Source organism: Schistocerca cancellata, chromosome 7, assembly GCF_023864275.1.
Source record: "Schistocerca cancellata isolate TAMUIC-IGC-003103 chromosome 7, iqSchCanc2.1, whole genome shotgun sequence".
Classification (NCBI taxonomy): domain Eukaryota; kingdom Metazoa; phylum Arthropoda; class Insecta; order Orthoptera; family Acrididae; genus Schistocerca; species Schistocerca cancellata.
In genome coordinates this window covers 263,436,373-263,580,551 of record NC_064632.1, presented here as the reverse complement: position 1 = coordinate 263,580,551, position 144,179 = coordinate 263,436,373, and the positions used below count along the sequence as shown (strand labels likewise).

General features: G+C 39.7%; 3 protein-coding genes across 6 annotated transcripts; 1 reads left to right on the top strand and 2 right to left on the bottom strand.

Moving 5' to 3' along the window:
- Positions 1-30,002: 30,002 nt before the first annotated feature.
- LOC126091864 (WD repeat-containing and planar cell polarity effector protein fritz) lies at positions 30,003-97,084 on the top strand. Its single transcript, XM_049907143.1, has 13 exons — positions 30,003-30,295; positions 30,377-30,512; positions 30,588-30,768; positions 34,821-35,020; positions 46,109-46,209; positions 47,135-47,249; positions 47,341-47,547; positions 51,227-51,498; positions 73,134-73,369; positions 77,315-77,614; positions 86,741-86,943; positions 95,603-95,798; positions 95,882-97,084. Exons 1-13 carry the CDS (start codon positions 30,213-30,215, stop codon positions 95,944-95,946), a joined length of 2,295 nt encoding a protein of 764 aa, XP_049763100.1. The 5' UTR covers positions 30,003-30,212; the 3' UTR covers positions 95,947-97,084.
- Positions 44,044-122,369, bottom strand: LOC126091865 (39S ribosomal protein L48, mitochondrial). 4 transcript variants are annotated; one of them, XM_049907145.1, is made up of 6 exons: positions 122,159-122,369; positions 111,447-111,554; positions 107,639-107,772; positions 107,463-107,565; positions 101,580-101,780; positions 44,044-44,193 (listed from the first exon to the last, which is right to left on the bottom strand). In XM_049907145.1, exons 1-5 carry the CDS (start codon positions 122,180-122,182, stop codon positions 101,592-101,594), a joined length of 558 nt encoding a protein of 185 aa, XP_049763102.1. In that variant the 5' UTR covers positions 122,183-122,369; the 3' UTR covers positions 44,044-44,193; positions 101,580-101,591. The 4 variants fall into 4 exon arrangements, with proteins under 4 accessions (XP_049763102.1, XP_049763103.1, XP_049763105.1 ...); XM_049907146.1 differs by lacking the exon at positions 44,044-44,193 and adding an exon at positions 70,600-70,753; XM_049907148.1 differs by lacking the exon at positions 44,044-44,193 and adding an exon at positions 89,335-89,351.
- Positions 88,583-89,302, bottom strand: LOC126091866 (uncharacterized). Its single transcript, XM_049907149.1, has 2 exons — positions 89,174-89,302; positions 88,583-88,989 (listed from the first exon to the last, which is right to left on the bottom strand). The coding sequence occupies exons 1-2, from the start codon at positions 89,238-89,240 to the stop codon at positions 88,640-88,642; spliced, it is 417 nt and encodes a 138-aa protein (XP_049763106.1). The 5' UTR covers positions 89,241-89,302; the 3' UTR covers positions 88,583-88,639.
- Positions 122,370-144,179: the final 21,810 nt, after the last annotated feature.

Genomic DNA, 144,179 nt, shown 5'->3' with positions numbered 1-144,179 from the left:
TCTGGTTAACTGATGATGGCGTTCTCTTGCGTTAAATATTCCGGAGGTAAAATAGTCCCCCATTTGAATCTCCGGGTGGGGACTACTCAGGAGGACGTCGTTCTCAGGAGAAAGAAAATTGGCGTTCTACGGATCACAGTGTGGAATGTGAGATCCCTTAATCGAGTAGGTAGGTTAGAAAATTTAAAAAGGGAAATGGATAGGTTAAAGTTAGATATAGTAGGAATTAGTGAAGTTCTCTGCCAGGAGGAACAAGACTTTTGGTCAGGCGAATACAGGGTTATAAATACAAAATCAAAAAGGGGTAATGCAGGAGTCGGTTTAATAATGAATAAAAAAATAGGAGTGCGGGTAAGCTACTACAAACTGCACAGTGAACGCATTATTGTAGCCAAGATAGACTCGAAACCCACGCCTACTACAGTAGTACAAGTTTATATGCCAACTATCTCTGCAGATGACGAAGAAATTGAAGAAATGTATGATGAAATAAAAGAAATTATTCATATAGTGAAGGGAGACGAAAATTTAATAATCATGGGTGACTGGATTGCGGTAGTAGGAAAAGGGAGAGAAGGAAATATAGTAGGTGAATATGGATTGGAGCTAAGAAATGAAAAAGGAAGCCGCCTGGAAGAATTTTACACAGAGCACAACTTAATCATAGCTATATAATGGTAAGACAGAGATTTAGGAACCAGGTTTTAAATTGTAAGACATTTCCAGGGGCAGATGTGGACTCTGACCACAATCTATTGGTTTTAAACTGTAGATTAAAACTGAAGAAACTGCAAAAAGGTGGGAATTTAAGGAGATGGGACCTGGATAAACTGACTAAACCAGAGGTTGTACAGAGTTTCAGGGAGAGCATAAGGGAACAATTGACAGGAATGGGGGGAAAGAAATACAGTAGAAGAAGAATGGGTAGCTTTGAGAGATGAAGTAGTGAAGGCAGCAGAGGATCAAGTAGGTAAAAAGAAGAGGGCTGGTAGAAATCCTTGGGTAACAAAAGAAATATTGAATTTAATAGACGAAAGGAGAAAATATAAAAATTCAGTAAATGAAGCAGGCAAAAAGGAATACAAACGTCTCAAAAATGATATCGACAGGAAGTGCAAAATGGCTAAGCAGGAATGGCTAGAGGACAAATGTAAGGATGTAGAGGCTTATCTCACTAGGGGGAAGGTAGATTCTGCCTACAGGAAAATTAAAGAGACCTTTGGAGAAAAGAGAACCTCTTGTATGAATATCAAGAGCTCAGATGGAAACCCAGTTCTAAGCAAAGAAGGGAAAGCAGAAAGGTGGAAGGAGTATATAGAGGGTCTATAAAAGGGCGATGTACTTGAGGACAATATTATGGAAATGGAAGAGGATGTAGATGAAGATGAAATGGGAGACACGATACTGCGTGAAGAGTTTGACAGAGCACTGAAAGACCTGAGTCGAACAAAGGCCCCGGGAGTAGAGAACATTCTATTAGAACTACTGATGGCCTTGGGAGAGCCAGTCCTGACAAAACTCTACCATCTGGTGAGCAAGATGTATGAAACAGGCGAAATACCCTCAGACTTCAAGAAGAATATAATAATTCCAATCCCCTAAGAAAGCAGGTGTTGACAGATGTGAAAATTACCGAACTATCAGTTTAACAAGTCACAGATGCAAAATACTAACGCGAATTCTTTACAGACGAAGGGAAAAACTGGTAGAAGCCGACCTTGGGGAAGATCAGTTTGGATTCCGTAGAAATGTTGGAACACTTGAGGCAATACTGACCCTACGACTTATCTTAAAAGCTAGATTAAGGAAAGGCAAACCTACATTTCTAGCATTTGTAGACTTAGAGAAAGCTTTTGATAATGTTGACAGGAATACTCTCTTTCAAATTCTGAAGGTGGCAGGGGTAAAATACAGGGAGCGAAAGGCTTTTTACAATTTGTACAGAAAGCAGATGGCAGTTATAGGAGTCGAGGGACATGAAAGGGAAGCATTGGTTGAGAAGGGAGTGAGACAGGGTTGTAGCCTCTCCCCGATGCTATTCAATCTGTATATTGAGCAAGCAATAAAGGAAACAAAAGAAAAGTTCGGAGTAGGCATTAAAAACCATGGAGAAGAAATAAAAACTTTGAGGTTCGCCGATGACATTGTAATTCTGACAGAGACAGCAAAGGACTTGGAAGAGCAGTTGAACGGAATGGACAGTGTCTTGAAAGGAGGATATAAGATGAACATCAACAAAAGCAAAACGAGGATAATGGAATGTAGTCGAATTAAGTTGGGTGATGCTGAGGGAATTAGATTAGGAAATGAGACACTTAAAGTAGTAAAGGTGTTTTGCTATTTGGGGAGAAAAATAACTGATGATGGTTAAAGTAGAGAAGAGATAAAATGTAGACTGGCAATGGCAAGGAGAGCGTTCCTGAAGAAGAGAAATTTGTTAACATCGAGTATAGATTTAAGTATCAGGAAGTCGTTTCTGAAAGTATTTGTATGGAGCGTAGCCATGTATGGATGTGAAACATGGACGATGACTACTTTGGACAAGAAGAGGATAGAAGCTTTCGAAATGTGGTGCTACAGAAGAATGCTGAAGATTTGATGGGTAGACCACATAACTAATGAGGAAGTATTGAATAGGATTGGGGAGAAGAGAAGTTTGTGGCACAACTTGACTAGAAGAAGGGATGGGTTGGTAGAACATGTTCTTAGGCATCAAGGGATCACCAATTTAGTATTGGAGGGCAGCGTGGAGGGTAAAAATCGTAGACGGAGACCAAGAGATGAATACACTAAGCAGATTCAGAAGGATGTAGGTTGCTGTAGGTACTGGGAGACGAAGAAGCTTGCACATGATAGAGTAGCATGGAGAGCTTCATCTAACCAGTCTCAGGACTGAAGACCACAACAACAACAACATGTACGTTTGACATATTATGTGTCTACCTTCTTCTTTAAATGCATAGCATATGATGGTTAAAATGGTTGTATAATTTAGCTTATAGTGAATGGAAGAAATCCATCATGTAGTTTAATGCAAAGCATAAAACGTCAGTTACCTACACTTATTTATCTATCTATTCATCCTAAATGCTTGTCCATTGGTTGTCTGATTGTCAGTCAAGTCTTGACTGGGTCCAGAATATATGGAAAAACGACTATTAAAATTGGAACTCAAAAATAATGTACGAGGGCAGTTCAATAAGTAATGCAACACATTTTTTTTTTCTGAAACAGGAGTTGTTTTATTCAGCATTGAAATACATCAGGTTATTCCCCAATCTTTTAGCTACACAACACTATTTTTCAACGTAATCTCCATTCAATGCTACGGCCTTACGCCACCTTGAAATGAGGGCCTGTATGCCTGCACGGTACCATTCCACTGGTCGATGTCGGAGCCAACATCGTACTGCATCAATAACTTCTTCACCATCCGCGTAGTGCCTCCCACGGATTGCGTCCTTCATTGGGCAAAACATATGGAAATCCAACGGTGCGAGATCGGGGCTGTAGGGTGCATGAGGAAGAACAGTCCACTGAAGTTTTGTGAGCTCCTCTCGGGTGCGAAGACTTGTGTGAGGTCTTGCGTTGTCATGAAGAAGGAGAAGTTCGTTCAGATTTTTGTGCCTACGAACACGCTGAAGTCGTTTCTTCAATTTCTGAAGAGTAGCACAATACACTTCAGAGTTGATCGTTTGACCATGGGGAAGGACATCGAACAGAATAACCCCTTCAGCGTCCCAGAAGACTGTAACGATGACTTTACCGGCTGAGGGATGGCTTTAAACTTTTTCTTGGTAGGGGAGTGGGTGTGGCGCCACTCCATTGATTGCCGTTTTGTTTCAGGTTCGAAGTGATGAACCCATGTTTCATCGCCTGTAACAATCTTTGACAAGAAATTGTCACCCTCAGCCACATGACGAGCAAGCAATTCCGCACAGATGGTTCTCCTTTGCTCTTTATGGTGTTCGGTTAGACAACGAGGGACCCAGCGGGAACAAACCTTTGAATATCCCAACTGGTGAACAATTGTGACAGCACTACCAACAGAGATGTCAAGTTGAGCACTGAGTTGTTTGATGGCGATCCGTCGATCATCTCGGACGAGTGTGTTCGCACGCTCCGCCATTGCAGGAGTCACAGCTGTGCACGGCCGGCCCGCACGCGGGAGATCAGACAGTCTTGCTTGACCTTGCGGCGATGATGACACACGCTTTGCCCAACGACTCACCGTGCTTTTGTCCACTGCCAGATCACCGTAGACATTCTGCAAGCGCCTATGAATATCTGAGATGCCCTGGTTTTCCGCCAAAAGAAACTCGATCACTGCCCGTTGTTTGCAACGCACATCCGTTACAGACGACATTTTAACAGCTCCGTACAGCGCTGCCACCTGTCGGAAGTCAATGAAACTATACGAGACGAAGCGGGAATGTTTGAAAATATTCCACAAGAAATTTCCGGTTTTTTCAACCAAAATTGGCCGAGAAAAAAAATGTGTTGCATTACTTATTGAACTGCCCTCGTATTTTACTGGTTTACAAGTGGAAAAGAGAACAAAAGACATTAAGTGAGGGAAATATTGAAAGAATAATGAAAACTAACATATAGTTTGTAACTTTGTAAACTGTATGCTCGTTATTAACTCTAAATAAAATATGTATTGGTTAAAAAAAGTTCGATTCCTGGCTGTGTCAGGTATTTTCTTCGCTTGAGCACTATGTGTTTGTTTTCTCCCAATCATTTCATCTCAACTCCATCACAAAGACGCGCAAGTCGCTGACAAAGAGGATTTTCTGTGCTCCCTAGCCTCATATTGTGACGATCAACATTTGCACATAAATGGAAAGTTGCTGAGTCACTGAATATCAGTCTGGAGTCGAAAATGTTCTCTTTCTTGTTTTATTGCCATTTTGTCAAATCACTGCACTTGTTGTGTCAGCTGGTGGGCATGACACAAACTTTGGGAATCGTATTCAGGCATCAGTCATATTTTCACATAATATTTTGGAAAATATCGAACTTTGGAAACGAATTAATCATTTACATTATTTTCAGTACCCCGTATTAGTTACATCTGGTTTGAGTGACCAATATTCTGGGACTGGTCACAGAAGTGATTTGTAAGCAATTGTCTTTGTACACTGACTCCATTTTACCAACATCCTACCAACAAACCAAAGTAAGCATTACCTAAAACTGAGTCTATGTGATAATTTCATTTGATATCTCCATAAACTTTTACATTCTGATCTTTCTATGAGTTGGCTGACTCCAACAGCGCCCTGTTGGAATTATAACAATAGCTTTTGTGAAGTGCATAATTTTACATTTATGACTATTGAAACTGTCTCTGAGCTATACAAGCACGACTGATGACAAGCCCTTCCTGATTTCCATCAATACCTCTCTCCTACCCTCCTAACTTCGCAAAAATTCTCCTGCGTACCTTGCAGGATTATCATTTCTGCAAGAGAGGACAGTTGCGCTGCTTTTTTCTGGCAGTGCTTCATTATATGTAACAGTATCATATTCAAAAAGTACGAGTTTGCTGTTATGAGGGGTGTTTAGTAATTAATGCAACATATATTTTTTCTTGGCCAATTTCGGTTGAAAAAATGTGTAATTTGTTGCAAGACATTATGGAAATTTCCCGCATCAGTCCCTATACTTTCATAAAGATCCCATAGGCGTCCAAGCTATGCGCAGCCTTCAAAATGGCTTTTGTAATGGAGGTGCGTTTCAACCAGAGAACAGTTATTGAGTTTCGTCTGGCGGAAAACAAGACCATCACAGATATTCACAGGCTCTTGTAATCGTCAACAGAGACCTGACAGTGAACAAAACATATTGAGTTGTTGGGCGAGTGGTCTGTCACCATCACACCAAGGTCATGTGAACCTATTCGATCTTCAGCATGATGGCTGGCTGCACAAATGTGACATCTAAAATGTTGGAATGTGTGCATACTCTCATTCAAAGTGATTGATGGATTACAATCAAACACAAGGCCGCACAACTGAATGTCTCTATTGGTAGTATTGACACACTTGTCCACTGGCTGACGTAATCAAAGGTGTGTGCCCACTGGTTTCCTCGCCAACTTACAGAAGACGATAAAGAGCAATAAAGGACGTCCTGTTTGGCCAAATGGAGGCTGCACTCCATGGGAAGCAGTATGTGAGTGATAGGGAGGTTATTGACACAGCAAGACATTGCCTCTGACGTCAACAATTAGAGTGGTGTCAAGTGGGCGTACATGTCCTCCCAGTGAGGTGGTGTAAGGCCATCACACTGAACAGAGATGTTGAAAAATAGGGTTTGTAGCCAAAAGAATGGAAAACAATATGATGTACTGGAATTCTGAATAAAACCAACCCGCTTTCAGAAAAAATGTGTTACATTGCTTATTGAACGCCTCTTATAATACTGACTGCTAGGTCATTAACATACAACATGAGCTGCGAGGGTCTCAGCATACTTACCTGAGCTCTTCAAGAAACTGTCATAATTGGTTTTCAAATATGCTCTCTTATTACAACCTAGTGATCTACACTAGCATGTGTCGAAATGCTTCAGCTGTTTCTGTGTCATTTGTAGCTGGAAAATGGCTTACAGTTTATATTCTTGTATGATGTTCTGTCACAACTTGGTCCAGAAGTTGCATTCCTGTCTGCAGTTAATATTTCTTCAGTCATCTAACCTCCAGGTTTGGCGATTCTTTGAGACTTCCGCGCTTATCTTAAAGTTCAGTCTATTCCATACAGGCTTGTTGGTGTATCAGTTGTTAGTGTGTTGAATTTTGGTGTGAAGTCTATTTGTTTCTCTTGTTGTAAGACATTGGGATTTTGGACACTTTACATGTCGAGTGCCTGAGTTTTACATGTCATTTATAGTGTTGCAAGGCACTGGTTTTGCAATATGGATGGTTTTTTTGTGTGTATGTTTCACTTGTTTGAGATTTAATACACGTGACATCGAGAGTTATGAGAATAACTCCCTTATGTAAATTTGCATGTTTAAGTTAGGTAAAAACAGGGTGGAAGCACCACTGGAGGGGAAGCCAGTTTGAGTTAGCCACGACACGACACAATGGCCTGCAGATACGCAGCCTAGTCAAGGTCAAGCACAGGTGACGGTCACAGTAGAGAACTGGGGGAAGTGCACTATATCACGTGAGCGGCGCGTGAGGACGTAACTAACCTCTCTTGTGGATGCTGGAGTGTTAAAGATGGGTTAAGAGACCTGGTTGTTCACTTGAAAGCCAGCCAATTATACACCACTGTACTTATTAAGCCATTTGCTAATTGGGCAGCCATGGCTACTAGAAATGAAAGAGCGACTGCCATTGGCTGTTCCATCCAGTGTCCAACCCTACTGTAGAAGGAAGGGAAGCTAGGCTGAGGAGACACGAAATTGCCCAGTAGGACAGGCACTTTCCCTTGAGATGTTGTCAAGTGTGGTCGGAGGGCTTCCCTCTTTGACGTGACGACAGAGAAAGGAGATATATTGGTGTGAACACTTTGATCACCCTGTTTCAAAATTCAGTCAAGAGTTGGCTGAATTTTTTTCGTAAATCTCCTTAGTGGAGAACGAAGAGAGCCAATATATGAAATACTTCCAAGAATAGCGACGACAGAGTAACACACGGCGCGCCAGCTTTGCGCGTATCTTTAGCCATTAAAAGCCGACTAGGAGAGATTTACAGATCCGAGGACCTACAGCTGCAACTAAGCCAGCAATGCTGTGCAACACAAGGTAAAGATCGCTGCATGCCAAGAATTGTAAATGTCATGTCAGAAGCCAGTTTTTGCTCCAGTGATACGAAGCTCAAAGTAGGAAGACTTGTCCCCCTTGTATTATTCCCTGAAATTAATGTGTTTCCTTCATGTGCTCGATGGCCACGTTTGGTTAACATTAGTGGGGAAAGAATAAAATTTGTTAGAGCCTGTAACATTGTTCAGCTCGACATTAGGATAGTCTTCCACCAGGGAGTCTCTCTCTCTCAGTAAAAATAATTAACTATTCTGAATTTTGTGATATTATTGAGCTTTTAAATGGTTCAAATGGCTCTAAGCACTGTGGGACTTAACATCTGAGGTCATCAGTTCCCTAGACGTATAACTACTTAAACCTAACTAACCTAAGAACATCACACACATCCATGCCCGAGGCAGGATTCGAACCTGCAAATGTAGCAGCAGCGCGGTTCTGGACTGAAGCGCCTAGAACCGCTCGACCACAGACGCTGGCATTGATCTTTTATATTTTATGTTATTTGAGGAATTTAATACCAGGTTCCCTTGTTTGAACAGGCTATACCTGAGATTAGGCTTGTGCTTAATAATGACCCAACATGTGCAAAAGTGATTCCAATAAATACCATTACAGGGAATAGTTGTTGCCTGTTATAAGATAGAGGTTCCCTTCCTACCTCACTGGAATATTTTTGGAACATTCATGGCAGCTATACTTCTGAAGTCTAAACCCTTGGTGAGCAATAGCACATATCCTTACAGACTGTGTTCAAACTGTGTTTGGCACACTAAGTGGAATCGTGCAGACAATGCAACCATAGCATTCACTAATTACCAACAAGAGGCGTGTTTAGATTGTAACTAGCAGTGCATCAAAGGGGGGAGGGGGACGGAAGAAGACAGAGTTTCCAGTTGTTAATGGTTTTAGTATATGCATTGAGGAGCCGAATCATTATAATCACTTGCTTAATGAGGTTTTGGGTCCTGTTAGAACGCTATATACAAAGGATTCTACATGACATGCAATCGAGAAGTCATTGGAAGGTTTCTGAAGATATGTGACACCAGATGACGACGCATAGGTCAAGTAAATTCCCGTAAATTACGGTCTGACCGTTTGTGGACGTGGGGCTGGCGCCCGATAGCGTCCCAGGTATCTTCAGTTGGATTCAGATCTCTCGAATGTGGTGGCCAAGATATGAAGGTGCGTTCGCTGTCATACTTCTCAAATTACACTGTAGCACGATTCTCAACTTGCAATATGGATATTTATTCTGTTGGAAGATGTCATCGTCATCGGGAAAGACATCAAGTTTGAACATCAAGGGATACCAGAGCAGCTGTTTCACCTGAGTAATGGCGTATCTGGATACAACCATTGTTCTGGTCTAACAAGAAACGTGGAGCAGCCGACCAGGCGACACGTTTCATCTGATCAGTGCAGCAACCTAGTTGACCTTGTGCACACTGCAGGCCTAACTAAATATGTCGTCAAGTGAACAAGTGAACTGATGATGGTTGACCACTGTGGAGCCTCAAGTTCAAAAATGTGGTCTGCATGGTTCGCTCTGAAACACTTGTGCCTGTACCTCGACTTTACTCTGACGTTAGATTTGCTGCAGACCGTCACCTAAACTGCTTTACGGAGGGAATAAGCCTCTGATCAACACATTCTTTGATGACACGTGGATGTCCAACATTTACATCTTCATCTACATCTACATACATAATCTGCAAGCTACCGCATTGTGCATAACTAATCATTGTCTGCCTTTCCTGCTCCACTCGCAAATAGAGAGAGGGGAAAACGTCTGTCTATATGCCTCATACACCCCCGAGTTTCTTTTATCTTATCTTTGTGGTCCTTACTCAATACGTAACTGGCAGCAGAAAAATCAGTCTGGAATCAGCTTCAAATGCCGGTTCTCTAAATTTTCGCAATATTCCGCAGAAAGAACGGCCCATTCCCTTCAAGTATCCCCATTTTAGTTCACGAAGCATGTTTGCAACACACTGGTGATGATCGCCTGTAACCACCAAACTTTGCTGTTTCTGTTCGCTCGTTCCCAGAGTCTGCCCTTCTGTCAAAATCAGTTATGTCAATGTATCTCTCCATTTTGAGGCTCTCTTGTCTCCAGAATGATACCCCATTCTTTTCTGCTCTGCTTACGTATTTTCCTTACCACCTCACACTCCCAGAAGACCACCAGCTGGCTTTCTGTCACTCAGTGACCAGTGATCATAACGTTGGATCATCATTATATGTCTACATCAGTAGCAGTTCTACGCATCTCTCCTGTTACGTCATTTATGAGGTTTATGTCTTTATGGTCAACTGTAGTCAGGGGAGCAATGAATTTGTTGTCAATTATTGTTTGATATTTCGTCCAGTCAGCTGCAAACTAGTGATTTATGGTTCTGGGAGTCTGATTTGGTGACGGAGCTCGAATACTGTTCGCACAAAATAAACTGACACTAGGCCTGGTGGCTGCTTGTAGCGACGATAAGGGCGTTTCCCATTTACTATCGCTGCCACCAGACAGTGCACTGAGTGTCAACTTAGTTTGCAGCGGCAGTAGCTGTCCTTCAATATGATGAGGAGGTGGTCTCTTGTAATGCTATGACCTAACACTACCTTGTTCACATAATATGTTAAGCATGAACTCAATGACACAAGATCAGGTAGTGAGTTGCCTCCATAGGTGATGAAAGTTTATGTCGTAAGTGGAATTCCACTTATTTTCTTTGTTTTCGGGAAGTCGTGTAGTAGTCATTCGTTTGTTTGTCGCAGTGTCGCCCACAAGGTCATGTCATGTATTGAGGACTCCCATCAGCGAGGGTTTTGGTGTAGTACTCAACTGTCATAAAAAGGGCTACAGCTTCTCTGCTGTGTTGTCCCTGTTTTGTATAGGAGTCATTTTATCTTTGTGTAGGGAGATAGAGGTCATACGGGGGCTTACCAACACATTCTCGACTTGAACTGGACTGGGGAATAAGGGGGAGGAGAGGTGGAGAAATGGCAGTGTTATATAAAGAACTCCTCCATAAGCTATAAAATAGCTTGCACAGTGTAGATGTAGAACTCGCCATCCAGCAGCACTGACGAGTAGGAGGTTAGTTATTATGCTCTGTAACTATGCTCCATGGTTTCTACTGGTGTGGATAACTATGATGTCCGAAGATCGTTAGGTTCCTAGCACTGTGCTGTAGCTGGGCCTAATGTTTGTGATAGTGTGATGAATTTGAAACATTCTCTGACGCCGCATCTCCGATATTGGAGAAAGTTTCCAAGCGCGATCGTCAACGCTTTCAGCTAGTGGTCAGTATGTTCCGTTTCTTTAACGTCGTTTTGAACATTTGTACGATATAGCAGAGTGGGAAACTCTGCAGTAGACATAATTTAGTTTCCTGTTTTCATCCTGTATGCAGTGCCTAGGGTATGTGTGCATTCACAGCAGCTGCATTTTGGAATGAGGTATGTAGCTCTCTGTAAGATGGCTGAGGTCCTGTCAACACTGACACTTGCTGTGGCGGTGGCGAATTAGGATTTCCACCCTGTGGTATTTATAGGACACCCCTACCCCACACTCAGAGACATGCATCATACGCTAACAGCCTCTTCTAACTCGTCTCAGAGAAGTTAGCTTGCATAGTGTGTTAAGCTAAGTCTGGTTTTGGTGTTACCAGGTTCTGCTCTACCTGGGCTGGCAGCATCTCGGGCTTCACTCTGCAGGGTTAGATCGCTGGGCTGCAGCCTGTCAACAGCGCCTGAGCATAACACAAATTGCATGTGTGGAGGAGAAAAGACTCTCTTGCCTGCAGAGCCAACTACACACATTAGCTGCATACAGACTCACGTGTAATTTCTAGGCTATCCCATAGGAAATAGTTGAAAATGATTAATCGCCAAAAACTAAGAGATGCTTTCTTTGGTTTTCTTATAATAAATGAATTATATTAACACTTAATTTTTTGCACTCCCATTGAGAATTTAACTTTTATAGTGGCTTCCAACTGAGCAATGAAACTGATAGCACAGTCTAACATAACAGTTGCTACACTCCATCTGTTTTTTCTTACCCACAGGGACAGCAGAGCGCCAAACGGCCAGCAAGCGACACTTCCGAGTGCAATATCGCATGAGTGCGCATACTGTCATTGATATTGATTTTTAACATGCTTTATAAAATAGGGACCTATGTAGTGCAATAAAAATCGACATACCTAAAAATGGCAACACACTTTTCATTCTTTAGTTTTCTAAGGATCCTGGGAAGTTTGAAACAGCACTTTACATGACGGTTTATTTCTGATTCTCTTGTAACGTACAAATATTTACTGAAGGATGTCGTACTCTTTTAATAACAAAATGCTGCTGATCGATACCAAAAAACGTGACCTTCTGCAGAAAGGCATCGTATATTCACCCAGCACCGTGAAGTTTTGTTTGCAGCACTTTCAACCAAATCAGTGAATGTGAAACATAGAAAACCTGCCTGGAATGTAATACCTACATTATTTAACGTACAAAATAAGCCACCACACCGTACCTGAAAGAAAAGCCACACAGACATGATAATAACAAGTCAAAGGAAATAAAACTGTTTCTCAACACCAAAAAAAACAGTCCCATAGTAGTGGCTACATCTGAACCACAACAGGCAAGAATCTTCAACATATTCGCTTTCAAAGAAAAAGCAATTATTTTTACAAGAATATTCATGAATTACGAAATCGAGTAAAGTGAAAAAATGGGCGAATCATTAGACTCCATAAAAAGTTTGTACATGTCAAGGAAAGGCCACATCATGATAAGAACACAAAACAACAGAAATATACGCTTCAGAAGCATGAAATATGTGTTTATACTGTCTTGCACTCAGTAGTATAAGCTGCAATTATACAGATATTCGAAAGCATTTCTTCATGAATAAGTTATAGTTTATGTCGTTAAATCAATGATATTTCACTGCTTTTACCTTTACTTCACGAGAATAATGCATGGAATGTGAAAAATAACAACTATATCTTTAATTAAGTAGAAAAATAATTAAGAACAAACGTTTTCATTACGACGCAGGTAATTATCCGCTTTCTCACCACTTGGAGTCGCTCCAGGCAAATGCCGGGATGGTTCCTTTGAAAGGGCACGGCCGACTTCCTTCCCTAATCCGATGAGACCGATGACCTCGCTGTCTGGTCTCCTTCCCCAAAACAACCCAACCCAACCCAACCACTTGGAGTGCTAGTAATGCTTCAGTTGTCTTGTGGTAACAACTTTTGCACCAGAGAGTGTTGCGACTGTATTCATTAGACTGTGCTGATAGCATCAGTACCAATACCACTCTCATACTTTAGATGTATTTGAAGATCATTGCATTAGGAAGAGAGCACAATCTCATCACAAACAAGTGCTGGTCATCTCAGTTTCACTGCCCACAGTTTGTGCTCTCAAGCTGAAAAGCGACCCATACAACAAGTAATACAGAAGAGAAAGGAAAAAGAGGTCGTATCACTGTACAAGGCACATAAGATTTTGGTAGTGTAGAAATCATTTTCTGTCTTACGTTGTGTTGAGTCTAACGAGTTCGGTGGTGGAAACTGAATCACTGGTTTGTGTAATTTCTTGATGGCATGAGGAAGATAATGGTGGGGGTACGTGGCGACAGAGCTGTGAACCTCATTGAGTTAGTTGCAAAAGTGACAAAAAAACGCATAATTACTGTTTCTGCATGGAGATGTACATTGCATAGACGTTTGAAATAGAAAGCAAGCAACAGACATTTTATGGCCAAACTTTGACAAGTTACTGAACAGCAACATGTATTAGGCACCTAACTGGCCACTTTCCACTGAATCGTTATTAAGAGCTACTGATGTACTTCTATGTATATTCCTCAGAGTACCATATGAATACGAGATGTTTGTCTATCAGGTTCATTATTTCCTTGTATAACAAATAAAATACTTTTTAATCACAAATTCAGGCTTTAACAGATTTCGAGCACAGAACTAGACCCAGAAAAAAGCCATGATGGATCCAAGAGAGCAGAAGATTGCAAAGTGTGAGAATGAAAGAAAACTGAACAATTAGAAAGACCAGAAGAAACGAAGTTGACACGGGTTAACATGGTCCTCACAGGGCCAGAACGAAAACAAAAAGAAGAATATAACAGGGATCTGTCAGGAAATACATCTCCTGATGAGACGAGCAAAATAATTCCTAAAATAGAAACTGAAAATTAGAAACGAATATTTGGTTGTGGTATGCCATAGTCCTAACACAACATGTGCTTAGAAAAAAATTAATGACACTGAAAGAGACAGGATACAACAACTTGTATGTGATCTGACTAGCAGAAGGGAAGTAAGCATGTAACACCTGATGTAAAAAGTGGAGCAGGTAGAAAAAATGGTTGGATCTGAAGGCAACTTTGTACACCTACACAACACTGGCAGGTATGTAAATGATTAGAGCTGCAAGTCTATGTGACAGGTAGAACAGCCACTGGAGTGCATTAGTGATATTCATGCTTAGTGTAATCACCATGCATGGTAGGGCATATAAGATACATTACCGGTGTCAGCTGTCGAAGGACATGGAGATGCTGCATACACGTGTGAGACATTTTTATCAGAGTTTCAAATGGGCTTTATTATCTCTATTCGGGCGGTTGGTCAAATGGTGCAATACCAAGATCTGTGTGGCATTTAGATGTGGCAGTGGCTTGATGTTGGACTGTATGGAAACCTGAGGGCAGGGATAGTAGTCAGCAGGGTTCCAGTCGACCAAGTTTGACCATCATAAGATTAAAACTGAAGAAACTGGGAAAAGGTGGGAATTTAAGAAGATGGGACCTGGATAAGATGAAAGAACCAGAAGTTGTACAGAGTTTCAGGGAGAGCATAAGGGAACAATTAACAGGAATGGGGGAAAGAAATACAGTAGAAGAAGAATGGGTAGCTTTAAGGGATGAAATAGTGAAGGCAGCAGACGATCAAATAGGTAAAAAGAAGAGGGCTGGTAGAAATCCTTGGGTAACAGAAGAAATATTGAATTTGATTGATGAAAGGAGAAAATATAAAAATGCAGTAAATGAAGCAGGCAAAAAGGAATACAAACGTCTCAAAAATGATATCGACAGGAAGTGCAAAATGGCTAAGCAGGAATGGCTAGAGGACAAATGTAGGGATGTAGAGGCTTATCTCACTAGGGGGAAGATAGATTCTGCCTACAGGAAAATTAAAGAGACCTTTGGAGAAAAGAGAACCTCTTGTATGAATATCAAGAGCTGAGATGGAAACCCAGTTCTAAGCAAAGAAGGGAAAGCAGAAAGGTGGAAGGAGTATATAGAGGGTCTATAAAAGGGCGATGTACTTGAGGACAATATTATGGAAATGGAAGAGGATGTAGATGAAGATGAAATGGGAGATACGATACTGTGTGAAGAGTTTGACAGAGCACTGAAAGACCTGAGTCGAAACAGGGCCCCCAGAGTAGACAACATTCTATTAGAACTACTGACGGCCTTTGGAGAGCCAGTCCTGACAAAACTCTACCATCTGGTGAGCAAGATGTATGAGACAGGCGAAATACCCTCAGACTTCAAGAAGAATATAATAATTCCAATCCCAAAGAGAGCAGGTACTGACAGATGTGAAAATTACCGAACTATCAGTTTAATAAGTCACAGCTGCAAAATACTAATGCGAATTCTTTACAGACGAATGGAAAAACTGGTAGAAGCCGACCTCGGGGAAGATCAGTTTAGATTCCGCAGAAATGTTGGAACACGAGAGGCAATACTGACCCTACGACTTATCTTAGAAGCTAGATTAAGGAAAGACAAACCTTCGTTTCTAGCATTTGTAGACTTAGAGAAAGCTTTTGACAATGTTGACTGGAATACTCTCTTTCAAATTCTGAAGGTGGCAGGGGTAAAATACAGGGAGCGAAAGGCTTTTTACAATTTGTACAGAAAGCAGATGGCAGTTATAAGAGTCGAGGGACATGAAAGGGAAGCATTGGTTGAGAAGGGAGTGAGATAGGGGTAGCCTCTCCCCGATGCTATTCAATCTGTATATTGAGCAAGCAATAAAGGAAACAATAGAAAAGTTCGGAGTAGGCATTAAAAACCATGGAGAAGAAATAAAAACTTTGAGGTTCGCCGATGACATTGTAATTCTGACAGAGACAGCAAAGGACTTGGAAGAACTGCTGAACGGAATGGATAGTGTCTTGAAAGGAGGATATAAGATGAACATCAACAAAAGCAAAACGAGGATAATGGAATGTAGTCGTATTAAGTCGGGTGATGCTGAGGGAATTAGATTAGGAAATGAGACACTTAAAGTAGTAAAGGAGTTTTGCTATTTGGGGAGCAAAATAACTGATGATGGTCGAAGTAGGGAGGATATAAAATGTAGACTGGCAATGGCAAGGAAAGCGTTTCAGAGGAAGAAAAATTTTTTAACATGGAATATAGATTTAAATGTCAGGAAGTCGTTTCTGAAAGTATTTGTATGGAGTGTAGCCATGTATGGAAGTGAAACACGGTCAATAAATAGTTTGAACAAAAAGAGAATAGAAGCTTTCGAAATGTGGTGCTACAGAAGAATGCTGAAGATTAGATGGGTAGATCACATAACTAATGAGGAAGTATTGAATAGCATTGGGGAGAAGAGGAGTTTGTGGCACAACTTGACAAGAAGAAGGGAGCGGTTGGTAGGACATGTCCTGAGGCATCGAGGGATCACCAATTTAGTATTGGAGGGCAGCGTGGAGGGTAAAAATCGTAGAGGGAGACCAAGAGATGAATACACTGAGCAGATTCATAAGGATGTAGGCTGCAGTAGGTACTGGGAGATGAAGAAGCTTGCACAGGATAGAGTAGCATGGAGAGTTGCATCAAACCAGTCTCAGGACTGAAGACCACTACAACAACAAGTGTAACCGCCATATTGTGCACAAAGCACATTATAACTCCTCGCCATTAGCATCTGTCATCCGAGAACACGTAATGGACTCCATGCAACATTCTGTGTCATCCCATGCCATTCGTTCGAGTCTAGCAGTAGTCTGACTAGTAATTATCATTACACGTGTAGACTGTGATTAACTCCCAAACAAGAACAACTGTGTTTTGACTGGTGCCACTACTGGAAAGCATGAACTGGAGATGAATGGCGTTGCATTGTGTTCAGCCATGAATCGCAGTTGTGCGCCACCCTACATGACTATCATCAGTGAGTATGGTGGTGACCTAGTGAGAGGCCTCATTCTTCCAAGTTTTGGAGACACACTGTGTTATTACTCCTACGGTCATCGTGTGGTGAGTCATTGAGTATAACTTCAGGTCACCATGCATGCATGTCTGAAGGAACATTACATTTTAATTCCTTAATAACACAGACACAGCAATGTCGTATTTATCTGCCGACGCAGGGCAAGTGACTTTCAGTAAAATGTCTCTCCTGTATGGGGATATACATAACAGAAATATGAGTACAGATTGTTAAGACATGGTTGATGACACTGGCAGTTTTGGTCTGGCTGTTAGTCATGCTTGGATAGTGTAATGGCAAGGAGACCGTTTGCAAAAAGAGGGAAATTCGGGTCGAGTCCTAGTCCAGAACAAATTTTCATGGTCGTCATTCAATAATACAGCTGATTGTTGTCCATATTTGCAAACGGGAATACATGTAATGGATTTCAAACGGCTGTAGTTGCCACAGTGCTTGTTCCTTCACACATGCATGCATGGATCGTAATAACACAGGCATTGCAATATCATAATGTGTCATATACGTTCAACGTAGATGGCTGATTTTATTGTCAGTCTCAGAGATAAAGTTTTTATACAGTCAGCTTAACCTCAGACAGCAGCAATATAATCACCCAACTTCTCTGATCACAAATTGTCATATTATAAACTGGATATGATCTTTTATGGCACTTTAAAATTTCTATTGTAACACTTTATAAATTAAACAGTTTTCGGTGATGCTTTTGTTAAGCTGAGCTAAACTAGTAAATAAAAAAGTACTGGTTGCGAATTGTGGCTGTCCTACAAACTAAATTTCATCAGTTGCTGTTTCCCCTGCAGGCTATGCCTGCTCCCATTAGCGTTGATTATTACAATGAGAGGAGGATTTTTCATATTTTCGGTGAGTTCAAATTTCTTGTGGATTTTAGCTACACACATCCACGCATATCTGTAGTTGGACTTGGATATCTTTTCGGTCATAATCACAATTTGTTGCCAGGCAATCAGGTTTTCCATCAAGTGAGGTGTTTTTCTTGATGTGGATTGATTTTAAGTGATCGATATATTGCAAGATGCCATATTTTTACTCGTTCCATGTAATAAACGTTACCTTCTTTTCCGAATTTCTCAGTCGCTGTCTTGTTTTGTATTGATGTTGTGGTCCTGCTATGCAGTGTCACGTATTTGACTGCTGACTTCTTTTCTGATTGCAGAGGGGCGAGGGCAATAAGAGGGCTTCAGCATTTAAACAACTCACTACGAAATCACAAAACTCGGTTTCTGTAATTATGCTATATTCAGATAAGTTCTCAACTCACAAAAACTGATAATTAACGTAGATTTTCAGACAATATGTTCATACATGATGCTTCAGTGCTTGACAAAAACCATAACTCGAGAAAGCATGGCATAGAGCCTATATGACAAAATTAATTAATTCTTTAGTGTTCAACCACTGTCATCTAATCCCTATTTCCTTTGGAGTTCGAAGAACCCGAACACAACTGCAAAGTACAAGTGACTTCTCACTGGCAGTTCCAAATCACAACCTGTGGTCGCTTTCTGCACTGTGCCCATATGTTTCTTTCTCATACATGCACATAAATTCCAACAGTCCCAGGCACAATAGATGGTCTTCACGCTACTACTAACTAAAATCACGTTTTTCACACTAACACCTTCCATCAGTGTAGTAAATGGAAAGTGAGACATGTTGCTATGCTTTATAGCAACATGTACCACTACACAAGGAACAGGGTGATGGTCCTGTCTATGCTTGAGGGCAAGGTAACTCTTTTCTACACATAAAAATTATTACACAGGGTGGTTAGAAACAGTCTGAAAAGCATGTAAGGTTGTTGCATGGTAAGTTGTGTTGAGAAATAATTGCTAAGAAAAAAATTCGTTGTGTTGTGCTGTTTCAGAATTAGCCCATCAGGCCATTACACATGCAAATTCGAGTGGCCAAACATGTTCTTCGTTTGGTTTCCTAAAACTGAACAAGACAGTGATACAAAAATTGAACATGGAGCAGTAATAAGGATCCACCCCGAGTCATGGCTGAACAGTCTCATGCTCTGTCATCTAAACTGTAGAAACAACTGACACTAATTTTATCTGGTGGGCCATTTGATTTTGTGTGTGCAATGTCCTTATTGGCTAACTTCAACGATATTTAACTTGAATATGACACAATGTATCGAATTTTTTTCTGAACTGTTATTGTTCAGCACAACATACCCTGCAACACTATGACATGTGTTTCAGACTGTTTCTGACCATTTGCACATTTCACCCTCGTGTCGCACAAATGGCATCATTACTGGTTCTGACTGATTACCAAGTCATCACCAGACAATGTGTTTAAGAAGAAAGAAAAATGAGCAGAAAATTCTAGGACACTAAACTACATATCAAAATTTTATGCACAACCTTCACAATGTAAACATATGTGTACCTTGATTATTCCAGCTGAAGGTCACAGTTAAATATGCAATAATATGAATTTAGTAACTCTTAAATCTGAATAATAAGACTGAATATCTACACACTGTAAAATTGATCATAAGTAGCAAAAGACGATTATCTACTAGATAGATGGCACTGAAGTAGCAGCCAAGGATGTAATGACACCAAAATTGTTTGAAATTACAACTTTTGGTTAAATTTTTTCCACAAAATCTGAACTCATAAGCAAAAAATTCGGAAATGTCACCTTAACATCTAAGATGTACACATCAATGTCTGACTGACTTCTACACACATACAACAGTTTGGTACATGCAGTGAGTACCATATTTACCAATAACATTGTTACACACCTCATACATATCATGCAGTTATTTCCGTAACACAAATGTTAGTTTGTGCATTAAAGGACCGTGACCTAAACTGACTGGATGCTGGATGTTAGATGGCATTGAGTGTGCCTGTGTCTGTTTGTCATAACAACACTCAAGAGATCATTAAGCACAATAGCGGCAGAGGCGTCGATCGTCGATGTATGAGCCCACATTTGCTGCTGGATGAATAGCTAGTGGGAAGAATAAGACCTTCAAACTTCGTGGCTGTGCAGCATAGTTAAATGACTTTCTTGGATATGCGTTTCTATCCCTACTGGGTCAATCCATACCAAGTGGTCCAGCACTGGTTGCTTGACCATCTCAGAAAAATTTTATATTTGCTGGGTGAATTCCCCAATGTTGAGTAGTCACAAAATAATTTTTTTTAAAAATTACTGTACATTATTTTGAAATGATGGCCATATTTGTTCCAGGCCACATGCGTTTTTTCGTATTTGCAAGCATCTACATTTTTTACAATTATTCAGTAGTGGATTGTCCTAAGCCTTTCAGATAAATTGCATTTAGTTCAACACACTCTGAGCTACAAATTAACATCATTATCACTTAGCTGAATGTATTTCCTTGGACATTTTATTTCTCTTTTTGCTGGTGTGTCAGATTTCTGCGCTTGCGACTTTTTCTTGTGGGAGCATTTGAAGGAAAGTGTTTTTGTTAGCAAAGTGTGAAGTTTAATATTTTTGAAAGCTGCCATTAAAGAAGAGTTGGGTTTGTTTGACAAACGCCTGTTGGCACAAGTTGTGAATAAGTACTGGCATAGAGCTGAAAATTATATTCAGAATAATGGCCACCATGTGAATGCATTCTTTTCGATGGGCCCATGTAAATTAAGTAGTGGATGTAAATGTCTTATTTTGTGTAAATAAAAATGTTGTTTCTTAAAAAAAATCTACCTTCCACTGTTCATTTGAAAACTGTTTTTAGTACATCCACTAGATCACCCTGTATGGCAAGACCGAAATCAGATCAAATATCGATCCCTGTGGCAAGCTTGTAGTGATTATTCCTTATCCTGAAGATATAGTTTTACGCTGTACTAATGACCACATCATCAATGTGTATCACATTTCGAGTGTAAAAAGTATATCGACGAACTTCGAGGACCATGCACCTCACGATGCTTTGCAGACTACAGATGTAGATGTAGAATTACACAGGTTTCTAAAACAAACAAAATAGGGTCAATACATACCAAGTGGTCCAAGAAAAAAATAACTGGTTGCTTGACCATCTCAGAAAAATTTTATATTTGCTGGGTGAATTCCCCAATGTTTAGTAGTCACAATTTTTTTAAAAAAAATTATTGTTCATTATTTTGAAATGGAGGCCATATTTGTTCCAGGCCACATGTGTTTTTTCGTATTTGCAAACATCTACATTTTTTACAATTATTCGGTAGTGGCTTGTCCTAAGCCTTTCAGATAAAATGCATTTAGTCCAACACACTCTGGGCTACAAATTAACATCATTATCACTAGCTGAATGTATTCTTTAATATATTTTTAATAGTTCAAAGTTATCAGCCACAAATTAAAGAAACTCAATTTTTGAACAGTAGTTTTCCAAAGAAAGATTAATTTCTCAGCTTTAATATTTTTTCTGCTATTACACTGTATAGTATAGTTACTTTATACAGAGTATCAATGGTGAGCAGCTTACACTTAAAAAATACAATATTTTTAAAAATGGATTTTTAAAATTTTTCCATTTCGTGGCCTGCAATATCTTTGTCAGGGAAACAGACGAAAATCTGAAAATTTCACAGATAATAGACCTTTATGATATCAAACTTCAGTATAAATTTCAACTTTTAGATTCAATTGAAAGTTCTGGAAAAAAGATTACATACATTAGTCAAAAATGCGTTTTTTAACATCTGCGATATCTGGTACGCTAATCAAATATAGTACACCAATTGCATAATTTAACACACCACATTACACCAGCTAATGATTATTTGTCGAAACAATGCTGTGATAATTGTTTCAGCATGCTAACAATTGCATCTGCATGCCTGTACAAGTCTGATTTTTGTCTTCCCCCTTACACCAACAATTGTCTACTCACATTTATTTAGCTCGAAGTTCTTGAAGTGTGCAGTTGAAAAATGGTGTCTCAGTGTTCTATTGGTGTTATTATTAATGAAGCATGTCATAAAAGTGTGTATGGAGTGTATCCTAAATACATTACTTTAATCGAAGATTACAGTGAAGAAGAGAAAGTGTTGTTTTGCTTATGAGTCGGCCCAGAGGTCAAATCAACATGTAAACACCATGAAATGAAATACTTAAAAAATTTCGTCACCTTTTTGGTCAGTTTTGCATGTACACTTTTGAGAAACAAGAAACGTATAACAAAAGGTCTGCGAGAAATAACATTTGATCATTTTTCTAAAAATAAAAGCCCTTTTGACAATCTCATATCAGGAAAATCGTTGTGTCCAGCATGTTACTCTAAGACATTTGTAATTGACAAGAGAAAGGATAGTGAAACCTCAGATACAGAAATTTGTGACTTACCAGCAACCATTAAAAAAGTAGATAATAGCTTGTGAAATCCTGGATATATCACCTGCTAGTAAAATTAGAAAACTAAGTCAAGATAAAAGAACGAGTGTCTTGAATACAAAAATAGAGGAAGTGGCAGCTACAGTCAAAAAGAACTTGGAAGTTTCATTTCAAAATACAACTTGTACTAAAACAGATGGAAGTTCTAAAACTCCACCAACCGAATATGATGATTTGATAGAAAAACTAGAAACTAGATGCAGTAGTTCAAAGAAAGAGGATAAAATTAAGATTATCAGTTTACTGCCGAATTCTTGGAGTCGACCAAAAGTTAATGACTAATTTAATGTGTCAGAACGTCTTGTTAAGTTAACAAGGCAATTAGTAAAAGAATAGGGAATTTTACCAGCATTACAAAAGAAAAGTACACCTAATTTCAAAACACAATCAATAAAGATATTAAATATTACGATGATGACAATAACAGCCATTTGATGTCTGGCAAAAAAGACCGTGTTTCTGTGAAAGAAATTGGTTCTAAGATTCAGAGACGAAAATGTTAATATTGTGTAGTTTAAAGAACTATTCACTGAATTTAAAAAAGAAAATCCTGACATTAAAATTGGAAGATCAAAGTTTTGCGAGTTGAGACCAAGATGGTGTATTGTTGCAGGGGCATCTGGCACCCATAATGTTTGTGTTTGTTTGTATCATCAGAACATAAAGTTGATGATAGATGGGGCCAGTCTTAGAGTTAACTATAAAGACCTTTTGGAAGTTATGGTATGCGATATTGACAGTTACAATTGTATGATCAAGGGAAAATATAAAGATTGTCTAGGCAAACAAGCCTTACTTGACATGTTTGAATAATACAAAGAAGACGATTTGATGCCTGACAATATAAAATAAAAACAATGGGTGACACAAGACAGAACTGAATTGGTGACACTGATAAAATCACGAGAAGCGTTTTTTGAAATGTTGGTGGCCAATCTTGAAAATCTGAAAATGCATCATTTTATTGCAAAGGCTCAAAATAAATTTTTGAAAGACAAAAAGGAAACCTTGGCAGCTAATCAGTGCTTAGTTCTTGCCGACTTTTCGGAAAATTATTCCTTTGTTGTTCAAGATGAAGTACAAGAGCACTACTGGGTAAACAAACAGGCCACAGTTCATCCATTTGTATTCTATTATAGAGATGAAGATAAACTAATAAGCCACAGCTTTTGTGTCATAAGTGACAACCTTGAACACAACACTACAGCAGTGCACATTTTTCAACTAAATCTAACAAACTACATTAAACAGCACCACCCTTCCACAAAAAACTGATTTACTTTTCGGATGGGGTAGCAAGTAAATATAAAACAAAAAGAAAAATTATCAACATCTCCTTTCATAAAGAAGATTTTGGGTTTGATGTAGAACGGCACTTTTTCGCTTCATGCCATGGGAAGAATGCTTGTGATGGCGTTGGGGGTACAAAAAAGCGAGCTGTATGAATGCAGAGTCTCGCAGCGATAACATTGAATAAAATGTTCTCGGCTTTCCAACCGCATCAATTGCTTAACACTACACGAGCTTTTGGTCAAGCACTCCTTGGCCATTGTGAAGTGTTATGACTGCCAGTGGGCTGTTGGTGCGCCCTTAAATACGCTAGCTGCCGTCTGTGATGTTGCCATACATGGGCATGTTTTGAATCGGCGTTCGATGTGCCCTCTTCAACCGCGCGATCGCTGGATCCCACGCAGCGCTGAGCTGCAAGCCACCATCTCTATTCAGGGTGTTTGCGGTAATTTATAATTCAATGGCTTCCTTTATTAAACTGTCCCAGAAGCCGTTAGTGAGAGCCACGACAGAGGTATCATAAAAAAACTAAAAACAGTTTTCAAATGAACAGTGAAAGGTAGATTTTTTTAAGAAAAAGCATTTTTATTTACACAAAATGAGACGTTCACATCCACTACTTAATTTATATGGGCCCATCGAAAAGAATGTTTTCATATGGCGGCCGTTATCCTGAGTATAATTTTCAGCTCTATGCCAGTACTTATTCACAACTTGCGCCAACAGGTGTTTATCAAACAAACCATGGCCGCTTTCAAAAACATTAAACTTCACACTTTGGTAACAAAAACACTTTCCTTCAAATGCTCCCACAATTAAAAGTCGCAATCGGAGAAATCTGGCACAGCAGCAAAAAGAGAAATAAAATGTCCAAGGAAAATATTCCTTACAACTGCCATGGATTCATTAACAGGGTGCAGTGTTGTACTATCCTGTTGAAAATCAACACTCCTAGTGGTTATCCATCATCTACACAGTTCTGCCATAAAGGACGTATTAGCTTGTGTATCGTACAGTCAGAGTTCACTTTCACTGTTACACTGTCCTGAAAAAAAGTCTTGATTACACCGACAGCAACTGCAGCACATCACACAGTCACATGTGGAGAGTGATGAGGTATCTCATGAGCTACACAAGCCACTTCAGGGGCCCAAAAACAATAGCTCTGTTAAATAAATCATTCAAGTGAAAATGCACTTCATCACTAACAAGTACTACTGCATCTTCAAAGATCACTTACAGCGAAGTCTTCTGGTTGTAAAATCCCTGTCTTTGAGATAATGAACCAGCAGCATTTTATATAGGTGGAATTTAAACCCAAACCTTACCGACTCATAGTTCATGCTTAAACAGTGAACATGTTGATGGCTGAACTACCTGGACCACTGATGATTGTCTCTCTCAGAATGGCGATATCCTAGCATTTTTGTCAGGAGCTGGCAGTTTTTTCCTAAGAATATTTTCTGTTGTTTTAAAAGCTGCAGCCCATCATAGGATTGTTTCGCAACTTCGAGCTGGACAATTAAAATAGCGACGAAGTATCCAGCATGTTGCAGTAATCGACTCAGCATTTAGGACAACATTTTCATACGCAAATGTGCACCCTTTGTTCCATTGCTATTAAGATGGAGGACAGTCCCAAAGTGACTTATGTATGTGCTATATCCTTCCTACTACTGACTGTGGTGTACTAGCCAATCTAGAAAGCTCCATTTCCCTTAAGCCACCCAGTGTATAACTAGTCTGTTATCTTTTCCAAGAAGCCAAAATTCCATAATTCTGTTTGCTGATGACACAAGTATTATAACCAAAGCTAATAAAGAAACTTCAACAACTGGAAATGTAAATAACATTTCCTTTTAAATTATTAACTGGTTTTCTCCAAATGGACCATCACTGAACTTAGATACAACAGAATAAATGTACTTCTGTATTTTACTAGGCTTGACCACAACATTAAAAATAACCAATCAAGCAAAATTATTAAATTAAACAGAATATTCGAAAGTGGTGCTTTTTTATTGATACCAGTCTGAAATGGAAGTCACATTTTGCAGATGTTATTAAATCTGTAAGTCCTGCAACATTCACATTAACGATAATAGCAGCTTCTGGAGATGAACAATTTCAAAAAGTTTACTTACTTTTTCTTTTCTCACTCAATAATGCAAATGGCACAACTTTTCACTGAAGAAAGTGTTAATTGCATGTAAGGGTTTAAGAAATTAATATGTGGTGACCATTTTAGAACCTCTTGTAGATAGTTCTTAAAACAGTACATTTAGTCCCTTATGATGTTAATAGTCAACAAGTAATCACTGATGGAATACAATAGTGGCATTCATAAATTAATACTCAGAGAGGAAATAACTTACACTCTCCATCACTTAGCCTAGTGTGACACAGAAGATTGTTAATAACTTTCCTCATCATACAATTGTAATAGGAGGTGCCTTCAACTTGCAAGGTATAGATTGGGAGAGTCATTCTGTCAAAATTGGTACCAGAGACTGGGATTAGATGACGTTATTTTGAACGTCTCATCCTAAAAATACTTCAAGCATATAATTAGAAAACCAACTCGAGAAGAAAATGCTTGGACTTCCTAGTTACGAACAGAACTGCAAATGTCGTATCAACTGACCTAGAGGAAGGTATAAGTTATCATAAGACTGTGATAGCAACTTTAAGTACAGGTGTTACTATGAATGTTAAGGAAGGAAGGAAAATATTTTTGCTTACTGAAAGTGACCAGATACAAATTGACAGGTATCTGAGTGCTCAACTACAGATATTCAGTGCTGATGACGATGATGAGAAGCACAAACGAAAAAATTCAAAAGCATAATTCAATAAGCCTTCGACAAACACGTTCTGAGCAACGTCTTAAGGGATGGGAAAGTCCCACTGTGGTTTAATAACTGTGTTAGAAATCTGCTATATAATCAAAGAGAGCTTCATCACAAATTCAAGAGATTCAGACAAACAGCAGCTGAACAGAGCTAAACTGAGAATAGGGAGAGCAATGAGAGACGCATTCAATGACTTTGAAAGTAAAATTTCGTCAACCGATCTGGCTGAGAACCCTAACAGGTTTGGTCGTACATAAAATCAGTGAGGGAGGCAAAATCATCTGTTCAGTCACTCAGTGACCATACAGAGACCGAAACAGAAGACAAAGGAGTGAGAACGCTTAAATACTGAGTTCAGTCTTACGAAATTGTTTCACCGCGGAAAATCGTAATACAGTCTCTCCTCTCAATCATCATACGAACGTTGAAATGACAGGTAGTGAGATAACCAGCCACAGAATAGAAATGCAACTACAGTCGCTTAGTAGTTAAAAGGCATTAGAACCAGATGAGATACCTGTAAGATTCTACAAAGACTATGCGAAAGAACTTGCCCCCATTCTATTAGTAGTTTGTTTTAGTTTAATGGAACCATGAACCGTGCCTAGCTGCTGGAAAAAAGCGCATGTCATTCCTGTTGTCAATAACGGTCGTAGGGCAGATGTACATAACTGCAGGCCTACATCATGATGTCAGTTTTTTGTAGAATTATGGAACATGTTTAATGCTCAAGAATTATGACGTTTCTGAGGAACGAAAATCTCCTCTATAAAAATCAATATGGATTCTACAGACAGAGATTTTGCGATACTCAGATCGCTCTGTTTTTCCATGAGATCCATATCGCTGTAGACAACAACGCTCAGGTTGAATGCCATGTTACTTGACTTTAGGAAGGCATTTGACACCATCTTGCACTGCTGTCAGTTGAAACAAAAAAAGAAAAAAACGAGCTTACTGAGTATCAGACCAAATTTTGGTAATTGATTGAGGACTTCCTTGCAGATAGAACTCAAAATGTCTCTCTTAACGGAATAAAATCTGCAGATGTAAAGGTGATTTCAGTGTACCCAAGGAAGTAGGATAGTAGTGGTACTGTTTACAATGTGTATAAATGCTGTAGTAGAAAGCATTCGAAGCTCTTTAAGGCTGTTCACCGATGATGTGGTTGTCTATAAGAAAGTAGCAAAGACAGAAAACAGTATCGACTTGTAGAATTATCTGCGGAGGTCTGATGAATGGTGAAGTTTCTGGCAGTTGACCCTGAACCTAAATAAATGTATCAAATTGCTCATAAATAGGAAAAGATATCCACTACTGTACAACTACACTATTGACAACAAATTGCTGGAAACAATGTATACTGTAAAATATCTAGGCATAACTACCAGAGCGACCTTAAGTGGGGTGACAGTGTAGCACACACAGTAGAAAAAGCAGACAACAGACTCATAGGAAGAATCTTAAGGAAATGTAACTCATGCACAAAGGAAGTGGTTAAAAGCCGCTTATTCGGCCGATTCCTGAGTATTGTCCATTAGTCTGGCACCCTTAGCAGGATGGATTAATAGAAGAGGCAGATAAGATTCAATGATCAACGGCACGTTTCGTAACAGGGTCGTTTAGTCGGCACGAGAGCGTTACACAGATGCTCAACAAACTCCAGTGGCAGACACTACAAGAGAGGCGTTGTGTATCACAGAGAGGTTTACTATTGAAATTTCGAGAAGGTACTTTCCGGAAAACCGTCGGACAACATAATTTACTACATCCTTTCACATACATCTTGCCAAATGACCACAATAAACACCAGAAATTATAAATGATACAGAGGCTTACCGAGAATCATTCTTCCCACGCGCCATTCGTGAGTGGGCCAGGGTAGAGGGATCATTTAGTGGTACCCGAAGTACCCTATGTTTACACACCATCAGATGGTTTGTGGAGTATTGATGTAAATATAGAAGAAATTGAGGTACTCAACTATAAAATTCTTTGACCATTCACCCAGTGATGTGAAGAATGTTATAGATTATAAAATTAACTTGGAACACAAACTGAAATAATATGTAGTTGACAATACCTTCTGCTCCATAGCAAAATCTTCTGTGTGTATTTGAGACTGCACTTGGCTTAAGATTTTTGTAAAAGGCAGTCGTGTAAATTATCAGCACATTACAAAAGTTGTCATTAAGAGAATTTATTACATTTATGAACTAACTTTACATGTTACTCATGACAGAAAGAGATCGTAGATATGAAAAGGAGCAAATGAAGAATTAATTTATTAACTCCACTAACACAACCAACTTAGATCTATAACCATGCCAATTCGACCACACTAATTCGGTGGTTCCCCTTTTAGCATATTTAAATAATATTCCTTTTGTACCGAAGGAAACGCATTTTAATTTACGTATATTTAAACAACAGTAATTTGAAAGTTTTGAGAGCTGCGATCTCGTTCCGATCAGGTGCTCTGCCAGTGGTCCGCATCTTCCCATAGCGAAGAAGCAGACCACTGGCAGCATACATGATCTCAACGAGATGACGACGAATTGCCGAAAAGTCTATGACATTACATAAAGAGTTAGTGACAGCCTTCTAATTCTGTTTACCTTTCATGAAGTCGATGAAGTAATATTGAGTACTTTCTGTCCTTTTGAGGATAACATTTCTATATCTATCTGTGTTTTCCGCTGTTCAGCTTTTGTTTTTCAATTTGGCGTACCATTGGGCTTCTTATGCTGAATATTTTCACATATAGAACGGCCGTCTTTCATAGCTCACTTTTCAATGAACTCTTTCGTTTCGCACTGTCAGCAACAGTCATGCAGTTGAATAAGTAAACGAAAGATGAAAAATAAAGTACTGGTGTTTCATTTAAAGAACAACTTTTTTCGGTTATGGGTCCAGTAATGGTAAAGACATGGATTTCTCGAGTCACAAGTTTCTAGTTAAATTTCAAACACCTCTCTCTTTCTATTTAAGGAGAAAGTGTGCATGTGTGGTCATCCTAATTTTTCTTGTTTAATTTTGTGACAGAGTTATCATTTTGCTTTCCTTGAATGACTGTTTAAAGTTGATTTCAAACTGTTTATGTCTCACTTATTTGGAGCTATGTTTCAATAAGGGTGTAAAAACAACATATTAACAATAACACTAAAATAATTTGTCAAGTGTTTAATATCCTGTCATTAGGCTACGCGTCTCTGAAACCATTTCGAACATGATAGGGCTTTATTGTGACATATTTACAAATGTGGGTGTTTTTCCCTGGCAACTACTAAGCTGGAAGATGCCTACATACAATTAGAAATGCCAAGAATGTCGATATTTCATAGCATCGCCGAACACTAATCGCAGATGCTGTTATTTATCCGAAGATCACAGATGTTATGCCTTTCAAGTGACAATAATGACGTAGATGCTAATGTTTATGTTTACATAGTTGGCCATGCGATGGATTGTTATGTGTTGTGTTTGAGTGTACAAGCTGTTTCACAGTAATAGTTAATAATGGATGATAAAGTAAACTCAGCATTTATTTGTGCTAAATCATTGTCAGAATGTATATAGCAGTAACTGGACCTTTGTATGTATGTCCCGATGAAGGATGTTAACGTTGTTAAGTCAAGCTCGATTCTGGACCCTGAAAGATGAAATAGTTATTAAAGACACAGACTTCGGTGCTTTCAGGTAGTTATTGATTCAACGTCATTTCATCTTCGTCGCTAACCATATACATACAATAAATATATAGCTCGAAAATTGTTTCAGGTATTTAGAAAAAAAGGACGTGTCAGATTCGCCCTACAATGAAGGGAAGCGTTCATTTGCGGAACAAAGAGGGATCACATGCGTGGTCCGAAATAAAAGACCAAACAAGTTAAGAGAGTCAATTAAAGATTTAGAGGTAACTATGGAAAAAATACTAAGTTGTATATCCATTTTAAACATTTTGTGAAGTACATAGTTTACTTTATTACAGGAACATTTGGTTCAGCATAAAGTGATCTATTGTCACTGGAGGGACAACAGTCTCTTGCAACTGATTTTCAGTTCTGGGCTTATTGCTAAAATATGTGTAAACATTTTTACTGGTGACATACTAAAAATTTCATTTGACAAGTATCTTGTTGGAAAACTTCTTTCTGAGTATATTGCTGATGGTAAGTTTTGCATATTGTTTATGTTGTGTAGTTTAAGTTATGCAAACTATTGTAGTGTGGTGAGTAACTGTGACAGTAGTAGCAATTTTAAAAAATGAAATAGGATTGTAGACCTAATGCTTACTTGCAGTAAATGTTGTGTGGGGGTGGCAATCAAATTGTATAACTGTTGCTATTACATTGCAGTCATAGTCTTCCACTATTATCTGTCCATGAACTGATTTTATGTTTTACTCTCTCTCTAATTCTCGGCATGCATCTCCTCATTGCTTGCTGAACAACATTAAGTTTTTGAAGACGTTTCTGTATCAAAGTCCGTGTCTCACTGCCATAAGTCAAAATTGGTAATACGTATTGCTTGTACACTTTCCATATCAGTCATGGTGGTGGGGAGAGGGAGTACATGGTTCATGGGGAGATGGTAAATCATAATTTTTGGTTATTAACACTGATAGTTAATAGTATATTCGGCAACTTGTATAAGGAAACTGATTGTAATGTACCCCCACCATGAGACATTTTTCAAAGGGGGAGAGGGGGGGGGGTGCTGTATCTTTTGGTGTCTAATCAACAGCTCTTGTTATTTTTAAATTTAAATCAAGCAGGAAGAGAGTTGAGGGTGGATAGTTGCCACTTGGGGGGGCAGCAGCAGGTTGCAAGGCCACCTGTGGAAGCAGCCACATCGTGTACCAACTGTTCTGCAGTCACTGCTCAATTTTTTTATATTGGTATAACAACCACCCAGCTCTCCATCTGAATGAATGACCACCGCTGAACTGTGGCCAAAATTAAAGGTGACCACCCAGTGACACAACACACTACTGAACTCAACATTCTCAAGTCCAGTGGCTGCTTCACAACTTGCACTACCAGGATCTACGTCTAGACCTGCAAACAACCATAAAGTGCATGGGAGAGGGTATGTCCCATTGTACCTGTTATTAGGTTCTGTTCACATATTGAGCGTGGGAAGAATGATTTGCTTCTGTACATACAGTAATTATTCTAACCTTATCCTCATTATCTCTATGTAAGTGACATTTAGGCGATTGTAGTATATTCCTAGGGTCATCACTTAAAGCCGGTTCTTGAAACTCTCTTGGGGTAGTTTATGCCTGTCTTCAAGAGTCTTCCAGTTCATTTCCTTCAGTATCTCTGCGACACTCTCCAATGGACCAAACAAACCTGTGACCATTTGTGCTGCCCATCTCTGTATATATTCAGTATCCCCTGTAAGTCCTATGTGGTACAGCCCCTACACATTTGAGCAACATTCTAGAACCACTCACAAGTGGTTTGTAAGCAATCTCCTTTGTAGACTGATTTAACTTCCCCAGTATTCTACCAATAAACCAGAGTCTACCACCAGCTTTATGCACGACTGAGTCTATTTGATCATTCCATTTCACATTCCTCCAAAGTGTTATTTCCAGGTATATGTATGAGTTGATCGTTCCCAATAGTGACTCATTGATTTTATAGTCACAGGATACTAAGTTTTTTTGTTTTGTGAACTGCACAGTTTTACATCTCTGAACAAGTAACCAATCTTTGCATCTTTTGAAAACTTATCAAGACCTGACTGAATATTGTGCAGCTTCTTTCAGATAGTACTTCATTATAGATAACAGCACAATCTGCAAAAAGTCTGAAGTTACTATTGTCTCCAAGGTCATTCGTGTATATTATAAATGGCAGGGGTCCCAACAAACTTCCCTAGTGCACATGTGAAGTTACTTCTACATCTGATGATGGCTCTCCATGCCAGAAAATGTGCTGCATGCTCCTTAGAAAGAGGACCTCAATCCAGTCTCAAATTTCATTTGATAGTGACAATAAGCATAGATGTGGTACTGAGTCAAATGCTTTTTGGAAATCAAGAAATACTGCATCTACCAGATTTCCTTGATCCAAAGCTTTTGGTATGATATGTGAGAAAAGTGCAAGTTGGGTTTTACATGATCAGTGTTTTTTGAATCCATGCTGGTTGGCTCTGAGAAGGTCATGAAGTTCATTTTTTGTGTCAACTGACCTTCTTGTAGACAGGTGAGACCTGTGCTTTTTTTCAAGAACTGGACATGGTTATTTTGTTTGAGTGATCTACGATACATTATAGATAGAAGGGTGGCTAACTCAGTCGCAAATTCAGTATAGAGTCTGACAGGGATTTCATCGGGCCCTGGAGCTTCATTCAGTTTTAATGATTTCAATTGTTTCTCAACACCACTGACAGTAATAATTATTTCATTCATCTTTTCAACGGTATGAGGATTAAATTGGGGCAGATTTTTTGGTTTTTCCTTTGTAAAGGAACATTTGAAAATTGTTTAAACATTTCAGCTTTTGCTTTACTAATCTCTATCATTTGCTAGCGACTGGACAATAACTTTGGTGCCACTAACAGCCTTTACATATGACCAGAATTTCTTTGGGTTCTGTGAAAGATCATTTGACAACGTTCTGCTACAGTAGTCATTGGAGGCATCACCCATTGCTCCCTTGACAGCCAAACGTATTTCATTCAGCATCTCTCTGTCTACAGTCCTACGCTTCGTTTTACACCTGTTACGCAGTAATCTCTGTTCCTTCAGAAGTTTCTTTACAGTGATTGAGTACCATGGAGATTTCCTCCTGTTATGGAATGTTTTACCAAGTTCATATCTATCCTGTGCATGGTCTACTATTCTTTTAAACTTCAGCCATAGTTCGTCTAGATACTCGTGCACTGTGCTGAAAGTTTCAGTTCCTCATTTAGATGTGGCGCTACTGATTTTTTATCTAGTTTCCTGAACATATATATCTTTCTGCTTGGTCTAGTTGTCCTTTGTACTTTCGTAATCATTGTTGCCACAGCTGCATCATGGTCACTGATATCGCTTTCCATGTGGGCATTCTCAAAGCGGTCAGGTCTATTTCTTGCCATTACATCTAATATATTTCTGTCATGAGTAGGATTCCTAACTATCTGTTCTAGGGAGTTTTCAGAGGAGGCATTAGTAATGTTTTTCAGGATGTGTTATCACTCACACCACTAAGAAAACTGTAATTTTCCCAATTAATTGTTGACTGAAAGTCTCCACCAATGAATACAGTATGTTTGGGTAACTTACATACAAGTGAACTGAGGTTTTCTCTAAAATTTTTGGTTACATTAGGAGATGAGTGTGGCAGCTTACAAAAGGATCCATTTATTATTTTATGCCCTCGTCTGATACTTCCCTTTAGCACTAGGTTTTCTGAACTATGTAATTGGGAGTTATCCTTTCAACTCATCCTTCACTGCTGTAATCCTTCTGACATCAACTTCTGATAAACACTGCCCCCACATCCTCTATTGAACAGTTTCCCTTCCTTTTGTCCTGTCACCTTCTCCCAAAACAAGCTTCCATATCATGTGAATGCAATTAGACACCTTGAAATTTATCATTAAGGACTCAGAAATATACCGTATATTCTTCAAATTGCCCTGTTATTTGTCACCTTTGATGATTTGTTTTATTTTGGAACCATGCATTATACTAATTTATGTAATATATCTGGCTGTAGATCATGAGCTATCAGGTTTTCACGGGAAAGACATAGGTACATTTAATTTCAGATGGTTGTATGAATTTGTTGCCTAGTCACAATACTATTATCACTAGCCAGTTGAGTAGGGAACTGTGTGACTGAGACAAAAAGTTAATTCTGAAATACTCCTTTAAGAAATTCAGATTAAAACAATCACATTTATGTCATTATATCTTTCTGTCTGATCAACAGCATAAAAATGTGTCAGCTTTTTTCATGAAAGCTCCCACTTCCTAATTGAAGCTATGTATATTACAACATTACTAACATTTAAATTTCTGGTATTAATAGTATAAGTTTTGTGTAGGCCAAAGTATACAGAGTCTTCCAAGTAGTGTAGGCTACTTTTTGAATTTATGCTCATGTTTCATGAATATGATAACTCACTTTATCAACATTGCATATGTGTATAATAAAAGCCAATTGCAGTTACTTTTCCACAGAAGAGAATTAATTGTTATATGTTTTATTTTATTTTTCAGCTATTTTCACAAAAACGCATTTAATTTTTTCATACAATGATAACCAGGTAACACTTGTTTACTTTGTGAAACCACTAACAAACTGCAATGTATCAGAAAAAATTAGTCGTTTGGAACCAAAAGTACAAAATCTGGAGTTGGCTGGACCATCTGGCCGGCGCTTGGAGAGAAAATTGTCATCAAATGTTAATGGAGACATGGTAAGTTTGCATATTCTTCAAGAAGGAATTATGATTATCTTGGTTGCTCATCACTTCTTACTGTTATGAAATGCTCTAAAACTCATTAAAAAAAATGGGTGTTAGTTGGTTGCTTGCACCCTTTGTTTGTAGTAGTGACATTATGTGATTAAGTAACCAGCACGAAAGAAACCTGTTGAACTTTGCATCGAAATAAGCAACTCACCTTACTTCTTAACATAGTCTGCTTTGAGTTATATACGCTTGGTCCAGTGATCCTCCAGCTTTCTCATCCCATCGGAAAAATAGGTTCTCTCGGGCTATGCAAAATTCTTGCATAGAGCTTCTTCTGTTTGATGAAAATTTCTTTGCTATTGCCCAGTACCACGTGTTCTTTTAATTCCCATGACTGGAAAGTTGAAACCATGCTTTATCACTCAAGATGTAGTTGAAAGAATCTAACAAACCATGATTGATGTTATTCAAAAGCCATGTGCATTAATCTCCACATTCCTGACTGTTCATCCTTCCATAATTACTGCACAACTGTCACACAATATGACTTCAAATAAAGACTTTTAAATATCCACTGGCAACTCCTCCTATTTACATGCACCTGTTGGGCCAATTTACATGTCTCAGAGTTCTTTGGGCTCTGAAAATTCTTTGGTGAATGTCTGCAATAACGTCTGGTGTGTGAACTGAAGGAAATCTTTGGAAATCTTTGTCATTCTATATTTTGTATTGACTGCAAGTGCACCAATTTTTATACAGGCTCTGTGTTTCTCTCTTTGCGGATACTTGACCCTGAATATTTTGTGAGTTTCCTTTGTCTGTTCCCACATATGCTTGCACAATTTCAATTATTTCTTCTATTGAGAAAGCCATTTTGCAGACTGCTAAGAGAAGCATCTAACTTCACTGATGAAATAAACTGAAATTCTGGCAGAAGAATGTTAAAATTGATTATTGCATAAAACTGTCCATTGTTGTAGCTGTTTCCTCCATTTCAGAAGTTGAAAACTGCATTCACATTCAGAGGGGAGGGGTGCTAATTTTAACTGTGCCTCCTGTATTACATTGTATATTTCACATGTATATGACAGTGTAGTAGTGCAGATATTTTCTTATCCCAATGACATCGATCAGTGAAACCCAACTGACATGACATACTTGAAAGCTTCGGAACAAGGCAGTCAGATAGACGCAGTATTTCTTGATACCTGAAAAGCATTTGACTCAGTACCACGCCTACACTTATTGTCAAAAGTACAGTTATATGGGGTATCAAATGAAATTTATGACTGGATTGATGACCTCTTGGTAGGGAGGATGCAGCATGTTATCTTGGATAGAGAGCCATTGTCAGATATACAAGCAATTGTAGTTGTGTCTCAGGAAATTGTGTTGGAATTTTGCTGTTCATGTTGTATAGTAATGACCTTGCAGGCAATATTAATATTAACCTCAGACTTTTTGCAGATGATGCAGTTATCTGTAATGAAGTACTATCTGAAAGAGGCTGCATAAATATTCAGTCAGATCTTGATAAGATTTCAATGTGATGCAAAGATTGGCAACTTGCTTTAAATGTTCAGAAATTTCTTGCTTGTTCATAAACATTTTATTTTTATCTGTTATTACTTTTATGTTGTAATTTCATGTACTGACACATTTCATGACCTTGGATATTTGCTCCTCAATTTGGTCATACGGAACTTGATGTGTAAATGAAAAATAAATAAAGGACTCAAGGACCTGGATTTATTAAAAATTACAATAAATCGGAATCTTCTGATGTGGACAGCTCTTCCCTTACTTGTGTCATAAATGATGTAAAAACCAGGAAATGTATTTGTAATAGCAGTCAAAATTAATAATAAATGTTAATTTCAGACATATTACAATAAACAGAAACACACCACTAGATATTAGAATAATTTCCACTGGATTTCACAGCCCTGTGTAAGAGTTGTAGTAGTGTTCTGTTTCAGTGCAAGTGTTTTTAAGAAGTTGGATGTGTATATGACCTTGATATCATAATGTTATATATATTATATTGGGCCAGCACCACTTCAAATCTTATATGCTACTATTTCTGTGCCAAAATATCCTTTTAGAATGGGAAGAGTTACCCCAAAATGTAATACCATACGACATGAGCAAATGAAAATAACCAAGGTAGACTAATTTTCATGTTGAACGATCACTCACTTCACATACCGTTCTCGAATAGCAAAAATGACAGCATTAAGTCTTTGAGCAAGATCCTGAATGTGGGCTTTCCATGACAGTTTACTATCTATCTAAACACCAAGAAATTTGAACTGTTCAGTTTCACTAATCATATGACTATTCTGTGAAATTAAAACATCAGGTTTTATTGAATTGTGTGTTAGAAATTGTAAAAACTGAGTGTTACTGTGATTTAGTGCTTGTTTATTTACTACAAGCCATGAACTTAGGTCATGAACTGCACTATTTGAAACTGAACCAATGTTGTACACAACATCCCTTACTACCAAGCGAGTGTCATCTGCAAACAAAAATATTTTAGTTACCCGTAATATTAGAGGTCATACCATTTATATAAATAAGGAACAGGAGTGGTCCCAACACTGATCCCTGAGGAATCCCCCACTTGACTGTACTCACTCAGACCTCTTATCACAGTCATTCTCAACATTGTGGATAATGACCTTTTGCTGTGTGTTGCTAAAATAAGAGGTGAATCAATTGTGAGCTACTCGCCGTATTCTGTAATGGTCCAACTTCTAGAGCAATATTTTGTGATCAACACAATCAAACGCCTTAGTTAAATCAAAAACTATGGGTAGCATTCGAAACCTTTTGTTTAACCCATCCAGTACCTTATAGAGAAAAGAGAATATAGCATTTTCAGGTGTTAAACGATTTCTAAAGCTGACCTGTACATTTGATAGCAAATCGTGATATAAAATGCTCAGTTATCCTTACATGCACAGCCTTTTCAATAACTTTAGCAAACACTGATGGCATAGAAATATGCCTAAAATTGTCTAAATTACCCCTTTCTCCCTTTTTATAAAGTGGCTTTACTACTGAGTACTTGAATTGTTCAGGGAACTGACCATTCCTAAAGGAAAAATTACAAATATGGCTAAATACAGGGCTAACATGGGCAGCACAGTACTTTTATATTCTGCTAGGCACTCCATTATATCAATGAGAGTCCTTAGTCTTCAGTGATTTAATTAATGACTCAATCTCCACCTTGTCTGTGTCACAGGGGGGTATTTCAGACATCAATCTCGGAAAGACATTTGCCAAGAAAGTTATTTGATTCCCTGTAGAAACTAAATTTTTATTTAATTCACCAGCAATGCTCAGAAAATGATTGTTAGATACTGCACATATATCTGATTTATCGGTAACAGAAATATTTTTAGTACGAACTGACTTTATATCGTCAACCTTGTACTGCTGACTAGACACTTCCTTTGCAGCTGACCATATGGTTCTAATTTTATCCTGTGAATTAGCTATTCTATTTGCATACAACATCATTTTTTCTTTCCTAATAACATTTTAAGCACCTTAGAATACTGTTTGTAATGGGGCTACTGTAACTTGATTGTGAGTACTCCAAACATTTTGGTATAATTCCCACTTTGTTCTACATGATATCCTTATCCCACTAGTCAGCCACCTGGGCTGCTTATTACTCTAGTACCCCATTTAGAATGTTATGAACCATGGACCTTGCCGTTGGTGGGGAGGCTTGGGTGCCTCAGCGATACAGATAGCCGTACCGTAGGTGCAACCACAACGGAGGGGTATCTGTTGAGAGGCCAGACAAACGTGTGGTTCCTGAAGAGGGGCAGCAGCCTTTTCAGTAGTTGCAAGGGCAATAGTCTGGATGATTGACTGATCTGGCCTTGTAACAATAACCAAAACGGCCTTGCTGTGCTGGTACTGCGAACGGCTGAAAGCAAGGGGAAACTACGGCCATAATTTTTCCCGAGGGCATGCAGCTTTACTGTATGATTAAATGATGGTGGCGTCCTCTTGGGTAAAATATTCCGGAGGTAAAATAGTCCCTCATTCGGATCTCCGGGCGGGGACTACTCAAGAGGATGTCGTAATCAGGAGAAGAAACTGCAAAAAGGTGGGAACTTAAGGAGATGGGACCTGGATAAACTGAAAGAATCAGAGGTTGTACAGAGTTTCAGGGAGAGCATAAGGGAACAATTGACAGGAATGGGGGAAAGAAATACAGTAGAAGAAGAATGGGTAGCTTTGAGAGATGAAGTAGTGAAGGCAGCAGAGGATCAAGTAGGTAAAAAGACGAGGGCTAGTAGAAATCCTTGGGTAATAGAAGAAATATTGAATTTAATTGATGAAAGGAGAAAATATAAAAATGCAGTAAATGAAGCAGGCAAAAAGGAATACAAACGTCTCAAAAATGAGATCGACAGGAAGTGCAAAATGGCTAAGCAGGGATGGGTAAAGGACAAATGTAAGGATGTAGAGGCTTATCTCACTAGGGGTAAGATAGATACTGCCTACAGGAAAATTAAAGAGACCTTTGGAGATAAGAGAACCACTTGTTTGAACATCAAGAGCTCAGATGGAAACCCAGTTCTAAGCAAAGAAGGGAAAGCAGAAAGGTGGAAGGAGTATATAGAGGGTCTATACAAGGGCGATGTACTTGAGGACAATATTATGGAAATGGAAGAGGATGTAGATGAAGATGAAATGGGAGATACAATACTGCGTGAAGAGTTTGACAGAGCTCTGAAAGACCTGAGTCGAAACAAGGCCCCCGGAGTAGACAACATTCCATTGGAACTACTGACGGCCTTGGGAGAGCCAGTCCTGACAAAACTCTACCATCTGGTGAGCAAGATGTATGAAACAGGCGAAATAACCTCAGACTTCAAGAAGAATATAATAATTCCAATCCCAAAGAAAGCAGGTGTTGACAGATGTGAAAATTACCGAACAGTCAGTTTAATAAGCCACAGCTGCAAAATACTAACACGAATTCTTTACAGACGAATGGAAAAACTAGTAGAAGCCGACCTCGGGGAAGATCAGTTTGGATTCCGTAGAAATACTGGAACACGTGAGGCAATACTGACCTTACGACTTATCTTAGAAGAAAGATTAAGGAAAGGCAAACCTACGTTTCTAGCATTTGTAGACTTAGAGAAAGCTTTTGACAATGTTGACTGGAATACTCTCTTTCAAATTATAAAGGTGGCAGGGGTAAAATACAGGGAGCGAAAGGCACAACTTGACCAGAAGAAGGGATCGGTTGGTAGGACATGTTCTGAGGCATCAAGGGATCACCAATTTTGTATTGGAGGGCAGTGTGGAGGGTAAAAATCGTAGAGGGATACCAAGAGATGAATACACTAAGCAGATTCAGAAGGATGTAGGTTGCAGTAGGTACTGGGAGATGAAGAAGCTTGCACAGGATAGAGTAGGGTGGAGAGCTTCATCAAACCAGTCTCAGGGCTGAAGACCACAACAACAACTACAATGGAAAGCAGCGCTCAAAGAGCATGAGAAATGTTTTAAGGAAAGCATTATATTTATCATTTGTAGTATCAGCATTGTAAACATCCTGCCACTCTTGTTCCTTGACAAGGTTTAAAAAACGTCTACTGCTATTGGATTAACTTCCCTACATAGTTTGTAATTATATGTGACATTTGTTAGAGTAGAAAAGCCTTTTAGTGGTAACATTTGTGCATCATGGTCTGAAAGGCTATTCATCCTTTTACTAACAGAAGGCCCATTTAGTAGTGAAGAATGAATAAAAATATTGTCTATGGCTGTGCTACTATTCCCTTGCACCCTAGTTGGAAAAAACACAGTCTGCATCAGATCACATGAATTTAGGAGATCTACCAACATCCTTTTCCTTGCACCATCATATTCAAAATTTGTATTGAAGTCACTACATATAACTAATTTCAGATACTTTCTACAAAGTGAATCAAGAACCCTCTGTAGCTTGAGCAGAAATGCTCTGAAGTCAGAGTTAGGGGACCTATAAACAACAATGATTAGAAGTTTAGTTTCACTAAATTCAACTGCCCCTGCACGACATTCAAATATCTATTCAGTGCTGTGTCATGATATGTCTATGGGCTCAAATAGAATACTGTTTTTAACGTACATAGCCACTTCCCCACCCCACAAGGAACTCCTTGAAAAACAGCCAGCTAATCTGTATCCTGGTAAAGGAAGCCTCTAAATTGTCAAATTATTTAAGTGGTGCTCCGATATACCAATAATTTCAGAGTCACCATCTATAAGCAGTTCACAAACTTTTTCTGTAATACCTCTTGTATTTTGATGAAATTCACTAATTCCTTCTCTACTTGGAAACACGATGTTCATTTATAGACTATATAGAGCTTTATTGGCACTCCTTATTACAGAATGCATGCTTAATTGCTTTTGGCTGTTTTGTCTCACAAAAATGGCTTGTAACACATCAAATAATGAAAATACAATATTATACTGTAACAGTCATTAAAGCATAACTGTGAAATACAGAAAGAGAAGGTGAGTAGAGTATGTAGCCGTAGCTGCACTGCACTGAAAGTCCTCACACTTGAAGAAGTCACTGTTAAACAGGGTCAGGTTTGTAGAGACAGATGATTGTGCTGCATTCATCAATACTAGTTCTCCTGACTAAACAGTACCACAAGGTGGCTGAGTCTTGCCGTTTCTTAAAGCATTCCTATAGGGAGAATGTTGATTACCATGACTTGTCATAGAATAAATATTGTAGAGAGATACTTACTTTGATTGCAGATGTCAGTTGTGTGAAGAGAGGAGTTCTATGTTTACATCTACATCTATACTCTGTGAAGTGCATGGAAGAGGGTATGTCCCACTTACCAGTTATTATGGCTTTTTCGCAAATCATTCGTGTATGATGTCACCTAGCGAGGTGGCACAGTGGTTAGCACACTGGACTCGCATTCGGGAGGACGACGGTTCAATCCCGTCTTCGGCCATCCTGATTTAGGTTTTCCGTGATTTCCCTAAATCGCTTCAGGCAAATGCCGGGATGGTTCCTTTGAAAGGGCACGGCCGATTTCCTTCCCCATCCTTCCCTCACCCGAGCTTGCGCTCCGTCTCTAATGACCTCGTTGTCGACGGGACGTTAAACACTTATCTCATCCTCCCCCTCCTCCTCGTGTATGACGTGTGGGAAGAATGATTATATGCTATTATTAAGCTAATCTGATCCTCACGATCCCTATGGGAGTGATACGTAGGTGGTTCTAGTATATTCCTAGAGTCATCTTTTAAAGCCGGTGTGTGAAAGTTTGTCAGTAGAATTTCTTGGGATAGTTTCCATCTATCTTCAAGAGTCTGCCAGTTCAGTTGTCTCATCATCTCTGTGACACTTCCTGTAGGTCAAAGAAACCTGTGACCGTTCATGCCACCTTTCTCACTGTATGTTCAGTAACCTCTGCTTGTCCTGGTTGGTACTGATTGTATTTCCCCCTTATTCTACCTATAAATAATGACTGACCATATGTGATCATTAAAGACATTATTATGAAGATGATAGATTGCTACACACCTTATAGAGGACATGTTGAGTCGCAGACAGGCACAACATAAAGACTGCTATGCATTTGAGCTTTCGACCAAAAGGCCTTCTTCTAAAGTAAAATACTCACAGTATTCACACAAGTGCAGCTCACACACATGACCAGTGTTGTCTTTGGCCAGTGGGACCAGACTGCAAGCATCTGCGAATGATAGTAGAAGAACTCTGTGGTTGTTGGGGTATGGAGGAGACTAGGGTGGGGAGGGGGAGAAATAGTAGGGTAGGGTTGGGGAAGGGTGTAACACTGCTTGTGGGAGTGTGCAGGGATGTGGTGGGGGCAGTGTAGGGCAGCTGGATGCAGTCAGTAGGTTTGAGGAGGGTTGTTGGTTAGGGGGATCAGTAAACACCCTTAGTTCTCTCTGTTCCTTATCTACCCTATAAAGTACGCATGAATCTACAACTGACATGCCACTCACGATCAAGTGGATGAGTAATGAAAGATCCTGTACTTCATATAGAGGAGACAGTGTCCACAGGAGAGGATAGTACTTGAAGTATATTAGATACTAGTACCACAGGTACCGGTGAGCTGATTTGCAGCAGGTGCCATTCATTTGACAGTAGACACGGTGATTTCCAGACGCTTTTGAACACCAACCAAATCAACCTGTGTTTGAGAACAGTATTCACAGTATGGCTGCATTATGGCAGTGAACAAATAACATTAAAATAAGCCTACTGACTATATTTTAATCCTTTGAGCTAAAAATTACTAATTCCCTATAAACATTGAGGCAAACACACAAGTTGAGATTTCTGTTAAGGCAACAGCTAAACCTGTGATAAAAATTACTAGTTTCCTAAAACTTTTTGAGGTTAGTTATAGTCATTAACAAACTCACAAATAAGGGTTAATTTACAGTTAATGATAATAATAAACACTCCTCTTGCAGGGAAAACCAGATGTAACTTAATGTGTAAGTTACAATGTCTGTTACAGTAATTAATCACAAACGTGGATTTACTGCGAATTAGGTTATGCACGGGACAACAATAACTTCTGAAAATTCTCAAAAATGTTAATTTATTTGTTTTGATATACACTTAAATTTGGGGTGATCTATTCTTTGGCAGTAACTGTGTCTCCTAAATGCTGATTTGCTACAAAACAAGTTATTCACAACACTTGTACCACAGACTTAAGAAAATTTTCAAATACATAGCTCTGTAAGCATGCAAAAATTCTCAAGAATAAGCTATTTCTCATGGAATTATACAGTGAAATTCGAGAATGATTATTTTGGATTAGAATAGGCCTACTGTTCTCAAAAATTTTAAAAGAGTATAAATATGTTTAAACATACAGTGGAGAAATTTTCTAATTATTAAATGAAAATGTTATAATCAGTTTAAAGAATAAGAGAACATTTAGTTAATGATTTCTTCATGTTTCTTGATTAACAAAAACCAATATTTCCCCTTGATGTCACTTGTCCAGCCAATCTCTTGACTCTTGATCAATCCTAATTTGGAACTTCTTCACTCTTACTTCCCTGGTTTCCACAGACATTTCCTCTTCACTTTTGCTTTCCAGGATTGTGATATTGGCCTACTACAACAGTGACGTATTCTATTAAAAACAATGATAAGACCCAAAGTAAGTGCCCTACACAAAAGGACAAAAACTGAAATGAAATTCCACAGATAGTAAGCTCAACTCGTTCTCTAGGGTAATACGCCCCCCCTCCTCTTAATTGAAAGCATAGACCTTATTTGAAAGTATCATTTAAATAGGAGAATGAGAAATGAATGTAAATCCAAACAAAGGACAGATGTGTCCATTGTGATTGTTTAAAGTTCACAATTTCTCTCAAAAGAGGTCTAATGTATTCCACTCAGTCGATTAATATTTTAAACCCAGAAGAAAATTTGAAATTAGGAAAGGCACGGATCACATTACATTAAACATATGAAATCACATTAAGACAGTGGGTGTTGTTTAATAAGTATATACAAAGATTACTTGCAAAAAAGACCATATATAATATGTAATTGATGTTCTACTCTAGTGTCTTCGGGTCAAAATAGAATCTATCCCAACAGCCACGTACTACAGTACTTGTGCTAAGTCCTTGAATGACTTGTTTTTCTGCAAGTAAATCTGATATTTGTCCCTCAAACAAATATGTGAAATAACTTAACAACTGGCATTAGTATATTATCAATATATGTCCACTTAGGCTCTTTCTGTCTGTTATGGCTGTGATTTAAACCATTGTAGGAGTCTGATCAACACATAAATTGTCATAAAATCAATAAAGCTTGCATTGAAAAAATTAATTTATATAATGAGCTGTCATTTGAGTTAGATAAATCATCATAAAGAATTAATAATTATTGTTAGACCTAAGTCTTCTCATTGTTCATCTGAACATAAGTAAGAATCACTGGGATTTTCATTTCCACACTATAATTATATGAGATAATATAATAAGATAATTATAAGATTATGGATATGGTCACAGTGGCCAGAGACAGTGATCATATGTGTTTCAGTTGTGCTTGTGTGGGTGTGTGAGGTTTTTCTATTTCGTAAGAAGGCCTTTTGGCCAAAATTAAAATGTTTAGCAGTAATCTGTCATTTCCATAATATTGTTTTCATTTCATCCCAGACTTTCCATTCTTTAATTATAATATATGTATGACATGACGTAAATAAGTACATTTGATTAACAGAATTGGAACACAAAATTCATACAGTTCTGCTGTTAGCGAACATGACATGACGTAAATAAGTACATTTGATTAACAGAATTGGAACACAAAATTCATACAGTTCTGCTGTTAGTGTACACACACACTTTCTTATATGTACATACTCTTATACCCAGCACTGATTGCTCTTGTTGCTGATCTACCAATCAGAAGTATAATTCTGTCTGAATGATTATTGTTAAGGGATAATGGGTAGGGGAGATTTGAATCATCTATTGATGTGTAATGTGAATATGTCCTTTCCATTATGTTGCTGAGACCAGCATATTTGAGTCAGAAACAGGAAATAAGGAAATTATGTGCATTAAATTGTATAGAGAAAATTTCCAAACATCGGGATATACAGTGTGTCAGACAGGTGAATGAAGAGAATGTGTTCATTTCACCCTTTTGGCCTCAAAAGTAAGTATGTGATCTGCTATGTTATTTGAGAATAGCCTGATGATGCTTCTGGATCAAAACTATAATTGCTTCGAATTTGGGTTTCCTAAGTAAAGCTTTCTAGCAGCATTAATTCAAATGGCTGTTGGTGGAAGAAACATATTGGCAACAAAAATATTGGCTCAGCGTTTTTGTACAGGATTTTTCAAATTATCTGTTTATTATTTGATTAGTTTACTGAATTCTGCCATTTAGTGTAATTTCTTGAAATTTGTGCGCCACCACAAAAATTGCTGTGTGTTTAATCTACTCTCAGAACTTTGATGTTAAGATAATCAAAGCCATACAATTAATGGAATGATTTAGCTTATATCTGTTCTGAATTGCAGATACTTATTTGGTGGCGGTGCACTCGTGATGAAGTTTATCCGTGGAGTCCAGTCGTTAAAGATCAGGACAGAGCAAATGTTCATGTGTATATGGTCACTGGGTAAGTCATTATGTGTCTATGCTCCTTTCACAGTTTTGCTTCAGTCACTGCGCTCTGCATTGTTTTTCTTTTATTGTTCTTACATTTTCCCCCTTTTTTTTGTCTTGAGAAGGAAGAAACTTTCAATAAAGTTTGACAGCCATGCCTTTTAATAAAAATTAAATGTCTAATTTTTCAATCATTGGTGGTACATTATTAAGTATAAAGGATGAAGACTGTGATGCATTGTGTTAAGGAGTGGGTACGAAGGAAGGGAAAATATGCGGAGTACTTTCAGTGTCGTATCAGTAATGGCCATCCTCAGAGCTGAATGTTGGCAGAATGTTGAGGCGGTAAAGCTCTTTGTTACTACTTTAAATATCATCTACGCTTCACCGTTCACTGAAAGACACCCTGCTGCCTTGAGGTACCAGGCTCAGTACTTTTTGGATATTTTTTACTATCAGATCAATCTCCTGTGCTCCTAAAACATGTTATTTTTTTGTGAATCATCCTGGCATGTTGACAGACTGCTGATTTAGACAACTGACTATCAGAAGTTCTACAATAAGAAGAAGATGGAGTGTGATTTTAATTCCAGTGTTATTTATTAAGTAACCATTTTGCACAGGATATGCTGCATAAAGCCAACTTTGGCTGGTTTCTTTTGTGACCATCTTACTTTAAATTTTTGCCCTTTTCCTTTTGAGTATATTACAGGGTATTCTTAACAGTAAGTTTGGTCGTCAAATTTCATTTGCAGTTACCTGATGAAAGCTCAAACTTTTCATGGTGTTCGTGAAGTTTTCATTATGTTGTCTTTTATAGTTTGTCTCACAGAAAAGTCAGAACAACTTCACTTAACCTTATGCTTATGTAAGCAATGTTTTTTATTTTATTCTGTGCGTGTTGTGTTTAATTTTATAAAAACATTTTTTATTTTTAGGACAAAATTTGAGCTGCTGTGCTACTATAGAACAGAATTTGATCCAGTCAGTGTATCTTTCAGCTGTATACAGCCAAATGTTATTCATTCAGTAGAGCAGAAGGTGTCAAGAAAAGTGAGTCTTACTGTTGTCTTATCTTTATGTTCTATTTCCTGCAGTCATATTAACAAGCCTTCAACAATAATAAATGTCCATTCATTCTTAGGGAGAAGTGACAGTGGAGAGCTGCACGTACGAGATAAGTAAATCACGTTTACAGCGAACAGCAGTTACTTCTGTTCCTCTACAGACTCAAGTTTGCTGCCACAGTTTCAGTCCGGATGAAGAGAAGCTTTTGCTTGGCTGTATTGATGGCTCCCTGGTGCTGTTTGATGAGGGAAGAGGAGTTACACATACAGTAAAGGCAGCATTTGTGAGTGTTATATCCACTGTGGGAAATTATCAACTCTAATGGTGGTGATTATTGTAGATTAAGTATCGTGAATACTGCCATATATTGCTCGACTAGTGTCTCCCATTTTAACAATGAAGGGTCTGCTCTCTCTTAGGCACCTATGTACAGACTCAAAAGTCATATGACATGGCTCCTGTCGCTTTGGTACCAGCTGAGTGTAGTGTCATAGTGCCACTCTTTCAATGAATTCAGTGAACTAACAATGCACATGTGACATTTCAAGCAATTCTTTATCATTAAACCTATCCAAAATGCTGGGTATCACTGTTAACAATTTTGCTGCTTTGGGCATGTATACACATCTTGTTCTCCCCATGAACCATGGACCTTGCCGTTGGTGGGGAGGCTTGTGTGCCTCAGCAATACAGATAGCTGTACCATAGTGCAACGACAATGGAGGGGTATCTGTTGAGAGGCCAGACAAATGTGTGGTTCCTGAAGAGGGGCAGCAGCCTTTTCAGTAGTTGAAGGGGCAACAGTCCGGATGATTGACTGATCTGGCCTTGTAACACTAACCAAAGCGGCCTTGCTGTGCTGATACTGCGAATGGGTGAAAGCAAGGGGAAACTACAGCTGTAATTTTTCCCGAGGGCATGCAGCTTTACTGAATGGTTAAATGATGATGGCGTCATCTTGGGTAAAATATTCCGCTCGTAAAATAGTCCCCCATTTGGATCTCTGGGCGGGGACTACTCAGGAGGACGTTGTTATCAGGAGAAAGGAAATTGACATTCTACAGGTCGGAGCGTGGAATGTCAGATCCCGTAATCGGGCAGGTAGGTTAGAAAATTTAAAAAAGGGAAATGGATAGGTTAAAGTTAGATATAGTGGGAATTAGTGAAGTTCGGTGGCAGGAGGAACAAGACTTCTGGTCAGGTGACTACAGGGTTATAAATACAAATCAAATAGGGGTAATTCAGGAGTAGGTTTAATATTGAATAAAAAAAATAGGAATGCAGGTAAACTACTACAAACAGCATAGTGAACGCATTATTGTGGCCAAATAGATACGAAGCCCACACCTACCACAGTAGTACAAGTTTATATGCCAACTAGCTCCGCAGATGATGAAGAGATTGATGAAATGTATGATGAGATAAAATAAATTATTCAGGTCGTGAAGGGAGACGATAATTTAATAGTCATGGGTGACTGGAATTCGATAGTAGGAAAAGGAAGAGAAGGAAACATAGTAGGTGAATATGGAATGGGGGTAAGGAATGAAAGAGGAAGCCACCTGGTAGAATTTTGTACAGAGCATAACTTAATCATAGCTAACACTTGGTTCAAGAATCATGAAAGAAGATTGTGTACATAGAAGAAGCCTGGAGATACTGGAAGGTTTCAGATAGATTATATAAGGGTAAGACAGAGATTTAGGGACCAGACTTTAACATGTAAGACATTTCCAGGGGCAGATGTAGACTCTGACCACAATCTATTGGCTATGAACTGTAGATTAAAACTGAAGAACCTGCAAAAAGGTAGGAATTTAAGGAGATGGGACCTAGATAAACTGACAGAACCAGAGGTTTTAGAGAGTTTCAGGGAGAGCATTAGGGAACGATTGACAAGAATGGGGGAAAGAAATACATTCGAAGAAGGATGGGTAGCTTTGAGAGATGAAATACGAAGGCAGCAGAGGATCAGGTAGGTAAAAAGACAAGGGCTAATTGAAATCCTTGGGTAAAGGAAGAGATACTGAATTTAACTGATGAAAGGAGAAAATACAAAAATGCAGTAAATGTTGTTGTTGTTGTTGTGGTCTTCAGTCCTGAGACTGGTTTGATGCAGCTCTCCATGCTACTCTATCCTGTGCAAGCTTCTTCATCTCCCAGTACTTACTGCAACCTACATCCTTCTGAATCTGCTTAGTGTATTCATCTCTTGGTCTCCCTCTACGATTTTTACCCTCCACGCTGCCCTCCAGTGCTAAATTTGTGATCCCTTGATGCCTCAGAACGTGTCCTACCAGCTGGTCCCTTCTTCTTGTCAAGTTGTGCCACAACTCTTCCTCCCAATTCTATTCAATACCTCCTCATTAGTTATGTGATCTACCCATCTAATCTTCAGCATTCTTCTGTAGCACCACATTTCAAAAGCTTCTATTCTCTTCTTGTCCAAACTATTTATCATCCATTTTTCACTTCCATACATGGCTACACTCCATACAAATACTTTCAGAAACGACATCCTGACACTTAAATCTATACTCAATGTTAACAAATTTCTCTTCTTCAGAAACACTTTCCTTGCCATTGCCAGTCTACATTTTATATCCTCTCTACTTCGAACATCGTGAGTTATTTGGCTCCCCAAATAGCAAAACTCATTTACTACTTTAAGTGTCTCATTTCCTAATCTAATTCCCTCAGCATCACCTGACTTAATTTGACTACATTCCATTATTCTCGTTTTGCCTTTGTTGATGTTCATCTTATATCCTCCTTTCAAGACACTGTCCATTCCGTTCAACTGCTCTTCCAAGTCCTTTGCTGTCTGTGACAGAATTACGTCATCGGCGAACTTCAAAGTTTTTATTTCTTCTCCTTGGATTTTAATTCCTACTCCGAATTTTTCTTTTGTTTCCTTTACTGCTTGCTCAAGATAGGCACAACAAAAAGACTGACAAATAAAGTTTCAGGAAAGTAAGGCTTTTGTCAGCAATAGATGACACACACACACACACACACACACACACACACACACACACACACAAAAAACCAAGTTGCACGTACGACTGCAGTCGTAGCACCACTGCATGATGGGAGTGGCGATTGGGTGGGGGTAAGAAGGAGACTGGGGCAGGGAGGGGGAGGTATAGTAGGGTAGGGGTGGTGGACAGTGAAGTACTGCAGGTTAGACTGAGGGCTGGGGAGAGGCCGGGAGGTGGGGGGACGTGTAGCGGAAAATGGGAGAAGTAAAAAGACCGCATGTGACGGTGGAAAGACGGGTGTCTAGTGCTGGAATGGGAACAGGGAAGGGGCCTTTATTGTATTTCAAGTGAATTTTATGTATTTGCATACATGTATTACATATTTGACTTACAGTAATTCTAGCAAGGGAAAGGATATATTTAATGCATGTGCAAATGTTTCTAATTGTTAAAAGTGTTTACTAATAAGTTATGTCTCATTATTAATGTGACCAGTGTTGACATTTCACTGTAAGTAAGACTGGATTCCTCCTACATGTTGGTCAGGGGACCTAAATATGGCATAGTGAAGTGCTGAAACTGGTTCCATAAATAAATTACATTCAAAATATAGACAGCTGAAGGTGTTTTTAATTTTACCTTTTTTTTTTAAAAAACTCATAACATTGTCAAACACTACAGTTTATTATTTACCTACAGTCATCTGTAATTGGTAAATGATTTGAAGCCTGTTGATACTACACAATAAAAATCATGGCGGAAGAAAGCATGTAGCCAGTGTAGCGTGTTACAGTGCACATTTATTCCTGTATCAAACCTCAGTGATCTTCTTTATTTATGTAATTTAAAAACTAAAAGATATGTGGTAGACACTGCAGACCTATCTTAGCAAGGGCTGTTTGAGTGTGGTTTTCATCTTTGAGTTTTTTTATATTATGCACCATATTTTTAATTGATTATGTATATACTATATTGTTCTAGATATCCACAACAGTATCTTGGCACCCTGATGGTATGTTAGTTGTAGTTGCCAATGAAAGGTGCCAGCTACAGTGTTTCGACACAGCACTGGGCTGTATCAGGAATCAGTTGGTGAGTGAAGATATTACACCATCCAGTTTGTTGGACCTCGGATCCTACTTTAGGACTCAGCCGACCCTTCTGCACATGGAATGGAATAAGAAGACAGATGTCAGCCAATATGCAGAAAACTTTTGCCAGACAGATGGGTTCCTTTTACTTCAGTTCGAAAGGTAAGACTGTGTAGGACGATTTTATTATTAAGAGTAGATCATAAAAACAGATTAGTATTTAAAGAATAATTAGGTTAAGTGCCCAACACGGTAGTTGCCCTTAGTGTATTTCACATCATCAAAAAATTATGTTTCATGTTTGATAAAGTTTGAGCAGTTTCATGTCTAAAAGTGTTGAAAGAAATATCCACTTGCATCAACAGGTCAGACCAGTAACTTATAAGAGAAGCACTTGTTTGTAAATGCTGGAAATTAACTGTTGGAAAGTATTATGAGTAAGTGAATTGTAGAACGGGAATTATATACATGCAGTGCTGAGTCATCCAAAGGTGCATTGTTTCTTTCACCTACCAAAGACCTGCGTTTTTACCACTCCACATTTAAAATGAGGTTTGGATTTTCCCTTTGCTTTTGTGGCAGCCTTCAGAGCAGACTTACTAAATATTTTACTTACTGCTAGCACTGGTTATACAAACTTTCTTATTTGCAATAACAGCATAATTTGTAATAAGCCATATCACTGAATACAATGTTTGTTCTTCCACTGGTCCTTTAACATAACATCTCTGTTTCTAATTACATTGTCTTTTAACAGTAAATATTTGAAAGGAGGGTTAGTAAAGATGTGTGCATAAAAATGTCAGCCTTTATAATGTAATGGCTACTGTAACTAACTACCAGATCAAAGTTGCATGTTTAGTTAATGGTACATCCATAAAATTTAAGTTCAGATAGTGTTGTACTCATGTTTATGAGGGCAAATGGAGAATTGTTTGAACCAAGTATTCATTTTATAGGTATATGTTACTGGTAAATAAAAGCCTTTGTGTTTGACAGTGAACTGCGAAATGTTGTTGTTGTTGTGGTCTTCAGTCCTGAGACTGGTTTGATGCAGCTCTCCATGCTACTCTATCCTGTGCAAGCTTCTTCATCTCCCAGTGCTTACTGCAACCTACATCCTTCTGAATCTGCTTAGTGTATTCATCTCTTGTTCTCCCTCTATGATTTTTACCCTCCACGCCGCCCTCCAATACTAAATTTGTGATCCCTTGATGCCTCAGAACATGTCCTACCAACTGGTCCCTTCTTCTTGTCAAGTTGTGCCACAAACTCCTTTTCTCCTCAATTCTATTCAGTACCTCCTCATTAGTTATGTGATCTACCTATCTATCTTCAGCATTCTTCTGTAGCACCACATTTCGAATGGTTCTATTCTCTTCTTGTCCGAACTATTTATCGTCCATGTTCCACTTCCATACATGGCTACACTCCATACAAATATTTTCAGAAATGACTTCCTGACACTTAAATCTATACTCGAAGTTAACAAATTTCTCTTCTTCAGAAACACTTTCCTTGCCATAAAATTTCAGTTCAGATAGTGTTGTACTCATGTTTATGAGGGCAAATGGAGAATTGTTTGAACCAAGCATTCATTTTATAAGTATTTGTTACTGGCAGCAAGAGAGGGGAAGAAAACCAATGTGCACTCCGTGTGCATACTGGGGGGAGTCATTCCAGATGTGGAAAGGGTCCTTCCAGATGCCATGAAGGGTACAGGGTGCACCTATCTGCAGGTGGTCGCTCATGTCGGCACAAATGATGTGTGTCGCTGTGGATCGGAGGAAATCCTCTGTGGCTTCTGGCGGCTATCTGATTTGGTGAAGACTGCCAGTCTCACTAGCGGGATGATAGCAGAGCTCACCATCTGCAGCATCGTCGACAGGACTGACTGCGGACCTTTGGTACAGAGCCGAGTGGAGGGTCTGAATCAGAGGCTGAGACGGTTCTGCAACCGTGTGGGCTGCAGATTCCTTGACTTGCGCCATAGGGTGGTGTGGTTTCGGGTTCCGCTGGATAGGTCAGGAGTCCACTACACTCAGCAAGCGGCTACACGGGTAGCAGGGGTTGTGTGGTGTGGACTGGGCGGTTTTTTAGGTTAGATGGCCTCAGGCAAGTACAGAAAGGGCAACAGCCTCAAAGGGTGCGGGGCAAAGTCAGGACATGCGGGGACCAAGCAGCAATTGGTATTGTAATTGTAAACTGTGGAAGCTGCTTTGGTAAAGTACCGGAACTTCAAGCGCTGATAGAAAGCACTGAAGCTGAAATCGTTATAGGTACAGAAAGCTGGCTGAAGCCAGAGATAAATTCTGCAGAAATTTTTACAAAGGCACAGACGGTGTTTAGAAAGGATAGATTGCATGCAACCAGTGGTGGCATGTTTGTCGCTGTTAGTAGTAGTTTATCCTGTAGTGAAGTAGAAGTGGACAGTTCCTGTGAATTATTATGGGTGGAGGTTACACTCAACAACCGAGCTAGGTTAATAATTGGCTCCTTTTACCGGCCTCCCGACTCAGCAGCATTAGTGGCAGAACAACTGAGAGAAAATTTGGAATACATTTCACATAAATTTTCTCAGCATGTTATAGTCTTAGGTGGAGATTTCAATTTACCAGATATAGACTGGGACACTCAGATGTTTAGGACGGGTGGTAGGACAGAGCATCGAGTGACATTATACTGAGTGCACTATCCGAAAATTACCTCGAGCAACTAAACAGAGAACCGAGCCATGGAGATAACATCTTGGACCTACTGATAACAAACAGACCTGAACTTTTCGACTCTGTAAGTGCAGAACAGGGAATCAGTGATCATAAGGCCGTTGCAGCATCCCTGAATATGGAAGTTAATAGGAACATAAAAAAAGGGAGGTAGGTTTATCTGTTTAGCAAGAGTAATAGAAGGCAGATTTCAGACTACCTAACAGATCAAAACGAAAATTTCTGTTCCGACACTGACAATGTTGAGTGTTTATGGAAAAAGTTCAAGGCAATCGTAAAATGCGTTTTAGACAGGTACCTGCCGAGTAAAACTGTGAGGGATGGGAAAAACCCACCGCGGTTCAACAACAAAGTTAGGAAACTACTGCGAAAGCAAAAAGAGCTTCACACCAAGTTTAAACGCAGCCAAGACCTCTCAGACAAACAGAAGCTAAACTATGTCAAAGTTAGCGTAAGGAGGGCTATGCGTGAAGCGTTCAGTGAATTCGAAGTAAAATTCTATGTACTGACATGACATAAAATCCTAGGAAGTTCTGGTCTTACGTTAAATCAGTAAGTGGCTCGAAACAGCATATCCGGACACTCCGGGATGATGATGGCATTGAAACAGAGAATGACACGCGTAAAGCTGAAATACTAAACACCTTTTTCCAAAGCTGTTTCACAGAGGAAGACCGCACTGCAGTTCCTTCTCTAAATCCTCGCACAAACGAAAAAATGGCTGACATCGAAATAAGTGTCCAAGGAATAGAAAAGCAACTGGAATCACTCGACAGAGAAAAGTCCACTGGACCTGACAGGATACCAATTCGATTCTACACAGAGTATGCTAAAGAACTTTCCCCCGTTCTAACAGCCGTGTACCGCAAGTCTCTAGAGGAACGGAAGGTTCCAAATGATTGGAAAAGAGCACAGGTAGTCCCAGTCTTCAAGAAGGGTCGTCGAGCAGATGCGCAAAACTATAGACCTATATCTCTGACGTTGATCTGTTGTAGAATTTTAGAACATGTTTTTTGCTCGGAGTATCATTTTGTTTTTGGAAACCCAGAACCTACTCTGTAGGAATCAACATGGATTCTGGAAACAGCGATCGTGTGAGACCCAACTTGCTTTATTTGTTCATGAGATCCAGAAAATATTAGATACAGGCTCCCAGGTAGATGCTATTTTCCTTGACTTCCGGAAAGCATTCGATACAGTTCCGCACTGTCGCCTGATAAACAAAGTAAGAGCCTACGGAATATCAGACCAGCTGTGTGGCTGGATTGAAAAGTTTTTAGCAAACAGAACACGGCATGTTGTTATCAATGGAGAGACGTCTGCAGACGTTAAAGTAACCTCTGGCGTGCCACAGGGGAGTGTTATGGGACCATTGCTTTTCACAATATGTATAAATGACCTAGTAGATAGTGTCGGAAGTTCCATGCGGCTTTTCGCAGATGATGCTGTAGTATACAGAGAAGTTGCAGCATTAGAAAATTGTAGTGAAATGCAGGAAGATCTGCAGCGGATAGGCACTTGGTGCAAGGAGTGGCAAGTGACCCTTACCATAGACAAATGTATTGTATTGCGAATACATAGAAAGAAGGATCCTTTATTGTATGATTACTTGATAGCGGAACAAACACTGGCAGCAGTTACTTCTGTAAAATATCTGGGAGTATGTGTGCAGAACGATTTGAAGTGGAATGATCATATAAAATTAATTGTTGGTAAGGCAGGTACCAGGTTGAGATTCATTGGGAGAGTCCTTAGAAAATGTAGTCCATCAACAAAGGAGGTGGCTTACAAAACAATCGTTCGACCTATACTTGAGTATTGCTCATCAGTGTGGGATCCGTACCAGATCGGGTTGACGGAGGAGATAGAGAAGATCCAAAGAAGAGCGGCGCGTTTCGTCACAGGGTTATTTGGTAACCGTGATAGCGTTACAGAGATGTTTAGCAAACTCAGGTGGCTGACTCTGCTAGAGAGGCGCTCTACATTGCGGTGTAGCTTGCTCGCCAGGTTTCAAGAGGGTACGTTTCTGGATGGGGTATCGAATATATTGCTTCCCCCTACTTATACCTCCCAAGGAGATCACGAATGTAAAATTAGAGAGATTCGAGCGCCCATGGAGGCTTTCAGACAGTCGTTCTTCCCGTGAACCATACGCGACTGGAACAGAAAAGGGAGGTAATGACAGTGGCATGTAAAGTGCCCTCCGCCACACACCGTTGGGTGGCTTGCGGAGTGTAAATGTAGATGTAGATGTAGATTGCCAGTCTACATTTTATATCCTCTGTACTTCAACCATCATCAGTTATGTTGCTCTCCAGATAGCAAAATTCCTGTACTACTTTAAGTGTCTCATTTCCCAATCTAATTCCCTCAGCATCACCCGACTTAATTCGACTACATTCCATTATCCTCGTTTTGCTTTTGTTGATGTTCATCTTATATCATCCTTCCAAGACACTGTCCATTCCGTTCAACTGCTCTTCTAAGTCCTTTGCTGTCTCTGATAGAATTACAATGTCATTTGTGAACCTCAAAGTTTTTATTTATTCTCCATGGATTTTAATGTCTACTCCGAATTTTCCTTTTGGTTCCTTTACTGCTTGCTCAATATACAGATTGAATAGCATCGGGGAGAGGCTACAACCCTATCTCACTCCCTTCCCAACCACTGCTTCCCTTTCATGCCCCTCGACTCTTATAACTGCCATCTGGTTTCTGTACAAATTGTAAATAGCCTTTCGCTCCCTGTATTTTACCCCTGCCACCTTTAGAATTTGAAAGAGAGTATTCCAGTCAACATTGTCAAAAGCTTTCTCTAAGTCTACATATGCTAGAAACGTAGGTTTGCCTTTCCTTAATCTTTCTCCTAAGATAAGTCGTAAGGTCAGTATTGCCTCACATGTTCCAATATTTCTATGGAATCCAAACTGATCTTCCCTGAGGTTGGCTTCTACCAGATTTTCCATTTGTCTATAAAGACTAAACCAGATGTTGTACAGAATTTCAGGGAGAGCATAAGGTAACAATTGACAGGAATGGGGGGAAGAAATACAGTAGAAGAAGAATGGGTAGCTCTGAGGGAGGAAGTAGTGAAGGCAGCAGAGGATCAAGTAGGTAAAAAGATGAGGTCTAGTAGAAATCCGTGGGTAATAGAAGAAATATTGAATTTGATTGATGAAAGGAGAAAATATAAAAATGCAGTAAATGAAGCAGGCAAAAAGGAATACAAACGTCCCAAAAACTAGATCAACAGGAAGTGCAAAATGGCTAAGCAGGGATGGCTAGAGGACAAATGTAAGGATGTAGAGGCTTGTCTCACTAGGGGTAAGATAGATACTGCCTACAGGAAAATTAAAGAGACCTTTGGAGACAAGAGAACCACTTGTATGAAAATCAAGGGCTCAGATGGAAACCCAGTTCTAAGTAAAGAAGGGAAAGCAGTTCAAGTTCCTAGGCATATGGATAGATATTAAGCTGTTGTGGAAAGCCCATGTTCAGGATCTTGTTCAGAAACTAAATGCCGCTTTATTTACCATTAGAACAGTATCTGAAATAAGTGACATTTCAACACGAAAAGTAGTCTACTTCGCATATTTTCATACGCTTATGTCATATGGTATTATTTTTTGGGATAATTCTTCTGATTCAAAAAGGGTATTTTTGGCTCAAAAACGGGCTGTTCGAGCTATGTGTGGTGTAAGTTCTAGAACCTCTTGTCGACCCCTATTCAATAGTCTGGGAATTCTGACATTGCCCTCGCAGTATATATTTTCTTTAATGTCGTTTGCTGTTAGCAATATTAGCTTATTCCCAAGAGTTAGCAGCTTTCACTCAGTTAATACTAGGCAGAAATCAAATCTGCATGTGGAATGCACTTCCTTGACTCTTGTGCAGAAAGGAGTGCAGTATTCTGCTGCATTCATTTTCAATAAGCTACCACAAGAACTCAAAAATCTTAGCAGTAGCCCAAACGCTTTTAAGTCTAAACTGAAGAGTTTCCTCATGACTCACTTCTTCTATTCTGTCGAGGAGCTCCTGGAAGAGCTAAAAAATTAAGCAAATTCCAGTGTTACATTCTTGATTTTCTTTATTTAAACTAATGACGTGTCGCCTGAATATGTTTCTTATATTTCATTTTATCTGTTTCTACAATCGTGTTATAATTTCATGTATTGACTCGTTCCATGACCATGGAGACTTCTCCTTAATGTGGTCCCATGGAACAATAAATAAATAAATAAATAAATAAATAAATAAAAGGTGGAAGGAGTATATAGAGGGTCTATACAAGGGCAATGTACTTTAGGACAATATTATGGAAATGGAAGAGGATGTAGATGAAGATGAAATGGGAAATAGGATACTGCGTGAAGCGTTTGACAGAGCACTGAAAGATCTGAGTCGAAACAAGGCCCCGGGAGTAGACAACATTCCATGAGAACTACTGACAGCCTTGGGAGAGTTAGTCATGACAAAACTCTACCATATGGTGAGCAAGATGTATGAGGCAGGCGAAATACCCTCAGACCTTAAGAAGAATATAATAATGACCAAAAGTCTTGTTCCTCCTGCCACCGAGCTTTACTAATTCCCACTATATCTAACTTTAACCTATCCATTTCCCATTTAAATTTTCTAACCTACCTGCCCGATTAAGGGATCTGACATTCCACGCTCCGATCTGTAGAACGCCAGTTTTCTTTCTCCTGATAACGCGAAATACTATGTTCAGATTCTATCCTAATTTTGTTTTCTTCTCTGTCTCCATGTGTGTGGAGATATATTTAGAAACTTGTTATCATCAAGTTTTTGAAACTTACAGAACTTTGAAACATAATCAGTTTGATGAAATAAATTAATAATATGATGTATATTTGAAATAGAGGTACACCATGGTACTATGGTTTATCTTAGGAAAATTAAACTGTGTGTTAACAACTGTGAACATCTCAGTCCCTAACTCATCTATCTGTTGTTATGGGGCGTTAGGTTGATTATACCATTGTGTGTAATACCTCCTAACAGTCAATCCTGTATCAGCTACTTCACTTGCGTCCACATGTTGGGCATGACGATGAGTGATTATGAAGTCCTGCAATTCATCTAAGCACTTATTAATAATGTTAAGAAAAGGATGGATTGCTATTTGTTGTAATGATGACACATTGAGTCGCAGACAGGCACAATGAAAAGACTGTTAAAGGTTCACCAATGTCACTAAAAACTCGGTGAGTCAGGAAAATAAATTCAGTGATAGTCTTGCCATATCTACTGGAGATTCTCTCGGTTTAATTGTTGGATGAGTGTGCACTAGAAAAACTTTTGTGACTTGCTGTTTATCTTTCAGAACCAGAGCAGGAAGGGACTTAAACTAAGAACAACAAAAATAATCCCTTAATCAAAATATACTGTTTTATTTTGAAGGGTCAGACTTGCTCCATTTAGCTAATGTATTAAAGTGCATATGACTTTCACCACACATATCTAATATATTTCCACTATGGAAAACTCATTTAGACTGCTACAGTAATTTGCCCCCAGTCTGATACTAATAACATCTATAATTTGTCGAAAAATAGATAAAATTAAGGAAAAGCAACCATTCGCCTGTAGCTGATTGATGTGTGCTGCATAGAAACATGCACCTTGCACTAGCTTTTGAGTGTGTATTCTTTCTCTAGTGAAAGCACACGCATTCACACACAGTCATCCAAACATACCCATCTGCGGCCATGGCAAATGTGTGTACTTTTGCTCGAGAAAGAACAAGAGCTCAAAAGCTGGTGCAAATAATCCTTTTCTGTTGGATGTTTCTATGCACCTCGTATAAGTCAGCCATAGGCCAGAGATTGTGCTTCCTTAATTTTACGTTTGATTTCATCCAGCCATTTCTATTACTGTTATACATTGCTGTTCCAGATCTCTTCCATCCCATTCCGTTTTATATTTTTTGCTGTCATTCTTTACATATCTACAACTCATTGGTCCATTACTTATTCCTTAAAATGTCTATACTTTCTCCTCTATAGTACCTGCCTTAGTCTTGCTGTAGCTGTGGGTGTACACATTTGTGTGTCTATGTGGTTGTGTGTGTGGATGCATGTAATTTTCACTAGAGAAAGGGCAAGAGCACAAAAGCTAATGCAAATAATCTTTTTTGTTGCATGTTCCTGTGCATCACACACCAGTCAGCTGTAGGTGAGTGGTTGTCTTTTGCTGACAGATTTCAAGCATGCCAGCTGGTATTCATGTTGAGTGACAAGCACTTTGATCAGTCTCAACCCTCCGAACAGCGTAACACTTTTAGGACTGAGAGCAGTAACCCCACCTAACCTGTCAGTTCTCTATTTACGTGCAGTCTCTTGAGATTTTTGTATAGCAGTTTCTTGCAGCTGGCATACCTTAATCATCTGTTATATGCTGCTGCTGTTGTTGTTGTTGTTATTATTATTGTTATTGTTGTCATCAGTCCAGTGACTGTTTTGATGCAGCTCTTCACAATACTGTATCCTGTGCAAATCTCTTCATCTTTGGATAACTCTTGCAATCTACATTCATTTGTAACTGCTTACTGTATTTGCTTTTTGTTCTTCCTCTACAATTTTACTCCTTGCACAGCCCTCTAATACTAATTTGATGATTCCTTGATGTCTCAAATGTGTCCTGTCAGCTGATCCCTTCTTTTAGTCAAGTTATGTCATAAATTTCTTTTCTCTCTGTATTTCTATTCAGTGCTTCCTGATTAGTTACATGATATACCCACCTAACCTTCAGCATTCTTCTGTAAAAGCTTCTATGATCTTGTCTGAACTATTATTGGCCATATTTCACTTCATCTCCCCAGTACAACCTCCCGATGTTGCCCCTAGCAGCACTATCCATCACACCATGCCTCTGCATGCTCTCTCAGCCAGCACTAGCTTCTCCTTCCCCCTTCCCCACATCTATCCTTCTGTCCCTACTACCCTCACCCCCTCCCCTTTCCACATGCTTCTTTCTTACCCCCACTATCCATCCCAGCTTAATTACTGATCTCGACAGATGCCGCTGCAGTAGGACCTTAATGCTCAGAGACAGGGGTCATGTATGTGAGTTTTTTTTTGTGTGAATATGTGTGTGTTTTCTAAGAAGGACTTCATCCAAAACCTGAAATACTTCTACCATTTTTTTCATTGTGCCTGTCTGTGACTCATAGCCTCCTCTGTGTGGTAAGTAACACTCTATCCTTTCCATATTGTTGTTTTTCCCTCCTGGGCTTTCAGTTGATAAATTTGTATTCTATGTTATCAAATTATTCTTCGTCAGAAACACTTTTCTTGTCAATGCCAGTGTACATTTGATATCCTCTCTACTTTGGTCATCATCAGTAGTTTAGTACCCAAATAGCAAAGCTCACATACTACTTTCAGTGTCTCGTTTCCTGATTGAACTCCCTCAGCATTGCTGGATTTAATTTGACTGTATTCTATTACCGTTGTGTGATTTTTCTTGTTCATCTCATACCTTTCTTTCAAGACACTTTCAGTTCCATTCTGACTCTGACAGAAGTACAGTGTCATTGGCAAACCTCAAAGTTTTTGTTTCTTCTCCCTGAACTTAAATTCCTTTTTGATTTTTTTCTCTTTGTTCACTGCTTGCTCGAGGTACAGATTAAATAACGTCAGGGATAGGCTACAATGCTGTTACCACTCCCTTCTTAACCACTGCTTTCCTTTTATGTCCATAGACTCTTATAACTGCTGTATGGTTCCTGTAAAATTTATATGTAACCTTCCAACCCCTGTAATTTACTTCTGCTACCTCAAGAATTTCAGAGTGTTTTTGTCATCATTCTCAGAAGCTTCCTCTAAGTTCACAAATGGTAGGATTGTCTTTCTGGAATCTGTCTTCTGAGATAAGTCTTAGGGTCAGTATGCTTTGTGTGTTCCCACATTTCTCTGGAACCCAAACTAATCTTCCCCAAGGTTGACTTCTACCAATTTTTCCATTCTTTTGTAAATAATTAGGGTCAGTTTTTTTGTAATCATGGCTAATTAAACTGATAGTTCAGTAATTTTCATACCTGTCAGTACTTGTCTCCTTTGGAATTGGAATTCTTAAATTCTTCTTGAAGTCTGAGGGTATTTTGCTTGTCTCATACATGTTGCGCATAAGTTGGAATAGGTTTGTCGTGGCTGGCACTCCCAAGGATATGTACTCCAAGGGATTTATTTTGACTTAATTCTTTTAGTGCTCTATCAAATTCTTCTTGCTGCGTCATATCTCCCTTCTCATCCTCGTCTACTTCCTCTTCCACTTCTATAATATTGCCTTCAAGTTAATTTCGCTTGTATAGTCCCTCTATATGATTCTTCCACATTTCAGCTTTCCATTATTTATTTAGTAGTAGCTTTTCATCTCAGCTCCTGATACTCATACAACTGTTTCTCTTTTCTCCAAAGATCTGTTTAATTTTCTTTTAGGCGGTATCTACCTTTCTCCTAGTTATACATGCTCCTAATAAACTTATGTTTGTTGTCTAGCTACTTCTGTTTAGCCATTTTGGACTTTCTATCAGTCTCATTTTTTAAACATTTGTATTCCCTTTTCCCTGCTTCATTTGTTTGCATTTTTATATTTTCTCCTTTTATAAATTAAATTCAATATCTATTGTGATATCTAATGATTTGTACTATGCCTTGTCTTTTTACCTATTTGATCCCCTTGCTGTGTTCACTGTTTCATCTCTCAAAGCTACCCATTTGTCTTATACTGTATTCCTTTCCCCTGTTTCAGTCAGTCGTTGCCTAATGCTCCCTTTGAAACTCTCAACAACCTCTGGTTCTTTCATCTTATCCAGATCCCACCACCTTAATTTTCCACCTTTTTGCAATTTCTTAAATCAAATGTTAGTGATGATTAGACATGGTGTGTGCAATATTCTACCTAGTGGCTTCTTCTTTCATTCCAATCCATATTCTCCCAACTTTTTTTCCTTCTCTTCCTTTTTCTACTATTGAATTCCAGTCCCCCATCACAGTGAAGCTTTTCTCTCCATTGTATATCCCCTGTATTTATCAGTGCAAATGCATTTACTAAGTAAAAGACAAGCCTTCTGATCTCAGCAATGTAAAAAGCCAGCTAGTGGCATTGCAATTTCATCATCATCATCATCACCATCACCATCACCTTTTTCTTTGTCATTATCATCATCATTATCATTATCAGCCATTTGACACCTGTGCTGGATAAAGACATCTTTCAAGTCTCTTCCTGCATTATCATCTGCATGTTCTTTTAATGTCATGTACCCACATTCCATTTTGTCATTGCCTCAATGTTTTCAACAATCTCAGAATCTAACAAAGAACTTTTTTGGTGTGTTTACTCTCTCTCGTCTCATTTACCATCCAATTGCCTAACAAGTCCCACCTTCATCCAATCTGTTTTCATACAATCAAAGGCATACCCAGTAAGGCACAGGGGAAAAAAAACCTCAATAGTAAGTTACCTAGAGCAACTTGTTATGAAATTTAAAACTATTTTTTTATTCACCTCAAAAACTAAACATGAGTCTCCCCCCACCCCCTCTCTCTGTCTCCTTCTCCCTTCCCTATTACCTCAGGTGCTGGATATGCTCTTGATTACAAACCCCAATTTTTGAAAGCTTTTGCATTAAAAGTCTATTTCTCTCTGACCTAATTCAAGACTGATAATGCTAAATTTTGTTTTTTACACAAATCACAGACTTAGTTTTGAAAACTGTGTTTGGTCTACCAGAAGCATTCCACGGTGTTTTCATTACTCCGTTCATTTCTCTTGCTGACCATACAGATGTTCTCTATAACGAACCAGAATACAACTATTCATTAATTGTTTCTGTTACTTAATTGTTAATTTGTGCTATTTTCTTTCCATTTTGTTGTGTATACATTGTGTTAATCATAACACAATTGAGTATCAGGCCCACTTCCAAGTTTTTTCTATGATGTTATTCCATTTGTTGTTTTCTTAAGATAATTATCAGATGGTCTATATGGATCAGTGGAACTGAATAAAGGCACTGTAACAGAAGAAAGGACAAACCGATAAAATTGAATGCACTGACTGTTGTTGTTGTGGTCTTCAGTCCTGAGACTGGTTTGATTCAGCTGTCCATGCTACTCTATCCTGTGCAAGCTTCTTCATCTCCCAGTACCTACTGCAACCTACATCCTTCTGAATCTGCTTAGTGTATTCATCTCTTGGTCTCCCCCTACAATTTTTACCCTCCACGCTGCCCTCCAATATTAAATTGGTGATACCTTGATGCCTCAGAACATGTCCTACCAACCGATCCCTTCTTCTGGTCAAGTTGTGCCACAAACTTCTCTTCTCCCCAATCCTATTCAATACTTCCTCATTAGTTATGTGATCTACCCATCTAATCTTCAGCATTCTTCTGTAGCACCACATTTCGAAAGCTTCTATTCTCTTCTTGTCCAAACTATTTACCGTCCATGTTTCACTTCCATACATGGCTACACACCATACAAATACTTTCAGAAATGACTTCCTGACACTTAAATCTATACTCGATGTTAACAAATTTCTCTTCTTCAGAAACGCTTTCCTTACCATTGCCAGTCTACATTTTATATCCTCTCTACTTCGACCATCATCAGTTATTTTGCTCCCCAAATAGCAAAACTCCTTTACTACTTTAAGTGTCTCATTTCCTAATCTAATTCCCTCAGCATCACCCGACTTAATTCGACTACATTCCATTATCCTCGTTTTGCTTTTCTTGATGTTCATCTTATATCCTCCTTTCAAGACACTGTCCATTCCGTTCAACTGCTCTTCCAGGTCCTTTGCTGTCTCTGACAGAATTACAATGTCATCAGCAAACCTCAAGGTTTTTATTTCTTCTCCATGGATTTTAATACCTACTCCGAATTTTTCTTTTGTTTCCTTTACTGCTTGCTCAATATACAGATTGAATAACATCGGGGAGAGGCTACAACCCTGTCTCACTCCCTTCCCAACCACTGCTTCCCTTTCATGTCCCTCGACTCTTATAACTGCCATCTGGCTTCTGTACAAATTGTAAATAGCCTTTCGCTCCCTGTATTTTACCCCTGCCACCTTTAGAATTTGAAAGAGAGTATTCCAGTCAACATTGTCAAAAGCTTTCTCTAAGTCTACAAATGCTAGAAACGTAGGTTTGCCTTTCCTTAATCTTTCTTCTAAGATAAGTCGTAAGGTCAGTATTGCCTCACATGTTCCAGTATTTCTACGGAATCCAAACTGATCTTCCCCGAGGTCGGCTTCTACTAGTTTTTCCATTCGTCTGTAAAGAATTCGTGTTAGTATTTTGCAGCTGTGTCTTATTAAACTGATTGTTCGGTAATTTTCACATCTGTCAACACCTGCTTTCTTTGGGATTGGAATTATTATATTCTTCTTGAAGTCTGAAGGTATTTCGCCTGTTTCATACGTCTTGCTCACCAGATGGTAGAGTTTTGTCAGGACTGGCTCTCCCAAGGCCGTCAGTAGTTCCAATGGAATGTTGTCTACTCTGGGGGCCTTGTTTCGACTCAGGTCTTTCAGTGCTCTGTCAAACTCTTCATGCAGTATCGTATCTCCCATTTCATCTTCATCTACATCCTCTTCCATTTCCATAGTATTGTCCTCAAGTACATCGCCCTTGTATAGACCCTCTGTATACTCCTTCCACCTTTCTGCTTTCCCTTCTTTGCTTAGAACTGGGTTTCCATCTAAGCTCTTGATGTTCATACAAGTGGTTCTCTTATCTCCAAAGGTCTCTTTAATTTTCCTGTAGGCAGTATCTATCTTACCCCTAGTGAGATAAGCCTCTACATCCTTACATTTGTCCTCTAGCCATCCCTGCTTAGCCATTCTGCACTTCCTGTCGATCTCATTTTTGAGACGTTTGTATTCCTTTTTGCCTGCTTCATTAACTGCATTTTTATATTTTCTCCTTTCATCAATCAAATTCAATATTTCTTCTGTTACCCAAGGATTTCTAAGAGCCCTGGTCTTTTTACCTACTTGATCCTCTGCTGCCTTCACTACTTCATCCCTCAAAGCTACCCATTCTTCTTCTACTGTATTTCTTTCCCCCATTCCTGTCAATTGTTCCCTTATGCTCTCCCTAAAACTCTGTACAACCTCTGGTTCTTTCAGTTTATCCAGGTCCCATCTCCTTAAATTCCCACCTTTTTGCAGTTTCTTCAGTTTTAATCTACAGGTCATAACCAATAGATTGTGGTCAGAGTCCACATCTGCCCCTGGAAATGTCTTACAATTTAAAACCTGGTTCCTAAATCTCTGTCTTACCATTATATAATCTATCTGATACCTTTTAGTATCTCCAGGGTTCTTCCATGTATACAACCTTCTATCATGATTCTTAAACCAAGTGTTAGCTATGATTAGGTTGTGCTCTGTGCAAAATTCTACCAGGCGGCTTCCTCTTTCGTTTCTTACCCCCAATCCATATTCACCTACTACGTTTCCTTCTCTCCCTTTTCCTACACTCGAATTCCAGTCACCCATGACTATTAAATTTTCGTCTCCCTTCACTATCTGAATAATTTCTTTTATATCATCATACATTTCTTCAAGTTCTTCGCCATCTGCAGAGCTAGTTGGCATATAAACTTGTACTACTGTAGTAGGCGTGGGCTTCGTGTCTATCTTGGCCACAATAATGCGTTCACTATGCTGTTTGTAGTAGCTTACCAGCATTCCTATTTTCCTATTCATTATTAAACCTACTCCTGCATTACCCCTATTTGACTTTGTGTTTATAACCCTGTAGTCACCTGACCAGAAGTCTTGTTCCTCCTGCCACTGAACTTCACTAATTCCCACTATATCTAACTTTAACCTATCCATTTCCCTTTTTAAATTTTCTAACCTACCTGCCTGATTAAGGGATCTGACATTCCACGCTCCGATCCGTAGGACGCCAGTTTTCTTTCTTCTGATAACGACATCCTCTTGAGTAGTCCCCGCCCGGAGATCCGAATGGGGGACTATTTTACCTCCGGAATATTTTATCCAAGAGGACGCCATCATCATTTAGTCATACAGTAAAGCTGCATGCCCTCGGGAAAAATCACGGCCGTAGTTTCCCCTTGCTTTCAGCCGTTCGCAGTACCAGCACAGCAAGGCCGTTTTGGTTATTGTTACAAGGCCAGATCAGTCAATCATCCAGACTGTTGCCCTTGCAACTACTGAAAAGGCTGCTGCCCCTCTTCAGGAACCACACGTTTGTCTGGCCTCTCAACAGATACCCCTCCATTGTGGTTGTACCAACGGTACGGCCATCTGTATCGCTGAGGCACGCAAGCCTCCCCACCAACGGCAAGGTCCATGGTTCATGGGAGGGGGGGGGGGGGGGGCACTGACTAGAAATTTGTAGAAATGCAATATTTTCCTGTAACCATTTCAACATTAAGTTACCTAGAGCTACTTGTTATGAAATTTAAAACTAATTTTTATTCACCTCAAAAACTAAACATGAGTCTCCCCCCACCGCCTCACTCTGTCTCCCTCTCCCTTCCCTACTACCTCAGGTGCTGGATATGCTCTTGATTACAAACCCCAATTTTTGAAACCAGAAACCAGATGGCAATTATAAGAGTCGAGGAGCATGAAAGGGAAGCAGTGGTTGGGACGGGAGTGTGACAGGGTTGTAGCCTCTCCCCGATGCTATTCAATCTGTATATTGAGCAAGCAGTAAAGGAAACAAAAGAAAAGTTCGGAGTAGGCATTAAAATCCATGGAGAAGAAATAAAAACTTTGAGGTTCAGAAATGACATTGTAATTCTATCAGAGACAACAAAAGGACTTGGAAGAGCAGTTGAACGGAATGGACAGTGTCTTGGAAGGATGATATAAGATGAATATCAACAAAAGCAAAACGAGGATAATGGAATGTAGTCGAATTAAGTCGGGTGATGTTGAGGGAATTGGATTAGTAAATGAGACACTTAAAGTAGTAAAGGAGTTTTGCTATTTGGGGAGCAAAATAACTGATGATGGTCGAAGTAGAGAGGATATAAAATGTAGACTGGCAATGGCAAGGAAAGCGTTTCTGAAGAAGAGAAATTTGTTAACATCGAGTATTGATTTAAGTGTCAGGAAGTCGTTTCTGAAAGTATTTGTATAGAGTGTGGTCATGTATGGAAGTGAAACATGGACGATAAATAGTTTAGACAAGAAGAGAATAGAAGCTTTCGAAATGTGGTGCTACAGAAGAATGCTGAAGATTAGGTGGGTGGATCACATAACTAATGAGGAGGTATTGAATAGAATTAGGGAGAGGAGGAGTTTGTGGCACAACTTGACTAGAAGAAGGGATCGGTTGGTAGGGCATATTCTGAGGCATCAAGGGATCACCAATTTAGTATTGGAGGGCAGTGTGGAGGGTAAAAATCGTAGAGGGAGACCAAGAGATGAATACACTAAGCAGATTCAGAAGGATGTAGGCTGCAGTAGGTACTGGGAGATGAAGAAGCTTTCACAGGGTAGAGTAGCATGGAGAGCTGCATCAAACCAGTCTCAGGACTGAAGACCACAACAACAACAACAACAACAACCATTTCAAGAACAGCTCAACACTCTTCAACCCAACAAGCAGCTGACATGCCAACAATATCTTACATTAATGGAGGCTCATATAAAAATAACCATTGTCAACATCATGGAAAAGAAAAAAAAATGGACTGATCACTAAAATTGTACAATGAGCTTTTTTTGCATGAAAGAAATTAAGTTCTCCAAAAAGACAATGTCTTCATTTTTATCACACCATTTTTCAGAGACATGAAGACAATTAATCCAGGGTGTATATGCTCCGGGACAACTGGGAAATGCGGAAAAAACCCGGGAATTTTGTCATCTGGTATAAAATGGGGAAAAACCCGGGAATTTTTAAGAATTCTGGTTTTTGTTGTTTTAGTTTTCAGTTAAATTTTTGTATTTTTGATTGGTAAGAACTGATACTCTAACAAAGAATTTTACTTTAGCTCGTTACTGCAATATAATACTGCACCAATCAAACATAAATGAGGGGGGGGGGGGGGGGGGGGGGGAACTTAGGTTGCGAAGGAAATGCACCATTTGCAGCAAAAAAGCACAGGACACACACAAATGTCTGCCAATAGCAAAATGTGTCGAAGGCATTTGGACGAAGACTATGCAATAATTCATAACAACTAACTGCTTCCGACAGGCGTGATGTCACAATGGTTAACATTAGGTTTGTTTGAAAAGTTGTCAGGGAGCTTATGCTCATGCACAGTTGAGTCGCATATGACCAGTACCTTCTCATGCTTCTGGCTACTTGAAGAAGTGCGGCTGTTAGCTGTATCAGCAGTAGCAACAAGCAGCCAGATGCTACTCGAAAATATTTTTCTGACGCACCCAAGCTACCAGATTCGCTCATGCGCAGAGCAGTCTGAGTTGTAATGGGATGAGTGGGAGTCTCCACATGAACCGTGTTTATGTTAAGTGATTTTGCTGTTTTGTCTTGGTTTTCAGCTCTCAAAAACAAACCGGATTTCTGTGACCAGGAGCTATAAAGTGAATTAAAATATTAACATAATTATGGAAGGCTAAAATATGTTATTTGTCTCAGTTTTCTGATTTTATTTTATTTCCAGGTTTTTGGCAGTCGGGTATTAATTGCCTACAAAATACAGTGAAGTTATTTTTGTCGATTTGCTAAAAAAGATTGTGCTTAATTAATCTTTTATGCATAGGTTGCCAATTTATTTGAAACACTGTTGGCTAGTGTCAAGTGCACATATGGAATTATGCCATAGAACTAAACATGAGATAATACAGTACTGGTACTTCAAGAAAATTTGCATTCCGAAAATCACACTGAAAAGTTTAGTATCATCTTGGGCCTACTTCTTTGTGAATCTGGACATACGAATGTGCTCTTTAAGCCGAATTACAGATTTTAGTATGGTTTACAAAATTTCAACGCTCTTGGATTATCCTCTGATGCCCAGTTTCGTTTATGACGTAATGTAAGATCTCTTAATGCCATATATGTATGAACATATGGGCTACCTATGTCATTGTGGCTTTGCAGGCACAGTAATGCGTTTTCTGGCACTCTCTGACAACTGCTGAAACGAATTCTAACAGGCCGCAAGAAAATATTGCAATTGCTCATTTGAAAAGTGTTACTTTCAAAGTACATTTTATTTTACGCAATATGAGTTATGTTACATGTGCGAACGTGCCTTTGAATTTCTTAAATCACAGAGCCTTTGATTTTCATTCCAAGCTTAACACTTTGAGGGCCAGCCACTTAGAAGAATTTCGAGCCCAGAAAATCAGATGTTTACATCATTACTTAAAATTTTACTGGCACATTTGTGTGATACATCGAAGTGTAACACTCGCAAAAGAGACAGATACTACATGTGAAACGTTAACGTTTCATGTAGCTACACTATGCACATTAATTTAAACCATTAACTTTTCCTATTTTTGTGTTTGCGCTACTTACCAGGTATATTGCCATAGGCTGACTACATCACATGTACTATGCTCTGAATCTCTACTTTTACATGCGACACAACTTCCGAAAGATGAGAACCAAATTTTGCAAACCGTTTTTCGCTGTTGTGTTCACATGTTAAGGTATGAAGTGGATTTACTAGCCCAGTTAACTACGATGCCTGGAAAACAGCAAATGTAGTTTATGATTTAGTCAATGTGCTGACGCTATTTCTATTCAGTTAGATTAGGTGTTAACAACTTCAGTCTAATATTTCTACTTGTCTTTCACTTTGCAAAAAGCCATTCCATCAATATTACCCGAAATTTTTAAAAACAAGATGAAACCTGACAGCCCAAGCACGTTTCAATACCAGATGAGTTCACATGGCAGTGAAAATCGATTGTGGAGCTGGAAAACCGGCAACCAGAAGCGGATTTCCAGAATCGATTTTGAAGTGTTTACGTCACCACCCAGGAGCGGTATTGGGAGATCGATTTACGAAATCAGGTTTTGGGAGCCCCATGTAAACACTATGAATATCTGGTATCATCGGCTGGCGAGAACACGTGACATGAGCTATGATTGGCTTACTAAAGTGCATGGCGATCTCGATTTCAATGCTTCGGAAACTAATGTTCTGCGTTTGGTGGAAATCGACTATATACTCTCGTAATATGAAAATATGCAGCGTACATGTTGCTGCAAATCAAAGATCTTTCCAAAACACATTTTTTTTGGGGGTTTGTTTCCTAAAGTGGCAGGAGGTTCTACACCGGTCTATAAAACCTTAACCATTCAAAGGACTGATAAGTTTTACGATCTCGAGGGAAAGTATACTCTCACTCAACACGGAAAAAGTGTATTTTCACCTGGGAGAAAGTGTATTTTTTAACCGGGAAATCCGGGAATTTCTTTTTCCTTGTCCACGTATACACCCTGTAATCGATACAAAAGAGATCTTTTAGTAAGAGAACTTCCAAGCAAAGTATGGGCCATCACAATTGATAGCACTGTTCCTGAACCTCCCCATAAAAGAAAATGGGGCAGTATGGTAATATTTTTGGTGAATGGATGAATGAGGCACTACGTTATAATAATCCTGATGAACTGGATATTTACAACAGGATTTAGTACAACAGTTCTAACATTTTGGCTATTCGAAAAAGACCAGGTAGTGTGTGAAGAACTTTAATGTTGATTAATGAGATTCATAATGCACATTTCAAATAATTTTGTTTGGGCTTATGTTCTGAGACTGAGTGACAGAATATCATCTTGATATTCTAGAAGAAATTCTAAAAGCTTTTAGCCATGGTGTAGATCGGATTCTTCTGCAATAAAATACAGGTGGCTGTAAATAAGACATCTTATGTACTCCTGGAAGATAGACTGTTTATGATAGGTAATCCCATTATCATGCTAAATAACATTACAATCAAAAGATAAAGGCTCTGTCAGGATCATGGTTTCTCATCTGCCCTTAAAGTCCACAAAAAAGCAGTCCAAGTGAATCTAAAAAATTTCATTTAAGGTCTCCAATATCACTATAGTTCAGTATTGGGTTTCACACAACACAATGAGTTTATATTGTGATTGTATATTAACTGAGAGAGGGATTCAAAGGAGAATAATTATGACTGACAGGTGCATTCAGTGCCAATAGATACGTATTCATGATCTTGGGGATATATTCCACAGACTGCAGATACAAAAGAGAGGAACCGTGTACAGGTTTCACACAGAAAATATACAGATAGAAGACAAGACATTCTTCGTGGACTGTATGGGAGAGTGAGTGCATTAAATCATTCTCATTAAAGTGGATAAGCAGTGACGTAAGTACATTTCACGCATGACCTACTGTCAAAGCCTTCTAATCCATTACCACGTAATATTCACCCTTATGCCAAAGGACAGTTGAGAGGCTTTGTGTGAGATATAATGATCTTCTGAAATACTGGAGAACTTTATTTTCTATTTGCATCCTCATTCATGATAAAATGAAGCTGTTTTAATAAATCATTTACAATACAGACCCAAAGACTTAAGTCAATTTAGGTGACCACTTGCCAATCCACATATGCACAGAATCTACTCAGTGCTTATGGAGATACTGTTGACAGATGTGTAGTGGGCTGCCTGTGATGCAGTAGTTAACATATGTTATGAAAAATGCAGGGCAAATTCCGTACTTAGGTAATAACAATATCAGCATTATGCAAGACACTGATATACAGCTTAGTTCTGCGATGGTCTGAAACAATACTAGAAGCTGATAGTTACTTTGAATTGTAATGCATTCTCAGAAAAGGTTATGACCTCTTTTGAGTAAATTTAATGTATTACTTCTGAAAAATAAAGAAGATCAAAAATAAGTTCCTTCTCTTTCTGACTTATTCTAGTAGTATGAGTTCGTATAACCTCTTCCAACACTTCTGTATGTTGAGCAACCTGAAATAAGTTGCAATGTTGTTTTTTTTCCTTATTTTTACCATTTCTGAATTATTCTGATGAATTATGTGTCCAGTTTGTTTTCAGATAGTTAATTTTTTTTTCAGGGGACCACTAGCTGTTGTTCAGTTGGTTGGAGGTGGTGGCCTTATTGGAGATCTTCATGGAAGTGGTCTCACTGCAGACACTATGGTTGCAAAGTACCTGATGTTCAATCAGGTTGACCGGGCAATCAATTTGTTGCTAAGTCTCAACTGGGATTCATATGGTCAGCAGTGTATTTCTTGTCTCAACCGTATCATTAATTACCTCTTCCGGCAGCCACTCACACCAGAAAGAGAAGGTGAATGAACTTTTCTTTACTGTATTTTTAGTGTAAAAAACTATTAGCAGAGAATGGAATTGGTACCAACATATTTGCCATGTCAATATGCAATAGTTTGAGGCATCACTTACCTCATAACATTTGCCTCTCATTTGTAGAATTTGCAAATACACTCCTGGAAATTGAAATAAGAACACCGTGAATTCATTGTCCCAGGAAGGGGAAACTTTATTGACACATTCCTGGGGTCAGATACATCACATGATCACACTGACAGAACCACAGGCACATAGACACAGGCAACAGAGCATGCACAATGTCGGCACTAGTACAGTGTATATCCACCTTTCGCAGCAATGCAGGCTGCTATTCTCCCATGGAGACGATCGTAGAGATGCTGGATGTAGTCCTGTGGAACGGCTTGCCATGCCATTTCCCCCTGGCGCCTCAGTTGGACCATCGTTCGTGCTGGACGCGCAGACCGCGTGAGACGACGCTTCATCCAGTCCCAAACATGCTCAATGGGGGACAGATCCGGAGATCTTGCTGGCCAGGGTAGTTGACTTACACCTTCTAGAGCACGTTGGGTGGCACGGGATACATGCGGACGTGCATTGTCCTGTTGGAACAGCAAGTTCCCTTGCCGGTCTAGGAATGGTAGAACGATGGGTTTGATGACGGTTTGGATGTACCGTGCACTATTCAGTGTCCCCTCGACGATCACCAGTGGTGTACGGCCAGTGTAGGAGATCACTCCCCACACCATGATGCCGGGTGTTGGCCCTGTGTGCCTCGGTCGTATGCAGTCCTGATTGTGGCGCTCACCTGCACGGCGCCAAACACGCATACGACCATCATTGGCACCAAGGCAGAAGCGACTCTCATCGCTGAAGACGACACGTCTCCATTCGTCCCTCCATTCACGCCTGTCGCGACACCACTGGAGGCGGGCTGCACGATGTTGGGGTGTGAGCGGAAGACGGCCTAACGGTGTGCGGGACCGTAGCCCAGCTTCATGGAGACGGTTGCGAATGGTCCTCGCCGATACCCCAGGAGCAACAGTGTCCCTAATTTGCTGGGAAGTGGCGGTGCGGTCCCCTACGGCACTGCGTAGGATCCTACGGTCTTGGCGTGCATCCGTGCGTCGCTGCGGTCCGGTCCCAGGTCGACGGGCACGTGCACCTTCCGCCGACCACTGGCGACAACATCGATGTACTGTGGAGACCTCACGCCCCACGTGTTGAGCAATTCGGCGGTACGTCCACCCGGCCTCCCGCATGCCCACTATACGCCCTCGCTCAAAGTCCGTCAACTGCACATACGGTTCATGTCCACGCTGTCGCGGCATGCTACCAGTGTTAAAGACTGCGATGGAGCTCCGTATGCCACGGCAAACTGGCTGACACTGACGGCGGCGGTGCACAAATGCTGCGCAGCTAGCGCCATTCGACGGCCAACACCGCGGTTCCTGGTGTGTCCGCTGTGCCGTGCATGTGATCATTGCTTGTACAGCCCTCTCGCAGTGTCCGGAGCAAGTATGGTGGGTCTGACACACCAGTGTCAATGTGTTCTTTTTTCCATTTCCAGGAGTGTATTTTTCTATAAAATACTTACCTTTCTCCTGTGAATTTCCATTAAATAAGAACACAAGCTGTAGATATAATAAACATAACTGTAAGAAAATTTCAAAACACTCTCCTACAGCATTAATGTCTGTATGTGAATGTATAATATAGAGTATGTGGGGAACAGCCATTTGCCTTCTTATCTATGAAACAAACAAGAAAAGACAGTAGTAATCTGCATATAAGGTTCTGTCTTCTATACAGTAATTAGCATTTGATTCTTGTTCTTTTCATTCAACACCAGAATACATGCTGAGTGAAAGTAGGTACTGGTTGGCACACTGTATTTGTTTTGATGAGGTATGGAATTCAAATCTCCACCTGTCCATCCCCATTCAGATTCCCTAAGTTTCCCTGAATCACTACAGATGTACCCTTAGTTAGTTCCTTAAACCTCAAGGTCCTAACTGATGTGTGAAGGGTGGGAATAAAGTTTTATTTATCACTTCAAAAACATGAAGTCACATAATTATTTTTTTATTTTTTTTTTATTTTTTTTTTGTTTACAGGCACAAGTCTATAGCTCTGTAACACATTGAAATCCTTGTGTCACAGTACAGTAGCATGTCATCAGCAAAGCCAAAACAAAATTCATAAAAACTTTTTAAAGCCAAGACCACATAAATATTTATTTATTTACAAACAACTGGTTTCGACAGACTTTGTTGTCACCTTCAGGTCTTCAAAAATTTTACATTACAAAATGTTTTCATTTTGAGTTTGATCTCGTGCCAAATTGTCATGTAGATAAAACATAGCACATAATATAAAGGTTTGTCATAAACAAAACATTTAAAAACTAAAAGTGCCTTGAGCACATGGCTATATCCACATACATAGTGTTCATGGATGATTGATCGTCAAAAAACACAGTACACCATAAAATGCAGTGTAGCACATTTGTTAACATTAGCTGGATATGTTCTAATCATTGAAGATCCACCGTAGATGGAATATAAGGTACAGCTATATGCCACCTAAATCGGATCTTCAATGCTTAGAACATGTCCAGCTAACATTAACAGATGTGCTACTGCATATTTTATTGTGAACTGTGTTTTTTGTGACGTAACAATCATCCGTGAATGCTACTTATATGGCCATTACCATGTGCACAAGGTGCTTTTTGATTTTAAATGTTTTATTTATGATGGATCTTGATATTATGTGCTACTTTTTATCTGCATGACAATTTGGCATGATGTCCAACTCAAAAAGAACACATTTTATGACATAAAATTTTTTTAAGACCTGAAGATAGCAGCAAAGTTGAAATGTTCAAATGGTTCAGATGGCTCTGAGCACTATGGGACTTAACATTTGAGGTCATCAGCTGAGGTCATCAGTTCCCTAGAACTTAGAACTACTTAAACCTAACTAACCTAAGGACATCACTCACATCCATGCCCTAGGCACTATTTGAACCTGCGACCGAAGTGGTTGCGCGGTTTCAGACTGAAGCACGTAGAACCGCTCGGCCACACCAGCCGACGGCAGCAAAGTCTGTTGAAATTGGTTGTTTGTAAATACAGAATTATTTATGTAGTATTGGCTGTAGAAAGCTTTTACCAAGTAAAACAGATTGCTCCTTTTAATTTCTCAGCATGAAAAAATTCAACTAAAACGAAGTGGTGCAGCCAAATGATAAAGTGGAGTATTGTATGGTAATTTATTTTCAGCAACATCGGGAATGTTGCAGTTGTGTCAGGCCAATGCAGATGACTTCTTTTTGTCTCTGCTAAAGCTGTGTGCTTCATATTTGCTGCTGCCAGATCTGTAGTACTGTTAATTCTAAATAAACTTACATAACTTCTCAAATGAATCTTATTATACTCATTAGTCTAAGTGTGCAATTCTAAATAAACTTACATAACTTCTCAAATGAATCTTGCTGTACTCATTAGTCTTAAGTGTGCTATGTATTCTTTCCAACAGAACATATTCCTGTGTCTTTATAACTCATGCCCAGTTTACTTGCAGTGGAACTGTGTGATTTAGCTTCAAGACTGTGGATTAACAGCTTGTACAAGTAGTGGAAGTGTAACAACAACTAGGCGTATTATTCTGGAACGTATACAGTATTGAGTAAATAGTGTATTTGTCTGGATGCTGTTGTGAATGGCCTCAAAATTTTATTTCCCTTACAGACCAAGATTAATTTTGAAATAAATAGTAACTGATGATTGTTCTTGTTTATTGTTTGTGAGTTGTTCCCCCTTCATACTCCTGGTTTCGTTGTAACATTCATAATTTTTTACAGTCACTACATAACACTTTCTTTATAACTTTATTTATTTTTACCTGCTATCATTTAATATTATCACTGGTCTCTCTACAGTGCAGCTTCAGACAGCTTTAGGCAGCTTTCTTTTACCTCCACGGCCTCTTTGCCATGCTACTGAGGAGGAGTTTGGAAGCACTGTACGTGATTTGGCAAGACGTTTCTTTCACCATCTGCTGCGTCATCGTCTACTTGATAAGGCTTTCAGACTGGCCATTGACTTGGATGATGGTGATCTGTTTTCTGATATATGGCACTGTGCCAAAGAAATGGGTGAGACTGTTATAGCTGATGCTGCCCGCGAACGTGCACGACTGATATTTAGCCGCTGTAGCAGCCGGTCGAGCTCACACTCAGGTCTGTTCCTGTAAATTTTTGTTTTTTTATTTTTCTTTTCTTGTGTAACCTCCACCTTACCCCGGTAAATACCACTTTAAAATTATTTGGTTCACTTAATGTTCTAAAACAGAGGGGAATTCATGGTTCAGCTCTGATTTGTTTATTCCTTAATAAGCAACAGGATGCAAAATGTTACATTGAGGCTCTTCTCAAAATTCACATCACCTGCAGAGTGAGAAATTACAGTGGGCATTTACAGGGTTTGATCATGGATCCATTACTGTTCTTGCTCAACAATGATGATTCCCTATTTGATTTGGGGGGGGGGGGGGATAAAAAAAAATTAAAAAAAATCATTTTACAAATGGTACAAGTATTGTTAATATTTTCAAATGCAGATTAAAATTGTTACTTCCTGCAACTCTTTCACCATAGAGAATTTCTGGATTTAATATATGTATTCATTTACAGAGGTGAATAGGCAAGTGCATAGCCCTTTACAAAGCAAATACAAGCAGTTTTTGTTCAACGAACACTTTCCACATCATGTTTTTCTTGAATCTGACTGTATAACATACAACTAACTTAAAGTAAAATTTAAAGTTCTCAGTAAATAAGCTACAGTTTCAAACTAATTTGATATAATTTGTGTGTCAATAGGTTTCACCATTGTAGGAAAAAAAACTTTTGTAATAATATAAATCTCAGGTTCTCTAACTTCCTATCCTACTATTCTGCCTTCATTGGCTGGGGGCCTAGGCTACTTTATCCTTAAATAGTCATGCGTCCTCCAACCATTTTCTCAATCTTTTTGGAAGGAGGTATTTCAGATGCTTCCATGTCTGTTGTCACCTGTACCTAAACATTTATTTTCCTTTCTGTATTTGACTACACTTACGACCAGTTAAGTTGGTGACAGCTGCCTAGCGGCGTGTAGCATAACCTTTCATCCTGATAGTGATGTGTTATTATATTCTTAATTAAAATAGATGCAAAAATAAATGTACTGTTATTTCAAATAAGAGTAAATATACCACATCACTATCAGGTTGGAAAGTTATGCTGCACACCACTATAGTCCATGTCACATTCTGTGATTCTACACAGAGAGTGATGGGGAAGCATGGAGGTTTGTGAAAGTGTGGCAGAAGAGACCGGGCAAACAAAGCCCACATTGTCAAACTGTGTTGCCATGGACAACACTCAGGTTTATTTGCCTGCGGTACATTATACACATTCAAATCTAAGAGGAGATTAATGATTTTTGAAACTGATGTCAGTCAATTAACTAGCCTTCTTACTGACTTTTGATGTTTTATGAATTCTTTTAACATGTGACAATGTTACGACTAAATGTACAGGAAATTGTATGTGACTTTTCCATTACTGTAGTTATCATATGGACTGTACTAGGTGTAATGCTCATTCCCGTGGCCCACGATCTTGTGAAAGGGCACTGATGTCCACACTGTTTAGTGCCTGAGAATTTTAATAAGTATAAAATAAATTTATAAGTATAAATCTCTGTGTGCAAAAGAAGAATTACTGACAGCAAAGACATTTGCAAAAGGCTATTGTATAAATGATCAGTACATTGTCATATTTTTCGCTGTAAAGGAACTAACTTCTTCGACATTACCGTGAGAGACCACTTTTTGATACACTGACAAGGCAAACAACTAACCATCTTCTTTGATTTTCTCAAAGGAATGCTGCTGGATGATGTCGAAAACCACCAATATCTCGACAGGGATAATGCTCCCAGTTATTTTAAGGCCATTTTTTCCAATTTATGTTTTTATGAATTTATCCAGCCACATTCTGGTGAGTTATTAGAGTATAGAACACATTTGGAAAAGCTCAAATTTCACAACTAACTTGCTAGCTGGTTCTCTGTGGACAATATGTTGAAAATTGTAACAAGTGATTGTCTGCATACTTCTTAGGATACAAATTACCAGTCAGTAAAGGTTAGGAAGTTCTCACAAGTATTTATGTAGTTGATCTGTTGACAAACAAAATCATTTTTTATACCCACAGATTGGATATGCTCGACATTTTCATCAGATGTACGTGACCGACCCGTGCTCTTTCTTTCCTATATGCAACCAACTCCCAAGAATTTTGTATGCCAGTCATGAATCTGCTTGTGCAGAGTTGCCTTCTTGCTGAATCATCAGTGGAATGTACATTGCACGTGAACAATTGATTGACTTTGCACAAATGCCAACACAGAAAATTATCTCTGTTGCGGTGTGGTCGCCATGTTGCTACAAACAAACAGCTGCGCAGCTGTGTCAAAACTTTGAACCTTCCTCTGTCCAGTGACCTGTGCAATGTGTTTCTGTTTTTTATAGTTAGCCATAAACAACTGAAATCTGTTCTTTCTTTTTGAATCACCTGGTATTATTACATAACTTTGTTCCAAAGTCTACAGTGTAATACCATCATCACTGCAACTGACTCTGTCCATGTCATATGATTGTAAATTTACGGTGATAGGTTGAATGCTTACACCCATCTTCACCTCCCTATCAACGTCTTTTTTCTGAAGATTTTCAGTGTGGCACTCTCTTATTTCATTCATCTTTCTCAGGAATGTGGCTTGTGCTGCAGCTATGTCACTTCTTTCCATTAAAAACTTTCTTCCAACATTAATTTTAACATATTTCAAACCATTGTATTTTTAAAATCTTTGTATTGATGATGTGCACCTCTGAATTCAATTTTCCCATGTGTAATTGTCACAAGTTTTTGTGATGTTGGACAGTCACCATCTCTATACATTTCATACACAGAGTGCTTTAAAACATCCTCACCAAACTATCCATTCGTGTTACAGGTTTCTTGTGATTTCAGTCCTTTTCATGTGACACAAAACCTATTTTTCCTGACATTTCTACAACTCTGACACTTTTGTCTACAATTTGTTGTTTAGTCCTCTTGCTCAAACCACATTCTTCTGCAGTCCATTCTTATCAGCACAGCAGTCTCACTTTTAGATTCACATCTGAAAAATTTATAAATGCGGTAAATAATCCTCCTCACCTGCTTGTGGAGCACTTCACATTAGTTCCATTGGCTGACATATTTGCTATGAAATCCCACTAACACATTTGTAAATACATCTTCAGATACATCTTCACAGCTACACTTTACAAGAAAATAAGTGTCAGATCAATGAATGATTCAGTCAAGTGAATGAAACTACATCATTGCGAAGAATGGGAACAGTGCAGCCTGCAGAAGAGAGTGCTTCATGCGTTCTCCTGTGAAGGTGAACCACTCTTTCCTAAAATTCTCCCAATAAACCAAAGTCGACGATTTGACTTTCCTAACACAGTTCTCACAGGCTTGTTCCATCTCATATCAGTTTGCAATGTTACGCCCAGATATTTAAATGACTTGACTGTCTCAAGCAGGTCACTAGTAACATTACAGGTTTGACCTTCCTACTAATCTGCATTAACTTACATTTTCCCACATTCAGGACTAGCTGCCATTCATCACACCAACTGGAAATTTTTTCTATGTCATCTTGTACCTTCCTACTGTCACTCAACTTTGACACCTTACCTCACACCATGGCATCATCAGCAAACAATCACAGATTGCTTCACACTCTCCGCTAACACTACACCCCAAGGTAGCAGCCTGAAGGTGACTGACCATAGCCAAAGTGCATTCAGCTGTTCGCGAACTGTGGCCAGCTCCTCCTTTGTCTGCACACAGCAAGCACACATCCTAGCAAGACTAACTAAAGAAGTAATGAACACTCACCGTCGAGGACCAAGTACTGGGTTCTATTATTTAAGAAGTCTTCGAGCAACTCATATATCTGTGAACTGATTCCATATGCTTGTACCTTCCTTAATAGCCTGCAGTGGGGCACCGTGGCAAATGGTTTCTGGAAATCTAGAAATATCGAATCTGCCTGTTGCCCTTCATCATTAGTTCACAATACTTCTAAAACCATGCTTATTCGTGGATGTAAGCTTCTCAGTATCAAGAAAATGTATTATATTTGAACTGAGAATAGGTTCAAGCATTCTGCAGCAAATAGAGGTTAGTGATATTACTCTGTAATTTTGCAGGTCCATTCTTTTTTCCTTCTTACACACTGGAGTCGCCTATGCTTTTCAAGTTGCTTGTACTTTGTGCTGGGTGATAGATTCTTTGTAAAATCTAACTGAGATTCCATCTGGAACTGGTGATTTATTTACTTTCAAATCTTTCAGTTTCCATACAGCAAGGATGCTTATTACTAAGTTGTCCATATAGGAGTCTGTCCAGTTCTCAAATGATGGTATGTTTGTGCGATTTTCCCGTGTGAACGATTTATTGAACATGAAATTTAAACTTCGGCTTTTGTTTTGCTATCTTTGATTGCCACACCAGACTGGTCAACAAGGGATTGAATGGAAGCCTTAGACAATCTTAGTGATTTTACTTAAGATCAGAATTTCCTCGGGTTCTCTGACAGATCTTTTGCTAAGGTGTGATGGTGGTAGTTGTATGCTTCGTGCACAGATCGTTTCACAGACACCTGATGCATTCCCTTTTGAACCGAGAGTGCAACAGCCTCTGCTACTGCAACATCCTCCAGTTTTAGTTATTAAGCTACAGTGGGTATTTTCCATCCTTTATCCACTTACTTGGCTCATAACTCACCAGATCATTTCCTCGGGTTCTCTGACAGATCTTTTGCTAACGTGTGATGGTGATAGTTGTTGTATACTTCGTGCACAGATCTTTTCACAGACACCTGATGCATTCCCTTTTGAACTGAGAGTGAACAGCCTCTGCTACCTCAACATCCTCCAATTTTAGTTATTAAGCTACAGTGGGTCTTTTCCATCCTTTATCCACTTACTTGGCTCATAACTCACCAGATCATGACTTATAATCTGCTTAAACTTTGCCAATAATACCTCTACAGGCATCTAACTGGAACTGAGACAAATGCCATTTCACTGTCTAAGTGAGATACTAATAACTGCTTATCGCTCTATCTAGCAGAAGCATCCTCCTAGCCTTCTCAACTGATAAACTTCCATAATCATAGCTGCTATAATGACATCATATTTACTAATCCCCATTTCTATACTGACTTTGTTGATAAGGTCCAGCCTGTTTGTAGCTGCAAGGTCTAAGGTATTTCCATTGCATGTGGGCTGCTGAGCTAGCTGTTCAAGACAGTTCTCAGAAAACATGTTCAAAAGTATTTTGCATGACTGTCTGTCCGTATCCCTCGCAATGAATCCATAGACATCCCAGTTTATACTTAGTAGGTTAAAGTCGCCTCCAACTAATATTGCATGTACTGGGTATTTACACACTATTGACCCTAGACTTTCTTTGAATGACTCTAGAACTGTCACAGCATAATCGTGTGGGCAGTAAAAACATCCAACAATTAACTTGGTTTTGCCTACACCTCCTATGGTCTCTAATCTGTCTTTCCAATGTACATTCCATGGCTCACTAAATACCTCAGAGCTTTCCAGTTTGGTCTTCAGCTGGCTCCCGGTCCCAAGAATAATTTGAGCATGAGAACTTTCCTGGAGAGCAGTAAATTCACGAACCTTATCACAAATACTTTGACAGTTTACTGATAAAATTATGATAGTCCAAGCGTCTTTATTCTGAACGCTGTTTAACTTCCCTTGCTGCAAATCGACTGGTGATTTTCATCGGAGCACCTCAGATTACTGCCTAGCCTAAAAAGCTCTCATGTGCACTTAACAAGTAGTCTGGTTTACCTGAGTAGCTGCTCCCTTTGTGTAGTGCACCCTTGACCTATCAGGGGGTGTGCTACAAATCCCCAGATGATAACATAGGTCTAGAAATCTGCAGCCAAGACTGCCACAGAGTTGATGAACTCTTTGGTTGAGACCCTCCATTTAGCTCCAAACCAAAGGACCCCGAACAACACTGTGAACAATGTTGCCAACTGCAAGCTCTGCTTGCACCCCGCATGCAAGGCCAGCGATCTTCACCACTTCTGCCAGCCACCCGTATGAACTGAGGATGGCCTCAGAATGCATGCGAAAAGTGTTGCTGGTGCTGATGTGAGAGACAACTTGCAGACTACTGCACCTAGCATGCTTGATAGCTGCAGGCAAGGCTGCCTCCACATTTTGGATGAGCCCCCCCTCCCCCAGCAGACATACCAAGTGCACATTGGCTTTCTTCCCAGCCCTGAACACTATATGCCTAAGGGGTTCCAAACGTGCCTAACACAGGAGCGAGCTCTCGATAACTACTAAATGCTTCCCCTCATGTGCCTGCTCAGACCCTGCTGGAGGAGTGGTCATCTGTCCACTCACAGGGTGAATGGGTGAGGTCAGTTGGCTTGTCTCCACATTGGCCCTCTGCCTCAAGCGACGTGAACGCATTACTGCCCGCCACTCACCCTGCTGTGAGGGCGGATCCACAGCGTCGGGAGCACTAGGAGGTGTTTTGGAAGCAGAGCCAGTGGACAAAACAAGCGACACCTGAGATGGCCCATGTGACGTGACACATTCTCTGGCAGCACTATGCCCCGAGGTAGCAGCCTGAAGGTGACTGACCATAGCCAAAAGTGCATTCAGCTGTTCGCGAACTGCAGCCAGCTCCTCCTTTGTCCGCACACAGCAAGCACACACCCTAGCAAGACTAAATAAAGAAGTAAACTATAAAATCAGCAGACTCCTTCTGCAAAATCCTGAAGAAAGTTCCAGTACAATGGAAAATTCGAGATATGGCTAAACAAATACAGTATCCAAAGTTAAATTTCTTTGAATAACTTCTAGGCCCTTCCAAATTGTACCAAGAGTCAAACAAATAGGTGGTTTGACACCATTGTTATTCAACTGTGTGTTGGAAAAAGTCATAAGAGAATGAAAAATATAAGAAGGAAAATAAAAAGTTAACTACATTACGTTTGGAAAGTAGGAGACGAGATACTGGCAGAAGTAAAGCTGTGAGTACTGGGCGTGGGTCGTGCTTCAGTAGCTCAGATGGTAGAGCACTTGCCCGCGAAAGGCAAAGGTCCCGAGTTCGAGTCTCGGTCGGGCACACAGTTTTAATCTGCCAGGAAGTTTCATACCAGCGCACACTCCGCTGCAGAGTGAAAGTCTCATTGTGGAAACATCCCCCAGGCTGTGGCTAAGCCATGTCTCCGCAGTATCCTTTCTTTGAGGAGTGCTAGTTCTGCAAGGTTCGCAGGAGAGCTTCTGTATAGTTTGGAAGGTAGGAGATGAGATACTGGCAGAAGTAAAGCTGTGAGTACCGGGTGTGAGTCGTGCTTCAGTAGCTCAGATGGTAGAGCACTTGCCCGCGAAAGGCAAAGGTCCCGAGTTCGAGTCTCGGTCGGGCACACAGTTTTAATCTGCCAGGAAGTTTTAACTACATTAAGTTGAATAGATTGAAAGAAGCAATAAATTTTTTGGCCTCCACAGATTATCTTGTAATACTAGATTGGAATCTCACAGAATGCAATGGAAAGACTAGAAATTCTGAAAGAACCAGCTGAGAAGGCAGGTTTACAATTATTGTTTGAAAAGACAGAGTATATGACCAAGAAATTAGAGAACCAAGTATGGCAACATCAAGAAAACAAGCAACTTAAAATATCTGGATGGAAATATAAACATAAAAAGTGAAAAAGAAACAATTAAAATCGGAACTGAAAAAATGGAAATACATGAAACTGAGAAACCAGTACAATAAAAAATGTTTTTCTAAATGTGTCAAATTAAGGCATTATAATACAGTTGTAAAACCAAAACCATAAGCCCTCTATGAACTAGAAACACCACATTTATCTAAAATGACAAAAGAAGATTCAGAAAAGATAGAAAGAAGTTTCCAAAAGATATTAGGTCCAATCAAGAACAAAGATGACAATTTGGTTTTGAGGCCAAAAAAGGAAGTCATTACATGCCAAAATAACAGATAATGTCGGAAAAAGACATGTTACACTCTGTGAAAATCTATAGAGAATGGAAGATGAAAAATTAACAATAAAGATCCATACCATGTTGCAAACCAGGAAAACGTATGAAGAAAATGGGTGGGGAAGCAAGAGAAAAACGAACTTAAAAGAACTGCATATTGAACAGGAGAAATAACTCAACGGAGACAAAGAAAACAAATGAGAAGCAAATGGTGTCATGGTTGATGATTAGAGCTCATCTGAGAAAATGAAAGTGCCCTGAAGGAGGATGAAAAAGGAAAGGAGAAGTAAATAACTGTCTTGACATAGCCATTAATTGGCCTTTAGCACAATGAAAAGCTAAGTTAACTGTACATTGGTCAGAAATGGGATGCTTCCTTTTCAGATGACAATATATGAGCAACTGATACATGATAAATACATAAATTAAAAATATGATCAAATCTACAGTTTTCAGAACTTTTAACTAGTTTCTTGAGAGGAGAATTAGGAAGTCAGGAAATAAGGAAAGAATGGATAAAGAAATACGTGCTGTTGGGAGAAGAAAATGTTCTTTCAAACCTTGGATTACTAGAGTCACAAAATAAAGGCAATACTGAGATTCCAGAGTATCACTGATGGTGACCTGCCAGTAATCAATGTGCCAAAGATGAGAAACGAATAGAAATTGCTGACTGAAAATTACAGTTAAGTAGGCAGAAGTAAGATGAGAAGAAAATTTAGTGAATGCAGCGAGCAAGCTCCATATGAACAAAAGTGGGGAGGGGAGGGAGGCTAAAATGAAATACAGAATTTTCTTGTAATCTTCTTGGAAACAAATCAGTTTTGTGTATTTCAAGGAAATCTCACTGGAACACGACAGGCCACGCTGTGGGCCTGATGTGTGTTGTGAATTCAAGTTTGATTTCGCTGTAACTTATACTGATGCTCATTGTTGTCAAAATTGGGTTACTGTTGCTATTGTTCGTGTCAGTAAGGCCAGAGTCCCTACATATGATCTTTTTTGTGTAACTTGGATGGACTGCACAAATAAGGGTGTTCTTCATCTTTGTGGCCTCTGCAGAATGTGCTTGAGTTGTAAAGTATCATTTGTCAATGTTTATAATGTTTACAACTGCCTTAAGACAATTACATTCTTATTAATAAATGTGAAACCTATTTTGTTTGTGTCAAGCAACTCCATGGCCAGGTTTAATATTTTTCAGATTCATCTCAGTGTTCTCGTTCCTGTTGTTCTGGATGCTCTGGTTGTGATAGCCGTGATACAACGAGTGATGACTCACCGGAACCACCACCTCAACCACCACCTCCTCTTCCAGTACCAAGACAGCAAGGGAGTGCTGTGAGAACACCTGGAGAGAAACCAAAAGTGAAGTTCTCTGACACTGTCACTCACATTCTTGTGCCTGTGAGTATTAAAAACGTGATGCAATATATTGTTGCTGCCTATACCTCCAACACATGTTTCGGTTTCTAATGCTCTCTTATTTCTGTTTTGACCTCACATGTGTAACTATGGTAACCTCTTGATGACCATTTCATTTAGGCTGAGCTGTGAATGTATTCAGTATTGTTATGTTCATGAACTTTATTTGCGTGTAATGTTCCTGCTATCTTCCTATACCTTTGAGGTATGGGGAGATAGGCAAAGGAGAAGGAAAAGGTGTTGAAATGATTGAGAGGTCAAAAATAGAATCACATGATGCCTCAGTTCCTCAAGCACCTTTTCCTCTATCTTGGCCTCCTTCTCTCCTGAAGTTTCATAAGTCTTTTCAGTCTGTAAATGGAGTGAACTGTCTCCCTCACCCCTTTCCACAACTCTCTGTCCTCACTTTAGAGGAGAAACCTGTGGTTCATATCAACTGCAATATTTTATATCCTTAACCTTACAGTAATTGCACTGCCAAGATTGTACCACCCACAAGAGCCAAAGTGGTTTTTACCTTGTAAACTTCAGCAAAACTAGAGATAGTTGAAAATTGTATGGTTCATTTAATGAGGCAGATATTTTTGTTATAATAAAGTGGGAGGATGGTCATGTGAGGAAATACAGGGTGTCCATACTTAAAGTTCCAGTTTAAAAATGCTGTAGAAAGAGAACCATTGCTCAGAATTACATCAAATTTGAGCAACATATTGACATGGGGGGAAATATCAAGAGCAGAATAATAATAATAATAAACAAAAATTTGACCAATGGATAGTACTGTAAGTGTCAGAATATGCGCACCAGCAGACACAAGCCACGCAGCTGTTCCTCAGTTTGTGTCCAAGACGCTCAACATAACTGTGTCCATGAAGGATCACACAGTGCTGGTTAACTCTTTAACAAGAATGGTGACTGTGCACCAGTACCCTGCAGTAGTTTCGGACACTCAAGGGTATGAAAAAAGACATTAGTGGAATGCCTGTTAAGGGTTTGGAGAAATGATTACAAAATTTGAAGACATGGATCCTTTCGAGGTGCAGTATGGCAGGAGGAGGAAATTAGTTGATCTGATCTCTGTCAAAGATGTGGTACAGCATCGCAAGAGTGGTTGACTGATGGGGTGCGAACATTCAGTGCACAGAGAATTGCTGGAACTAGAGAGCTGCAACGCTCAGTGTTTGCCAGGACACGGCTCGCCTGTTGACAGGGGGACCGAGCCGCTCGTGTCTGGCCCCATACGATTCAGCTCAGTCACGTACTTGCCCCATGTCTGTTGTCTGGATTCCGGACATCCGGATAACCGCGCATGATCGGTCACCGCTGACGTCTCATCTCGCCTGCCCCCGGCTCGCTGCACTGTACTGTACAAATCCAATGCCCCCCCCCCCCCCCCTCTCTCTCTCTCTCTCTCTCTCTCTTTTAATACAAAAGTAATGTTTCCAAGAACAGGTATGTGACACAGCTAAATTCATAAAGCACTTGAAAAGTAAAATGATATTTCAATACAATCGCGAATAGAAGACGAGTCTCATTTCCAAACAGAAGATATATTTTTCCTTTCATTAATAGGAAACATTAAATAAGTGCTTTCCCTGTTGTCTAGAAGACAACCATCTTCATAAAAAAAAGCATACAAAGAACATTAAACATTTACGGACGTAACTTGTCATACTTTTCACTTGTTTACAACAGAAACAAAATTATAGTTATTGTTGATCAGCAGTAAATCACTAACGCGTTCCGTATTTAATTGGCTGCGGCGATTTGTTAATAACATGCCGGCTTTACTAAAGCATCTTTCACTTGGTGCACTTGTTGCTGGGATACATAAAATACATCTTGCAACTGCAGCCAGGCCTGGCAAATCTGTTTCATGTCTGCTCCACCACTTTAAGATGTCATAATCATCTCCGGGGGGCATTAAAATGTAGAGATCTACTTCATCTGCTGCGGAGGACCTGTTGTTTCTCCATTCTTTGAAACTATCTCTCTTTCTGGGTGGTGATGACACAGTACTTGAAGGATCTATTATAATAAACAAAAGAGACAAGTAATACAGAACTGATGTGGAAATTATCGAAATGTTCCCCTAAAATTGAGGTGTTTTACATTAATGAAATATTATACGAATTATAACATTCCCATTTCTCTATAATACACTATCCACTATCTATGCAAAAACGATTATGTTAATAATTGCATGTTGTACCTGCGTAAGTAGCACACATTTGTCGCACATTGCTAAAAATTTCCTGCTTTTCATTTATTTCAAGCATATTAAGATCACGGAAAGATGGCCAAAGAAACGTAGCAATTTTATGTCTGGAAGTGATCACAATCTTCTCACAAATGAAAGTCAAGGCTCGATTTTTAATCCTTTGTACCTCCTGTTAAAAAATACATATCTGTTAGTACACATCTATTACGCTAGTTAATTATAAATCTATCGCGTATCATAATGAAACAGTGCCTTTAACTGGATTAATTATTCACCTGACAGTCAGTGTCACTGACACTGCAGACTTGTTGCAGTTTGTGAAACCAAAGAAGAACTAACTGAATTGTCGGTTCTTTTTCGCCTTCTAATTCATCTGTGGCCTCTTTAAATAGTCTCAGAAAATGCGCAATTTTTCCTGCAAGCTCATTGTCATATCCTTGCAGTCTGTAAGCGGAGTCCTTTTCCGCCAACAAGGCAGCAACTTCGTTATACTGGGTGTGTAAGGATTCCAGCATAGTGTACAAGCTGTTCCAGCGTGTGCAGACCTCTTGTTTCAACGATGATTTCAAAGACGAGCAGAGGCCACTTTTCTTAATGTACCTTACAATGCATTTTGCAGTATTTATTGTTGATGCGATGTTGGGGGCATGATGTAACAAGAAGTTTTCATCGAAAGTATGGCTAAGTGCGGTGTTTATACAATGAGCAGCACAAGGAATCCTTTCGTGATTTTCCAAAGCCTTTATTACATTGGCACCGTGGTCGGAGACAAAAACAAAACCGTGCAACATGTCCGGCGAAATGTCCCAATCAGCCATCCTCTCTTCAATTTCTTTCATAATATTTACTCCCGTCTTCTTAACGTCCGGGAATTTTGTTGTAAATAAAACATTGTTCACAAGAGACCAATCTCTCTTAATGTAATGTGCTGTAAGCGTCCAATAGTGCACCTGATTATGCGAATCAGTCCACATATCAACTGTCGCAGCACATGTTTTATTAACAACTTCCACAATAACAGAAGGCATTATGCTGTTTCGTATTGCATCAGCTTGTTCTTTGACATGTCTGCTTATAGTAGAGGGATGTGGCATGTCATCAGCCATGTTAACTTCTCCATAATGCACACCTAGATGTATTAATTCTTGGCCTAATTCTCTGAAACCTTCACCGGAAACAACATTAAAAGGCCTCATATCTTTAGCACACATTGCAACACACTTTTCTGTAATAATATTTTTTACTACTGCCGGTATCCCTGAAGGTGCTGTATCTTTGTGAGGTTTCTTGCAACTGTGTTTCTTTAAATGAGTGGTTCCCGACTGGAAGCACAATAATGTGGAGCAGTTTATGCACGATACGTACCCAGCAGATGCACTGTTTTCATCTACAACCAACAGAAATTTACTCCATACTTGGCTTTTTAGACCTTCCCGTTTTTTCAGTGTGTAAACATTGGTTTCAATCTTACGTCTTACTACACTGGCTTCCTCACGCTGCATGATAACAGAGAGAGACACACCACAAATGAGAAGCCCGTACTGGCTGCAGTCTCACACGGATAATGACATGTGTACTGTGTTTGAAGTTACCTGCTATGTATTCTGTCACAGCATCTATGCTCAGTCACTAGAACTAGTGCGGGCAGCCTATCCAGTTAGGGTGTGCTCGCCCCATCCCGTATTTTGTGCTCACTTACTCGGTCATGCAGGACTCAAGCTGGAACACTAGATGTGGCTGCAAGCACGTTGTATAAGGGACATTCAAATGATGAAACCTGGTCACTGGAGTAAAGTAACGCTAATGATTTTGTTAACTCAAAAATGTAGTTATACACAGCACACATACTCAAAAAACGGTCACATTTATCCAATTGCAACACTAGCCAGTTTAATCCATCCTTGAAGAAGCTAGTAGGCTGCTGTCAGATCCAAGCCTGGACCCAGTCACACACTTCGTAGTCCGTTGCAAATCGATGTCTGCGAATAGCTTGTTTTAGAGGTCCAGGCACATGAAAGTCACACGGTGAAAGGTTGCGGCTGTACAGTGGATATTCCAGCGTTTCCCACGGAAACTGCTGCAATGTCGTCTTCATCGCATTGGTCGTGTGTGGGTTTGCAGTATCATGCAGGAGGATAATGCCATTGGACAACATGCCTGTGTTTTGACTTGATGGCTCGTCTAAGGTTCTGTGAAGTGGCTTGATAACTGTGGGCAATGAAGGTGGTTCCCCGTTCCAGGAACTCGACTGGGTCCTTGTGGTCAAAAAAGGAGGACATCACGACCTTACCAGAACTGATGTGCACAGCCTTTGGTTTCTTTGGAGGTGGTGAAGTCGCATGTTTCCACTGATTGCTCTGATGCTTGCTTTCTGGTTCAAAATGGTGACACCATGTTTCGTCACCTGCGACAATACGCGACAGGAAGCCGTATTCGTCTGCAGCTCGTGGTCGTGCGGTAGCATTCTCGCTTCCTGCGCCCGGGTTCGATTCCCGGCGGGGTCAGGGATTTTCTCTGCCTCGTGATGACTGGGTGTTGTGTGATGTCCTTAGGTCAGTTAGGTTTAAGTAGTTCTAAGTTCTAGGGGACCAATGACCATAGATGTTAAGTCCCATGGTGCTCAGAGCCATTTGAACCATTTGTCGATACATTTCAAGGCTTCCAACTCCCTCTGCCGCCAAAAATTGAATCACTCCTCATTGTTCCTGCTTACTTGCCTGCAGGTTCAGTAGTGGACAATAACTTGTAAGACCACCTTCTCTTTGGCTTGAAACCACACTGGCGCTATGCATCAAATGGTGTGCACGCATCAGTCTCTCTACCAATAGATGGCGCCACCGTACCCGCAGTTATGTGGTGCCAACTTATGTGTAAGCCAAAGGTAGACACACTGACCAGGTTTCATTTGAATGAACCTCATATAAAATTCTAAGGAACATCCTGCATCGATATCCATACAGAATCACCCATATACAGGAGCTGCTTCCTGCTGACCTGCCAGCAAGACAAACATTTGCTCTGGAATTTCTTGTTGTCATGGAAGTGGACAATGAATGGCCATGGAACATTGTGTGGATAGACAAAGCCCATTTCCACGTCCAAGGACATGCCAGTATGCAGAATTAGGGCAACAGAAAATATGCACACGTGTCATAAACTGGTACCACTCATTCTGGAAAGGTGACTTTGTGGGGCATGTTGATGGCATCATTTATCTTAGGATCATATTTTTTCGAGGAGAGGAGTACTGTGGATTTTGATACTACTAGCATCACTCATAAATGCTTGCATATCTTTTGCACACCAACGTCATTACAACCCTTCGACAATGTGGATGTGTGGGTAAGATCATTTTTATGCATCTTCATCCAATGGGGTTATCTGAAAGATGTTGTGTTCAATGCTCCAGTTGTGGACATGGCTGAATGCGACCCCTGAGACACTCCGATCGGTTGTGGAACATGCTTGATTTCAGATTGTGGTAGAAAATGGTGGACAGCGTATTGAATGTCTTGCACTAGTCTCATGACAGTTAGAAACTGATATTGTTTTGCTTTTTATGTGATTTTTGGTTCCAGGACAATTAAAAACCAGTGTCATTTTGCTTTTTATACAGTTTTTGGCCCCAGGACAATTAAAAACAAATTTTTCCCATCTGATGTATTACAACCTTGCTGTGGTGGGTGGGCTTACCTAACCAACAGTGCCACAGCTGTTTACTCCCAAACTTGTGCAGTCTTGTACATTGAGCAGAATGGATAGTGTAATGTGCAGCTCAAACCATAGCTGTCGTATTGTGATTAATCTGTCATTTGTAGCCAACTCCATTTATATTAAGACACAGTGTTGTTGTCTTTTTTTTTTTTTTTTTTTCTCTCTCTCTCTCCATGCCCCCTCTCCCTCTACTCCTGTGTCAATAACATGCAGTTCAAACTTGACATCATCTTTCTACAGCATTTTGAAACTGGAACTTTCATTATCAGCACTCTAGATGCAAAAATGACTGTATATGCTGATGGGACATATGAAATCTCTTACACCCCTTGTAACAGGACACTCTTTATGTAAACAGTCTCATAGTGCCAAGCTCATGAACTATGTGCCTGATGGCGGCAACTGTAATTGTTTTTGACTGAGTTGGTTGAATTGATCTGGATATATGAAGGTAGGCAGTGGGAGATGCACATTAACTATAGTCTGATTAAAATTACCTGATAGTTGATGTCTGTCACTTGATCCTACATTGTTGCCACATTGGCTGCTGGCTACCTCTCAGTTACAGGTGACACGAACATGGCAGACCACTTCACAAATGCTTGTAATGAGTTATGTGGAGTAATGTTGGAAGTGGTCGATGCGAGGGATGTTGTAAATGCAAGATGCTCTGCTGACAGCTAGTTTTAAGTGACCAGTGGCTAAACTGCGACAGACAATGTGTTTTTATTCCTGAATTTAAACTCGTGTCCTAAGCTAACCACAACCTCGTTATATGCAGTGTGTCTGAGAAAACAGCAATCAACAATCTGTGGCAGAACTTAAATAGTGATCGCTCTGTTCATGGTGATTAAAGCTAACCTCTTGTATTAGAAATAAAAAAAAATCATTTACTCAATTAACTGAATAACAGTAGAAATCAACCCTTTTAATTAGATTTAAAATAAAAAAATTTTTGCTGCTTTTGACGAGATTCAAACCTGTGACCTACAATACGTCAGGTTTACACGCTAACTGTTGCACTGTGCTACAACGCTATGTTAAATAGTTATATTTGTAACTGTGGTGACCCAGTCACAACAGTGAATTGCAGCCTACAAAAATATGGCTTCATGCAATGTTTTGCAAAGCTTTTCTAATGTAAACCAATCTCTGTGATTATGATAACTGTATGTGTGACACTGAATCCATCTTGTGTAGAAGTATCCAGTAGTGTTTGCTTAGTGCTGTGTTTTGAAACACATGTATTTCATTAACATTGTTGTGTGTGTTTGTTGCTTTTGGTTTGGTTATCATGTGTGATGAACTACAAAATAAAAATGGCATACCTCTTATTCAGGATCCGGACTCATCAGGAAAGAACAGCGAATGATTCAGGCGTGACATTGAGCGCTGTGAGTGGAAAAAACCAGCTCCAGCACATGAAGTGTCAACTATCACATAATTTTATCAGGGTACAATGAAAGTGTATCAGAGACTATATGCAGAAACTGAGTACTCACATGTAGGCATGTGCCAATTGAAGCCACTGTAAGATATTATGGGGTACTCGATAGAAAACTGCCAATGTTGCAGTGTATATTATACTGCTTATCCAGCTTCATTTCAGCACATTACTGTATGAAATGGTCAGCTCTGTTCTTTTGTTGATTGAATGCTACAGTGTCAGACTTTAGTGTGTAAGCCAAGAAATGAGGTTCAACAGGAAAGGAAGGGAAATTTTCTTGAATGTGGAAGGGAAAATTGGGAGATGTGTTTTTGACAACGTTTAATATATCTTGTGATATTTAAAACATTCCTTGCCTATGGTGTGATCTATGACATTTTTAGAGAATTGCTGGATGTCAGTAACTTTCTGCCACCACGTCATGGTCTTCTGGTTAGGGTTCCTGACTCTTGACCACGTGGCACTGGCACTGGGTTCAGTTCTTGGCGAGGTTGAGGATTTTCTCCACACATGACTAAGGTGTGTGCATTGTCCTGATCTACATCGATGCACAAGTTGCCGAATTGGCGTCAAATAAAATACTTGTACTAGGTGTCCAACATCCCAGATGTGATCTTGTTGTGAATAATGCCATACGCACATTTCATTTTCTTTTTTGTCACGAGGTATTTACTGGCATTTTGCAGTTCTCCCAAAATTAACAGTTTTATTTGTCTCTGAAGGGTCTTCCAGTATAGTATCTAAGGTGTTGCATGCAAGTCTGCTGAGACCTGCTGTTCTATATGCTGATTAACATAGCACAGATATATTCTAAAAATGCATTCAGTTTATTTTCCATTAAAAGTGAATTTTACAGTAAGTTCATTATAATAGGTGAATCACATTCATGTGTTCTAAAAATAAAACATTAGTTGCAGACAGTCACAGTGTCAACAGAAAAGACAGACACACACACACACACACACACACACACACACACACACACACACACACACGGCTACTGTCTCCAGCCACTGTAGCCCAAGTAGAGCCATATTGGCTGCAGGCAGTGGCCATGTGTGCGTGTGTTTTTTTATTATTTATTATTTATTTATTATTTCTGAAGGATGACTTTTTTGTCCAAAAGTTTAAATTTATAGCAGTCCTGTCATTGTGCCTGTTTGCTTCTCTGTGTTGTGAGTAGCAACTTATCTTTTTCATAATATTGTTGTTATTCCATCTTGGACTTTCCATTGTTTGATTAAAAATGAAATATTTAGGATTCAAGACCATCATTGGCAGAAGAGGAGGATTTTTGCCTGAATGTGAAACCATCTGGCAGTGCTTTACAGTTGCAGAAAGAGCACTCCAAGAGACAGCATGTTTACATTCCAGACACACAGCAGGAACTTGCTGACAGTCTGCCACTGTGCCTTGGCAACAAAGACTACTTGAAAGATTTTTCAACCAGTGCAGGTAGCATGTTTCTGATTACAAACAGATTAACACTATATTTTATGTGGTTTAAAATTTTATACACATTTTAAATTGTTTTACAGATATATCTGAGGAAGAGGACAATGGAAATGGCACCATAAAAGTTGTCCATTTTGGTGTTGTATAAAAAATAAAAAAAAAAAACCTCTCGTTTGGATTTTCAGGCCAACAGTTCAAGTGCCTTACCAGTCTGCAGTTGTAGCCAAGTGGCTTTATGATGTGCCTTACTCATCTGTGTGCCAAAGTAAATGTTTCATTTATTCAGTATTTTGCACAATATATTTATAGAAATGATTTTTATTTATCCCTTCTCACTGAATTTTCCAAATAATGTGAATATGCTGTTCTTGGTGATATTATCAATGCTCTAGGTACTGTGGACAACCACTCACTCCTCTTGTTGTGGTATTAATTCAGTAAATGCACATCTAGTATATACCTGACAAGTACTGTGATTATTCTTTGCGGAGTATACCTTTCCAAACGGACTGATAGATCTATTGTAGGAGCCTTATAGCCCAGGGATGAACAAGTTATTTGTTTTTTTCATATTACTGATGTATGTCTGTTGTGAGATGTTATAACTCCGGTACTCACCAATGCTGACATTTATTGATGTGAATCCCAAAGGTCCAATGTTAACCTCCACATATCTATTGAAAAAAATCTTGTCAACTTTGGATGATTTCTGTCTGAACTGCACAGCTTGGAGTACTTTAAAGAAAATATGACGTAAATATGTATCTAGTGCACTTTGAGAAATTGTTATACTTGTTGAAAATACTTCCCTCATTTTATCCCTACAGTATGGAGCAAATCTTCCTTCTTGTTCCTACTGTTTTTAAGTGAAAGCATTAAAAAAGTGCTGTCTAAATTTAATATTTGTACTTTGTGTTGGCACTGTGATTGTTGTGTCATGCACTGTGGACGAGCACCAGTCCCGCCCGGCCCTGCCCACTGCACGGCACATTTTTTGCGCTCCCTGTGGCTCTGCTTTCATACTCGTAGTATTATTGCCGTTATTGGGCTTTATACTAGATATTTGTTTGGGAAAATATTTATTCAAATCATACATTTTTGATATTCATTTTGAATAAAAACAGTTTTCTTGGAGTTTTCAGATATTCGTGTAATTTTTTTCTTACATTCTATAAGATCCGTGTTTTGATTCAGCTCTGGTGGGGTGGGTGCTTTATTATTTAAAACATATATTGAATAGTATTTTTGTTTTCACTACTTCAATAATATTTATTTATAATTGGTTTGCACTATACCCCCGCCGGCGAAACATTGCACTTGACAGTTCGCTTTTTGTGTAGTTAGGTTGGCTATACTGTAATAGCGATGTTGCAACAGCAGCCTCTATACACACAGCAGACGATACAGTTTTCCGTCCCGTCTCGTAAATGCAAGCGATTGAGCAATTACAGTGTATATAAAAACTCGTTTTTAGTTGTACTACAATGACAGGAAGTAAGCAAGCGTATAATAATGCATGTAAAAGCATAACAATGCGCACCAATTCGATAACGGAGCAAAGAAATACAAAAAACAAGCATCTGACGACTGGTACTTTAAAATCAATAATGTACGTAGTTTACAAAATAAATAATAACCGAGATTGCAATAAATAACCAATATTAGTAATTTTTCACTCACCAATTTACAGCGATAATGGCGCAATTCCATCCAGCTCGCCATCGTCACTGTTGTCCGATTCATCGCCAAAACCGTCTTCATCGTCGTCATCAGCAAGACAAATCATTAATTGTTCATGGCCACTGATAATGCCTTCTATTGTCTGTGCTGCTCGTGTAAGCTTCTCGACATGCTCTACTTTTTTTCTCCATGAGGCTGCATCCACAGTCACAAGAGCTTCACGCAACAGCTTTTCCACCTCTGTTATTGTAAAGGACTTGTTGTTGTTCCTTACATACATTTTTACATCACTCCATATTAACGCAATAGGGTTGAAATGGCAGTGATATGGTGGCAGCCTTATTACAGTATGACCCTGCTCCTTGGCAATTTTGTCTACTACATATGTAGTTGTCATAGGCTTATTTTCTTTAACAAGAGAATATAACAGAACCTTTGTCATACTCATATCCGCTGCAATATTTCGAGCCTGTAACCACTGCACCATAACTTCTTTCCGATCATTTGTGGTTGGGGGCTTTGTTCTGTATCACCGAATGATATGGAGCATTGTCCATTACAATTGTTGTAGGGACAGGAAATTGTTTTAAAAGGTTCCTGAACCACTCAACAAATCGTGTGTGATCCATATCTTCATGGTAATCACCAGTCTTTTTTGATCTAAAAACTAAAAGTGCGTCAGGGACAAAACCACTGGAGGAGCCTGCATGGACCACAATTAATCTAGCTCCTCTTCCCGGCGGCTGATGGCCGCTACTGCTGGGTGTGTTATCCGTCCAACATTTACTGACAGCTTCCCCGGCATTAACCCACGTTTCGTCTAGCCAAATTATGGAATGAATGTCTCTGCCCACAATTTTGTGCAAGAAAATGCTGCGAGCGGTAACAATATGTGCCCTCTCTAACAGTACTTTGCGTCCGTCTAGCGTTTTGTAACGGAAACCCATGTTTTTTAGCACAATTTTTAGTGATGTTTTACCACCCCTGAAGAGTTCACTTTCTTTTAAAGAGATTAATAACTTAGCTACAGTCGGATACTCTTTTCTGCTGTAGTAAGCATAAACATGCCTACGAATTGCATCAGTCTGGAAAGAATCTGAATCTGTGATAGGACTAGGTCGCTTTTTCTTCTTTCCTGGGGTTGATAAAAATGTATTATTTGATCCGGACAGCTCGGAATCATTACGGCTCACTTCAGTATCTTCCAAGTTTTGTAGTAATACTCCTTTACTTACTACGGTTCTTGCACTAATACCAAGAGTTTTCGACGTACGTTCCACCACTTTGTCGGCAGGAATTGATGGCTGTCCATGAATGCTTACGTAGTTTTTCTCCTGCTCGTAAAACTCACGAGTTCTGCGTAGTAACTCCAGTGCCTGGCTGTTTAGCGGCACCCCTCGACGCAAAGGATTGTCACTAGGTGAACGAAGTCTTTTCGGTGGCATTTTCCAAGTATGTACACTCACAACGTAACAAAAGTCACAACGATATATCACACAGTACAACGAAAACATGCGGTAAACAACATACAGTTCACGTTGTATACACATCCACTAAACAAAGCCGGCAACGCGGGAACTTTGACGTCACAGCACATGAGTAACAGCTGTGCTCACTGCGCTGTGATTGGCTGGCGCTCCACGCTGAACACCTAGTGCCTATCATTCTTCACTTGTTACTCTGTTACACTGCCAATTTCATACGCAAACGTCAAGTGCAATGTTTCAGCGGCCTGGGTATACATTCCAGTAGGATTACATTACGAAAATATCATTGCACTGTGTTACATTTCAAGAGTCTTTTGTATATGGTAAATCATGAAGCAGGGAAAGGCCCAAAGTGTCGTATTGCATTCCTTACAACACATTTCCGCTTCTTGTGAGCTCTGCAGCTGCTCCACTCATCAGGTAGGTGAGGCCCTGCTGCCAGTCTCAAGGGACTGATATTTTTCCTCCGCTGGATTTTCTTTTTTCTACTTTATATTTTTCCAGGATTCCCTGTATGACTCCCATTTGAAAGTTGGCATAGCTAATGTTCGTTACACGTTTCTTATATAAGCAGTAAGCATTGAAAAGGGACATGTGCACGACGTGAATAAACAGTTTGTGATACCATTTAGTGGATTTTCTGATGCTTTCCAAGGTCTTTATTACTCTGCCACTTTTATCGTCAGATCCCATTGATTTATTGTAGTCTACAACTACTGAATGTTTCAATTGCTTCTAGCGTGTTGGACGATCCATCTTCGAAGTTTTGACCATTTCTGCAGAGTGGACTGTCGAAAGCATACATACATCTTTTTTGTCACGCCATTTTAGTGCCAACAGAAATTCCGATGCAGAATGGAAAGTAAGCTCTCCTTTCTTTAGTTTCTCAGGGATATTAGACATACCTTTTCTTGTGTGCCTGACTGTACCACAAGCATTAGTTGCCCGGTCATACAACCAACAGAACATGGCAGGACTCATATACCAATTGTCACAGTACGGCGTGTGTCCCTTCTGTAAATATGGCTCAACCAATGTAGCTACTTTTCCGGAGATACCAAGGTCATAGTTTTCAATACCTGTATGTGAGCCACAGTAGACAATAAAATATAATTATTGTGGACATCGCAGATAACAAATATCTTTATCCCAAAACGGCTGTGTTTAGCAGGTATTACTGCTTGATATTTAGCCTGCCTTTGAATAATAGGAAACTTTCATCTATGTATAACTTTTCATAAGGATAGAAATTTCCCTTATATTGTTTTCTGAAGTGTTAAATTACTGGCCATAGCTTGTACAAATAGTTATTGTCGTGAGGCTTTTCGTTATTGGTGAAATGTAAAAACCGTAAGATATGTTGAAATCGGTTTCTAGGTAGCAGTTTAGAAAATATTGGTGTGTGAATAACTGGATTCTTAGATCAATATTCAGACAGGCTCAATTTATTTACTCTTGTCATGATAAACATAGTGGCAATAAAGAATTGAATGTAAATGATATTTACATCACTCCATCTTCATTGGATCCTTTGTGGAACATGACCAGCAGCCACCATTTAAGAAAAGTATCTGTTAGTTTCCTCACACAAAACGTTTTGTGATATCCATGTTAAAGAAACAGAGCATGCTGTCATTGTTTATGATACCTTTCAGTCCAGAAGTAGCTGCGTCGAACGCGTGTTTCTTCAGATTCAAGTTGTCATTTTTGTCTTGTTCGACGATTCTGATGCCTCTTCATCTATCTCACTGTCTGTAGGATTCATCTTCCATGCACAAATCCAAGTCTGGTGATGTCAATGGAACAGCTGGAGTAGCACGTGTACTTGATGTAGAAGATCTATACTAGGTGTTTCATGTTCATCGTCAGATTTGGACGATGATTCACTTTCATCTTCAAAGTCACTACCCAGTATGATAGAAAGAGCTTCCTCAACAGTATATCACTTATCTGCCATATTACTTTTAGTAGAAACTAACTGACGTTAACAACGTCACTTCAGATTAGAAACAAGATGGGAAATGAGCAGTGCAACTCAAGCGAAACCAATGTTTTGAAACTGAATGCCACTGCCACATAGTTACTCTATTGTTAACTACAGACTTTAAACAAAGCCACTAGATTATGCATAGGTCAAACTTCAAACAAGTCGAGTGTGGTGAAGCAGAGAAATATGATGCGAGGTGGAACTGCTACAGCAGTCCACCGGTTGAATGGCTCCTGACTTCTGTAGGAATTCACCGTAATGAAAGGGTTAAAGGATGTGGCAGTCCACTGTACCTGATCATTGTCCAAAAGCTTCCAGAAACAAATAAAAAGTTCAGTTCAGTCTGTGGCAAAAGAGCATAATAGTCTATGACACTTGTATAGATGGCTCATAATTGGAATGATTGAGGTAGACAGGTTTTAGTGTGAATGACACTAATGGCAGAAACAGCATATTCCGTAAACTGAGAAGAGAACATGTAGTTCTGAAAATGTTTTGTTTCAGTTTGCATTACTTAATGTATCTAAAAGAGAAAAAGTAATTTTTTAAAAATGTATATTTTTACAAGAAACTTATATTTTTTACAACTTTATAAATTTTGTACATATATTAAAAGTGAATGAATACCTCATTCTGTCATTATTTCTTTCTTGGTCCCCCAAGAGCTTCTAATTGGCTTTTCAACTCAAGTAATTCTTGGTCTGGTACATAACGAATTTCTTCATGTTCTGGCGAATGCTCATGAACACTGAGATTGACTCCCTCTGGTACTGTAGCTCTCAGGATATTAAGAAGAATTGCCAGTGTAGTAGAAGGCACATCGACTATCTGTAAAAGTAGTGCAATCATTGGAAATATGGTACACTGTAAACAATGGCAAAGATTCGTTACTTTTAAAAATTCTGCCCCCCCCCCCCACCCCTTGTTTGAATGAGTTTTCACCACAATTAAGAATTATTGTGTATGTTTACAGCATACTAAGGAAAGGAAAGGAAAGGAAATAACTACTGAAACAAACATAGCAGACATACGATATATTTCTATTAAAAGAGTTTTGAGCTGGGAGGAGTAAGGAGTCAGAAACTGCCACCAAATAAAAGTCTTGGACTGTTTGTCAAGAAGGACATAAAAGTTTACAATGGAATGCAATAGATTAAATTTAGAAATAAAAACAGATGGACAGAGACAGAAATGGATTGACAGGATTGATAAAAGTTTTTATGTCTCTTGTAGAAACAAGCAATGACTTTTTGCAGGTGACGCCATTTAAGACCGCAACAGTAATCTTGCGCACCTGCTTTACCATACAAGTAAGATACAGTCACTACTCTTAGGATTTCAGAGCTTCATAGTCTTCCCAGAGTTCTACTTTCTGCATATACTCAACATGGTCTCATCTTCTTGCTGCTGCCTACTACCTTTTTATCTTTCTCTAGTATGTGTTTCAATATTATGAAAAGGAAACTTGCTACTCACCATATAGTGGAGGTGCCGAGTTGCAGATAGGCACAACAAAAAGACCGTCACAATATAAGCTTTCAGCCAACAACAAGGCCTTTGTTGAAAATAGATGACAGGCACAGGCGCACATGCGTGCATGCACCCACGCACATGACTGCAGCCTCTGGCAGCTGAAATCACTGAGTGTGGCTTCATCTGCCAGAGGCTGCAATCATTGGTGTGTGTGTGTGGGGGGGGGGGGGGGGGAGGGTCTATTTTCGACAAAGGCCTTGTTGACCAAAGTTTATATTGTGACAGTCTTTTTTGTTGTGCCTATCTGTGACTCAGCATCTTCACTATACGGTGAGTAGCAATTTTCTTTTTATAATATTGTTACATTCCATCCTGGATTTTCTAGTACAGGCTCGTCCAAACTGTGCCTCTGGGGTGCTAGCACCAGCATTGATATGACACAAAGATGTTGGTCAACAGCAGCAGACAAAAAGCGAATGAGCGGCACGTCCGCACTATTTAAACCCGGTAGGAAATTAAGATTTTTTTTGTACTGCTGTCGAAAATAACTCCAAATGTTTAGTATGTCATCAGGACCTCAAGTAGTCAAAAAAGTACTCAATTGAGTGGCACCTTAGTACCTTTCACAAAGATCAGAACGAAAATTTGTTGCAAGAGGAATGCCAGTCACAGCTTGAAGAACTAAAAGAAAATTTCAAGCAGCATTACAGTGAAGTAAGTGTTTCCTATTGTATGACTCTTTATTATTTAAAAACTATATTTTATAATCTGACATGACACTTAGCAATGTGCCAGTTGTCGAATTTCAGATTGTCAGCAACAAGGAACATTTCTTTTCAGTTAATTTTTATGTCTGGGTTTCATTAAATAGAGTCGCACAGACATGAGAAAAAGTTTAAGGTGGGTTACTTTTTTCCACTTTCTGAAAAGAACACTCTCTTGGACAGCAAAGTGTCATGAGTCATTCTTTGTTTTTGTGTGTTTGTGTTTTGATGTATGGAAAGACATATGTTGTAGTTTGAGCTATTAATTAAAACACAAATATTCCAATAAATAAAAATTTATTTTGCGACCACATTTCGCTGTCCTTGTTAGCATCTACGACCGCTTTTCAGAGGAACTGGGGAAAAACACAGCTAAAACTAATTTTTTTGTTAGTTTTTTATTTGGTTTTCAATGAATGAAACAATTAATTGTTAAAATTACAAAAATGTTTTAAAAACAGGATTGTACAAAATTAATTGCAAGGGCTTTTCTTTTCTTTATGGCCTTCGTAGGAGCAGGAAATAGATGGACAACGTTTACGCACAAATTACAAATGCTTGCTGAGAATTGTGAAAGCAGGGAAACCTTTTGCGGCTGGGAATCACATCAAGGATTGACTCGGCGGTTTGTATTTGCCCTGCAGACCTCAAGGAATAATTTGAAAAAATAGCTCTTTCGCCTCAAACTGTTGCTCGCCGATTCGAAGATATGGCCTCAGATATGGAGCAGCAATTAACGGAGAGAGTGGCAAACTTCATTTCATTTTATATCGCTCTTGAAGAGTCTGTTGCGGACATACGAGTATCACAGCTCGGCATATTCATTCGCGGCGTCGACGACAATCTGCGTGTCACTGAAGAATTTCTCAACCTAATACCATGGGTTTGGACATTTTTCTAGCTGTGGAAAACGTGTTTGAGTCAGTGGGTTTAAAATGGCAACGCCTGACCAGTGTAACAACGGACGGAGCCCCTGCGCTACGAGGGATACGCACTGGATTCCTCGGTTACGTCAGGTCAAAAATGGCTGAAGTCGTATGTTCCTTGTTCGTGGCAGTCCATTGTCTGATACACCAGTAGGGACTATGTGTGAAGATTGTCAACATAAAAAATGTTATGGACACAGTTGTTCCAATGGTTAATTATATTTGCCTGCACTGACTCACACATTGCCAATTTAAAGTATTTCTGGCTGATATCAAACCGTAATACCTGGACATCCCCTACCATGCCGAAGCAAGATGGCTGAGCAGAGGGAAGGTGCTTCAATCTGTTTTTCTCATGAGGGATGAAATCAATAACTTTTTGGAAATGAAAGGATGTCCAGAAGAATTACTTCATGATCCTAAGTGGGTGGCAAATTTGGCTTTTTTGAGTGACCTAACTGGTAAAAAAAAAACCTTATTTTGTGGGAAAAACAGTTGCGCGAGGAGAATTGTTGACACTTCCCTGCATTTGACAGCGTCGTAAGATGATGTGGATTTTTCAGATTATGTTCAAATCATTTGCAAATTACAAAAAGAGTTTGAAAACAAATTTTTGGAGATAAGTGAGCTTCAACTGACCTTAGATATATTTGACTGCCCGTTTTCCCTTCGGGCAGAGGACATCTCACAAGTTTTTCAACTAGAGCCGATTGACCTGCAATGCAATATCCGGCTGAAGGACCGCTTTCTTATGGGTAAAACTTTGGATGACTTTTATAGCTCTTTTCCACGAGAGAAGTATCCCCTTTTGCACCAGCATGCAAAGTTCTCTCAATGTTTGGTTCCACGTATTTGTGAGTGCTTTTTCTCCCTTTTAAAGTTTGCTAAAACTAAGAACCATTCACTACTTAGCGATAATAATTTGACTAATTCTTTGAGGTTAGCAGTCTTCTGGAATATTGTACCAAACCTAAACAAAATCAGTTCCTCGAAAAAGAAAAATGTTGTCTTTTTAACAATGTTGACTGTAAGGATTAAAGGTCTTCTATTTTTTAATAGGTTTTTAAACTTTATCAATTAAAATTATTGCGTACAAAACAGCAAACTAAGGATCTGATGTCTAAACTTTGAAAAGGGATATGTGAGACTCTTACGTAAAACTGTTTCTAAAACTAGTTCATTTAAGAAATTGATATATCTTTCAGAAGATGCATACTGGACATACGATGAGTGTTCATGTACAATACAAATAGAATCAGCTACTAAGTTGAAACTTCCTGGCAGATTAAAACTGTGTGCCGGACCGAGACTCGAACTCGGGACCTTTGCCTTTCGCGGGCAAGTGCTCTACCAATTGAGCTACCCAAGCACGACTCACGCTCCGTCCTCACAGCTTTACTTCTGCCAGTATCTCATCTCCTACCTTCCAAACTTTACAGAAGCTCTCCTGCGAACCCTGCAGAACTAGCACTCCTGAAAGAAAGGATATTGTGGAGACATGGCTTAGCCACAGCCTGGGGGATGTTTCCAGAATAAGATTTTCACTCTGCAGTGGAGTGTGCGCTGATATGAAACTTCCTGGCAGATTGAAACTGGTAGGAGACGAGATACTGGCAGAAGTAAAGCTGTGAGGACGGGGTGTAAGTCATGCTTGGGTAGCTCAGTTGGTAGAGCACTTGCCTGCAAAAGGCAAAGGTCCCGAAGTTCGAGTCTCGGTAAGTTGTTCTTCGATTTTTGTTTTGGATATTGTTTTCTAAAGCTTTGTGTAGTAATTCTTCCACACGGACACTTAATTGTTACCTAAACAGTAAATGGTTTGCTTGTTTTACCGCTCATCGACTACTTTTACAGAGCTGCGCTTCCTCTGTTATTTTGTTTACATTGGATCTGACCACAGGACAGTCCAGGGCAGAGCAGTGCTGTGCAGTCTCACTCACTCCGCAGCTAACTCTCTTGCTCCTATACCAACACTAGCGACACAGGGTTGCGTACGGATGCTGAACTACACTGCCTTGCGCCCACGGGGCACGGCCGCTCCCAATTCTGGGATGAGCCTGTTCTAGTATGTGTTAGTTTGTTGTTTCTATGGATTATTTGTTCTTTTTTTTCATTTTAGTTGTTTTCTTGAGACTTCTTTTATTTTCCCCACTAATGTTGCTGTTTCCCTTCCCCTAAGATGTGGTTTATTGTCTGTCAAAGCTCTGATTAAATTTTGCCCTGGTGAGCCGTTCTTGCTTTTCAGTCTTGACTATTCATTCTCAAAACATAGTTTATAGTGGCATTTAACTGTGTAGTGGACTGACTACTGACACGGTGGCAGTAATTTGCACAAGAAACCTTAAAATTGCAGGAACCTATCTTGGGCATCTTTCCATAAATCACTTAGCTGCCCACGATAGTTTGACATTTTCAGAATAACATCCACCAGGCACTGACAGTGTTGCAGAGGGAAGGAAGCTTGTTAAACTATCTCTTAACTATTTATTTTCACTTCACACCACTAAAAAACACTTCAAAAGTGTTAACAATTTAGTCAATCAAATACTCCGACAACAAAATGTCACCCTTTCCATAAACACTCTCTCACCTAATTTTGCATAAAAGCAGAAATTTAACTCTCATTCTGTGCTTTGTGCAAAGGTCTTGTAAAGGTTATACCTGAGAAAATATTTGTGTAAACCAAAAGCCAATAAGATGAAGACAAGCAAGTAACCACCCACCTATACATCCAACATGCATGATATGTATGGACACACAGTATGATCAGTTATTCATAGCTTTTGGATCTTATGCCTGCACACCACTCAGGTTCAGGGTACTAAGAAGAAACTGCTAAATACTAGTTTTACGAATGTACTGTCTGTACTAATTGCTGTTGACAGTACTCAGAATTTTGCCTGCAAGGTAAGTACTAACCAGCCATTCTGCTTCCTTGTAATTTGATAGTATTCATCAAGTGAATTTTCCTTTTTATACAATATACAGCTGGTAGTGTTATAAAGTAAGGTGATCATTAACTCAAAAGTTGATTTCAACACCACAGCAACTTGTCATTTTTCACATGCAGAAATTATTGTGAAAAGTGAAAGAAGTGAGCTACAGGAAAAAATCTAAGAACCAACTGGAGATTGAACCATGAACATTTCAATTACTAGTCTGATACAACTCATTCAGCCAACAACCCATCTTGCAGCTAGGCCCAAAAGCAAAATTTTATGTGATTGAGCAATACGTATTTTGATTGCATTTCATAACTTACACACAGAATACCATGTAAAATAACACAGTGTATAAACTAAATTGTTATTTATAATACCAGGTGCTCACGAAATGTGAAACCCTGTTACCTGCACATTTCTCTCGTAAATGGATAGTTTATATTCTGAATCAACAACAGTGCTCTGGGGCTTGAATCGCTGCACTGTTTGTGTCTGAGCTGGCAAAGCCCACCTGGAAGAAACAGACTCAATTTAGATTTAGTTTTAGATGTCAGTTATTGCGCGGCATTAGAAGTATTACTTACCCATCTTCTACTTCTATGTTCATATTTTCTGAGAGATTGTGAATAAATTTTTGATAGTGTTCCAAAACAGGATAATCATAGCCTTTTATCTGAATGTTGATAGCATCATAAACTGGAATTTTTGGTTTTAAGGCCTGAAATATTTAATGTTTGACATTATACAATTATACAATTTCTTTTCACAAGTACAAAATCTAACCTATATGCAGTTTTTTTTTTTATATTTGAAGCTTGACTTAACAAGTTTACATGCTGATGACTTTGCTACCAATTCTAAAAGCTAGCTTCATCAGTAATTATTGTATTTTTTAGGGTGATTTTTTGGTGAAAACCCCACACATGTAATCTCCTTTCTTTCTTTGTGAGTGTGTGTGTGTGTGTGTGTGTGTGTGTGAGAGAGAGAGAGAGAGAGAGAGAGAGAGGGGGGGGGGGGAGGAAGAGGGAGATCACCTCTCTGGAAGATTATGTGAATCAGAAAGTAGAAGTCCCTAATTTTTGTAACAACGTGGAATTCATCATATATAGAAAAAGTGTAATGGAAGTGCACCTTCCCTGCATGTCGATGTCGGGGACTAAATATTTGCAATCAAATTCAGCAAAGTGTTTATGTTCCAGAATTTGGACATTCAGCTGAAAGGGAACTTATTGCACTCATCTGTTGGGCAAATATGTGTTATCCAATAATTAAGGGTAGCAATACAGAGAAAAAATTTTATGCTCTAAAATAAGGTAACACGATTCTGTGGACAAATTATAAATGATGTACTCTATAAGCTACACAAAATCTCAGTGCATGTGCAGATACAGTGACTTATTTAAAAGTGAGTTATGTTAATTTGCGTTTGGTCAAACTGATAAAGGATCACTATCAACTTATTTAAAGGGTGCAACTGATTAGTTGAGATCTGGCAAATACATGTCAGTTGTAGTTAAAGCTGAAAGACGATATACACTGCAGTTTGGATAATATGTTCCAAGAAGAAGAATAATAGACTGCAAATACCCACACTGTTTTAATGGCACCACTCTGAGAATGTTGCGAAAACAGAGGTGACTACTACTACTCTTGCTATCCAGGGTAACTGTTAGAGGGAAGTTAATAGCAACTTGTACATCCGTGAGGAGGGGCACATGCAGCCTAGTGCAATTTTCACAATCGGAACCTGAGGAAAGATCTATCAGAAAATCTTGTGAATTTCTTGTCACAAGCCAATGAATGTGTCCAAACCTTCCATTCAGTATCCATCTGGTGTTGAAACTGAAGGCATCAGAGGGAAAACGGAAATTTAAAAATGTATTCACACACAGGAGCCCCAATTTCCGACAAACTGCACAACTCACAAATGAGATATATTGACTTTAGCACCCCCAGTATTGAAAAACAATGATGACTATTTAAAGTGAACAAGGCACCAGCCCTGACAGAATTCCAGTTAGATTTTACATTGAATACACCACAGAATCAGCTTCTTTCCCAGCTCATATTTATCGAGAATCTCTCGTGCAGCAAATAGCCGCATGTGACAGGAAAAGAATGCTGGTCAGCCCTGTTCACAAAAAAAGTAAAAGATTGGGTGCACAAAATTACAGAGCAATATCACTGATACCTGTATGCTGCAACATCCTAGGGAGATACTATAAACATTATGATGTTCCTGGAGGAAAACAAACATCTCTCAGATACTCAGTGTGGATTTGAGAAAAACCAGTCTTGTGAAACACAGCTTGCTTTATTCATACCTGTTGCAAACAACAGATGTATATGAATAGGCAGATTCGGTCTTCTAGAATTCTGAAAGGTGTATAACAGTGTATCACACCGTTCACTACTAACCAAGTTATGATCACATGAATCAGTCAGCTATAGTGAATGGCAAATATTCAATTGAGCTGCACGGAAGTGTGATAGGACAATGCTTTCAGTATACATAAACTATTTATCTAACACGGTCCCGCTGCGTGGTCTGAGGCGCCTTTCCACGGTTTGCGCGGCTCCTCCTGTTGGATGGTTTGAGTACTTCCTCAAAGCATGGATGTGCGTGTTGTCCTTAGCGTAAGTTAGTTTAAGTTAGATTAAGTAGTATGTAAGGCTAGGGACCAATGACTTCAGCAGTTTGGTCCCATAGGAACTTAACACAAACTGAGAGAGAGATCTGCAGCAGTATAAGATGTTAAACGAAGGTGATATTATGTACAGGAAAGTATTGTGATTGGACAACTGCAAGGAACTTCAACAAATTTCAATTTGGTGTAATGAATGGCAGTGCCCTTTAAATGTTGGTAAATGATAGTAGCTGAATACAAGGTTAGTGGTGAACATCTTGAACACGTGTCATCCATATAGATATTTCGTGTTAACACAAAGAAGCAACAATATGAAATGAAAAATAACAATAACAGTATTCAATTATACAGTGGAATACAGGGAAGCAACCACGTCTGTGTAGTCTGGTGGCCACATACTGCTGTGCACTGCTACACTGAACTGCTGATGTTTTTATAGTGATGCCCAACAGTTGGCAGCACTTGCACACGAAGAAAGGACTGAACATTAACAAAAGAGTACCTCAGGTTTCCATTGGGAAAAATACTTCTGTTGCAGTTAAGACAGAATAAAAGTTCCAACGCGTACACAATTGCTGCCAGAGGGTCTGAAAGGGTTAAGTTCTTCCACTAAAGTGTTGAAATTTATCTGCACTACAGGAAACAATACAGGATAACCAGTTTAAATTTCTGCGTTGCATCTTGTGCCTGTCCCCAATGAATTATTTATAAGTGTGACATCTGCAAAGTTTTACAGTTCTTAATAGGCAGGAAAAATAAACAGGCAATGGATGTGTTCAAAACTAACACGTTATCTCAAACGTGCCTAGGAAAACAAAATGAATATTCAACTGACAATGTTGTGAAGGCTAATTCACTGAGGTTACTTGTTTAACTACACAATACATGCAGAGGTGCTTACGTTTCTTTATGGCCATTTTTGCTAACCAGTCTCCCACATTCAAATGAAAACAACTTTGCTATATAAGTAAAGTGGAAGCACACTTACAGTGGAATCTCATTTCTCTGTCCCTGATTAAATCAGATCTTTTTTAAATATTTTTATTTTTGCCGTAGTAACTGTGTAAATGACTGGCTGCAAAATGATAATGATGTTGCTATAGTGTGATTTCTGATGATGAAATTATCACCAATTGTTCACCTGCAGTCAACGACAATAGTGATAGTGGATTTGGCGAAGAAGTTGGCACTCAATCAGAAGACACTATGATGTGTACAGAGGCAACAACAAACCATCGACAGAGTAATGGTTTATTTGGAATGCCAGGCAGAAACAAGTTCGGCTGAACAAATGCTGGTGAAATGTCTGCATCACTGAACTGTGCATAAATGACACAGAAATCTGGTTACAAAAATTACTGATTATTTCAGCATACAAATCTCACTATCTGTTTATTTTCAATATTCAATCAAAATTTATGTGAAAATAATATATACAAAATATTTATTTGCAGTCTTTATCCCATTTCATTCTAATTTTTTTGCGGATTACCTAGAATGCCCCTTGTAATCTGGATACATGAGGGTCTACTGCAACTGTTACTGACATCAACACACACAAAAATTGTGAGCACATTATGCATATAAACTAATATATGCTTAATCTTAGTTAAAATATTCTCTTCACAAAGTTTTAATTTCTTGTCATCAACACAAGAAAAGAACGTGTAGGACACTTTTACTTATAATTTTCTCAAATTTATTAACAGAAAAAAACTATTTACGGCAAAGCATTTCATCTAACATCTAAGTAATCCGGTTCATATATGCTGTAATTCCGGGCTCTTCCTCTCTGATTCTGTGCCAACGAGAACTTCTGCAAACAGTCATTAAGGTGAGATGATCTTGAGACCTGCAAAAGAAGCAATAACTATATAGAGCTACTCCCAATATATAATTCATCATCAATATTGCAAAAAAAGGTCAGGCACCATGAAGTTTTGAATTACATGTTTGTCTGCAGTCTTTATCCCATTTCATTCTAATTTTTTGTGGATTACCTAGAAATCTAAATGCAGTGACAGACCATTTGCAGAAGGCAAGTTATCAATTTCCTTACTCATGGATCGACACTACAGCAAGTCAAAGAAAGTTTCCTTGTCATCAAAATACACACATTTTTTTTAGTTTCAGCATCTAAAAGGGCTGCCATACACATGTCAATTATCTTGTACAGTTTTCACCAGTCATCAGGTACAAAAACTGACAGCACTTGTGGACAGAGCATTTTAAGTTGACATTTCAAAAACATTTACAAAGACATCTTCTTTTACCAGGAGATAAGTTCCTCTGCATGACTCCTGAAATCACTCAAGTGGCATTGTATAATTGGAGCTGTAGGATCACCACCTATCGTGTTTCTCTCTTTCCATTACAACAGGGCACCGGAGGTAACGGCAGTTGTCTTTGCTGGTAATGCAAGTATTATAATTAAGCCTAAACAAGTAACTTCAACACTTGAAAATGTAAATAACTTGCCTCACAGTCTATCCTTTTCATAATATTGTCATTATTCCATCCTGGATTTCCACTGTTTGAAAATGTAAATAACATTTTCTTGAGAATTGATAATGGGTTCTCTGCAAATGGTCTGTCACTGAATTTAGGTAAAGCACAAAGCATGCAATTCAGTACTGCACAGGGTCTCTGGCCACACCTCTAAAAATAATAAACAAGTGTAAATCAATATATGAAACAGAATATTCTGAGTTATTTAATTGATAAGAACCTTAGTGTGAAGTCAAATGATACAGATGTTCTTAAATGTCTAAGTTAAACAACTTCTGCATTACATATAATATACACTCCTGGAAATGGAAAAAAGAACACATTGACACCGGTGTGTCAGACCCACCATACTTGCTCCGGACACTGCGAGAGGGCTGTACAAGCAATGATCACACGCACGGCACAGCGGACACACCAGGAACCGCGGTGTTGGCCGTCGAATGGCGCTAGCTGCGCAGCATTTGTGCACCGCCGCCATCAGTGTCAGCCAGTTTGCCGTGGCATACGGAGCTCCATCGCAGTCTTTAACACTGGTAGCATGCCGCGACAGCGTGGATGTGAACCGTATGTGCAGTTGACGGACTTTGAGCGAGGGCGTATAGTGGGCATGCGGGAGGCCGGGTGGACGTACCGCCGAATTGCTCAACACGTGGGGCGTGAGGTCTCCACAGTACATTGATGTTGTCGCCAGTGGTCGGCGGAAGGTGCACGTGCCCGTCGACCTGAGACCGGACCGCAGTGACGCACGGATGCACACCAAGACCGTAGGATCCTACGCAGTGCTGTAGGGGACCGCACCGCAACTTCCCAGCAAATTAGGGACACTGTTGCTCCTGGGGTATCGGCGAGGACCATTCGCAACTGTCTCCATGAAGCTGGGCTACGGTCCCGCACACCGTTAGGCCGTCTTCCGCTCACGCCCCAACATCGTGCAGCCCGCCTCCAATGGTGTCGCGACAGGCGTGAATGGAGGGACGAATGGAGACGTGTAGTCTTCAGCGATGAGAGTCTCTTCTGCCTTGGTGCCAATGATGGTGGTATGCGTGTTTGGCGCCGTGCAGGTGGGCGCCACAATCAGGACTGCATACGACCGAGGCACACAGGGCCAACACCCGGCATCATGGTGTGGGGAGCGATCTCCTACACTGGCTGTACACCACTGGTGATTGTCGAGGGGACACTGAATAGTGCACGGTACATCCAAACCGTCATCGAACCCATCGTTCTACCATTCCTAGACCGGCAAGGGAACTTGCTGTTCCAACAGGACAATGCACGTCCGCATGTATCCCGTGCCACCCAACGTGCTCTAGAAGGTGTAAGTCCACTACCCTGGCCAGCAAGATCTCCGGATCTGTCCCCCATTGAGCATGTTTGGGACTGGATGAAGCGTCGTCTCACGCGGTCTGCACGTCCAGCACGAACGCTGGTCCAACTGAGGCGCCAGGTGGAAATGGCATGGCAAGCCATTCCACAGGACTACATCCAGCATCTCTACGATCGTCTCCATGGGAGAATAGCAGCCTGCATTGCTGCGAAAGGTGGATATACACTGTACTAGTGCCGACATTGTGCATGCTCTGTTGCCTGTGGTTCTGTCAGTGTGATCATGTGATGTATCTGACCCCAGGAATGTGTCAATAAAGTTTCCCCTTCCTGGGACAATGAATTCACGGTGTTCTTATTTCAATTTCCAGGAGTGTAGTTTGGAGATGAAAATGTCAAAGCTCACTTTCCTTTTTTCATGAACTAATGACATATAGCATCATATTCTGGGCTAACTTGTCACTGAGGAAAAACTGTGTGTTGCACAGTGATGTGTAATAAGAATAATGTGTGGTGTCCCCTCTAGAGCATGTAATTGACAACTCTCTAAACATTTGACACAGCACATTCACCGTTGATTTACTCCTCTATGACGTTTGTTAGCAAAAACCAGCCACAGTATAGAAACAACAGTAACATTGATAAATACAATACTAGAATATGAAATGATTCAAATTATCCGTAACTCAGCATTAATGTAGCACAGAGAGGAACGAGATCTTTGATCATCTACCCAGTGGTGCAAAGAATTTAAAAGATACTATTGATCACTGGAAAGGGAGGAGAGGGGGCACACAACTTACGAAATCATGCAAATGGTCAGCTTACTGCCATATTTTTCATGGAGAAAGTGTAACATAATTATAAAACAGACTCTTTCCATGTCATAGCAAGTTGTCACAATTATGATCCACAGAACACACAAATAACTTAACTACAAAGAAAAATCGGTGTAAGAGGACTCCTGGCAATTGCAGTGGACTGGGTGTGGCTGCTGCATGCACCTACCTCAATCAGTCACTTAAAGTGATTTTGTAAATGTCTCTATGGCAATGTCTCAGTATTGCCAGAGCTCCATAGATGGTTACTGTTTTCACTTGCAGTCACTGGTGCTTGCTTTGTACTTGAAAGCTGGCAACAGCACTTCAAGCAGTCAGGGATAATCTTATGCTGAGTCAACAATAGTTGGGAATGAGTTAACAGATTCTCCACTACAAATTATGCAAGCACAAATTTTATCAGCATCTCTGAATAATTAAGAAGTTTGAGCAGTGGCTCAACATGGAAGCTTGGAAACTATTATCACTAGTGGGACCCTTTGCCATTTTACTCTTGCAAGTGTTTATATTGCATTCCCGTGTGATCACACCACAGAGAACACAAACCAGGATAGCTGAAAAAGCACAAGTACCTTTTGCTGCATCAGATAACATTCAAATTTTGTTGAATGGTTTTAGGTGGTCCCTAGTGGTTCCAACCTGTACATGAGAGCATTGCACTCCAAAGGGTTGCAACCACATTCAATAGGGATGCAGCCCCACATTGTCTTCAAGAAGGGTCAAGACATGTGAGGGAGTCAGCAACGTCAAAGGTTGTCAAGATCACCTCCCTCTTGGTTATTGCACTGGAATCTGTTGTTTTCAGCTACAAAATGTGCGGGAACCAACGCCCCAGGGAAAAGGTGGTTTCATTGACATTCTTTATGACACCCACTGGGGCCTTTTCATGTTGGTCAGATTCTGAGTGATGGTGTGTCTGAAATGTTTTCCTTGGTCACCCATAACAAAATTACACAATTTCAATGTTAGTGGCGAGATTCTGACTTCCATAGCAGAGGTGTCAAAAGAAGGGATGAAATGTAGGTAAGAGGGCTATAATGACCTTCTCACATATGTGGCACACCCAAGGTGCCATTGAGTAGAATTGTCACGAAATTTGGTACCAATGGACATCACTGACCCACCTTACGCCCCCCATGGAGTCCTTAGCTGTAGCCATTTTTTCGCACTCTTACTGTTCAAAGTGTAGCCAAGTCCAAGTGTGACACTGCAGGGTGCTACGCTTTTGTACCTTTACATAGGAATTTTCTAGGCAAATCTGATCCTGATTTTAAACTTACGTGTCACAATGGGAGACAATTACAAGATTTTGGAAAAATGATCCTTTAATTGTGTTGTGCAGTGCATTATATCCGTGTTGTCCCAATGGTTTTTTTTTTCTTCCCCTCATTACTTGTGTTTATCATGCAGCTACTGAGGTTGAGTGGATGCAAACATGAAAAATATGATCACTACTGTTTCACAGATTGAGGTACAGCCTATTCTTTCTATTTTAGTCTAGGTGCAAACAAAATATTGTCTGCAGGTTTCTACTAAGATCAGTCTATTAGCTAAAGCAACAATGGAAGCACCTACAAACTGCACCCAGATGTTAGCATCATCAGACTTACTCATTAACAGGAAGTATAAGATTGTTATAATTTAAAATTCAGCTACTCACAGGGATCCACTGTGTGCTGTAATTATCATATGCCAGCAAAACTTGGTAGATATACTACTGTGTTAATGCAGAACCAATTTAGATGGAAAAAAATTAGTTCCAATTTTGGCCACCAGATGCAAATCTGGTGCTGTGAAAGAAGAAAGGCATATTGAAATGTTTCCATATTTAATGGACTAAGAACAGAATATGGGCAAAAACGTCAAACACGTGAGAAAGACGTAATCTTTATTTTATTATTAATTGCCACTTACACAATTTGTTCAATATGAGCACCAGAGAAGTTGATGAGATGCTGCATCCATAAAACAATGTGATCAGCAGTTGCTCTCAGAAGTTCTAGTGGAGTCTGAGTAATACTGGCCTTCAGATCAGGTAGAGACTGAACATATCCCTGGTGAAAGTGTTCTTTTAGATACCCCCAGTCAAGATCATGTGATCTTGCAGGCCACTCATCTGGGAAACCTCTGGAGATAACATGTTTGTGGAAGGTTGCATTAAGCAAATCTTTCACTGAGCAAACGGCGTGGAAGTGTCGTCCCATCTTGCCTGAGGAAAGTTGTCTCCACACAGTTGTGCTCTTCCAAAGCAGGAATCACATCCTATACAAGGGGATTTTGATAATACGCCGATGCTGTAATACAGCTGACAGACCCTCTGGGTGTGCTCTCTTCAAAGAACAACCAACCAAGAATAAAAGGCACTTGTGACGGGAATAAATGATGATTATGTATCCACACCAAACAGTAACATAAAACAAATGCAATGGCTCTTTGTGCACAACAGATGGTTTAACGGTACCCTGAATTTGTGTATTCACTGCACCCTGTAATGTAAAAGGTGCTTCATCTTCTCTCCACAGAATATTGCCTGTCAGACAATACTTCAGTCTGTGCCAGAAACCAAAGAGCAAATTCAGAACATTGCTGCGGATCATGATGTTTTAGTTGCTGCACCACCTAGATCTTGTTTGGGTACCTGTGTAGAACAGACTGCAAAACTTTCTGTAATGTTGACCTTGGGATGTTAATTCTCATGGAACTGCACTACCCGCAGGCATATGTCGCATCAGTTAAAGCAACAGTAACCGCATCAGTAACTTCCATTGGGATAGGACACTTCCTCTTCCAGGTGCCACACCAAGGTCACCCGTATTTCCAAATCTCATCATCATCTTGTATAAACTACTTAATGACACTGAGCCTCTCCTTGGACCTTTCAGCCAGTGATACTCTATGCAGCACTGTAATTGCTGCTGTTCGCGAATAGCAGTTTCACTAACAGCACATGATGGTTCTTCTCAATAGCCATACTGTTCACTTGTGTCATGGCTTGTCAAATGACAGTGTGTATGTTGTACTGTCATACAAACACGTTGTACTGTCATACAAACACAGTACAGCACCAGATTTGCACCTGGTGGCCAAAACGGGAACTATTTTTTTCCCGTATAAATCAGTTCTGCATTACTGCATCAGCAGACCTACCAAGTTTCACTGTCATAAGAAGAGGCCACAATGGACCTTTGTGAGTAGCTAAACTTTAATATTAACCACCTGGTTCCTGAAGAACATGCTTAGTCGTTATGCTGGTAAATGTCCACATATTCACAAATCTGTGGATGTTGTGGAACATTTCAACAGTCAGAGGCTAAAGAATCCCAACATTCTTGTTAGTTCTGATGTCATGTCTCTTTTTACCAGAGTTCAGTTACACAAATCCTTGAAGCTTATCGCACAGATATGTAACTTGGAGGCCTGCATGCATGCAAGTCATACTCTGCCGTACTTTCTTTTCGATGGGGCTTATTAGCTCAGCACTGCTGGCACTTGGAACATGGAACACTTCAAGGAGGAAGCCCTGAAACAGGTCAATGGAAAACGATTTGTTTCTTTCATTATGTTGACTACAATTTTGTATTGTGGCCACATGGAAAGGGCAAGCTGGATGAATTCCTTAGACACCACAACTCTAAATATCGGAATATCAGCTTTGGCATGGAAATCTAAGTGGACAGAGTGCTTCCCTTTCTGTATGTCTTGATGAAGAGGAGAACTGACGATACATCTGGGCACACTGTATGCCATAGAAGATGTGCACCAACTTGTTCTTACACACAGACAGCTAGGACCACACAGTGCTGAGGAACAGAGGCCTCAAACCATGGGAATACAGGGCCCACAACCTCTCAGATATGGAGTCTCTCCTGAGGACAGTTTTCCATAAGAATGGCTTCACAGGATGGCAGATTCAGTGAGCCCTCCATCAACAGTACAACTGGCATAAATGTAAAGTTGAAGAAGGCTGTAGCTGCTGTACTTGTTCCAAGAAAGACTTTTTCCACCCAGCGTCAAAACACGAGACCTACTTGTAGAGTCGTGGGCAGCCTCATGCTATGGAAATCTAATGTGTATTAAATATCCTGTCAACAAGGCATGACATATATACCATCAGAGATGGCTACAGTGAATATCAATGGCATACCTGACTACTGTGGCCAACAAGTTCGCAGTTGCACAGCACTTTCTATCGGAATTACATAAAATGGGTTACAGCAGCACTAAGGTTCTTACACAGACGGAAAAATAATGGAACTGTATCACTGTGGAATCCACCAAGATAGTAAAAGGTGACCAGCTGATAAATTGTGACTGTAGCCTTAGTAAGCCATGGGAACTTGCACTTGATGATGGCAACATGGTTGTTGGCCAAAATACTGTGGCCATTGGACACTTAGACCCAGTCATACAACATAGAATTATTTTATTATTACAATAATGTAAGTAAGAAATAGATTGCTACTAACTGTAAAGATGACATTAAGCTGCAGACAGGCACAATGAAAAGACACTTACACAATAGCTTTCAGCCACAGCCTTCATCAGAAAAGGAAAAACACACACACACACACACACACACACACCAAGTAACACAGGCAAGCACACCTCACACATACAGGACTGACAGTTCCCGACACACACACACCAAGTAACACAGGCAAGCACACCTCACACATACAGGACTGACAGTTCCCGAGCTGTGGTGTGAGATGGCGTTCATTTGTGCATCAGGAGTGGTTGCTTGCTTGCTTGTGTGAATGTGTATGTGTGTGTTTGTTTTTCCTTTTCTGACAAAGGCTGGATGAAGGCTGTTGTGTAAGTGTCTTTTCATTGTGCCTGTTCGAAACTTAATGTGTCATCTTTACAGTAAGTAGCAATCTATCTTTTCCTTATATTGTTGACATTCCAGCTTTGAGTTTGCATTGTTTTATTATTACAATTTTAGCTATATATTATAACTGTTTATAACTAAAAGAAAAATAGTCATGCTGAATGCTGCAGTGAGAGATTGCAGTTATTTTTCTATTTACTAAGCAAGTATGTTGAACAAAAATGTTGAATAATTTGTTTGTCTGGTCCCACTAGACTGAAATAAAAATCCCAAAAGTGATATGAATAATTCTGACTGATCACACTCTTTTTATGTGGCACATATGATATTTTCACTCTTGCCCAAAAAGTATATTACTGCAGTGATTTTTTTTCTTGCACTCTAACAAGAGATTTCAAGTTTCATATTACATAATGAAAATTTATGTTTATTATAAGCACAGTATTTAGAGGCATCAATCTGAATAACATCCTTTACCTGTTCATGTTCCAACACAATGATTTGTGCAAGAACAAACTACCCAGAATCTTTGGGTCTCTTCTCGTCATACAAATGTAAAGGTTAGCTTTGTCAAATAAAATATTATAGACTTAAGAATGCTGTAGATCAAAGCTAAACCAACACAACTTGAATATGAGGGTTTAAAACAATGGTGTTCAACCTTTTAGCTTGCTTGGGCCACTTTGGGGGGGGGGGGGGGGGGAAGAAAAAGAAGTATTTCTGGACTGCACATAATATACTAAGAAAAAGAAAGGATGGGTCACTGAGAGTGGAGAGAATGGCATCATGTGGCAGAAAAAAATTTCAAAATAAAAATATTCAATTTCTTGTAAGTTTACATAACATAGTTTTATTAATTTTTTTCTTTCTTTTACTGATTGTCTGTTTTTTGGGGCACATGTAGCCTGCACCTACGGTTTCAATTTACTCATTTGTAACTAGCTACTCTTATCATTTTGATTTTAACTCTGCCCAATTAAGGTTGCAATAGACTGGATTTTTCTTTCAATTTCTACCTTCTCTCAATTTGTGCTAATAGACAAATTTCTTGAGACACTTCAGTATGGGTATAGAAATGACATTTCTTAAACATGTCTGTCCAGTAAGTAGTGGATAGATGAAATAAGGGTTCAGAAAATTTGCAGCATTCCCTGTGGTATAAAAGGGAACTTCAAGAGAAAACTGCTACCAGCTAAAAACTGCATTTTCGAATTTTATGGACATATTTCTTTGACCTGTATTGTTTCCATACTCTTTTCTGCAGCTTGCATGTTGAAGGAGAAACAATGTTGAGTCTGATAGTGTACCCTTTTGAAATCACGGCTGTGGTGAGACACTCACGTATAGTGTAGCTTCAGGTCCAGGTTAGGTTGGTCACTGACAATTTTGTAGTGAGATGGCAAAGGCAATGTATGTGAATGCAAAATAAAGGTTGTGGAAACAGCGTACACTGGCTTCTACATTTGTTCCATATTGTAAGTAACTAAAACTACAGAGTACTTCTAGCAAAGCAGTATTAAATAAGAACCAAATCACTGATAATTTTGATGAATATTTTGTACATACATTATTCATCCTGTGGTTACTCAGCTGCAAATAATTCATATAAAAGTGTCTTCACTGGGGAATACTATCTAAAGACTAATTTCTTCAACAGAATAATGCACAGATGACTGCTTCACGGTCACTGTTTACTCCTGTTGAAACTTCTGATATGGCAGGCCATCGCTGACTTTTAAAGGTATTTATGAACATTTTGTCCCAACTTGCATCAGGTGCCTTCAGGTATAAAACTAGAGATTTCAGTCTTCCACAGATGGGGACAAAATGTTAGAAGATAATTTTGTACATCAATCCTGGTCTTCAGCCCATATGTTTTAATAAAGTTTTACAACAGAAGTTAATGACAATAAGAAAACTGGCAGCTACACGCCCTCATATTCTTTCTCTGTATTTGCATTCTTTGTAATTCTCGTACCTCTATCATCCTCTGCAAGTAAATTTCACAATGGGTGGTTACCGGGCAGTTCTTACATTCACTGTTGAATTCCATATGCACTGAAACTTAACAACAGTACTCTGAAAATTGAATCTGGAATGTCAGTCAACTATTGCTTCTGACTCCTAAGTTCAAAAAGCCAAAGGTTCTGTCATATTTTGTAGTCTGAGCTAAGGATGAGCCTTGTAATGATGTAACTGACTAGAGTCTTATTAGAATTCATGGTGCTTCAAATAAATAATGTATCCTGAATCCCAGAAAGCCTATTGCCAGTCTTTTATAGTTCAATGATAATTATACTCATTTAAATATATACAAAGGAATAAAATAAGCTTGGCATTGGTTATTTGAATGTTCCTTGGATAATATTTTTGACATGTCACTAGGAAGCATAATATGTCAGTTTTACAATTACAGTACACTGGCAGCATGGTGACCAAGGTAACTTTATTATTACAATTCTTTACATACTGGGTATGTGGGCGAACATTGTTATGGCTAAATACCTTGCTTCTTTCAAGGCCAAACTAAAGCTGATAGATGGACAGAGTAAATAATTTCTCCAACTAGGATTATATTTACTGTTGCCACTGTTGTTTTGGCTAGACTGTCACAGTGCATCTCCCTGTGAAACTGGCTGTAGTGACAGACATACTTGAAGCGTAGTCCGTGGGGGGTTTGATTGTAGACGACAAACTCAATGTGAGTAAATGTACGACGAGCATGTTGTCAGTAAGTCCGCTTGTTTAAACACCTGTCGCTTTAGGTTCTAGAGTGGACACCACATATTATCACTGAGAAGTATATGTAAACTACGCTGGAATCGCACACATAAATATAGCCATGAAAAGAACAATCTACTCCAAATTAATTTGTCCAAGGCAATGCTCACAAAAAATTATTAGCTAAAACTGTGAAGTGTTTGTATTATTAAAGAAAAGAAACGTACTTACACTTCTTTGCAAAAGGCGCAACATTGTTTAAGACGATTGTGAATGATCTATAAGTATATAAAACACGCCTTTAAAACAAAAATAACTTAGATAACTCAGAATTATGCGCCGTACACCAGCACTGTATTCCTCACAGCCCCCACATTATTTACTTTCTAGCTCGGATCCAAGCCAATAACATTCGAGTTTCGACTGTAAAACGTAAACACCGACAACAATCGATAACAATGTATCGAAAAGCGCACTCGCAACAAACACCTGTAACTATCGACTAACTGTCTGGTGGTATCGAATATACAGTTCCGTATGGAAGCATAGAATGACAGAAGCGCCCCTGGTGCCATACTAGTGAACTTCGAATACTGCAAAATTTGACGCGAAAACGCGTATTCTTGCTTTTCGAAACACGTGTATTAATGGCAATATTTTTCATTTATACTTTATGGTCGGCCTCATAGTCTAGTGGTAAAGTGAGTGACTGGGAACGTTTTCGTGACGTAGCAAAGTAGTATATTCGAGAAATCTTAATCAAAAAACAAGATTAACTTTTCGCAGCTGGGATTCACACTCATGTAATATTTTATAAATGAGATCGTGGCCGCCTTTTGAGCATAAAATTATTTATTTATGAAAACTTACATTGCAGTTTTGACTGTTTAGAAATAACTGCCCTTTATCACATTGCAAAACCTAAAAATCGTCTGATATGACAGAAACTGGCTTCATCGCACCGTGGTCTTGATTACGACTTCTTGTGTGTATTGCTCTCTTTGAACTGTGTTGTAAGTATGCCGTTCGGATTCCGAAGGATTTTTGCTCGCATCCTCAATGTTGGGTGGAATAAATGATGCCAAAGGCAAGGTATATCTGCTCCACTTAATGAGAATTTTTTTTATGGCTTCAAAGAATGAAAAGGAAAAGATTGTGACAAATCAGTCTGAAAATTTGCAGATAAGTGACAAGCTTCAGGAAAAAAGCCGCACATTATCAGCCAATGACGACAATGAAAATACTTGCGAAGTGTTTAGGATATGTGTCAAAATATACAGTGCCTCAAGAAGAGAGTGATAGATCTAGAAGTAGCTTTAAATAATTTTGCTGGTGTGTGATGTACTTGTTTATCTGAACACTAGTGCAAGGGCAGTTGGCTGATTTAGTGGAAGAGACCAAACAGTGAGGTTATCGGTCTCATCGGATTAGGGAGGGATGGGGAAGGAAGGCGGCTGTGCCCTATCAAAGGGACCACCTGCCTGAAGCAATTTAGGGAAATCACGGAAAACCTAAATCAGGATGGCTGGACACAGGATTGAACCCACATCCTCCCAAATGCAAGTCCAAGGGCAGTGAATCAAGTCGTACAAATATAAGCAAATTTAAACAATCATCTCATCACTGCCACAGTGTATGTAAAACTGGTGGACTATGCATTTATACAAGAGCAGGATTACAGTTGAAAGCAAAAACAGAAGTGGATCATCTAAATACTGAAAAACATTGTGAATCATGTGCCATAGAGTAAAAACTGAGGAGGAGAGTAAAAACTAATTGTCACAACAATATATAGCTCACCAATGGATGATAAAAACACATTTTTAAAAAGCTGGAACTACTGTTAACCACTTTATGTAATACTGAAGTGAAATTATTTTCAAGGTGAGTTTCAATGTTAACGTATTAATTGAAATTGGAGGAAAGAGACAACTTCTAAGTATCCTAAACAGCTTTCACATGAAATCACTCTTTACAGACCCCAGCAGAATAACAGAGCTGTCGTCTTCCCTATTAGATAATATCTTCATAAATATGGAAAATGGTTCCACTGAAGCACTAAATGTAAACTTAAGTGTTTCAAATCAGAACATACTCATCACACATGTAAATTTTTCTATACCCGAGGTAATAAAATATAATTAGGGATATAAAAGGATCTACTGCACTGGAAAAGTAAATACTTTTATTCAGATGATAACAAAAGGAATCTGGGAAAATGTATTTTCGAAAACAACAGCTAATGACTCATACAATGCTTTTTCTGGTACTTTCAAGTCCCTATTTGAGATGTGCATTCCAAAAAAACTTACAAAAATCAGTGTCATACCAAGGAACAATAGCCAGCGGATATCACCTGCTATGAATGTGTCGAGTCAAACCCTAACACATTTCAGTCAAATCAATAAGGACAACAAAGATGAACACTTAGCAAGCTATATTAAGACATATAAGAACAGTTGTAGGCAGGTGATTAAAAAGCTAAAACAATGCCCAATGACAAAGTATTTTTAGGGTCAGTAAACACATAAAAATCAATGTAGAATGTAGCAAAAAATAAATAAACAGAAATGTTAAAAGTCAAAATCACATTTTTCTAGAAGATGATTACAGTGTGTTACTCCAAAATCTTGATCTGGCAAACTACATAAATGAGTACTTCACAAATAGTCCAGTCAATCTGAGTAAAAATGGTCTTATGGATAATGAAATTTCTGTTCCAAGAGAACAACGTGTCAACTCAAGATTGCTATGCCCTACATATAAATCAGAAGCACTCAGAATAACAAAAACAGTGAAGAATAAAATGTCCTCAGACTGATAAGGTAACTGGTTCAGTTATAATAAAATAGGCTAGTGTCATATCAGAATCACTCTCATATTTCATAAACATGTCATTATCAGAAAGAGTCTTCCTTCAAAGATTGACAATTTCAAAAATAAAACCACAGTGTAAAAACGGTAATATAGATGAAGTAGGTAAGTATAGACCAATAGCTTTGTTATCTGTATTTTCAAACGTAATAGAGACAGTCATGAAATCTCGAAAAATTCAATTTCTTGTTTGTAAACTAGCACTTTTCGTGAAGGACTGAGTACACAATCAGCTATCACCCATTTCACCGAAAATATCATAATGGGACTAGATAGAAACAACAATACAATAGGAATAAATTTGGACTTATTAAAGGCATTTGATACTGTCCAACATGATGTCTTGCTAGACAAATTAGCAACTGTTGGTATATGAGGAGTTGCGAAATGGTTTCAGTCTTATCTCCAAAGTAGAAAACAGATAGTAGAAATCACTTCACCCAACATTACAAATCAAAGTATAGCTTACAGGTCTGATTTTTACAGTGTACAAGTTAGGGTACCATATGGAAGTGTTCTACGACCCCTCTTATTTTTTATTTATGTAAATCACATCGAAAGTCCAATGAATGGACACATATAACTGAGGTTGCTGATGATATGAATGTTGTCACTGGTGCAAGCGAAATATTGCCATTATCTGTAACTAGAGTTTGGGAATATTCACGAACTTGGTTTGAAACGAACAAGTTAACCTTAAATATTTTAAATACTAATTATACCCATTACAGGAAAACAAAGTCACAAAATGACCTGGACCTCGGAATACAAAATAAACTGTAAAACCAAGTGTAGCTAAATACTTTGTGTACACAGCTTAATAATGTACGTTATAAGAAGCATTATGATATGGATACTACATGGCAGTGCACTCAGTACCAGCTCTGCATCTAGACATACTTGGTCCACAACATAATGTTTTTGTAACATCTCTATCTGATGATGACCCTACAGTGGCTTGAAAACATGTTCATGGTTGAATAAATCGTAAAAAAGCGACTGGTGCATATTTATCACCAACTAAACGCCAACAAAATAAAGAACTTAAAAGAGTAGCTATCAAAAGATTTTTAGGTGTCCACGTAGATGAAAATATACGCTGGAAAGCCCACATCCACTATCTCACTAACAAATTATGTTCTGCTTGCTTTGCACTATCCACAGTTAGTAATGTGTCCAGTAAACTGTGTAGCAGAAGTATCTGCTTTGCTTATATTCACACTGCTGTTATCTATAATGTCATTGTCTGGGGTCATAATAAGACAAATCTAAAATTCATGTTTAGACTACAGAAATGAGGTGTTAGAATAATTACCAATGGTTCAAGGCTAATGCCCTCCAAGTTGTTATTCCAACAGCTAAATGTTCTACCTTTACCATGCCTCTACATATGAAAAAGAATAATTAATATAAAAAGGTGCAGTGATAATTTCAAAATCAACTCAGATCTGCATACATATAACACACAACTGCTATTGCAGTATAAACGAATACCTTCAACAACCTAGTAGTAAATAGTTATATTTGTGTTCTATATGCCATAGTCAATGTCAAAAGTATTTTCAGTCAAATGTTTGCTATGACTCGAATTAATATTTTGAACAGAATTGTTACAACTATTATGTGTCTTTATTTAAATCTCAACTAAATATTCTATGTACAATATCTTTTATGTAATTAATCAAAATTGCGTATGCAATTTTAATGTGAGATTGTGTGGGGTATTCTGCACCCTTGTATCTGTAGGATACAGTGAATAGTTATAAGTGTATGTATAAATTTATTTAATTTAGTTTATTTACTATGTATTTTCTGTTGAAAACCATGCAATGTAAATTGTCTATGAATGAATAATCTACTACTACTGCTGGTACATATAAACAGAAGCTGGTTTCTTTACATTGTGTTCTACGGGCTGATATATATTTGTTTATATGTGTTCCTGCTTGTGAACCCACATGTGAACTACATGATTTAATTGCATTATAAGTGTATTGCTCATATTCTAGTTTATTTTTGTTCACTTCCATTTTTTGTACTTTCATTTAATGGAGAGATTCATGTTCGAAGCTTTTGACATGCTGGCATTCGACTTTTGCTCGTTTCTGTTTTATTTTTGTTCACTTCCATTTTTTGTACTTTCATTTAATGGAGAATTCCACGTTAAAAGCTTTTGACAGTACTGGTATTCGACTTTATTACATCTTGTCACACAATGAATATGTAATTCTGCTTTGAATGGTGCTGTTTCTTGCCACTGAATATGCTTTATAGTCTTAATCATAAAATATTACTATTACACAGAAAAAATATTCTACATCGAAGCGCATATTTGTACATGGTATTGTATGATTTAGTGTGAATGTACTTCCATCATATCGAATGGTACTGCATTTGGTCAACTCTAGTTACACAGAATAAACTAAACAAAGCATGATAGTGTGTATTATTTACTTTGAAATTTTCACTGGTGTGGGAGGGTGATTCTAGTACATTGTTTTATGTTTAAATGTATTGTTTGCAGTACCTGTTAATAACACGTAAATACATTTGTGCAACTACTGGTGTATTTCAAGCATTTACAAGGAAAAATGCTCTAGACCAGGACTGGGCATCCTTAGCTGCCCGCGAGCACCGTGGTATTGTGTATCGTGGTGCGGCAAAAATGGGCGCACATCTCGCTTGAGAATGGAACTGAGAACTGCCAATAACACGCGATCGACAGATGACTTTGTGGTCATGTTAGTTTTCTTAGCATTGTCGTAATGTTTATAGTACAACAATGCAATGAATATTCATTGCACAATATAAAATGTGATTTGCTTAGTAATGCGGAAGTGTAGCCATAAAGAGCAATCCTGTGCTGCTCTAAAGTGTCATTGAATGAAAAAGTAATAATAGTTAACTTCTAACAATTCTATAGTGAAGAAAAGCAGACGAATTTACATTAGTGTGCATGCTTTTATGAGGTATCTCTTCGTGTGCACGCTTTTATAAGAAACTTATGACTTTGCACGTCAATTATTATGTTGTAAAACAGACGCATTGTTTTCCTGAAGGTAACATTCTGAGCGCAGCGACAGTGACAGTCGACAGAGACAGGCAACAGAGAGAAGTGTCATCTGGCGACAGCGACACAGCTGATTTAAATTATTTCTGATGTGAGCTGGTTCGCAGGCGTGACAAGTGTCGCGCTGCACGTCGTGCCTGTATCTGTCGCGCACATGACGGGCGACACTGCTGCTCCCAGGCCAGTACTATCATGTGTCGCCGAGCGTAAATATGGATTTTTCCCGAGAGGAAGACGAGAAACTGATCAATTTGGTCTGTGTCAACCCCCAGCTATATTACGTCAAATTAGATGCATACAAAAATACACTTGCGAAGGACAATGTATGGAAAGATGTAGGGAAGGAGCTCAATAAAAACAGTGAATATTATTTATTTAAGTACACATTGAATTGCCAAGTTCAACGAAGATCAATTACCATTATTTACAGCATTATCTCGGTATGGTACTCCACCCTGTGTACTACAAAATAACCATTTAAGCTAGTCTCTCACCTCAAATCCAACACTGTTTGTAAAACCTCCATTATGCGCCAATTCTATCATACTTGTTGACTGAGTCGATGTTTCACATTGATAGAAGGGAATTGGTTGATCTTCAAGATAAGCATCTCGCAGAATATTATGTAGGCAACAAGCTGTTATAATCAGGTCATCAAATAATTCTAGTAAAATTGCAATTGGTGTATAAAACACTCTAAATACTTGGGACAATAACCCAAAGGCGTTTTCTACTACTCTACGAGCACGACACAAACGGTAGTTAAAAATTTCTTTTTCCCTATCCATTCGTGCATCTCTTTGACAGTATGGATTCAACACGTAATTACTAAGTGCAAATGCTTCATAGCCGATTATGAAGTGCGGCATTAAAATATCAGTGTTGGGAAGGCATTGAGATGCAGGGAAATTAAAATTGTTTGTGAGAATCTTTTTCCCCCATCTCGGATTTTTGAAAAATACGGCTGTCACCTTCTTTGCCATAAGAACCAACATCTACAACAATGAATTTGTAATTGGCATAAACTATTGCAAGCAGAACAATGGAAAAGTAATTTTTATAGTTGAAAAAAGAAAACGAGATCCGCTGTTTTTTGGTGGTTTTATGTGGATATGTTTGCCATCAATACTACCCACACAGTTTGGTATATTCCATTTCTGCCAGAAATCTTGTTGAATGTGTTTAAAAGTATTTTCATTTGGCATGGGCAATACTATTGGCATCAGTTTTGTTCTCAATACATTCAAAACTTTCCTAATGATCTGGGAGATAAAGCCATCTGATATGCAATAGGCATATGACAAGGACTTAAATGTTTCTCCTGTGGCCATGAATCTGTAAAAAAGGAAAAAGAATTCCTTATCATTATTTATATAGACAATATGTGTTTTGTAAATGTACACGACCTACGTAAGAAACTGTGATTAGTGTTTGAATGTTAACATGTAAAATGCATGTCATAATTTTCGTTACTGGCGAGGATTGTAAAAGATGGTGGAAACACCAAAAGACTCCTACAATAGATTCAAGCGCAACAATAAATCAGGAACAGGATCTGCTGCACCTAAGAACTCTAAATGGACAATATATAAACAGTTGAGTTTTCTTGAGACTGTATCTCAGCATAGAATTGGCGGCACTAACATAGTGAAAGACAGGGTAGACAGAGATGATACTGCTGAGCAATCTGGGGGTGAGAGTATTGTCACTTACAGGGAGGGGAATGAGGAAGGAGCTGCAAATGAAACTCTTACAGACCACCAACCTACAACAAGTACTGTGGCTACTAATACTAAACGACGACTCCGAAACAAAAATGACGATACCATTCTCAATTACTTAAAAAAGAAGGATGACAGTCGGCAGACTTTGTCCAATAAAATAACACATAAACATGATATTGAAATACATTTATTTTGTAATCACATCGGAGATGTTTTGGGCTCACTACCACAAATTTACAAACTAAAAGAGAAGCAAGAAATTTTTAACATCCTGATTAAGTATCAAATGATGAGAGCTGAGAATCCTGATTCTTTTACTCAGCAGTTCAGTACCGAAGTGTCATTTAACTCTAGTTCATGTCACTCAAATTCCCCAAATCAAACTGCGAGCACTCCCGATTACATAATTTGAAAGCCTTCTATTTCTACCAATTTCGTTGCCATGTATGCATACTCGCCCCAGGAGCCTACTGATTTGACACTACCACCTGTTCAAGAACAGCGTAATTTCAGTGTAGAAGAAATTGAAAATATGATACAAGACGATACAAATACAATACCTTAACGTTAAGAATTATTTTTCGTCGACTGTAATGACATCTATTGTAGTTCTTGGTTGTAATTCTTCACGAATTAAATTCAAAATAAAATTAAATTGTTTTTTATTTAATCTGCAATAAGATCTAAATTTTCCTTCATCACTTCGTAAACGTTTTTCTAACGTGTAGAAACCTTCCTCGCGTCGTTCCTTGAACATCGAGTTAATAGGGCGTCTCCTCTTTGGTACAAAAACAAATCATCGTCTTCCTCCTCTTCAAAAAGTAAACACACAATTTCATTAGTCGACATGTTTTCGCAGACAACCATCGTCTTCGAATTCGAACGACACACTGTAGCGTCTGTCGCTGGGTATGGTAACAACATGTCGCTGTCATGGGCGACATCTGTCTCTGTCGCCTGTCTCTGTCGATTGTCGCCCATCGCTGTCGCTGCTCTCGGCATGTTACCTTGAGTTTGTCAGTGAGTGAAATTTTATTTTTGATTTTTTTCGCTGTGCGACCAGCACGAATGAATCTTTCCAGCTTCGTTCACATTACACTATAGACTGTAGAAACGCAGTTGATAGTCTGCAGTTCGACAGAAGCACAGTGCAGTGACAGAGAAAGAAATAATAAGCTTTTCATTGCATATTGCCGTCCGTAAAGACTACCGCAGCACCACAAAGTGATACGTTACTTAAGTTGACAATTACAGGCAGTACGAAACGTCCAAGTTCTGGCGTTCAGTTCAGTAGAGAACGGGAAATGTTGGTGTGGGGGGGGGGGTTAGGCAGTACAGGGCTCAGGGCTCAAGAAAAAGAAATTAAATACCACTACCGTCGACTCAAGTTCGTGGTCATAAATACAACACAGATATAAAGTAATAAGCAAAGAACACATGTTTTTTTTATCAAACATCTGTTAAGTTATCAGATGTAATCTTAATGAGAAGTCTGAAGTTCAGAGGTGGTCTGCTACTCATGAAAAATAAATGAGCATCTCTTTTAGTCACACTACTTTTGTCTTCAAATATTTTTAACTAGCATCACGATGTTTCGAGTTAGATTACTGGTCATCAAACGCATTGCACTCGGCTGATAAACAGTAACATTCGATTTCGTTAATTTCAACAAAAAGGGAAACTGTTTTCAGGGGATGTTCACGTAAAATGCGAAACCTGTCTGTGAGCACGCTACTAAAGTGAAAGTCAATGACCTCCAACTGAATTTCGAGAGGTGCACTTTCAACGTCCGTTGCAAAAGCAGTTGCAAAAAACTAAAATCAAATTCCGATCGATTTAGTCACAAAAATCTTCTGCCAAAGTTTAGTAACAATGTCTGTGGCACCGTAACAAACTCATCAAAATGTTCACTGAATGTCTGCTATTCAAGATCTGTTTAATTTGTAACTTGTGCAAAAGTTGACAAGTGCGCAAATTACTTCTCTGAAAGTTGCTTTATCCACTAAGCAATATTCTTTTAGAACGCAAAGCCGATGTCAAAAACATCGTTAATTAGTTAATGTCTAACCTAGAAAGTTGTACTCAAGACATTCAGGTGCCTCATAAGCTCAATTAGAAATGAAGATCTAATAAACATCCACTGGAGGTCATAAAAGTATTTTCTTTTCTTGGCGTTCCTTTAATGTCCATGAATGATGCTACGTCTTTACTTAAGTTGAAAAAACGTTTTAAAACAACTCTTTCACACGATCAGCGCACTTAAAAAAAGTAGAGAACACCGTGTTAATCTAAGTCAGCACCTCGCGTAAGGATTTAAACTGCGGATGTCCCAAACCGTGCGATCTCAGTTCGTTAACTGCTTTTGCAACAGAGTAAATGACACCACTTATTGTGCCACATTTTGGCAGCAGATTAACGCGATATAGGGCGCAGTATATCGCTGCTGTTTCCTGTTGGATATCAACTTATTTCACCTTGTTCCTTATCAAAGCTACGACACCTGACTTTTGTCCAATCGTTACAGGAGCTCTATCTGTCGCAATCAACGAAAGTTTTTCCCGACAAAGGTCACATTTGTCAATAATGTTTCCTAAGCAATATGTCGTCGGCCAAGGAGAAAAAACTAATTATTTACTCTTATATATCAGTTGCATTTCCACGTCCTTTGCCGTTTCTTCATCGCGTCTGCAAACTGTTCTCCATGAAAGAGAAACCGTTTCGAAAACCGGAAGAGTCGCTGGGTACAAGATTGGTGCGATAGCTTCAAAACACTCTTTAACAAATTGTCCGTCGCTGAAGGGAGGCACTGAAGTCATGGATGAAATCGAGGGCAAACCCACATAAAGCTTTATAAATAATATTTTCAAGAAGCTGTATATATCTACTCGAATTTCTTCTTTCTCTCTCTTCTGTTTCAGCTAGAGAAGAATGGCCTTCCTTTCCTGAGTATCCAACCAGCTCACGAGGTCCTCGTGAAGGAGTTGGAAATGCCGCTTCACATTATACACTGGGATCCAAAGTTAAAGCAACAAACTGCTCTTTCCCTGTCCTCTGTCTAATTCACGATATAATCATACAAAATGTCAACAGATGTCGTTATGATCGTGTTCTGCACGGAAGATGGCATACCAATCAACGGACAGCTATGGCAGCAACGACGTCAGGGCACCTATCAAGTGGGGTGGTGTTTGCAGGGTAGTCTCATATCCACAATTGCTGTGTACACAGTATGGCACAGAGAAGACGCCTACAGACTCTCTGCCGTGGAGGGCCAAAGGAAGAATGGAAGCAGGAGTGACACAAACTGGTGTGGCCCTATGGCTTAATGTGAATCGTTCTGTTGTTTCTCCGATGAGGCGACAGTTTATAGAGATCAAAACTGTATCCTGGAGACCAGGACAGGGTCGACCACGTGTGACATCAGAAGGAGTGAACCATTATTTGGCTACAGGGGCACGACAGCATCGCCTTAGTGCTGCGGAGCACCTGGGATCTGACCTCACATTACCCACAGGACGTGTTGTAGCGAGGCAAGTGGTGTACAGAAGGCTTTAGCAGAGTAGCATTTATTGTTGGAGACCTGCCGTCTGCTTATCTCTGGCATGTCTTCACAGAAGGGAATGTCTAGAGTGGATCTGTCAACATGCCACCTGGACAGTCGAATAGAGGGCCTAAGTTCTTTTCACAGATGAATCCCCATTCTGTCTGGACAGTAATTATCGACGAATTCGGTTCTGGAGGGCAAGTGGAACACGATTTCTCTACCCAGACATTCTGGAAAGAGACCGTTATTGGGGAGGATCCATAATGGTGTGGGCAGTGATTATGTTGACACCTCTTCATGAAACTATGAGTGAATCAGCTAGATTTAACTGTTGTCAGGTACTGTGAGGAGATCTTGGAATCTCATGCCCAGAATTAGTGCTGATGGACGATAATGCTCGAGCTCATAGAGCACAGGTGGTTGATGTTTCTTAGGAAACACAAGATATTGCACACACGGTGTGGGCTGCTCGCTATCCCGATTTCAATCTCATGGGGCATGTTTGGGATGCACTAGGGAGATGGGAGTAGTGGGACAAAGAGAACATGGCCCCACATTGCGTTGTTGCCAAATTTATTCAAGATGGCCGATCCAAGGTGGTGGCGATAGATATGGCAATTTCGCAATGACCTCATGGCGGGAAGTTCAAATTTTGGGGGAAATAGGTCAACTGGGTTACCTCCACTAACCTAACCCCCTCCTCTCCTCCCTCCCTATCCCCTCCCCCAGAAAATGATGGGAAGTTCAAATTCCAGCAGGACAATGCAACACACCAAGACTACCTCCACTAACCTAAGTCATCTGACCGCCACCTGTTCCTAGGAATTGGTGGGAAAAGGACTGAGCCTCTGCTGGATAGGATGGACATAAGTCCTTATTTTGCATGCAGTGTTCATTTCAATAATTTTTAGGCAGTAGCTCCATCCAGTGTGTTCACCATTAGGTCTGGAGTCCAACTGACATAGTACGCAGTTCTGCTACCAGAGGGCACTGTAGTCCCGTAGTGGTCTGGTGGGGGGAAATGCCAGGAAAAGGACTCAGCCTCTTCTGGGCTGCTGGAGAGAAGGGAGGAGTGTACTATATTTTGGAACAATTTATTTACCGATGGATTTTACGTAGTTTATTTATTACACTGAAACAAAACACTCACTCAGATGTGCTTGGAGTCACAATACACAGCCCTGCAAACTACTCATAAATTATCTAAATAATGCAGTACACTGATGTACACACACGAAAACAACTCTTAATTACCGAAATAATGCAGTATATACCATACAGACCTGCGAACAGCTCGTAAATCACCGAAATAATGCAGTATACTGTTGTGCCAACATGCTCGCATGTCGTAGTTTGTAATGAATTTTACCTACATCAATGGGTGGATGCGTATCGGTAGGTTGTAAGGTTCGGAAGAGCCAACTGGTTACGCTGAGAGGTTCCTTGTCCAACAAATGGGTGATTCGTTTAATATATAACGCAGTACACTTTCGGTTAATGTTAGGCATGTTTAGTCCGCCGGCCTCTCTGGAAGACGTCAGCGTGGTGTATTTCACTTTGAACAGATGCCCTTTCCAGATAAATCTATTAGAGAGTTTCATCACGTGTTTGGCCTGCATCTTGGGGACTGGAAATAGTTGGGCCATATAGTACGCTTTACTGAATATATAACTGCTGAGGAGTCGTATGCGTTGGAGAATGTTAACGGACCGCCAATTGTTTTCATAGATGGCACCTCGCATTTTATTGGTGACCTGCTTCCAATTTTTTGCATTCATTTCTAGCGGGCATTTGTCGATAATCATCCCCAGAGTGGTGTGGTTTTCGACACGCTTCGCCCAAGGTATAATAACTGCGTCGAATCCTCGAATGTTGACAAAGGTGCATTTACCGGCGTTGATTTTAGCACCGGAAGCACGACAGTACTCGTCTACCGCGGTCTTGAGGGTTGATACGTCTCCGTCGTTGCGCAGTAACACTCCGACGTCGTCGGCGTAAGCACGAACCACGAAGGACGTCACGGCGACCGAAAGGCCTGCAAGTTTGTCATGAATAGAGCGTAAGGGCGGCTCGAGCGATAAAACAAATAACATCATGGAGAGAGGGCTCCCCTGCGGCACTCCTCTTTGGACCTCGATGGGTTGCGTAAGCTGTCCATTTACGCTGATTCTGGTTGTAATGCCCGTGACGAAATGTTGCACGACATTTATAACCCGTTGCTCAAAACCACACCGCTGCAGTAGCTGTAGGAGGTACTCGTGGCGGACGCGATCAAAAGCCTTGCAAAAGTCGATAAACAACAATGCGAGATTCACATTAGTGACTGATGCTATGGCTATTACATCTCTATATTCCGAAAGGGGCGTCATAATAGTGCGACCAGGGATGCGTGATTGATGGTTGTGAATCACTTGCTTCATAAACGGAGACAATCTGCTGTTGAGTGCTCTGGCGAAGGTTTTGTAATCAAAATTGAGTAAAGTAATAGGTCGGAAATTATATAAGGTTTTTCGGTGTTTGCTTTTTGGTATCAATACAATTCGGCCTTCCTTCATTTCGGCCGGCACGTCACTCCCTCGCATCACTTCATTGAGATCATCTGTAAATGCGTGTCCGATTATGGGCCAGAAGCGCACATAAAATTCCCGTGGCAAACCATCAGGGCCAGGGGATTTATTTGATGGCGAGCCAGAAATCAGTTCAAGGACTTCGTCTGGAGCAAAATCGTGTACGACCGCCAAGTTGTCCGCAGGCGTGACTACGGTGGGCAGAGCACTCACGATATCGCCGCCGTCTTCACCATATGTATCGCATTGCGAGTACAGATCCGTGAAGTACCGGTAAACTGCAGTAAGAATATCACTCTGTCGGGTCAAACGGAGTCCACCATCTGTGTCCAGCTCCCCGATAAAAGCTCGATTGCGATGGGCACGATGTTTTATGAGGTGATACAGCGATGCAAGTTCGTCCTCTTGAAGAGATTTTGCTTTAGATCTGATCTTCAGTCCTTCAAGCTGCGTTCGCTTTATGCCTATAAGCTTCGCCTTTATTTGTTTGATGGTCGTCAGCTGTGTGTTGGTTGGTGTCGTAGTCGCATACAACTCTCGCAGAACTGTTTGGTAAAAATCAATCGTGCGTTTGACATCTTGCGCCCGTTGCCAACTGTAGTTTCTTAAAGATAATCGCATTTTCCGTTTGACCACAGCATTCCACCAGGCCACCTTGCTCGGATATCTGCAGCATTGCTTGAGACAATCCGCCCATGTCGTGGAGATGACATCTTGTAGCAAGGCATCGGCGAGAATAGAAACATTTAGGCTCCACGGAATCCTATGCCATTTAGTATGCTGTTTGTCCAGATTTATTGTGACACAGAGGGCGCAGTGGTCGGAGAAGCTGGCCGGAATGACATCGGCGTCCAGAACATGTTGGCAAATGTTCTCAGAGATGTACAAACGGTCTATACGGCTACATGCGGTGGTGGTCAGGTAAGTGTACTTTACCAGGGTAGGAAATTTTAGTTCCCACGCATCCTTCAGCTGTAGGTGACGCACAAGATCATGTAGTTCCCTACAGTAATTAAAGTTTGGCGATGGGTCTTTCCTGTGGATCACACAGTTGAAATCACCACTGATTATCAACTGGGTTGGGCTGCGGCGTAGCAAGTATATGATGTCTTTTTTAAAGAAGTTAGCTCTTTCTGATTTTAAGGTCGTTCCAGATGGAGCATAGATATTGACGAGGGTGACATCAAAAATTTGGCAAGCTATGCCTCTACCGGAGTCCAACATTTCGATATTGCTCACTGGGATTCCGTCTCGTGATAGAATGGCCGTATCTGTTCCCCCGTCCGCCACGGTGTTTACGATTGTTGCAAATCCTGATACATGAAAACTTAAGATAGAACTATATCAGCTTCGGACTCATAGATAAACTGCAATAGCATTGCTAATTTTACATCTGTCCTAACTCTATTAATGTTCAGGGACAAAAACTTATAAGCTTGACTCATGATCGTCCGAGACTTGTGGGTGATGGGAAGCGTAGGAAGCCCAGTCCATCTCACCGTCGGACTTCGAATCTACATCCGCAGGTTTTGTACCAGTTTTTGCGCTGACTTAACTTTTTGAGTTACTTCCAGCCACGGAGTCCTTTGGTTTAACTTTATTTTGCCGTCGCAAAGGCGTCCGAAGTGTCATTGAAGACGGCGGAGTCGGCGAGTCATGGCTGTAAACAGTATGTGAAAGTCCTTGCTTCGGAACGGGTGACGGCAAGTCCGAAGATGCGGTTTCAGTAGGCTCACTGTGTTTGTTTGGAGCCGCACTGGCTGTTTGTATACAGCTGTCCGGGTCCTCGTGTTGTTTGGAAGCAGTTTCGAGGTGGCGGCTATTTATGTTATGCTCTACACCGCGTGCTTCATCCGCCGTGTTTACGAGTTGCAGTTGACTGACTGCCGCCTCTTGTGTGTTGGCCACCTGCGGCGAGTCGGCAAGCGGCATCGGAACGGATTGCTGTAAACACTCGGCTGCACTCGTATTGACAGTTTCTGCGTCGGGCGGTTGAATGGGAATTTGGCGGGTCGTAACTGAGCCATCCGACACATGCGTGTCCTGTGTGGAGGCCCGTGGCTCCGCGTCATCGGTTTGATTTTTTACTACCTGTTCGCCGGAACCACTACCGTCACTTATAGTACGTCGTCGTTTGTTACCGACAGATAATGCAACACCGGTGGCTTAGGGGTGACTGGCCACGGGTTTTTGAGGCAAGGGTGGGAAGGTGCTGTTACCGAGATCGTTGTCCTCTGACAGAGATGCACTCGGTTGGGAGTCAGTCACAGAAGGCGTCTGATTTTGAGTTAGGACATCAGCCAATGTTAATCTCTGTCGTTGTTGCAGATTGTTTCGAAGTACGACAACTCGCCGTGGGCAATCCTCTCGTAAATGGCCACTCGTGTTACAGATAAAACAAGTTCGTACTTGCCCCTCGTAAATGACATGATCCTTATAACCACAAACCATTATATAGGATGGGATATTGACTTTAACGGCCATGTCAACTGAGCGAACCCCACTATAACATTGGAGTTTGTGACGGCTCGACCATTTTTCGTTTCTAATCTGTCGGATGTCACCGTATTTGGCGAGGACATCTCCAAGAAAACAATTCTCAACCTCAGGTGGCAAATTGAACACTCGCACTTGTTTATACTCAAAGTCAGCGTTAGTTATTGAAACTGTACTCACCGACTGATCACGATGTCGGAACTCTGCTTTCCCACCAGTATTCACCAAAATTTTCTCCAGTTGTATCTGGTCTAAAAACTTCACAAAGAAACAGTATTCCGCCATGTCATAATATGCTGTGTGGACCTGATCGGATGTGATGCCAATAATATCTACTATCCAGTCATGGATTTCTAGAGAACTCGGTTGCACATTCCTGGAATATTTCTCAAATGCAAAACACAGGGTATTCTTACGTGGTACACTGGGAGCCATAACTGCACTATATGCGCGGTCGGGACCGCTGTGAGTAAATTAAGAAGCTTGTGTACGACGGTAGTGAAGAAGCACTGAGAATATCACAGGTCACAATCCAAGAATTATTATAAACACGGCTTGCGGCGCTACGACTACGCGGAAGTACCGACACGTCCGATCGCTGTCGCGTCCCAAGCGGAAGTCAACACTCAGCACACGTAAAAAACGCTTTCGCGCTATCGTCAACCACAACATATCAGAGGCTCCACGGCGCACACATGCCGACGCCGTGAGTCTCCGCCAGACAGACGAATGTAGGGGCACGAGCCACTGCTCTCAGGCCACTATCGCCTACAGCCAGCAGGTGAAAGTCGCATCTACTTTCAGGTATACAGTTAGAGTTCTTCGAGTGCTATACTGACGTCACGTAATAAGAGCCAGATCATCCTCTGGGCTGTGTGCGCGTGTTTACCATTGCTGGCGCTATACTTCTCTACATGTGGGTGCTGACATCACAGGTTACACTACAGAAATCTGTTCCATGCTTCTCAGAATTGCACAAGGTCCATTGTACCTAGAGATCCTGATGGGGCATGTGAGATGCCTCCGGTCGTGCACATGTTCACTATGATTGACATCTACCTGCAAGTCCAGCGTCAAGCGAGAGATGTCTGCATAGCAGCTCACCCACACAGGCGCATCTAAAACGTCCTCAATGTTATTCCGACGTCACATGGCTATGTAAATAAGAGCCAAGTCGCCCTCTCGGAAATTGCAAAGTGTTGCACAAATAGTTAATGGTCGCTTTTGTAGGAGCTTTCGTGATGTCTCAGCTTTTCCACATGGAAGTTCTTGTCCTAACAAAACCTGTTTACGAAAGTAGCCCAGAATAATGACGAATGCATTCCTCCTGATAGTCCTAACGTAGCACCCTGTCCATCATGTGTTATCCTACCTGGAAATCGTTAAGTCCTGCTTTCAACAAACATCTCCGAAATGCAAACGTTCTCACTGCTATATAGAGGCTCCTATGCCCCATAACAAAGGATGTCTTGTGAGACAGGCTGGACAGTGAAGGGGGAGGCGTGTTTATAGCGATAAGAAGTGCAATAGTATCGAAGGAAATTGACGGAGATCCGAAATGTGAAATAATTTGGGTGAAGGTCACGGTTAAAGCAGGCTCAGACATGGTAATTGGATGTCTCTATAGGCCCCCTGGCTCAGCAGCTGTTGTGGCTGAGCACCTGAAGGATAATTTGGAAAATATTTCGAGTTGATTTCCCCACAATGTTATAGTTCTGGATGGAGATTTTAATTTGCCGGATATAGACTGGAAGACTCAAAAGTTCATAACGGGTGGCAGGGACAAAGAATCCAATGAAATTTTTTAAGTGCTTTATCTGAAAACTACCTTGAGCAGTTAAACAGAGAACCGACTCGTGGTGATAACATATCAGACCTTCTGGTGACAAACAGACCCAAGCTATTTGGAACAGTTAACGCAGAACAGGGAATCAGCGATCATAAAGCGGTTACTGCATCGATGATTTCAGCCGTAAATAGAAATATTAAAAAAGGTAGGAAGATTTTTCTGTTTAGCAAAAGTGACAAAAAGCAAATTACAGAGTACCTGACGGCTCAACACAAAAGTTTGTCTCAAGTACAGATAGTGTTGACCATCAGTGGACGAAGTTCAAAACCATCGTACAATATGCGTTAGATGAGTATGTGTCAAGCAAGATCGTAAGAGATGGAAAAGAGCCACCGTGGTACAACAACCGAGTTAGAAAACTGCTGCGGAAGCAAAGGGAACTTCACAGCAAACATAAACATAGCCAATGCCTTGCAGACAAACAAAAATTACGCGAAGCGAAATGTAGTGTGAGGAGGGCTATGCGAGAGGCATTCAATGAATTCGAAAGTAAAGTTCTGTGTACTACTTGGCAGAAAATCCTAAGAAATTTTGGTCTTATGTCAAAGCGGTAGGTGGATCAAAACAAAGTGTCCAGACACTCTATGACCAAAATGGTACTGAAACAGAGGATGACAGACTAAAGGCCGAAATACTAAATGTCTTTTTCCAAAGCTGTTTCACAGAGGAAGACTGCACTGTAGTTCCTTCTCTAGATTGTCGCACAGATGACAAAATGGTAGATATAGAAATAAACGACAGAGGGATAGAGAAACAATTAAAATCGCTCAAAAGAGGAAAGGCCGCTGGACCTGATGGGATACCAGTTCGATTTTACACAGAGTACGCAGCTTGCACCCCTTCTTGCAGCGGTGTACCGTAGGTCTCTAGAAGAGCGTAGCGTTCCAAGGGATTGGAAAAGGGTACAGGTCATCCCCGTTTTCAAGAAGGGACGTCGAACAGATGTGCAGAACTATAGACCTACATCTCTAACGTCGATCAGTTGTAGAATTTTGGAACACGTATTATGTTCGAGTATAATGACTTTTCTGGAGACTAGAAATCTACTCTGTAGGAATCAGCATGGGTTTCGAAAAAGACGGTCGTGTGAAATCCAGCTTGCACTATTCGTCCACGAGACTCAGTGGGCCATAGACACGGGTTCACAGGTAGATGCTGTGTTTCTTGACTTCCGCAAGGCGTTCGATACAATTCCCCACAGTCGTTTAATGAACAAAGTAAGAGCATATTGACTATCAGACCAATTGTGTGATTGGATTGAAGAGTTCCTAGATAACAGAACGCTGCATGTCATTCCCAGTGGAGAGAAGTCTTCCGAAGTAAGAGTGACGCAACTGTGCCGCAGGGGAGTGTCATAGGACCGTTGCTATTCACAATATACATAAATGACCTTGTGGATGACATCGGAAGTTCACTGAGGCTTTTTTCAGATGATGCTGTGGGGTATCGAGAGGTTGTAACAATGGAAAATTGTACTGAAATGCAGGAGGATCTGCAGCGAATTGACGCATGGTGCAGGGAATGGCAATTGAATCTGAATGTAGACAAGTGTAATGTGCTGCAAATACATAGAAAGATAGATCCCTTATCATTTAGCTACAAAATAGCAGGTCAGCAACTGGAAGCAGTTAATTCCATAAATTATCTGGGAGTATGCATTAGGAGTGATTTAAAATGGAATGATCATATAAAGTTGATCGTCGCTAAAGCAGATGCCAGACTGAGATTCATTGGAAGAATCCTAAGGAAATGCAATCCGAAAACAAAGGAAGTAGGTTACAGTACGCTTGTTCGCCCACTGCTTGAATACTGCTCAGCAGTGTGGGATCCATACCAGATAGGGTTGATAGAAGAGATAGAGAAGATCCAACAGCGAGCAGCGCGCTTTGTTACAGGATCATTTAGTAGTCGTGAAAGCGTTACGGAGATGATAGATAAACTCCAGTGGAAGACTCTGCAGGAGAGACGCTCAGTAGCTTGGTATGGGCTTTTGTTAAAGTTTCAAGAACATACCTTCACCGAAGAGTCAAGCAGTATATTGCTCTCTCCTACGTATATCTTGCGAAGAGACCATGAGGATAAAATCATAGAGATTAGAACCCACACAGAAGCATACTGACAATCCTTCTTTTCACAAACAATACGAGACTGGAATAGAAGGGAGAACCGATAGAGGTACTCACGGTACCCTTCGCCACAGACCGTCAGGTGGCTTGCGGAGTATGGATGTAGATGTAGATGTAGAATGAATGGAGCATTATGATCGACTCTTACTGAATTTACTCGCCAAATTACTGATGCTGTAGGTGTGGAAGTACTGACCGCCTTTTTCTTTCTGTTGACAAGACTTTTTTGTGCAAAACTATTTTGTACAGATCGCCATATTGCACTAACAGTTAAACCATGCAAGTGGCCTACAGATCGTCAAATACAGAAAGACTCTTATTCAATTACACTACTCTGCCACTGAGCATGGAAGTTTGAATATTAGAGCTCGAAACCGATCTCCAACTCGGCATTATATCACTGAATACAGTGTCGATGTACTAAACATACAATTCGTACCCTGCGCCATACAAAATCGTCTCTTTTGCATCATTCATATAGCTATCGACTGCCAGACATTCGTACATAAACCGCAAAGACAGACAGCACCATATTATAGTAGACTCTGGAGAAATTATTTTGTGACATGTGATACCATGAAAATTATCCATGAGGTCGCCCCACGCTGGGCGCCCAGAATGTAGTGAACTTGAGAAATTAAATGAAATCAAACACAAAGGGTACAAAATTAAGGAGTTCATTTATGAATGTAAAAGATTTCTTATATGATCAAAACATGAAAGGTATGTATTTATTTTCGTGCTGTTTACACAAAACAAAACAAAATTATAAATCTCAGGGCCGATTTGACTGGGCATACACATGGCTCAGTTATTAAGAGGAAGGAGGAGGGGACGAATCGTCTCACCATTCTTTGTTATCATTCTTCGTATATTGCTGTCAGTCAGTCATCATTCTTGTAATACACCTTTACAAGAAGTCGCGATCCTGCATTGAGGCAGTCATGCAAACTCAGACGCAAAAGGAGGAAAAACCGTGTACCCGGCGTTTTTATACCAACTTCAATGGGTTGTGCGTATGACAGGTGTTTTCATTTACGTATTCTGACACATACAGCGCCGTCTGTAAATCAATTTTCACACGGTTTTTTTTCTTCTGACATACGTTTTTCCCCTTCTCTGATAATATTCCGTTGTGCCGGCCAGAGTGGCCGAGCGGTTAAAGGCGCTACAGTCTGGAACCGCACGACCACTACGGTCGCAGGTTCGAATCCTGCCTCGGGCATGGATGTGTGTGATGTCCTTAGGTTAGTTAGGTTTAAGTAGTTCTAAGTTCTAGGGGACTTATGACCACAGAAGTTGAGTCCCATAGTGCTCAGAGCCATTTGAACCATTTTTGAACCATTCCGTTGTAATTTGACGTCATTGTGACCAACGTTGTTTTTTCTAAAGTGTTTTGAAAGTTAAACTTTAATTATAATCACCCTTCACTAAACACTAAATCAGCGCCAGCTTTGTCACACAAATATAAATTATAATATGTATTGGAGTCACATTGATAAGAACAAAACACAGTTTTGATCATTTGCTCTGTTTACAAGGTGACTCCGGTGTATGCTATAATTTATAGAGGGTGTTTAAGAGCGTTAAAAATTTTAACAGGACACAGAGAATGCTCCACTGAACAATATGACACAGGGAACCTGGGATCAGAGGAGCTAGCTAAAGGAGATGTGGACCTAGACCTATCTACTTGTCGAACAACAGGAATAGCCACGTGTGAGGAGAGAATAATCACACTGTAGTAGTCACACAACCAAATACGTTTTGTTGTCAATATGTGGACCGCATTGTGGGCGACAATCTTGCTGGGCCGTATCTTCTACCTGGCCATCTGAATGGCCACATGTGCTTGAGGTTCGTGCAAAGAGCTCCACCTGAGTTGATGGAGAAGGTACCCTTGGATGTTTGTGAGACGATGTGGATACAACATTATGGTGCACCGCCTCACTTCAGTGTGGATGTCCGCTACCGTCTCAGTGCTGTATTTCCTGGTCGCTGG

Bases quoted from the DNA above. Each gene is read 5' to 3' on its own strand.
- LOC126091864 (XM_049907143.1), top strand. From the start codon at position 30,213: ATGTTAACGTTGTTAAGTCAAGCTCGATTCTGGACCCTGAAAGATGAA. The intron at 35,021-46,108 runs GTAAGTTTGCAT...TCTGAATTGCAG, and splicing joins CAAATGTTAATGGAGACATG to ATACTTATTTGGTGGCGGTG. The intron at 46,210-47,134 runs GTAAGTCATTAT...TTTTATTTTTAG, and splicing joins CATGTGTATATGGTCACTGG to GACAAAATTTGAGCTGCTGT.
- LOC126091866 (XM_049907149.1), bottom strand. From the start codon at position 89,240: ATGCTTGAAATAAATGAAAAGCAGGAAATTTTTAGCAATGTGCGACAA. The intron at 88,990-89,173 runs GTACAACATGCA...TTATTATAATAG, and splicing joins AATGTGTGCTACTTACGCAG to ATCCTTCAAGTACTGTGTCA.
- LOC126091865 (XM_049907145.1), bottom strand. From the start codon at position 122,182: ATGTTGCGCCTTTTGCAAAGAAGT. The intron at 111,555-122,158 runs GTAAGTACGTTT...CTTCTTTTGCAG, and splicing joins TGCGCCTTTTGCAAAGAAGT to GTCTCAAGATCATCTCACCT. The intron at 101,781-107,462 runs GTAACAGGGTTT...CTACTTTTACAG, and splicing joins TTTACGAGAGAAATGTGCAG to ATAGTCGATGTGCCTTCTAC.